This window comes from Rhopalosiphum maidis, chromosome 3 (genome assembly GCF_003676215.2).
Source record: "Rhopalosiphum maidis isolate BTI-1 chromosome 3, ASM367621v3, whole genome shotgun sequence".
Lineage (NCBI taxonomy): Eukaryota > Metazoa > Arthropoda > Insecta > Hemiptera > Aphididae > Rhopalosiphum > Rhopalosiphum maidis.
The window spans coordinates 12,252,763-12,382,495 of NC_040879.1; the positions used below are offsets into that span (position 1 = coordinate 12,252,763).

The following is a 129,733-nucleotide window of genomic DNA, read 5'->3' on the forward strand; positions in this document are numbered from 1 at the left end:
GTACAGTGTACTCACCTAATACTAAAAAAGTATCTTAAAAATAAGAGCGTGCTAAAAATTGTTTTCATCGTTTCAAACAACAACACTGATGGGTAAGTCGATACAAATTATCTATCTCGGTTGAAAGTTAAGCTATGAAAAACTAATCATAGATTAATCGTTATAATATAATATAACAGTATTATTTGATATTTTTGTTATCGAATTTGCTCAACGCAGTAGAAAACCGTGGTTATATACTATGACTTCCTGGTAACAAACTGATTACGCGTCAATACGAAAATAATTACTTACGTAATATAATATACCAATCGACTGAGATCTAATTCAAAATGAATACGTCGGATCTGTTTTGTGTTAATTGATTTATTATGTTACCAGCTGTAGCCTGTAATTACATAATAATTTAAATGTCAACGCGTAACCGGACGTAGGTATAAAAATAAGTCGAGTCGAATGTCGATAAAAAAAAAAAAAAAAAAAAAAAAAAAAAACAAAAGTCTTAGTTAGTGCTTAGTTACTTTTGATTTTTTTCTCAACTCGTCCGGTTGAAAAGTCAAAATCGATTACCGAATGACTGGAAAAACCACAGCGCGTCTTCCGCGTGTACACGTTCTCCGTCGGTGGCAAACATTGGAAACAATCGTATCGTACAATTACAACGACGTATCATAATGCGCGTGTTACGTAGGTACTCGTGGGTGGATACGTGTTGTGTAGAAGCTGCAAACGGCGTGGCGGTCGCGATGACATTCAACGGGGTGCGACGTACGTAGTGTAATATGATAATATATTATATTATCAGGCATAGCGTAGTACGTAATAACAACAATAATAATAATAATAATATTATTATCGTTTTACCGCGTGTGTATAATATTATAATAATAATAATTACATACGCCCAATGCGTATTTACGGTACGGCGGATAGGCCCCCAGACTAGGTCATCCGGCCACGGTTGACGCGCGGCGACGCCACCGATAAATTATTATCGCGATGTTTAACATACCCAATAACATATGAGATTTTGTCACGCGTAGGTATACACGAACGGTGTGTAACAGCGGACGAGGAGACGCGTCAGGGTCTTTGATTTTTTCGGAATGTCCGAGACGGGTTTTGTTATGGTTTTTTTTTTTTTTCTCATTCACCTCCTCTCCGCGCCCAGCCGTCGCCGGCACCGGCGTCGCGAGTAACTCGGTAGTTTGCGCCTAATGGCGGTATCACACGCGCGCGCCAAAACCGGATTACGGTATACACATACGTACATATTATGTGTGCGCGCGCGCGCGCGCGTGTACAGTGTCCTCTTGCATATGCGCAAACGCGACGATTGCGTAATGTCTAATGGTCGTGATGTATAATAATTATTATGATGCGTACAGGACGAGAAAAATATCAATACCTAACATCGTTGTAACGCGTGTGAATATGATTTTTCGGACGGCGAGCGCGACAAACGCGACGCGGTCGACAGAGAAGATATAAAACACGATATTGCGACGTACGGCGCACACACGTCGACGCGTTGAGCTACCCGTGTCGTACCTACACGGCATAGCAACAACATAACATAATATCATATATCGCATTTTCATAATAATTATTATAATTTACAAGCGAACACAACTGTTGCAATTATTATACTTGAACCGCGACCGCGGTAATAGTGCACACCGTTCTCGTTTACCGGCCGCAAACGCGCGGTTGTAATTATTATCTGCGCGTTGTCGTAAATCCTCTCTATAACGGAATCGCTTGAGACCAACAATATTTCCGAGTGTACCTAGTTCTTGTCGGATTATCAGTAGAACCGGAAGGACGTGTGGTAGATTTTATGCGTGACGATAGAAATTACTGGAAAAGTTAAAAAGTAATAATTTCAAAATAATGCTTAGTTGTATATAAGAACACAGCACTTCGGTTAAGTCAGCGTATAACTAAACACCCGTGTGGAAATGTTCAAAAAAATATCGAGTCTGTCAACCTGATACACACCGAAAAAAATCACAATCATATCAATAAAATTCCGGGTTGAATTGATAGTAATCTTGTTGATATAGAGCCAACAATATACTGCTATCATATTGATAATACTAATGATAATTGTACAAATCTTGTAATTTCAACGATGTATATTGTCGATTTTAAAGTCAGCATTGTACTGTTAACAATTTTAATATTGTTAATGATATAATTTATATTTTAAATTTAACGATATTCTACCGTTAATAGTACAATCCTAATTTTAAAATTGACGATATATATTGTTGAAATTACAATATTTGTATAATTAACATTAGTATTATCAATATGATAGTAATACATTGTCGGCACTATATCAACAAGATTATTGTCAATTCAACCAGGAATTTTATCAATATGATTTTGATTTATTGTAATGAGAGATGTACAACAATAATTTTAAATCGTATTTATAAAACATATAGCAATATAAAATACTGTATACAGACAAAATATTCAAATATAATTTTTTATAAGATACAGGTTATATACCTATAACTAATAGTTTTTTTAAGTATTCAAAATACACGGCTGGAATAAAATGCATGAGAAACTAATATGTGAGACATTTTCTTAAAACAAAGTAATAGGTACTTTTATAAAATAATATTAAAACCACTAGGTAATAAAAGCAAAAAAAAAAAATATTGTCATTAACAAAATATTTATTTTAAAATTATAGTAATTAGTGAAAATTAGTACTCAAAAGGATTTATGGCTTACTTAAATCTGATAATATTTGTCCTAAAGTATGGCAGGGTGTATCAAATTTTGTATTTATATTATAAAAGAATTTTTGTATAAATAGCCATACGAAACATGATTTCAGTGGATACTCCAAATTAAATAAGTGGAATAATTTAAAACAAATATCAAATCCACTTAAAATTGAAAATATTTTATATTTTATGAAATCAAAAAAACACTACTATTTCCTGAGGATTAACATGGTGTACCAACAATTAATATAAACGGTTGAATTGGATTTTTTTCATTTCGCCGTACATTTATGTATTCTTCTAATTCACACACAGAATTTTTGAAAAAACATAAAACTGTTTTGTGAATCCTTTATAGTGTATTTAACTAAACTTTTCCAGCATGATCTTTAGTAACTTTTTGGATGTTGGTGCAAATACAGCGTGTAACAAATAAAATAAAACCGCATTCCATCTATAAAAACAAAATATATTTAGTCAATTAAATAGAGAAAAATAGAGAAAATTCATGAGAGTAAATTATTTATTCTTTGTATTAGGTAGATATCATAACACGGTTATATAATTATATATATTGTATAGCTGTATAAGTTATTTTATAAAAACTACTTTCAAAAAACAAAAATCAAAACAGATACTTTGGATTATATTGACATATGTATAATATTACTTTGACTTATATTTGAATTCTTCTTTATGCTTTCGAGTAATTTTCGACTAGAAGTATCTCTAGTTTTGTCATACAGTAATTTCATCATTTTTGATGATTTATCTTCAAACGTATTTATCAAATTTGGGATCTGCGGGGGCGGATCCATAAATATGAAACGGGGGAAGGCCAGGAAGAGGCTAATTTGTACTATAGAAAGACAAAATATATAATTTTGTATGTATTTACGTATATATATATTAATTATTATAACAAGTTTATTAGTATTTTGACCAATCTTCAATTTTCATTCATCTTATTGTATCTGTCCAGAAAATCTATTTATGACATCGTCTATGTATTCGGTATTGCTAACCCATTGAGCCTGTCTTCTGTCATAGAAGATCTCATGTAGCTTTTCAGTCGTCTTTGGGAAGAAAATTATCCTCCAGCTGTTGCTGGTGTTATTGTCATTTTTGCTAAAATATGTAGTAATACAAAACGTTAACGTTAATACCGGATGACTACTGACGTGTGTAAGATTTATTTGAGTAGCGAAGTAAATAATTGAGGTTTTTAAATCGTCAGCTATAAAATATGACACATACAAAAACAAATACAAATACAAATTATATTTAAAGAGCTATTTTGAAAAATATCTTGTAGTTTTCAACAAAACGACAAAGAAATGTAATCAAACACGTCAACTATTATTCTAACTCCGATTTATGTATATACATCCATAAATTGTAAATTTTTTTATTGCAATTAAATACTAATTGTTAACACATTGGGGCTTAAAATTTAAGTTTGAGACTGAGCCCATAAGTTTTTACCAATGACATTTTTTATAAACGTTAACTTTTTGTGAGATCCGTCAACGTCGTGTATATTTTGAAATATATATTTACTACCATTTTTGGGATGTATCTATTTTATTAATATTCTCAGATATATATATATATTATAATGACCAGACTATATGTAACGAAATCACAACAAAACCGTGCTCACTTTTAAATGAATTGCTCGTTTCGTGTCAACAACAATATAATAAAAGGACCCACGAACTGCCTATTCTTGGAGATATGGAACATTTATGTATGTACCTATATAATATAATATTATGTGTGTGTGTGTGTGTGTGTGTGTACAATACACACGACAATCCTGGATCAGCATACACTCATTTGCATACTCGTAAAACCTTAAATGCTAAAACAAGTGTTTGAACAACTCAATATTATATGTATATAAAAGATGAAACTATAATATAATGTATTATTATATATATTATATATTATGTACAGGTAAACACGACGTTTAGGCCTATAAGGTACAAGTGTGTGTAAATATTGTGCTACTTTCTATTTTCACTCTCGCATGGTCCAAAGATGAAAACTATTATTATGCAGTTGCACCAGTAGAACATTATAATGTTTTGAAAACAAATATTAAATCATGAAGGGGAAGAGGGCGATGACATAAAATAAAAAAAAATGCGCGTGCATGCATTTAGGCCTACTCGTGCACTCCCGTTTCAATCTACCTGCAGCTATAGTCCAGGTCACATCATCACTACACTTTCACGTTAACATTTGTTCAAGACTTTTTTTTGTTTTTGACACGAAGATTTCTTTACGCGTTCGATGCTTGCGAGTTGTGGGCCGTACAGGAAACGCGTACACCATAAATGACTACTCATCATCGATAACGCGCCGTTAATTCAATATTGGCTGGTTATTGCAATAACTGCTGCAGGTACTATACTAATAAAATACCTTGTAACAGTTGTAACTAGCACACTACATCATTAGATACATATTTTATCTATTGGCTTGGTTGTATAAGATATAGAGCATTTAAAATTGCTTAATTGCGTTTCATACTAAATCTATATTACTCACGAAAAACGAAAAACATTTTCCAACATAGTGTTATTGTTTTAAAAATGTTTAAATCACTTAACTGCACACAGTGTACGAGATAATTATCTGTGCTTGGGTACTGATAAATTGAATGTGTCTTGTCAAAAATAAACATTTTTATGTGAGCAATTTCAAAACATTCGTTTTTAATTTTTATATTTATAATACTAAACCATCACGCGACGCAGGTCTTCGTGTGAATAAGCGAAAAGATTATATTATCTTATACAAAGCAACACACAGGTTACGTACAGGTTATAATATGTATACCATGACATTATAAATTAAGATCTTTTATTAATTATCATATAACAAATACAAAAAAGAAAAAGAAAACAAACTACGACTAATTAAAATGTAATAATTGAACAATATGTAATTAGCCGACTGTAAAATATGTACAAAACTACTTTGTGGGGTTGTACTTTCCGAATTCCTTACTGTTGTGTATACGGGCGAATAGGTACTTTGGAAGGACGTTAATATATTATACCTATTCGTCGGTCATTAGCATTGTATAACTTTATATAACTATTACTATTATTTATCATAGTCGTGTTTGCGTAAATCTCCGTTATCACTGTCAAAACTCTGGTCGTTAACCGTGGCGACATTTCATTCAAATTTTGCGGTCAGTCCTATAATTTTATCAGAGGATTGCTTAACCAAAAATTAATGGTTTGAAAGTATTCATTGTTTTTCCCACAATTAAAAATGTTTATGTACTTTTCACAATCATCTTCGCGTCAATATTATTTTATGTTTTAACCAGAATATTATATTATGTATTAGGTACAGTTAAATTTCTTAATGATGCAATATCGTATATCTGATGGAAATATTTAAATCTAGTAATCGAATGTCAGTACCATTGTGTCGACTGAGTTATAATAATTTAATTAGCATCTAATTAAATTATACTTCGACGATTCAGTAAAAAGTAAAAGGTTTAATTAAATAATACCAACTGAAAATAAAAGTAGATAAATTATTTTAGTTTTTGATATTTGAACATTAATTATATAACAGAAAATACCTTATAATATCATTACGAACCTAATACAATGACTTGATTATCAATATCATCACTAAAATGGATCGATAAATTGTTCGTTTTTACATTTTATATCAACTCGAAATATTGAAAACTGTAGACTAGTGCAGTAACGCGTAGTAGCTCCATTATTTGTTTTAACTTTCAAACATTGAAAATGAAATAATTATTTTATCACGTCACTATGATTTTGGATTAATAGTCCAGCTACGTCGCATAATGCATATGTAATTGCACACTGATAATTATAGCTACATATAACAATAAGGTTATTAACATTGAGATTTTTAAAGTCAAGGGTATTACAAAATTAAATGTTTACTATTGTATGTTATTTAACTACAATGCAATGGTTTGGTCAACGTCATAGTTCACAAATAAAGATAAGTATTAAGTACACACATCTAAACGTGATATATGAGTATCATATCGGCACATTATTGACACGTACCTACGTACGTTTATATGTAAATGGTAAATGACTTGGGCTTGGTATTTGTAGTATTTGCATTTCTTTTCATAGTATCTACTCCAGCACATGCTTACCAAAAACCAAATTTGATTCATGCATCACAGAATTCAACTATAATTTTTTTATTGCATTTCTTTGCATTTTCTAATTTCTTATGATTTTCGTGAATTTCGTGAAAAAAAAAATAATTATAAATTATATGATAGTGAAATGTCAGCTTAATAACTTTAATTTACATTGTCAATTATAATTTATATACATATTCGACATTTTTAGTGTAGTTTATAAAATTTTAATAACAAATATTTTTATTCGTATTATTTATTATTTTAATAAATTATTTAGAGCTAAATTTTAGATTTTTTAGTAGAATTTTTATATTTAAAAAGCATTTTTTTTTTGTATCTTTTTAGTGCATTTACCTCAGGTTTTTAGTGCATAATTTTAGCCCTTATGACTATAAAATTATTTCTACTCACATTTTACATGATATGAATACTACAACACTATCTGTAATCACTTATCACTATTATAGGTACATGCGATGTGTGCCTACACTCGATTTAAAAGTAAATTAAGAAGGTGCATATACACATCCGGTTTTAGATGATAATGGGGACTTAATCAAAGCCCGGAAGGGCTAACATAAACAATTAAAAGCTCACTTATTATTCACAAAATGAAGTAATTATGTTAGCGAGTTTATGATGGTCTGCTAAGAGTTGCGAACATCAATACCGCTAGATAATCGTAGGATATAATGAGTATAATGATTATGTATGTACAAATATTACATTTTTAATATAATAAAATCGCGTTTGAATGTAATAGATATAACATAAATTTTAAACTATAGTATGGTGCTTAAATTAATTTGAATCCTTACTGCTAATAAATAATAATTCATGTAACTGGAGTCAAATTGTTGGAGTTAAAATTGTGGAGTCAATTTTTACCACATTTACAATTTGAACGATATAATATGGTTATTAGAGTGTGCAGATTCATACATTAACAATCACTTAAATATTTATTTAATTATGTTTTAAAATCATATTAGTTTCGTACTAATTCATTGTTATTTTGGTCCAAAAGTTCTACTTTCAAATATTATTATTATATTTTCAAATAAAATATTGTACCTACTCTTCGTAGACATTAAGTAGCGCCAGTCTTACTTTATTTAAATATTGTATTATCAACATATACCGACGTTAATCAGTCATGTGACCACTGACCACTAATAGGTGATACAACATATTATCTATCTACAGAGAGCGATTATAATTTATAAACAGTAAACAACTCTGAACTTTTATACAGATTTCTGAAAGATTATTTTATAGGTAGTTTTTTACGCCTAAAGTCCATGCCCCATGTGCTCACTACACTAAACGCCGCGCTTGTATAAATTATTTGCAACTAACATTTTCTAAAATTATATTAATGTGATTGCGGATTTACGAATAAAAATATTTTTAGTTATTTTATGCCGTCATACTATGAAGATATTTCCGTAAATGACGTTTTTTCATAAAAAAATATATTTTTCTAATCTTCTTGTTGAAAAAAATATGTACTTATAAAAAAGTCTGATGGTAGATTAAAATAATTACCAATACGACCAAATAAGAAAAAAAATGAACGTTTATGTCAATTAGATAATATAAAAATATCGAAATATGCAAAAATATGAGAAATAAAAACATTGTAAATAAATACACGTTGTGTTAAATCCATTTATTTTTTAAAAGAATTGTTGTACAATATGTTACGTTAAATACGACTTAACATTGATATGCATCATATGCAAATGTAAGAACTTACCAGCCCTATAGTTATAATATGTACGGCATACAAACTGATAAATCATTATATTTATCAAAATAGCAATACTTAAAAAATATGTATACATACACATATATATATATATATATATTAAGTGAGTACTCTGCTTGTACCTATCTATTCGTACGCTGTGCATATTATTATTGTACTGCCTATTACTTAGCTACATAGGTTTATTAGTCGTTACCTGCAACATAATGTTCGAACTAAAATAATATAAGGCAAGAGCAATGTATATTATTATAGCTAATAATATGTATTAAGAGAAATTATGTTTTTATTTTAAACTGACACTAGTTTACAAGTTAAATGGCCTCCACACATAAAGAAGTTTTAAAAAAGGACTTTTTTGTATTCATTATAAAACATAGTTGTAGGTATAAGCGTAATTACAGGTATTATCGAATTCTACAATCAAAGAAAAAGTTCACGTAATGCGCGTAATTTCAACTGTGCGTTCACGTTTTTAATGTAATACCTCCGGAAATAATGAAAAGAAGTTCACGACAATTTCAGGATGGTTAACATGTGCCCTATAGTGTCAAGTTCGCGTGTAATACGATAGGAGGTATCCCATACGTCGTCGCAAGTATATATTATACATCATGCCCAGTTAACTATGCCAAGGTGCGTAAAACTTGAATATTTCTTCAAACTCGGTAAACATGTTTACGATTTGCAAATAATGTGTCGATATTGACATTATAATTTTATTTTAGTGTTTACTCGATCATACTTTAATCTTTAGGTTATATACATATACACATGATGGATAATATATGTAGGTATGCGTTCACCTGATATTATAGATATTCTGTATAAATGTTAAATTTGCAATTATTATTAAACGTTTTCAGTAGGTACTTGTATGTATTCTACGCTCTCAAGTTTCGATACCAAAACAAAATATAAATATGACTAATATTAAAAATTACAAATGAACGTAGGTATTTGACGCATACACGTTGCATTACAAGACTTCCAGTGAGAAGTCTGAGCTACTTGTATTATTATTATTATAGGTCATAGGGTAATTATAAACTGATTACATTAATCACATTTTTATTATTAATTATAATTATTACTGACTTAAAATATTTGATTATTTTCATATAAAAAGGTACCTATATTTTCTCTACGCAAAAATATATGTGGAATTAATACTGCATTTTAATGATACTTTTATTTCTTTATTTTATTTTTATAAATTTAGTATAAACGACTGGAGATATAACAATAAAATATAAATACTCTAAATAAGTTTAAAAAAAGCATATAACTTGTGTAATATATATAATATTATATCTTTTGGTATCACAATACCTGCAGTATGGATATAATTTTGTAATTCAATTTTAAGCTTAGTGTCTTTTTTCAAAGTTTAGTATTAAGATTTTTTTCTTGTGTTTTGTAAACATTATACATTATTATGTTTTTGATGATCATTTTAATTTAATTTCTCTTTATAGCGTGCCTATTTTATAGTTAAACTTTCAGTTTAAATATTATCAAATACAACATATATAGAGGGCGTAATGGTTTTTAAATTAAAATAATCATTTCAAATTTTTGAAAAATACATAGATAGATCGAGCTAAGTATCTAATGTTCTAGTAAATATTTGCAAATATTTAAAATTAAAATTGCTGATACTATGTAATAAATATACACACATTTAAATATATTTGGTCAATCTAAGCTTTAACCAATTAGATACAAATAATTAACATTTTTTTTTTATTTTTATAATATCAATTATTCAATTTAATCACTGATATTAATTTTAAATGTTAGTATAATACTGTTTTAAAATATCTGAAAGAATGATACACACAGTAGATACGAATCAGAACGAATTTAGAATCCTTATCCTTATATACCTTAAATATAATATAAAAGAATAGGCTTTGTTCATGTACCAAGTCTCTGATGATACTATATAAAACTTTATCATTTTTTTCTCAGAGTTGTTCCAAATACTTCACTGAGTCCGACTGAGTGTCCCCACATCACCCATTTTTTCATTTTTTGTTTGAGGTGACGAGGGAAAACGAAATATTGTATTTAAATTTTATCGTTTTTCGTCGAGGCATTTGAATAGTTTTACGATTTTTTTTTTCACTAAGTTGTTAAGTTATAACAGTTATACTATATATTATATAAATAATTGTATTTTATTTAAAAACTATGCACCAGCGTATCCTGAAAATTCTGATAGTATAATATATATACATATATTATAATACATATTACATATATATAATACATAGAATGGTTGAAAGTTATAAAAATTAAAGTCAGGCGATGATATATGTACAAAAATCACGACGTATATTATGTATTTTTCTAGTGTTAACATAAAAACTTATACCCTAGAACGCACAATACTTTTGGACTTATATTTGAAGTCTAGTAAAAATATATACTATAACTGGGAGTTTCGCGAAGAAGAATACAACTTTTTTTTGCATAGAATTTAATAGTTCGACTTCCCAACGTTCATGACTTCTATTTTTTTTTCGTTTTAACCTTCAGCCATCATATTATACAGTGGATTGGAGATTGTCGATCCATCGAGCAGATGAACCGGGACTTACGGTTAGTATTTTCGTTAAGCAATACGGCCCATAAGTCAAGTCTATTGAAGTAAATGACCTCGAGAAAAATAATATTATTTTTATTTTTTTAATAAAATATTTTTAGCGGTAGTCACTATATAGTCCTCAATGGAACATGTTATTTTGTTTAATGTTAAGTACTCACCTAAAAAATATGTTTCTCGACCCGTTCCATCATCGAACCCTTAACGCTTCATCATCATCATATATATTATATACATAATATGGTATAGGTATATAATTGTATGTAATACTGTTTATGTATTATATAATGCATTTTAATATCAAAAATATGATCAATGCAATCAATTTTTATGCATACTGGTTACTGCGATATGTTGTGTAAACGTTTTCCTTTTTTTGCCGTTCAATAAAAATAAAAATAAAAACGTATTAGGTCTTTTCTTATATAATCCTTTATGTATATATGTATATATATATTATTCCCTATAATTTTTAATTTCATAAATACTGTTTGTGATGTAATTTTTTTCTAATTATCTTCAAATTCATAGTTTGATTGGTGAGCTTTTTTCTTTCCGCCGAAATCTAAGTTTACATAGACTATCTACAAACATGTTTATATCTTGGTACATAATGATGGCATTCATCAATATGTAATTTTGTATACGAACTGCATAATATATCGCTATAAATTATACTATAAAATAATTTATATTAGTATAAATAATATATTTAATATAACAACATATTATGCATACACGAATATGATTCGACATTAATGTTCACAATTATAATATGGTTAATAATTATTATATAAACGGTTTATTTTAATTATACAAAAAACTTTGTTTATTCTTGCATTTGCATGCGTATGACTTACTTACTTACTTACTTACTTACTTATGCATATAATATTATATATGTTATAAGCTCATATATATGTATGATGCAACGAGATGTGCTATTAATTATTTAAGTATTATAATGTATTTATGAATTTAAATGCTAATTCGGAGCGTATTATTTCATAATTGCAAACAATCTAAAATTGGAGCTATTGAAACCAATCAACAATAAAACAATCACCAGGAGTATTATGTAATTATTATTTATTATTTTATTAGATTTAATATAGAAAAGTTTAAGCAAAAATGATATTATTATTTTATTTCATAAAAAAATACTGTCCTTGGTTAATTATTATTACCTATAGTATAAATACATTAATGCATTTTTACTAAAAACGTTAAATTTTCATTTTCATTATTTCATTTTGTTTTTGATTTTTGAGTACTGTTTGTTATTTTTCTGGAAACAAAGTATAATAAAATGTGTTATGGCTATTTAATGTAACATTATATTTATTAGGTAGGTAGTTGTCTGCCAGAATAAACGATCGAATATGTGATTTCTCTTCCGTGTATATTATATTTTTGGTAGTCCACGTGCATGATATCAGTGTCTTTTTATTGGACAGTGTTAAATGTTTATAGGCTGATCCACTGATGAGTGAACGACAAAAAAAGAGAAACTAATACAATATTATTGTATTTTACCGTCTACAATAGGAAACAATGACATAAAATTAATTCGACAGTGTTATTGAGAAATTGAAAGTTAATACTTTCAATATTTTCCCGGTGATAGCCACAGCAATAAAACATTAAATTAAAATTAAAAATCAACATTCAAATAAAATTATGGTTAAATAGTATTATAATTATTAATCACCGTGGAATGAAATATTGTTGTTGCTATTATCTAAATGATTATTCTAGAAACTTATGACATTAGATAAAGCACTAAGTGATTAATGATTATATATTCAAATATAGTTGGTGTATCAGACATCTTTGATCGGAATATAAAATAAAAATCATGTTATTATTGGAAACCGGACTTTTTATGTCGTCACAAAAACAAATTTAAAATAAAAATTTCTTCGAAAAGTTAAAAAAAAAAACTTGTAATTTTCACACTGAAATGTTTTGTTGATGCGTCGTATTTATGTATAAAACCTGTTCCCGATATACCACGAATGCTCTCAAGATAACAAAGTGTTCACAAATATTTGTTTACACCGAATAATGTGCATCATATAATTTATATATATATATGATTTTAGTTTGGCAGTTTATTTATTCTTCACATTTTGATGGTATTAATATATGTACAAATATAATATTTCTGTTACCTATAAGGACGATAATAATAATTAATTATACGGTGTATAATGTACACATACTCGTATATTACGAATTACAATAATACAGTTGCAGGACACGCAGCGAAAACAATTCGGACAACGATGGTCCGACTGATTTAATTATTTTTTTTCTTTCGAATAGATCATGTATATAGTGAAAGTGATTAGGATTGAGTTTCGGACACGGCGTTGTGTTGTTATCAAGGTCGTCGCGAAGAATACACCACTTTGATCTGCTTTAAGGTCAGACAATGCGTGAACTTACCCGACTCCCACTGCCGAAGGACTCGCAAGTAAATGGTCACCGCCGTGGCCACTTCTATAAATAGTACTTGTAACTCCGCGGAGACGTTGACTATCGCTTGGACATTCCCTGGTCCTGTTTCGTCTCCATAGTGTTCTTGCCAGTGCAAGTAGTTTCGTCTTCCAAATCATCAAATTATCAAGGTAAATATATTCATACTATAGTTCATAATAATGATTTTTCTATTATTTTGCAATTTGTTTTTAAACTTAATTAAAAATTTAAATCGTTTAAAATAGGTTGGCACGTCTAATTTCAGAGTAATAGATACTGATTATTTTATTTATAATTTGACTGTGTATAATATCATATATTCGTTGAAATTAAATTTTTTAACAAAATAAATTTACATGTTTAGAATTATGTTTTTAACATTTTATTTTACTGAAACTAAAAATTTTATTAGTTTCCAATAAATGTATCTGCTAAGAAAAGAAAAGAAAATATAATAATACCTGCAGTTATGATTTTTTTCTCATTTTTTTCAATACCCATAAATTATAATGTGTATGTATTAAATTTACCATAAAATTATTAACAAAAAAAAAAAAAACTTTTAATGATATGATGAGAATCTTAGATGAATGCAAATTATTGCCGCTATCTTTGCTAATAAATAGGCAATATCAATAGGTAAAAACCAAATCGTATTTTTAAAAATGTTAAATATTAAATACAAAATATCGTTATTTTAAGATTAAAAAGTTAATTTTTAATTTAACTTTTGTGATGTGATTCAATATTTAAAATAAAATTTATTTATTTTTAATAATAAGTCATAATATAAAAACAAAATTAATTAGTATTAATAAGTGTTATTAATTATAATATCAAATATGCGATGAAAAAGGGGACCTATAACATGTAAATTGAAATATAATGTTATGTAAGTCATAAAGGCGTACAATGATGTAATATTATGCTATTATAAAAATATAAAATTGTATTGTTAGGCGAGTAAACATAAAATTTATGTTAAAAATGTAAATGTTATTTATTTGATGTGTAATTAATAATAATGCACGGTTTCAATCTGACATGCTTGGATTTAATTACTAATTAGATACTAGTAAAAGGTGTATTACCCAGTAGATAATGATGATGCAAAGATATTTAAATTATGTACCTATTCTACTTTATTTTATCATTTTTAATTTAAAATCAGATTTCTCCCCATCAGGCATATTCATTTTTAATTACACGCGTTATAGTAATATATATAGCTACTATTATACCTATATTATAATGATTATTAAAGTTTGGGTAAATTACGAAAAATGTTAAGTAGGTATATCATTTACACGACTTAAAGTGACCCACATGCACTGCAAGTTGGAAGAGTATATTTGAATAGTTGATTTTGATGTTATATAAATCAACGGTGTTTGTAGTGTTACGTGTATCTAATACTTTTATTGAATTAGAATATCGTTATGAATATTACATGTATGTATTTAACACGAATTATTCAAATAAAACGTGTTCGGAATATTTTTTTCCGCATTTTTAAAAACACGAAAAACACATTTTTAATCAATTTTAAACGAACAATAATTCTTGTTTGTAGTAAAATAAAGTTTGTATTCAAGAAAACAATCTATCACTTAAAGTTGAGTTTTTAATTTGACATCTTATTACCTACATACGTAATTTAATAAAATTCGAAATTTGAAACGCTATTTTTAAAATATCTATAAATTAAAATTTATGTTAAGGGACATAAAGTATACACAATTATAAATACTCGAACACTTTTTTTTGATATTCTGAATACTATTTGAGCTATTTATTCGAATACTGTATAGAAATTCTAAATAGGTATGTACTATGTACATGAAAAAGACCTATGAATTATTCACTATGTTAAGTTATTATTACACAAGTTACATAAATAATAGGACATTATGATTAATTGTATTCGTAGCAAAACAAGAATATATACCTAGGTACATAAAACTGACAATATAATAAGTATATTACAAATTATAATAGTACTATATGCACGCGTTATGTATACAATATGTATAATGACGAAAGACTTTCCGTTTATAGAAACTTTTAATAATAATTGTCATTTCGCAGTTGATAGTTACCAGTTACCACAAAATATAAAATATTAATCAAATTACCTACAACGACCGTATTAGTCCGACAGCCGACGTATTGTACAATGCGTAGAGAAATTAAATATCACGCCTTTCATATTGTATTATAAAATGTGTATACCTATTAAAAGAAAAAGATATTTGAATAAAATCGTTAACCTGCTATGAAAACATTAATTGCTAGATAAATACATTAAATATCTCGTTACTGATGTCTTCTCTGCAGGGTGCTGTAAAAGAGTATTGATGGTTTTTATTTAGATTGTTTCAAATTAATTTAAACTACAAGTAAATAAGTAGTAATACATTGAAGTATCCACGTTGAACTATATTGATAATTTGAGGTCCTCGGCTAATGGTTTTCAGAATAAAATTCAAAATTCTAATATACGGTACAGTGTTTATGAAAAAAACTTCATCACATGACGTTTCGTTTAGTGATGTTTGTATTTGAAGTGGTATTAATAACAAAATATAAAAATAATATAGCATCATATCATAGTTATGATAGCTTCTAAATATTTCATTAGAGTTAAAAAACTGAAAAGAATTTAACGATATACGCCATAAAACGATACATTTCATGAATCGCGAAGAAATCAAACAGTTTTCGTCGTAGCCAAAAACAGACGACCTACGTCGTAAATTATATTTTTTTACCATTTTGATCGTTACCTTTATGCTTTTACAAAGCTTTTAACTTTTCTAAATCAACAGACATTTTTCAATTTCATATCGCTTAACATAATTTTCTTTTTAAGATTTTTGAATAATAAAAACTAAATACCTAACCAGTCATAAACTCATGTCCCATATTGTGTTGTACGTAACGTTTTAGACCGGTATTGATTGGACTAGTGGAGCAGTGACAAACGGGCACAAGGGATAACTCGCGAAATGTTTGCGCACACTGGCACTTTAAATACTTCTAGCTAATTGATTTCCTAGTTCGGCATTAGGTGTTTGCACGCAGATTTATACGATGGTTGTATACGGTATTTGAAACGTCAAACTGCAGATGTTTTCAAAAACACACGAATTCGCCGAGAAAACGACTGTTTCGCGGCAAAAGAACCACTCCGCCGCGCGTAACACCGCGTACTCACTACGCGACTTACGTATTGTGTAACGGTGTGGTTCCATTAAAAATAAAATAAAAACCAAACGGTTAACATCGGCGACGACAAATCCGATCGGACAGATTTCTCGTCGTCTCGGCCGACGTATCCACACATTCCGCCGGCGACAATAATTGCAACGGTTACGAGTGGTCGACACGTTTACACAAACCGGGAACCGAGAAGACAACGACATCACTATTACACGCATTATTTCTTACCCGTATAAATACACACATAATGATAATAATATTATAAATTATAATATAAAATGTACGGCGGCGCGGCGTTGCGCAACCGCTTTTGTGCGCGGCTGTAATGAGATACGCTTTCGTTGCCCGTCGTCGTCGTGCGTTAGAGGTTATATGGTTAGAGGTAGATAGATACAGACGGAGGTATACGCGGTGTGATTATAATAAATGTGTAGGCATAATAATATAACGCGTTGCGGTGGAACTGCGCTGCGAAAAAAAAAAACCTTTGCCTTTCAACTCGACAACGAGTCCGACGGACGACACGGGGCCGGCGCGACGCTTGTTGTTTGCACTGCTGCTGTGTCCGATTATCGTGTAACATTACTTATCTACTCGTTGCGTGTCGTCGTTATATACATCTATACCTACTCTGTGCGACTGCAGTTATTATACTATACAGGCGGAATACCTGCCGGTTAGTGGGTGGCCTAGGCGCCCGACCCGACCTGACCTACGTGTTGCTCGATCGGCTCACATAAAAATATATACAATAAAATAACTGCAGATTGTTCTGTATATACATATAAAGTAGCTGCAGCGGTGGCGGTGTCGACAACGGCAATAATATTAAAAAAAAAAAAAAACGCACAACAAAACGCCGATGATTACAGCGAGCCGAATCGTTTCGAAATCCATTACGCATTTGCAGTAAAATCCATTTGTTCGGGTCGGTATTATAATAATATCGATAATAAACTATGCTATAAAGTCGTATAATTGTCACCAGACACACTACCTCCGTGTAATTAATATTATGCGTTATTATTACGTCGGTTGTTGGTTTGCACCGCGAATAGTGTATGCGGTACTTATGCACGCCATCGCCGTCGTCGTATATCGTAGTTGTGCGGCCTATGCGGATATCCGATATCGTATTAACGGTCGAAGATAATATAATATTATCATATAAATGCGTAGTACTATAATATTTAGATGGGTCTCTTAAATTTGAAAACTAAACTCGCGCGCTGCGACTGCGTAGTGCGTTTTAAGAATAATTTTATATCGCGTCCTTTGCTCGGTTTGGTGCTACGATATTGTAATACGTCTCATACGATTACGACGAGAATTATTTTACGAATAAAGAAACGTGTAGAATTCCTATTTCATTTTCAAATTAGTTAAAAAAAAAAAAATAAATGTTTATTTTTATCTGAAACATACTTATTATGTTATAATTTTTCTACATAATTACGCATAATTTCAGACTGCGATATGATTGCAATATTTGACTGTATAATTATTCGACTTTCATATTAAAAAAAAATGTGATATTAAGTATTTACACACCATATGAAATCAACGATGATGAAATTGTGCAAGATGACATTGTAGCGCAATTCACCTTACCGAATATTTTTTTTTAAATGAATGCTTTTGGGTACATCAAATCATTTTGAAAATTAATATTTAAATACATAATATTTTATACGGTTTCCAACATAAAAAAAACACATTGTATTTATACTTAAACCAAGTCGAAAGAATAGTGTGATATGGTATATTTCAAACACACAAAAAAACAACTTTAATACGTTTATATTTTAAAGTTTAAATAGATAGTGGATTTTTATTATACTTATGAAATCATAAGTAAAATAGAAATTAAATTTACTGTTGAATATGTTAAACCTAAACCTTGCATTTTATAATATACGATAGGAAGAACACATGACATAAAGTAGTACTAAAATTTAGTATTCGAGTAAAAAATATAATAATTATATTGTATTAAGATTAATTTTTGAACACGTATAATAAATCTAAAATAAAATAATAATACTTTGGTTTATTTTTTTCATTAGACTTTTTGAGGTGGGTAGTTAAAATTACACCCGCATACATTTGCATATACTTTTGTTACGTTAATTATTCCGGTTCTTAACCATATTTTTTTCTTTTGTCACAGATGACTGGAACTGTATCTTTTGGATTTTTCGCCTTTGCGCTGACGGTGACATGCTGTTTGGCGGCCATCAATGAAGTAAAAACCAACAACCCCGTTACGCAGAAACCGGGTCGTTTCCTCAGCTTGCCCATCGCTCAGAAATGTAGTCAAAGTAAGTCAAAGAAATAGTAACATTACACAGTATAGTGATATTACAAGAGAGCGTAAAAACGCATCGCTAGAAAAGTTATCGACTTGACCTCTGAACCGGTCGCTAGCAATAGATTGAGCTACGATTGTATTAGAATTCACCTTAAAAATCGTATAGGTACGTATTACACTGTTACACAAATCTCAAATCTCGTACGTATCTATAATAACATCGCATGTATCGATGGCGTCCGAAAAATTTGTTTTATTTATTCGTTTCTCACAAGACAATTGCGGTAAAGAATGAAAGCAATTTAAAACGTATTATAATTTATATATGTATATTTAATATTTAGTCCCGCGACTATGGAAAACGTTCGAATATTTCACTCAAAGTCGGTGTTGTTCGGACTTGTTTTATACCCCTTTTTTTTTTTATACAGACCCGTCGCGAGCCATTTCACAATCGGTTTAACTTTAGCTTAGTGGTTTTGAAAAAAAAAATCACTTTTAACGGTATATCTGTTTCAACTCCTCCTCCTCTGGCCGGCGGTTGTTCGTGTGGATCTGCGAGGGTAGGGCTGGGGTTTTGGCGCTACGGACCGTTCCACGGATCGTTCTGCTGGCCACGACGACACTGTTCGTACCGCGGCGCGTGGCACGACTCGTTCCACGGCCTGTGGCGAGGCTCGTTGTACGGCTCGTGGGGCGGCTCGTTGCGCGGCCGACGGGAAGCCTCGTTGCGCGACCCGTGGGGTGGCTCGTGATGCGACCCGTTCCGCGGCCGCAGTCACGACCACCGGATCTTCCGGGCTCTCCGACAGACGGCGATGGACCGTACCGCTGTGGTGGTTGCCCTGGCGTATCCGCGAACAAACCGACCGCGATCGGTTCCGGGTCCGCGGTGGTCGGCTGGGCCGCGCCCGACGTCCGGCGGCCGCCGCCGTGGATGACGGTTCCGCGGCGTCGTCGTCGTCGTCGTCCACCACGACCGTCCACGGCGACTGTCCCGTGTCGTCACGTCCGACTCCGCTCGCGGCCGCGCGATTCCGCTTAGCGACGGACCTTCGCCGACTGGCCGCCGTCGTCCGGTGTCGTCGATTCGTCCGGTTCGACCGATTCGTCATCCGATCTTCGTCGTCCGGTCGGTCGTCGTCGCGGTCGTGGTCGCCGCCGCCGCCGCCGCCGCCATCGTGGTCATCGTCATAGTCGTTCACGGGCGCAGACGGCGGTGCGACTTCGGTGGTGGACGACGAGGCGGACGCGGTCGAGTCGTTGTCCGCGTTGCTGTCGTTATCCGACAACGACGGATCTGTAGGCGTTACCTCAATGTTGCCCATTTCTTGGGAACAGTGCGGGCAAGTAATCACAAAAGTTCGCAGAAATATTTTCTGCGTTACCAACGGCGACCGGCGGTGTGTATTCGTATACGTAATAGTTGTGGCTGTGTAGAGCGAGAACTTCTACGCGGTGAAAAAAAAAATTGAAAAAAAAAACGTATACAACGTTCGTGGTGGAGGCGGACCGTTCGTTTCCATCAATCAATAAATATATATAAAGAAAAATAGTACCCGGAGATTGTCAAACGGGAAACTATATAAGACGGTCGAAAAATATCGGTCCGGAAATAGCGTTGTTATATTTTATAGTTAGCGGCTAAAAGAACGTCGTCAGTGTAGGTATATAAAGGCGAACTCTAGGCGATAGGTACCATATTTTTATTATTTGATGATAAATGAGACGGCAAACGTACAGTGTACAAGTTCAGTGGTGCGAAATCGTTTAGGATAACAATTGTTTTTTTAGAATTTATTTTTTTCTTGTACTTACGCGTTATTACATTATGTATGATTAAGTCACGTTAAAATAAACAAATTACCATTGCTATTGAAAATTTAATTAAAATATCTAGAAAGATATCGGCAATTTTTAATTTTTAAATCGAAATCATTAAAAATTATTTTTTTTATATTACTTATGCAATATGCACATAAATATAATACAATGCATGTAATACGCGACTTATGACTAAGAACAACTTCTACTGTAATGCTGTAGTGTACAATGATTTTATAAATAATAATTAGGTATTACCGTAGTATCATAATAAGTATTATGACTTATAATATAGGTTTTTTTTATAAGCACATCTTATTAGAATCAACTTAGATTTGATTGGATATGATCAAATATTATCACACTTGTACCAAGCATCTGAACTAAAAAATAAGAAAAGTTTATTAAACGTAATTTTTTTTATTTATACGAAAAAAAGATAATCATATTTGTTGCAATCACTTGACATTGCTATTTTTTGTTTCTAGGACCGAAAGAATTCACGTACAAAGGACGCAATTACTTCTACAGTGGACACACTCAACAGTACAAAACATCCAAAGTAGATTGGTTAGAAGCAAGAAATATCTGCCGAGAATACTGCATGGACCTCGTATCGATTGAAACTCAAGAAGAAAACAATCTCATTTTCCGATTGATCCAACAAAGTGAGTGTTTCAAATATTATTACCTGCAACAAGTAAACCGATGTTTATTCATTTTTATTATTATTATTATTATTATTATCATCTCGACGTGGTTTATGATAAGACGCTACAACTTTATAATTCATAATTATAATTTTATATTTAGCATGGATTATAGATACATTTGATAAAATAACACGGATCGATTATAATATAATATTACACTATTAGACATTATAATTTACTTATTTAGTGCGTAGGTATACTTTTTATCAACTCGAGTATGGATTCATAATTCTTATATTTTATGATCATGTTGGGTAATTACTGTTTTTTCTATAACACACTTGGTAGTTAGTACCTACTTAAGCTATAGTAAGTATAAGCTCTATCAAAATTTCGAAAAAAAAAATACATAATAATATTAAGTATAATGACTGTGAAGCGTTGTTTTACGAGAGTTGATTAATGAATATCAAAATTTAAGACAAGGGCATTACTTTCATAACATATTCTCACTGGCCGAATCCAACAATCCAACTGTATATTTGAAGTTATTGTTTCGTATCATGCCTTTATCTATGTCTATTGCAAAAACTTAACCTATATTATGATCATTGTTTTATTTTTCAAGGCTGCTCTGCCATTGATACTCCGAATAGATCAGAATTTTGTTTTAAACAAATCCAGCCTGATCTGGCTCAAAATGATTTAAAAATAATTATTAATATTATATATTATATACAAGTATACGAGCGTACCTATAATACTTATCCATCTCATTACCTACTTGTTGCAATTTTGTGAGAACGATTCGGCCCGTTACCGCTGATTAGTGTAATATAACATAATTCACCAACCATTTTTAATATGAAAAAAATTGTATTTTCAGTGATATGTTTAGTAGGTGGGTGTATAACACGTATTAAAAAGTGTGTATTTCAAAGTTTTTCGATGACCTTCGCAGCTTCACTATAGGCAACTGAAAGTAAATAAATCGAACAAAGGACTCAATAAAAAAGCAATAATATATTTCTATGTATAATAAGTAATAATGATTTTATAGTTAGATACGCTTATACGTATATTAATAAATTTGTGACTGACGGAAAAAAGAAGAGCGAGGTGCAGATGTTGTATAATAGTGACTTAATGTATAAATATATTAAAAATAATTTAGTTTGTTTATGTAATTCGATTCGTAGTTCGTAGAACCATTAGTGTTCCGCCGCCCAGTTGAAAAGAAAACACAATTATTATTTAATTTTACTATTATAAAAATGTTGTGTTATTATCAAACGTATACCTATTGACATTATTATTGTCCAAACAGTTTCACTCACATAAAATATAATATCTTATTTCATGGCACGTGCTTCCTTTATGAACTATCTAATGTGAAACTTTTTTTTTTTGTGTTCTACCAACAGTCCTAATTACGTTCTGTATTACACGCCAAAACAGTTTTAGAAACATTTTACTATTTTAGCTCACTAAATGTAATCGGTTTCTCCTTGTCATTTTATCCAACAGGTAATAGACGCATCAAAAAACTTAATTTAATCGAAAATTTAATTTAGCTGACACTAAACCGACGACGTGATATTTTACACCTTATATCATTAAATACGTTTTTTGATAATATATTCTTCAAACACTATACAAAATACCTGTATAATATACATTTTTAATACTATTCATAATATAAAATATAGATATAAATAAAGTCTGTATAATTTTTCAAAATTGCAATAATATATTGTAATATTGAGCTGAACAATTCATGGGATTCGCGTCATTATCGATTGAAATAATTGTGTTTGTTGTGACAAAAAAAAATTCGATTTGCATATTCTTGTTATTTATCAACATTTTACCTAATAAGTTTTCATTAAAAAAAATAAAAAACCTGAAAAATACAATTTTAAACGACGAAATTTAATGACGAACGACGAATAAATTAATAATTAAAATATAAAGTGTAAATAAAACACATTTTATGTACTTTAACTATACAATAATTGAATAATAATTTTGATTGTATCTAATCATATATTTAATTCATACATAAATTATGAAAATATTAATTTAATTTATAAAGATTGCCTGTTGGTTTTGTACGACCTTATGATTATTACCTCTTGCGCAAGCGAATATTGGGCGATATATCAAAGAGCTTTACCGTTAGCAAAAGGATGCCTTAGGTTTTCTTAAAGTTTACGATACCAAATAATATGCAAACTTGTTCTTCGCGCAAGCACTACCCGTTAGTAAATCAATCGCTAACAATTAAAACGTTTATAACGTGCACGAGTCCTACTCGTTAAAAATAATCACACCGACTGATCATAAATCTGTATATACTATACCCGCGACCCGGCTTAAAACTCGCGACAGTATTATAATAACAAAATCGTGACCGGCTCGGCTCGGGCGTTACTTTCAAAACATTTGACAATCCGATGGTTGTGAACGATACCCCAAACAGTCGATTTCTGTCGACTCGCAGACTATACAGTTTGTACTGCCTCCAACCCCGTCTCCACGACAACAATATTAATAGCAATAATCGATGTCGAGATGTCGATGTTTGCATAACATTGCAACAGTATTGCGGTTTGCGAGTTATGATACCTGCAATACCAATATAATGCACCACGGGGTTGTGGCGTCAAAAATCGATTAATTTAAGGATTCACAAAAATCTGACAAACCGCAAACGGGTGTCACCGAATCGCCTTCGAGGTGCACCGTCGCGACTCGTGTCAGGAGCGGCTTAAGTCCTTTGCCTAGGTGGGGGGGGGGATATTATTTTTACATTAATATTATACAAATTATACATAATTAAATCAATAAAAATATTTGACAAAATAAAGAGTAAGATGTCTGAGGGGGCATGCCCCCCCCTAAAAGCCGCCCCTGAACTGTTAGTATAGAGGTCGCCACCGCTGCGATATACGTATTATATAAATATTATGTTCTGATGATGTATACGTATTGTTAATGACGATATTATCGGTGTTTCGCAGACGACGCTCCGTACATCTGGACCAGCGGACGGCTATGCGACTTCAAGGGCTGCGAGAACAGGTCGGACCTGGAGCCGAAGAGCGTGAACGGATGGTTCTGGTCGGCCACCCGGGGCAAGATACCGGCCACCAACCAGACGCCGACCGGCTGGACGTACAGCCCGTGGAGCAAGAGCGGCCACAAGAAGACGCCGCAACCGGACAACGCCGAGTTCGACATCAACGGCACCGTCGAGTCGTGCCTGAGCGTGTTGAACAACGTGTACGGCGACGGCATCGCGTGGCACGACATCGGTTGCTATCACGAGAAGCCGTTCGTGTGCGAGGACAGCGACGAGCTGCTCAACTACGTGGCGGCCACCAACCCGGGACTCCAACTCTGATTGCCCACACCGCCGACACCATCAAAGAAAAAAAAAGATCACCACCCTCCCCCCAAGAGTCATCCCCCCACCCCATACACGGGATAAGCGACAGCCGCCGGTCACAGTGCAATCGAAAATATTGTATTTCCGCCGTGTACCCCGATAACAATAACACTATAATCATACTCGTCGACCGCGAATTCAAATCATCGGATATGCGCGCAATATAGAGGGCCCCGGTGACGGTTCCGCCCACCGTTATTACGATGTATCTTAAGATTCCGCGCGTGCGTGGTCGGTTACTCGGTAAATTACTGTCAGTAATAATTAGCAGCGACGTCTATCGTCCATGAAAAATATTCAGGATTCGCATAGCACGTCATCGATCCGCCGTGTAATTCTATAGTTTTTCATTTCTTTCTACCCGCCATAGTACCTATACTATACCGTCGTAGACTTGTAGCAAATTTCACACGTCATATCACGCGATTCACGTTTCTCCGGGGCCCCTCGGGTCGTTTTAACAACGACTGTTGTTAGTCGTGGTACGCATAAGTCGCCCGCACAGAACGTCCGCGGTAATATAATAATAATATATAGTGGTGGTGTCTCGACTTCTCGAGTCGTTCAAGTCTCCTCCGTCCACGCAGGACGTATTTGAAAACGCCATAGAATTCCATTCCGTTCTGAATACCTGCTCGGTCGCATACGACTCGCGCGTCTTGTCGCCTCTCACTCCGTCCCCGTCCCCCAGTCCATAATCGTCGTTCATCGTCATCATTCCCCATTTATATTTTTATAATACTTTATTTATATTATCATACGTGCATATTATATGGCTTAAGTTTATTATTATTATTATTATTATTTTTTTTTTTTTATCTTACTTTTTATAACTGATGTATTTCAGTTCACTAAAATTTAGTCGCGACCGCAGTAGTTGTTGTCGCGACGTATCTTTCGTTTTTGTATTACATAACTATAATTGTTTTCGTATATGAATAAACGTTCGGATTCAAATATTACACATTTGTGCGTGAACTGCTTTCCGCTCGTGTCCTCGCATCATCCACGCCCGTCAATTCCGACAGACGCCACTCTACTGTCCCTACAAATTACCATTTATCATATTGTACAGTAATGGTTTACTACGTACCTACAATATTATTGAGGTTGTTCCTGCCGATCATATTCTTAAGGAGTAACGTGTAGGCAACTCATTCTATTGTCATGCCGTTTTTAGGCGTGAAAACTAAATGAACGTAATAATAATATTAGGCACGAGCGTGACAACGTATTTTTTGGTTTTATATATTATTTATTGTTATGAAAAATGCTTTTGCAGTGAAAACATTTTGAGGATTCGACTGTACCGTTTTTAATTCTGATAAAAGCTTACGACAATATAACTTCTCCTCGAGAAAAAAAATTTAATTTTTAACAGCAAGATAGATTTAAAAATAAACACATTTTGTTATCGATCATATTAATGATTGAACTTAAAATTTCGAAAGATATCTAGGTTTTTTTCTATGAAGGAATTTTAATTGTATCCTATAATGTATAATGTTAATATTACGCTTAGTCTCATTACATCTGTTAATTAAATATAAATCCACTTAGACACCGTTTGCTTCTTTATTTCATTAATGTTTTGGCCACGAAATTCAACGAAATAATTTCTTAGTTGATTTATATTTATAATATTTCAAATATACAACGTCTAAGTATATAAAAAAAACGAATGGAATGTTGATTATTAATCATGACTCATGATTAGTACGATTAATTTGTAATTTAGATATTATAAGTGTTTTAAGGCTTTCTTCAGTATGTTTTCGATCAAAATTCTTCGTCAGAATTAATCGCGGAAAACGTTCATACACTTTATTTATAATAACTACTAGTTGCAAGTCCTTTAAATATTTTACTCAAAAACAGAAATAATGAAAATTTTGCCTTAAATTTAATATTTTTTGAATCTTGTTAATTAAATATTAAATTTAATGTACCATGTATTCATAGGTATTAATTTTTGAATAATAATGAATATTATATAAGACATAAGAACATAATTACTTTATTAACTTAAAATAAAACAAAACAAAAAAATATTAATAAAAATAATAAATTTTGTTATATTGATATTACTAATAATAATAAAAGTATGTACTTTCAAATAACAATACATGTTACGGATATATACAAAGATAAATATAAAATAAAATATTGAAATAAAACCATAGAAATTATTATTTTATTCTGTGATAAAACGTCATATTGCCATATTTAAAATTGATAATAATCAAAACTTTAAATAATTAAATGTATTGGACGAAAAATCTACTTGAAACTATTTATATAAATTTAAGTATAGAAATGTTTCCATTTTTAAATGCATTATATTGCATAATAAGAAGTAAATTTTATCCATGCGTCGCCAATCGCCGTGTTCCAGTATTTCTGATTTTAATGAAAATATCTCATGCAAATAGCATGTGACTTCAATAAATTGCAAAATATTGAGATGTCTTGAATAAAACATTGAATTACATTTGGAGTGAAATGGTTCACAACTTCAACATTGGAAGGACGATTCTTATTTTCTAAAAATAAACCGATTTCTAGATTTTTCACCACAAACTTTGACCAAGATGGAAGCGGCAGCCTTTTATTTTTATTCTAATGGGAAATTTAAGTGCTGTATTGGAATTGTTACGTTATATATTTGCATATAGTATTCATTATCTTAATAGTAAATAACCAAGATAGACGAGTACAATCGTTGTAATTCTGCGCGCGCACATTAATATCTCCTCACGATAATAAAATATTTTATAGATACTAAAATCTATATATTAGTACATAACGTTAAAGTTTTTAAGAGTACAAAACTTGTGTACCTGAATTTTTTTTTTTATCGAGAATTCGGAACACAATTCGTGTATTACTCTTTTTTCATCAGGACACAATTTGATGTAGGTACCAATAATTTGTTCGGGACACAAATCGTTAACTGCGGATTAAATATTTTGGTGTTTCGTTACGCGTCGATTCTAGTTTATTTAAATTTGTTCTCATTTTTGAGTAAAAATTAAAATAAGTTACATAATTTTTAAATAATTGCATAATAGTTGTATATTTTAAAAAGCATTGAATAAAATAATTTCAAGCTCTATATTTTATTAGAACGGAATAATAGATGATAATCGAATAAATTAACCAAATTTTTTTTATTAGCAATATTGTTTAAAAAAAATAAATAAATAAAAATAAGAGAATAAGAGAACTTATGTTTATAATTAGCTTAAAATGAGTTATAATATTTTGAAAATTTTATTATGTGTATAAAATGTTGACATAATCGTGTGGAGAAAATTTCAATTATCTATAGTTATTTGTTATTAATATCTCTTTGGATATACAAAAAAAAAAAATTAGATTTTGTTGAAACCTTGTTCTGCGTAAAAATTCTAGTTATATTCGCGAAACACGCTACAAGTAATATTATATTAATTATTATCGCATAAAATAAAAAACCTGCACACGACCACGGATACAATTCTTAGCATTGAGTTTATTCATAATATAAATCAATCCACTCTAATTCAGTCTGACATAATTAATTATTTGTTTCAATTTAAAATGTTACAAAGTATTCTGTACGATCTATAGACAATTTTCTGCAGAGTTCAGAATTTTTTTCAGAATCAAACTTTACGTCTTTTGAGCTCAAATTGACGGCAGTAGCAAGGCCCCCTAATATTTTGAAACATTTTAGGAATATTTAATTTGTAGGTACCTTTTAAAAGTACAAACTGATCTACCAGAAATTTCTTTCAAAGTCGAAATACGAGTAAGATATATCCTCTGAAGAAATAGTGTGCTCAAATAATTGTTTAAATAAAAATTTAATTTAATTTAAAATTTAAAACATTCTGTCATTTACTAATATGAGACGTATACCACTCGTATTTATAACTAATAAATATTATACATAGGTAGGTATGTGGAATTATATTTTGTTATTACGTAATTATAATTTTTTTTAAAACAGTACCTATTTATATAATTTACGCAAGTATACACAAACTTATACATATACACGGCTACATAGCTAACAATTTACAATTAATAAATAATAATAATTATACCGTCGTGGGTATATTTTTTTTTATCTAATCAATAATGTAACACGGAGAAGAATACACAAATATTCAACAATGCAAAAATAACTAGAGTACATTATTGCATTTTTTATTGTTTTTGGCCACAAAAAAGACGTTGGTCCTCAAGGATGTAGATGGGCATTTTCAATTTTAAGGGAGGACGATTGAATAAAGGAAATAAAAAAAAAAAAATATTCAAACAAATTTAAATATCCCACAAAACACTACAATATGCAAACGATACTTTAATTACCTGCTTACAAATGTTGATAATCAAATAAAATATTTCTGTAACAGCAAGAGATCAAAAATATGTGAACTGTATTTTGTAGGTAGGAAATACTAGGTTACTTTTATTTTTATTTAAAAATTATTTTTTATTACAATATAATCATGAATTATTTTTAATTGTGCATTCCTTTTTTGAAATGATTTCCATGAATAGATTTTGATTTGCTTGTTGAAATTAGGTATGTACATATTACCAATGTCGGCCCGGGATCTATAGGACCTAGGAGGCCAATTTTTCAAGAGATCTCTCAAAAATACCCCTTTAACTTTTTTTTTGACAATTATCATTGTAGTAAAAAAAGTTCAAATGTTAAGATTAACAATATCTTTATTTATCCAATATTTATGTATCCACAAAATGTAATATGTATAAAACGTTAAAAACTATGTAACTTAACAGAACTGGATTTTTGTATTGTACAATTTATATTAGTAACCCTTTTAATAAATTTGATGAGTTAGCCATATTGTCAATCTTACCTAACAATATACCTAATATTATGATACTTTTTCAGTTCTAAAAATAGGTCTTATAAATTGATTATCATTTTATTATTACAAATTATTTTAATATCATTAAAGTAATAAAATTTATATTATAAAAAGATACAATGGATCTAATCGTGCGCATACTACTGGGCACAGAATAAAAATTTTAGTAAATAATTTAATTCATTTCTTGAAAAATACGGGTCGGGACCTCGGAGGCGATCGCCTTCTACCCGCTTGGGCCAGTTCGACACTGCATATTACTGAATAAATATACATACGAATTTAATATAATATATAATAATAATATTATTAGTAGCCTAGTATCACTAAAATTTCGCCAACGACCATACCACGTTGAATACACCAGTTCTCGTCCGATCACTGAAGTCAAGCAACGTCGGGCGTAGTTAGTACTTGGATGGGTGACCGCTTGGGAACACTACGTGCCGTTGGCTTTTTTTCTTTTTGCATTTTTACTGCACTTAATAATTTTGTCAAAAACTGGTTTTACGTAAAAGTGCGCAATTTTAAATTGTTTCCCAAATTATGTTTACCTATCTAGAATTTTTAATTTTTACCTCCCAAAAGTAAAAACTCGATTCCAATTTGCTAACAGAAACCATACTCAAATTTGAAAATTGAAGCATTTTTTTTACCTATTGTGAAAAAACGTAAAAAAAATCTTCATTGAAAAATCTATACATTGATCGTTCCGTTCGGAATCGAATACAAATGGATTTTGACTAAATGTTTCATATTAATAATACTGATAAATATTTATTATTTATTATTTATTTTTTTATTTTTTATTATTTATTTTTTATTTATTTTTTTTATTTATTTTATTTATTTATTTATTTATTTATTTTTATTTTTATTCTGATAAATCTAACTAATCTTTTTAGAATTAAAATTGTATCGCATTAACTTACTTAAATCTTGTAAAAACTATAGGTCATTTAGCTTAAAAATATTTATTTACAAAATAAATGATAAAAAAAAATGGTACTTGCATATAAATTATACAAACATACAATACCAATATTATAAGATGTTATAATGTAAATTTAAAAAAAATAAGTAAAGAACAGTCTGTAAACTGTAAATATAAAAATGTCTATAGTATATTATTAAATACATTTTTCAATGTTTTTTTTTAAAGTAATACGTTCGTAAAAATAGATTTAACTACTAATGTATGAATAACGAATAACAATCTCTTATTTCAAACTATAAAATGTCATTAAAAATGCATTTGGAAATATATTATACTATTTTAGTTTAAAACTCATAAATACCTATTAACTTCTAATTTTCAAATAAAAATACTTTTTCTTATGTAATTATTCATCAATTAAATTGTTTGGTATTTTAATTAATTAGTAACTATATTCATTTGAAAATGTATTTAACCAAAATGATTTTGAAGCACTCTAAAATATGTATTGTGAATCTACGAAAATGTAATAATACTCACATTAGCTATTACGAGATAACTATGATAGATCTATGATAGTATCGTATTTCTAGATTTGGCTTACCTGAAAATAAATCGTTAAATTTAGCCGTAAGAAGATATAATATTAATATAGACTATCAGAACTTCAGACTATCAACTTAACTTAAATACAACAATATATATTATATATTTAAAAGTCTACAAATGTGCTCTAAATGACTAAAAGTATTAAGACAAGTATCATCAAAAATAAAAACGATGCATGGTAACTATAGTTGCCAGTTGGTTTTCGATAATTACTGGCTTGTCGATAAGTCAGACTGTACTGTAAACACATTAAATTTGTAAATCATATCATCGGACTTTTACATGGGGTTTTGTAAAAAACTTAATGGATTTATATAGTAATATATTCGTTACATGTCTAGTTCCTCCATCACTATATGACTGTACAACTTGTTTTTAAAGTTCACAGAGTATTGAGCACACAAAACACAAGACTATGTTGAATAGTATTTAGTTAATGTGTAATGTAAAAGGCATTATATTATATCCTTATTTTTGTTTTGTTTTATCTTTATTAAACGGGATAAACCCTTTTGAACATATTATATACATTACATTTACATTATACAATATATACATAGGTACATTAATTACATAAACCAGACGAAATATGAGAACATTTACTTACAATAGTAATAGCCACGTGACGTCATCCGGCCATGGCACGACTAACCGTGTTCAGCGTGTTCTGTGAGTTTATCGCTATTATGATACAATAATATTATGATGTAGGTATTATAAGGATTTCGATTTTTTTTATCGCTTGATTTTATTTATTCGTCGAGTACGACAATAAAATCAAAATGTTTATACTTCTAAGAAATCTAAGTATGATGTGCCTTCTTTTATGAAAAAAAAAAGTGTTTAGGATATTATTACGTATAAATTATAACTAAAATATCGCGATAGTGAAACATCCGTAGTAAAATTTATAGGTATCTATATATAAATATATAATGGTGACAGATAAGGCACATGAGAATTTTGTTCATTAGTTATTGAAACATTTTTTCCTACTGTATACCGTTTATCCTTGGTTTATACTTATCATAGGAGAAACTCTTGTAGCTCAAAAAAAATGTATTTATTGTTTCTCTGTTAATGAATAAGTAACGAGTGAATTATAAATTAATTATTGTTGTTTTAAACAGAAGACACAAAAAAAATAAAAATTATGTAATATTAAAGCAATGTTTTTACAATTAAATTTGACGGTTTTAGAATTCGAACTTAACATTTAAAATATTTATAACATTTTTATATCTACATACATTTTTGTTGATTATGTGTAGCTAATTATGGTAATTAGTTTATTGAAGTGGTGCTTAGTCTGTAAATATTTTTAAACTGGACCTAAGATATATTATATTACCGAGATACTTGATATATTATTCTATTCATATAACCAAGTGATAAATAATAATTATTATCTTTATAATAATAAAACCTATTTACACCATTCAACGGTACGCCGGTATTGATTTAAAAGTTAATAATAATAAATAATAACCAATATTTAATTAATTAAAAATATAAAATATTCAAAATCTTTGGCGAAGATTGATATTATCGATATAAGATTTATTATCATATAATAAAAAAATAAAAAACAATTACTAATAAGTAATAATGTTATTATGTTTAATTAAATTTTATCAAAAAATTGTATGCATAAAAATTGACGAATCCGCTTCTGCACGAAAATTTTTTTTCGCGTACAATTATTTACCATTGAAATCAAATACATATAACTAATATTATCTATTATACTATAACCTACTCGTTATGATATACACTCACAACCTCCACACAGCACAGCGACTTCTCTGGGCCTCTGGCTTTTTAAGTGGTTTTATTTTAAAATATAAATAATGTAGTACATCAATGTACAAAACTATTAAAAAAAAATTATTATTTATTTATTTTTGATACCTATCTGCTCAGTTTAGATTAATTTTACATACCATTAAAGTCATTATACACTAATGCTGAAGATTAGTAAATAATTATTTGTTATTATTAATTAAAAATGTATCAAAATGAGCATTCTATTAAACCGTTGAAATTCGTTTTTTTTAAATATTATTATATAAATTATTTTAATATAAGGTATTTAGGTTTCTTATAACTTGAATCGAATATTATCTTTTTCAGACTATAATTAGTATCAAGAATTTTGTTTTCAATAATATCTATATTAGCTGTCTAGCGGCTTAATTGAAAACACAATATTATTAATAGTGAGTTGGGACATGCGTAGTATACGCTTGATGTTGACGATAATTTTATTTTACAATACATTTAATAGGTAATATGACAGAGAAATAAACTGCATTTTCTTATTAGTTATTGTTGTACTGGAGTTTTAATGTTAAGGAAATCGTAGTCTATATTATTTTTACCTATAGATACCAAGATACCTACAATAACAAAAATAAAATATAAATATTGATTGAAATAAGTATCTTTTTTTTAACTCATATATTTGAATATGTATGTGTTATTTATAAGTTAAAAACACTTTTTGTGGAAGTAAAAATGCTTTAAATGCTAAAAATGAGATAGGGTGGTTAGGTAGCAAATTGTATCTAGTTAGTACTTTGGTTACTTAGAATTTGGAAATGTAAAAAAAAAAATAAGGAAAGACTGGAGTTTTTATACAAATCATATTTTTGATAATATTATAAAAATATTATAGAGATATTCATAAAAAATTTTCTTTTTAAATTTTAAGGTTTGAAAATTGAATACAAGATTCCTCATGAGTATTTCATTTTGAAACTATAAAATCAAATAAATATATAAATAAAATTATTTTTTATAGTCATGTTACGTCCCGACTTAAGTTGATTCATACATCAACGTAAGAAAGAAGACTTGATGTTTAAGTGTTATATGTATTTTACTAAGCGTTAGTAAAATATTTATTATACGTTTACGACCTACCTCTGTATGTCTTGGATATCACTATCACCTGCAGAGCTCTCGTCTCGGTCACCCTTACATACGATCGATTTGCAATAGAGTGCTATGGTTATGGTGGTGATGATTCCGTTGACACAAGGAGCCATCGACGCCTCGTATCAATATTAATATTCTCGTCGTTTGTATCGATATCCGTCTTCGCGAGTTACGACTTTTCTGAGAAATGAGCGACGTGTGAACATCCTTAAATGTTCGAATCGAATCAAATAGTATATTATATTGTTTTATCGATATCCATCCTGGCCTTGACTCGTAACAGTCATTTTAAGTTCAAATTTAAGACGAAATTACTTATTTAAACAATAAATAACGATGTTTTAAATTATATTTTTTTTTTTTTTATAATTTATAAAAATTATTTACGGAACTTAAAACTTTTAACGTACTTATATCATGTTAATATGAATTTTGTTGTACGCAATGCAATTTTTGATTTCTTTTAAGATATAATCTCTTTATACAATACACCTATTTTTACTGTTTTACGGTATTTACTGAAAGATGTTATTTTGATTTATATAATTTGATATAATAATATGGCATAAATACATAATACTATTGTAATAATTCAAAACGATACAAATAATTTAATAATGCAATATTTTTGAAAAAAAATTAAGTCAACATACCTTAATAAACAAATAAAAATTAATTGCTTAAATAGCTATTTCAAAAAACATATCATGAAATATACTTAGTGATATATGGAGTATAGACTTACGCACTCTACTTGACCGATTCCGCTCAGAATCGTTTTGCATGTGAACTTATATTTAACAGACACATAATAGTAACCCGCTCGAAAACTAATCTACAGCAGAGTGGTATACTTTTATTTTGATTTCAATATAAAATGTAATATAATAATGATAATGAATTTTATATTCTTACGCACTATGTCAAATATCAATTTAATTTTTTCCTGATTTGTTATTTGGTTTTAAACATATTTATTTATTTTATTTTTTAAATTTAAATTATCACTTTCAAATATTCTTATGGTTTTATTTCGATTTCTACTTATGTGAAACTAACCTTCACTTGTACGTTTTATACACGTCGTTACGTGAGGTTATCAAATGTGCCTAAAAAAACGAAATCTTGGTTATAAATTATTAATTAATAGTTGTTATTAGTTGATTACTTACTGATGAACAGTATTTGATTTATACTTTTACTGAAAAATAGGTGCAGATACGTGTTATAAAATTGAATGTTTAGATATATTCTTCCTCAAATTTTAACACTATTATAAATCGATACAAAACAAACTAAATTATCATAGTCGAAATAAGAATGTAACTTGATTTACATTAAACCGGCCAAGTTCGAAGTATCAACTATTGAACAGTTACAAAAACAATTTATTCCTTTAGGACAATCACTTAAAATTTTCAAATTAAAAATGTCAAACAATGTTAAATGGAAATCAAGAAATCGTAATCAAAATCCAATGTTTAAATATTTTTAAAAATGATCACTATGTAAAATGATCCACAGTCCTTAGTATATTAGTAAATACTTTATATTATTTAATACAATTTATATAAATATACCGTTATTGATCAATATGTGTAAATATCATTTTTGGCTTATAAGTATATAAGTCACTCTTAGTTTAAAACTCGCTTATATGTTTGAAAATGTACGAAAACATCTAATTATTATAATTAAAATATAAACATCTAGTATTTTAACGTTTTTATTAAACAATTCATTATTATTTTCGTACATTTTTTTTATTATTTTTATTTTACGTTTTTATGAGCAAATATAATACATAATATATTATAAATTTCTAAGGGATTTTAATGCCAACAAGTCTCGAATTTCGGCGATGGCTTACGAGTATGTAAGACGGAGAAAACAAAAATGGATGTACCAACCAACTTCAGCAAGTAGGTATACTGAACAATAACAAACACTAAGGAATAGTGATTACATATGTATAGGATAGGAGGAAATCAGCAGGAGGAAAAATTACGTTATGGAACTGAGCAAGTAATCCGGTATAATCGTATTTAAGTTACGAAAATATATGTAACATAACAAAAAATTAAGTGAAAATGCATTGCATACCTTTAAAAGAATTACGATGATATTCGATTTGTTAACACAAAAGTTTCTTTCAAGGGCGCAACACGCAATATTACCCATATCGAATCGAAAAGATATCCCGAAATCGTGTGTTTACAATATATATATTGTATACAGATTTTAAAGGATCGACCAATAACAACGATCCCCTTCCACTTCCCTTAGCACGGCATAGTTTTTTTTTTTTTTTTTTTTTGGTGCGCCCAACGGCTACCTTCGGTCCACCATCCGGACAGTTGCGTTCGTTCAGTCTTTCCAGACCGTTGTATGGTTCTCGTGGTTAGTGCTTTAACGCGTCTCGAGTCTACATTGTAGTTACAATTTTCGTTTTTTTTCGGTTGTTTAATTTAATTTTAATCCTATATGTGTAACAATAATATAGTATATAATAATTATATTTCACCGGTTAATGTTATTGCACGTTTATTAATATTTGTGATTTAAGTCGCACTTCTAACCACACGACCACCACGGTCGCAAGGTGTTGGATTTTGCAGTAAAAAATTGTGTTGCGAAAATAATATCAGTCGACAACCACTGTACGAGACGGCCTGTGACAAAACATAACTATCGAGGTACGTATAAGTTTAATTGCAATTCAAATTATTATAATTTCTATTAAATTTCGGTTGTGTATATCAACCATTAATTTCCCGTTTTACATTCGATTCTGAGGGCGGAGCAAGAATATATTGATTTTACAACGATGTATATTTCTATTTTTCTATTTTTATTTCTGTTTTCTTCTTTTGTGGCAACAAAAATGCTTTGATATTTAACTTAGGGGAAGTGTGTAAAAAATGTCAAACTTGTACGGAATTAGATATTTAAGTGAAAAATAATGATTTGAGTTATTTTGTTGTTGTTAAATTATTACTGGTAGGTAACTTTTAACGTACATTATTTTTAAATAACACATAATGACATTTTTAAAGCATAGTTTTTGGCAAAAATGTCTTCAACCTATTGTATTACTTATAGTAAAATAAATGCCTTTAATATAAATATAAATAATAGTAATTAAATTGTCTTTATTATTTTATTTATTTTTATTAAACTCGTGTAAAATATAGGTACGTACATTTTATTTTATGACTATTAATATTGTCTATAATAAATTATGACACAACTATAGAATACGTACATATATATATTGTAGTAGCTAGCTAAAATTATTTTTAATTTTTTGTTTTTATTAACATTTTAACAACTCTTTTGGTCCAAAAGTATTTAATTATATTAATTTTATAATCAACAACGTATATATATATATATATAAGATAAACAATAATTTATTTTGTACGGTTTTAGCACTGTAATAATAATTATATTATGTGGTCATTAGTTTATCACTTATTCCGGAAAATAAATCGTCTCGAAACAATGGCATCAAAACTATAATCCATTTGACCGTTGCACAGTTTGTGTATTGTAAATATACATTTTTTTTCCGAAACGCTTATTAGACTGTGTGAAGTTTAACAAAATTGGTATACGATACTGGTTAAACTGTTAATTTCGTTTATTTTACTAAAAAAAAAGTTTTACGTCAGCGTTGCATTCGATATCGGTTTTTGTCAAAATGTATTGTTATTTCGGCGTTGCATTAAGTCTGTTTTGTGTTGGTCGAGAAGTCAGATGACAGAGAGATTTATATGACCTACAGCAGTCTAAAATATAGTGTTATATTTGTATAAATTTATAATTTGTTTTATTATTCGTTAACTATTTGCTTTTGTACACTCGTATAAAAAAAAAATCGGCTCGATAAATGTTTATATACATACTAACACACTGTTGATTGTTGCAACACCAAATGAACCTTTTTTTTATCCCGGCAAAAGAATTTCGAAAAAAATAACGTATTCATGCGACTTATTTCCGAATTCCTGTATAATACGTTACCGATGTCTATAATAATATAATGTATACGTATATTATTATATATATGTGTGTTAAAGTTTACAATCCACACACATTAACGTTTTGTGCTCACGTCTCCGCGGGGTATCTGACATATATATATTGCAGGTTCCTTATCCAAAGAGATTTGTTTATTGTTATACTTGCGGACTACTATTACTATACACGCGCAACGTTCACGAATGCTTAACAAATCACTAATACCTACCTCGTATACCTTTTTAATAGCTCCGATAACATTTCACTGTGTTATAATACGTCTTTTAGAGATTTTTTAACAGGATTATTTTAGATTCTCCAGACCGAAACGATGAATGTATTATTGGTTTTACAATGGTTGGTGTTTTTTTTTTTTTTTTGCACGCTAGCCATCGCCTTTTTGAACAGTACGAGTTCATTAATCATCAACTTTTAGTGTAGTTTCTTGCTAACAAATCGTATATAGTTGGAATTTGGGGATTATAGGGGATTAGAGAGGAATACATTTCGCCCCTGCTTTTGAAAATATTCGTGCAAGACTCTGCAGGTTCGATGTTATGTTGTAATTCAAAAAATGAACAACCGTAGAGACCTTCTTGAGTAACCACTTGGCCTGTGCATAATATCACATAATATGGATATTGTCGATATTGAAATATTACATATAATGTACTTAGGTACTATCTATATTTACAATTTAATTCAATAAATGTTCAACATCTCTATAACCGCTAATTATTCTTTTTACGTGTATTAGTAGATTAAAAATGTTAAATCAAACGTTTAAATTGTTCTTAAATTCTTACGGTAAATCAAAATCAACGCAGAATCATTTTTCAAAATTCCGTGCATGGTTTATAATTATAATAAACATTTGATATTATTATTTTAATTTAGTTAAAATAACTTCGTACCGGGGTTAGTGAAACGAGACGAGAGTTCATAATATATAGTCGGTCACTGTATCCTGTTAGCTTTTTGTACTGTAAACAATATACATAGTTGGTACCTACGTCATAACTTGTAAAAACAACAATTCACTATTCTGATATTGTTTTAATTAATATAACTAACAATACAATAAACTACTAAAAATATGTATGTTTTTGTTTCGCCTGACAATCATTCCTAGGAAACTTTAATATACTTTAAGAAAACATACTTGTGTTATTCACTTACAAATTCCTTATCGTATATTTAGTACAAAACAAATACCTACATTTCAAGATGTAAATATTTTTATTCAAATGTCATAGGTTCGTTAACATGATGGTCCCCGTAATGTTCATAATTTAACTTATCAACTGAGTCATTCGTTTTATTACTAAACATATTATGATTTATAACACGAGCCGTTAGTGACTTTGAAATTTTGAATTAAATATACGAATAGTGTTTGAACTGTTTGAAGCTGTGAAATAACAATTTAATATTTTAGTAATATTTAATAATAATTCTTTACACCACTTAGAGTTATTTAAATTTTAAATCTAAACTAAAAAATAATCGAATAATTAACCATTTATAATGATGACAAATGTATCAATTTTTCTATTTATGATTTTTATACGTCGATAGCGTCAATATCAATAGTGTGATTATAATCTGCTTTATGCATCTAATACTCAAACAAACGTATAATTCAACAAAAATTTAACTAAAAGTTTTAGTAAGTTTAAAATAATTAATTCACCTTCAAAAGTGATGTTTTTCATCAGTCAACTCTCAAAACTATCGTCGGTGTATCCATTACATTTTTTTAAATAAATAAAATGAAAAATGTAAAAACAATTGGTCATTTTTTTAAGGATATTATTACAGTTAAGTATATTTTTATATTTTTGTTTTATTATTAATTAATAATACCTATTTATTTATTTGTTATTTACCTATTTTATAATTTCATAATTTAAATTATCTGTAAATTAATTCATACAATATTATCATAATGACATTAATAAATAGCCTATTTAATAAATAATAATAATTCAAAATAAATTAAACAATAAAACTACAATAACTTATTTTAAATTTTCTTGATTAAATGATAAAATTACAGCAATAATAATGATTTTTCTATACTCATATTAAATCGAACATATCAAATTTAAATCAATTGGTTAGCTAATTGCTAATACAGAATTAATTTGAAAAATAGGTAATATTTTTACATGGAAAAGATATCACCAAAAACAAAATATTGCATTGTTTTGTTTTTATTTTACATTAATATAAAATGCAACTGACGGATATTAAAATATTTTCCACAAATAAAGGTCATGTAAAGTAACAAACGCGTGTATAATATCATATTATACAAGTATTTAATTTCGTGTCGTTTTGTATTCAACATGAAATTATTCACTAAAAGTTTCAGAAAAACTATTAAAATAATTTAAATTAATATTAAATTTGTAAATAAGTATTAAAAATAATGTTTTATTATCTTAAATAATATTATACTTAAGTCCACTATCTACTGTAACTTTTTTTTTCTAAATAAGAATAGCTTTTGGCATAACAGCGGTTATTTGAGTCCTATAATACTTATGTTTTGAACTCAATTAGTTTTTCAAAACTTGTTTAAATTCAATTCACTTACAGATACATTTTTATCAATATTATATTCTTTGATTCATGTTAATTTAAAATCAAAGTAATAATTTTTTCTTAAAAAAATGGTTATTACTAGGGCTAGAATTTCTATGTCTTTCCATGTTTTTTCCTTTAAGTCTAAATTGATTAGTTGTCAGATTTTTCCACGGTTTGGTTTAATCTTAATTTAATAGAACAATTTTTTTCTCTCATATATTTGCACATTTTGAACATATTTATTACATGTATATGAATTTTTGTAAATCTTGTTAGTCTTAAATAGTATTTATTTAATGAACGTCTATAATTATTGGGTTATTTGTCGAATTATCGTAAATATACTACCTATATAGACTAAAATAGACTTAATACTAATGAAGAATAAGGGATTCAAAACACTTCTAAAAATGTGTATAGTATTATAAACAGTGAATATAAAACGAAAGAAAAAAATGTTAATATTACTTTAAATCTCGAATGAATCTCGTAATTTAAATATGCTCCAACAACATCGTGTGATGTAGAAAGGAGTTTCAGCCAATACGAATCTTCGATCAAATCACCGGTCGTTTCATTTAAGTTTTAAAACTAAAAAAAAAAAACATAATGTAATAATATTAACTAATATTTAAAAAAAATTTTTTTTGTATATTTTTACATATTTTGGTAAATAAAATGCATATTTTACAATTTTTTATTGCATATAAATCCTAGTCCTAGTCATTACCAGCATATATTTTTGCCACAGTATACTTAACGCATAAACACATATTTTTAAATTAAACACTTTTTGTAATTTTTTTAGTGCATATAAATCCAAGCCCTATTCGTTATTGATCGTAATTTGAAATGTACTACCATCGAGTCTGATGAACAATATAAAGATAATACTAAGATAAACATTATAATAAAATAGTAAATATCGTGCCTAGTGCCTACTCAACGGTTATAGATACCATAGCGATGATAATTATTATTAATTATTAATATTATTATAGTAAGTAATCGACTTACAAAACGTTAATATTCTTATGACACCCGAGATTAATGTTTTCACCGGCGCGGTATCTAACTTGATCATCTCATGCGTCCCTGGTAGTGGTGGATGCAGAATGAAATCACCGAGTAGTTTTTCTTTAGTTTTCTTTCGCGAAATTAATTTAAATTGTTTATGTAAAATATTTTCAGTATTATAGTAACCACATAACACTGCGAAGCAGTTGAATATTTTAAACTAATTATTTGGTATATTATGGACTTATTGTTAATATGTACACACAGTTTACATAGAACGTGGTGATAATCGCATGGTGTAAACTGTAAAGGTTACTTTAGAAATGTCAAAAACTATTCAAATACAATTTATTTTTTTGTCAATAGAACGATTCAATAGAATATTTAAGCGAACATAGTTCGAACGGATGTAGATTTTGGGATTTTATGATTTAGTGCTGTTCTTGTAATGCTCATTAACCGGCGGTTAGCGAATTTTATTACCGGCGGAATTCCACCGGTTAACGTTAACGGACACTTAACCGGACATTTAAGAACGGCCCTAACGATCTTAATAAGAGATAGACAAATGGGTGTGAAGTTCTCTTAAGGAATGGTTTTTAAATTTAAAATAATTATACATCAATTAAATCTTAAGTCAATTCGGAATCTACTTAATATATATTATTACTTATTACATACCTATTTAATTTTTTTTTTTTTTTAATAAATTATAGGTTACTAATGTATGTTATGTGTTAGAAATATTCAGTCGTACCTATAAGGTGGTATACTAATAATTATACGATATGAAATTATATTTTGTCATTTCGCAACTATATATACATAATATGCATATTATGAATATATATATATATATTATGCATTTTTAAACAGTATTTAACATTAATCGCGATAATTTATATTGAAGATTTTCAACATCACGACATTGTTATAGAAAAATAACGCCTTTCTGAAAATGTAAATCAAAATACTCAATACACATTACACATTTAATTTAATTTTTAATTATTATATTATACCGGTTATAATAAGTATTTTAAAATTTGATACATAATATGATGTTTAAAAATTTTACATGGGTATTTACAAACATATACATAACGACATCGTGAATAGGTACATTTTAAGGGATGTGAATTATTTTTTAATAAAACTTGAATAGTCAAACAACTACGACCACACACTCTACATCTCTGCAATATGCAAGTGATATAAATGATAAAAAATAATAATTATTTTCAAATTTTAGTAAACAAATATAGGTAATATTTATGTAACGGCAATCAATCAAAAATTGAAAAATGTGTAAATTGTTATTGAATCGATAGGTCTTTCATTGTTGTTTATAAAAATACGTATTACAATCTATTCATCAATTATTTTAAACTATATGCATCTCTTTTTGGGATGTATACAGTAAACGGATTCTGATCTTTTTGTTTGGTACCATTGAGTATATATTGTATAGGGATACAATGTTCGATTATATAGCAATAGTATTCAATACACACTTAATAATAATGCCGCGCTAACGATAAATTGTTACCAACGCCTGTAGTAAGAATCCGCCTCGAAAAAAGATAAACAACATGGGGCTAGTATCTAGTACTTGGTTTGGGTGACTCTTTTTCAAGCACTTATTGACAAACACTTTATCAATATAAATCGAGTAAAAACTAAAAAAAAAACGTTCAACATTATAAATGGTTATAAATAGTAAAAGAGCTCAATAAGAATCACCATATTTTGAAAATTATATCTTTAAAATAATATAAATATTTATTAAAAAGTTCAAATATTTACATTTTAAAGTGTTATTCATTTGTGAATAAACTACAATAAAAAAAAAAAAAAAAATGAATCTATCGAAAACTACATATTATTTTTTGGTAAATATTCCTACTATTCCGCTGTGTTTGTTAGTTTTTTCTAATTATTTTAAAAATAACTTTTTTTTATTTCCAAAAATACTAACTCCTACCAAAAACCACTCCCAAAGTTGAAAATTGTCTTTCTGCTCAGAAATTTTATGACATTCAAAACATTTTCAACCAAAATCAACCAAATCAATACATTCTGGGTAATACACCGAAACGTCCAGATTTTAAAACCGGAGTAACAATTTGAATTAACGTATGTAGTGTAGTTAAATTACATTTATGATTATTAGCTGGTGGTTGACACTAGCACATCCGGCTTTTGTTCATAGTTACCTACTGCTATTTTAGTCGTGCCTAATCTTTGGTACATGAATGTACCTACCACGTGAAAAATAAAAATTGTATGCAGAAAAAATATTATAATTTTAAATTTATTTCTTATTTTTAATAATCTATTGAGAATTACAACAATGATAATACTTAAGAAGTTTATAATATTTAATAAAAATAAAAATAAATTAGTGTTTTTTTTTTTTGTTTTAACAATATTCAGTATAAAAACCGTGTAACTTAAATTCTTAGCGAGGATTGTTAATATCCATTAGTTATAAGCCAGATCTTTCTAAACATTTTGCATACAAATTATGTGGAAAAATGTTTGTTTGTAAACAAATAATGTAAATATGTGTATTAAATACATATAATTTATCTTTTACGAAAAATATACACATCATAGACTTTCAAAATTGAACTGAAAACTTCCTCAAGATACTACTCTATAGACCTATACCAGGGTTTAAAATTAGGGTATTTTACTACTGCACACCTAATTCCACATATCAAAATAATTTAAAATATTAAACAAAGACCTAGTGCACAATGCACATGCCACATATAACTTCGTTGCATAATTATTTTTGATATTTATTAATAATTAATTATAATAAATACAATCTAAGACAATTTTCTATAAAAGTCCTTGAAACCTATATGACTAAAAATTTTAAAATTAAAAACAAAATAGCTTGAGTTGATAAACTTATTATAATGTACTAAAAGGTCACTTCCTACTGTTTAATGTTTATCAGAATGGTTGTGAATTTAATGTACTAATAAACCATAAATAATGCATTTAAAATGTTAAAAAAATGCATTGAAATGTGAAAAATTATAGTGCAAAATGATCTAAAAAGGAATATATGGCCTAAAGAGGCAAAAAAATTACTTAAAAAATTAAAAACGTAAAAAAATGTAAAATAAAAGTTTTGTAAATGGATTTTTTTATTACATAATTCAAATTATACACTTACAAAGCTACGTTTCACAATTACCAAAAAAAAAAAAAAAAATGCACTTTCCTACAAATTCACAGCCCTATTTATCAGCTATCCGGTACTGGCAGTTTTAATCATTTTTATATACCTATATCATGAACATTATTCTCTAATGTTCATGATCTATATCTATATGTCATATTATCTTTGATAATATAGTTAGCATTTTGACTGCGACAGTTATACAACAGTTCTGCAAACATAAATTGGTACCACAAAATCACGACGTCATGCGGTAAAATATCGTTATCGGCAGACGGTATTAACGTAGAAGCTAAGTAGAACAAACAGCACTAACGCAGCAAAATCGAATGAAAAAAAAATGAAAATTTCCATTGTAGTAGGGCTGTGGAAATGGACCAATTTTAAATGAATATATGTTAATTAGTAATTTTCAATAATCAATATTGAATATTATTCAAATAAAAATGTATAAAAGCCAAAAAACATATTGCACACTTTTAAATTTGCTACTGCACACAATTTTAGGTCCTGACCTATAGTACTTTAATGCACAAACATTGAAATTGAATATTACAAAATACAAATTCTATTAAGGGTCATAAATACTAAAATGCTATAAAAGCACAATAGTTTGTATTATCTAAATACTGTAAAAATAGATAATAAGATATAATATTATATATTTTATATAGTACTTATTGGAATGAACAAAAGAAAGGTCAGCAACAAAATTATATGGTCTCGCAGTCATTGCACCAAATCTTAAATGTATACAATCATACGTTTTACACTAATACTTTACTAAATGTATTAACGTATATTATTACCTACTATTTAATTAAAATATAAAATGTAAAGCACTCAAATTCAAAGCAATACTGTTTTTTGATTGTCCTTTTATAAAATATCGATTTTTTTCGCATTCGTGATTTTTATTAGGATTTGTAGACTTGAAGTATTTTTACTTTGTAATATTTAGTTATAGTGTGTTTATACTGTTTATAATACTAAAGAATATAGAAGAATATTAAGAAAAATATTCATGCGAAATATTTCCACAGGCAATGGACTGAACACTTTTGATTTAGATTGTCATTAGCATTGTAAGATTTAGTGATATTATGTACACTTTTTGTACAATTTTTATGTTTTTCACACAAAAATCAAATTTAAAATAAAAATAATTTAAATAGGATAATACACAAGACGCTCGATTGTCACATCATCGAACGTCGTACATAACTATTTAGTGTTTACATGATATTATAGTGTGGTGTACTAGTGTGTAACGTGTTCACTATTTACGATAAAAGCAATAATGAACATTATTTGTCACTAGTCTAGACGTTTATTACTCATTACTGTGATTAACCGACATCTGATTATACTAGAAAATATATAATTTTAATAATATTATCATTTATAGTTTTTTTTCCAAGGCCCAAACATTCGATATACTCATAAACTTATTCTTTCATCGTAATTCATCTTCGTTAAATATTCGATATTTTGAATTTGTTGTTTTGGCCGAATACCAATTTTATTTATACAAAAAAACTAAGAATATAATTAGTGTGTTTATTTAAAAATAATATTTAATACAAATAAATTATACAGATTGGAAAAATTACGCAATAATAACCAACAACCAACACTAATAAAGTTTATAATTTTAAACATAAAATGTTTACACATTATATTAAGTTTAAAACTGGGTGGAATCAATAGACGATATTATAGTTAATACGAACAGAATTTTTTAATCAAAGAGATAGACAAATGATTGTTAAATTTACTTCGGGTGTCGTAACCCCCTCCCCACACTACAACAATAATAAAATCTAAATTAAAATCTTTTTTATAAATATTATTTTTGTTATGCCTCAAATTTTAAAAATGATTAAATTTAAATTGTTTTAAATTGTAATTTATAAATGTATGTCAATTTAAAATAATAATCAATTAATATCAATTTTCTTGATTTTTGAGACATGACATCGACAAATTTTAGGGATCAATAATTATGAATGGCCATTGGAACTTATATGCTTGAATTATTTTTTTTTTTTATAAATTGATTATTAAACAATATCCTTATTAATAGTTACACCGCCTCTGCTCAGAATCGTTTTTCGTGTAGCTACAACAATTTGTCATTGAATTCAAGTTTGACACGTCTATTATACAATTTACAGCGCTACAGTTAATACTGAATAACAAGAAACATTTGAAACCTTTTATACAGCAAAGCGAGTTCCCTGGTTTATTTATTTTATTTTGATACATTTCGTGTAAATAATGTAAATACCAAGTGTAAATAATTATTAAGTCGTTTGGAATTACACTTATCAAACGTTTTTCTACGTTTAACTTTCGTCGTACATTTAACTAGTATATATGATAAGTAAAATAATTAATTCAGAATATTTTCACTATTTAATTCTTAAATTATGAAAACATCTCGCATAATTTATTTCAGAAACTCAATAGTGTTTATGTTTTGTTACAGGTGATCAGCAGAGAAGATATAACCATGATACGTCGACAGTATAAAGTTGGAACTTTCCCAAACAATTTGTTGATATCGGCACAGAAATGGTTGATATTGTTATCAATAATACTAATATCATTTGATTTTTCAAATTCATCGATAACCTGTGGACCTGGCATATATTCACCAGGAGGTAAGTAGTACTAATCGCTCTTAACAACTAAACTTTAAACTAGTCGTATGAAAAATTTAAAAACCTTCAAAAATTAACCAATTATATATCAAATGCGTGTACTTAATAAGTAAGTTGACGAAAAATTAAAATATTTGTTGTGATGGGACTCACGTGAACCTGTTCAGATGAGCTCATTATCTTTTCGAAGATATAAACAACAATTTATCAACATGTTGGCTTGTAATTTATTATTATAAAATATATATTCAATCATAAATGGAACCCGAAAATTGTAGGTATACCAAAAACTATTTTTAAATATAATTTTAATACCTCAATTTAAATTAGTCGTTGATTGATTAAACTATTGAATTAGAAAATTGTTTAAGTATACCTAGTTAATTATTTTTTGTATATGATTTAAAAAATAAGAAAATTTCCATCCGGTTCAGTAATATTAGTGTCTTGTATATTGGTTTATAAAAATTAATTTGTTTTATATCCATCTATCTGTTTCACAATCTGTAGAATTTTGAAACGGGACGCGTTACAAATCAAATATTATTAACATTATTATTTGTTTGTAATTTTAGGAACTACTCCGAATGGTGACATTAATATCGAATACAACAGTGGTACTCCGTTGGTAATCACATGCAATTTAAATCCTAATCACGAACTACTGCGGAAAATACTTAGTGATGAAACTGCCGATGATAGCAAATCAAAACTACTAAGCCAGAAAATCCGGTTCTATAAGAACGACGAACGCGTCGCCAAACAGTACGTATCGGTCATCAACTCGACGGCGGCCCAATTGCGCGTGTCAAATCTCTCGGCGAGTTCCGATGTCTATACATGCATGGTATGTTTGGATAAAAACAACCATGGTGTTAAACTATCTAAGACCGCTGATATTTCATCAATCAATATGGCTCTACGAAATAGCATTATGAACACGGTCGGTTACCGTCCAAACGAATCAGTCGACACGGACATCGGGGTGTGCCTAAACAATGTTAATGTCGGATGTAAGTTAACTATCCCATTGTATAACCTATGTAGATATAAATAACATTATTTTCTTTGCGGATTACTTGAAGCACTATTCGTTTTTGAACGGTTGATTCACAGGACATGGTAGCGATAATATACGCGCTTCGAACCATTATAAAAAAAAAAAACCGCCCGTTCGTCGGATTTTTAAATATTATCATAAAATATATGATATAAATAAAAATAAAATATTGTATGCATTAGTGTTAGGTAATCTGTGTGATTGTTCCGGCGAAGTACGATTGCGCGCGTTTTACCTTTTTAAGTACCTATACGATTGCGCGCAGTGCCAGAATAACAAAGAATATGATTTTAACTATTCAAAGGCGTACGATTGCGCGTGAAATTGGGTGCGACATTGCCAAATTTTTATATTAAACAAAAATTAAGTTATATCATAATTATTTTTAATATTTAAATACAGATACAAATTACAAATACATTTATTCAGAAACTAAGAATGATATAATATTAAAAAAATATTATCATACCGTCATAGAAGAAAAAATAAATTATTACATAAAAAAAAATTATCGTTAAAAATATTTCGTTGAATTTACGTAAATAACGCAAAATAAAAAAAGTTAATAATTCAAAAAAGTGGACAGATTACATTTAATATAATATTTAAATTAAATTTTAAAGCCCCGATACTTATTTCTAAATACGGCCAAATACTTAAGTAAATTTTCTGGTGTTTTATTATTTAAATAATGTCTGTGTTTAATGTTCAAATTTTCAATTTTTTATAATCCTTCTTTCGATTTTAGTTTTATTTTTATTTTGAAAATGGTAAACGGATTTACCATAAACCTAAATATTTGGCAACGTTGTTCAAAAGTAAAAATAAAATAGCGCGCGCAATCGTATAGTGCCCAATTGTTCAATTTTTAAAGATTTTTTAAGTCGTTCAATCACAGGATTTTTCATTAATTATTTATTTGATCTAATATAAGAATATCATATACAGTTTGCATTTGGATTTATTTGCGTGGATTATTAATTTTGATTTTCGATCGAAACATAGAAAAAAACACATGATAACTTAAAATAAATAAATTATTATGAAATTATCTACATGATAATTGAAATTTTATCGAAATGATTTCGAATGATTTATCGAATAGGAGACAAATTTAAACCGTGCAGCATTTAATTATTTTGAGTCAATTATTTAAAAAATAATAGAATATTTTTAAACAATTTTTTTTAATTTATAAAAAAGTATTTTCAACGTTAGTGACTAATACGCATACGGTTATATTTAATAATATTAATAATTATTACGCTCTTAAAAGAAAAATACAGTTTTTCATGGTCGTTATCTATTATTTTTGTTTGTATAATTTATACAAATGTATGACATATGTTATTATAAAATACCGATAGATTATATTGATAAATTGTGTAAAGTATTTAGTTGTATTAGTGTTTACTGTTTTTAAATAAATCGTCTTTGTTTAGATAAACCACTCAACGTTACAAATTTTGTTTGCACCTCTAACAACTGGGAAAGTTTAACGTGTAATTGGACCAAACCGGAGAATTCGATAAAAACCACTTATAAGGTGTACTTCAGATTGGCCGGCCGTGCTTTTAGCAGGTGATTCATATGCGTTTTTTACGATAACATGATATTTATTATTTATAATTTATATTTTTTTTTCATTGTACGTGTTCTTATTTATAACATAGAAACATTTATTTTTTATTTTCAGAAGCTTCACAGCTTGTCCTACGAATTCGGATGTCCGAGAGAATTCTTGTTATTGGGATTTTTCTACTACACCGTTATACAGACAATCGTACGAGTATTATTATTTCACGATAACCGGCGAAAATGCACTGGGAAAATCGTCAATGCCAATTCGTTTTCACCACTACGCCAACAGTAAACACGCCTACATTATATATTATATTTTTATATCTGTTTGAATTTAAAAAAAAATTGTATATTATATATTACAAGCACACGCGTAACTATATTTTACTACTATTTATTCTTTTTCTTATAATTATTATTATTATTTTTTTTTTTTTTTAATGTTCAGTTATTCCCGCGAGACCCACAAAAATCGCAGCGATTGACCAAACAGAATCGAGTGTCAAGCTCACGTGGTCCATTGGAACAATGTCTTTTTATTCGCACGGAATAGTTTACAAGATTCAGTACAAATCGCAATGGGATTCCAATCCTGAACACTGGCACGTAAGTGATCAAACGCAGGTACACGCGGATAAAATTGACATTGTGGTTTGACGTACATTTTTTCCCGCATAGACTATAATCGTCAATGACAAATGCAACCAGCAATCGACATCTCACGAAACCGATTCGGTGCAAAACACGGACTGTGTGGAACACGACGGAGATCATCATTACTTCGACGTCACCGGCTTGAAATATCCGTTTGCGCGTTACGATTTTCGCATATCCCTTCGGACGGCGCTCGCTGGCGGGGACGATAAGTGGTCTGCTCCCGGTTACATCACCGTCAACACCAAACCCACGAGTAATTTTATAATAACAATTTATTTTTGCGTTTACGATGACCTATAACCTGCTCGTCGGAGATAAGTCGTATTTTGGCGAATATATATTTTGTCATACGAAAACGACGAATACTATATATAGTATATTCCAAAAGTCCCATATATCACCCTTAATATCTCCATAGAAAATCAATATATTTAAACGCGATTTTTTTTACAGTACTAAGTATGGAAATTCTGATTGAATGGCATAAAATTCAATTTTTTTTTTAGCTTTATTATAACTTGAGGATAATGCAATTTCACCTGTTTTCAAAAATCGAGACATTAATCTGTTTATAACATTGTACGATGGTTTTTTACGATCTGGATACTCAATTCCATGACTATAAGCAGCTTGTCTATGACTTTTGTTGTTTTGGAAGTAACACTTCACCATGTCGATATACTTATGTACTGAAAGTGTAAGAGACAATTTAAATATTGAATAAAATAAGTAAGAAATAAAAAGTTATAGCTAAAGACACAGTACCTACGTACTGTACATATGACACTAATAGCAGTAATAGCTATAAAGAAAGAACACAAAATAATAATTTACAAAATTGCAATATGTGTAGGTATTATTATTATAAATCGAATTAACTACAACTGTAAGATTATGTCCAATTTCGTAACTTTAGGTTCACTTCATGATAATTAAAATACTTAAAAATAGGTAACCAGTTTCGCTATTCAGCAAATGATAAGACACGGCTATTTTTATTTCTATTCAAATCAAAACTTTAATTAGAAATATAAAAGTATTGTTAAGCTGAAATATTTTATTATTAAAATGTGAAACAATTGATTTTTTTATTACAATCATTCAAAAACATAACTTGCTTTAACTTGGTCAATTTTTATTGAATTTTAATATTTTTTGTTTTTGAACTATTTTAAAAATTGTGTTCAACAAAATGGCTATCTTAAAAATTTAAAATTCTTAAACGCATAAAAATTTTTTTTGGCAATTATTGAATTTAAAAAAAAAAATTCAATTCAATCAGAATTTCCATACTTAGTACTGTAAAAAAACCACGATTAAATAAATATTGATTTTTTTATGGCGATATTAAGGGTGATTCGGGACTTATAGGACATACTATAATAGTCTCCAATATCGACAACTAATAATCTGAAATAAATTAATCGAACATCGAGTAATCTGTTGTACACAATCGCGTATAAATAATTAGATAATATTTTTGTTCGATTGAGTTGTTTAACGATCGAAATGTATTTTATAGTTCCCAAAAGACCACCGCAAACTGACATTGGAAGCTTTCAATGTGTTCCTTCGCCATCAGACAAATCCAAAAGGGACGTGTTAGTCTATTGGCAAACTATTGAAGACAACGAAAAATGTGGCGAATCGTTTGAGTATATTGCTTATTATGTTTATAAGACGGAAGATGAACAAACCATGTAAGTACCGTTCGTCGATTTCACATCGACGTTTTAAGGGGTTATGTATAGGCAATTTAAATAATTAATTAAAATGTTCATTAGAAAATTCGTTAAAAGCATTTTTAAGAACATAAGCTATATTACGGCTTTTATAATGTGATTTTAGAGCTAAATTATAAATATGAATATGAACAATTTGTTGAATGATGTATAAGTAATTTTCAAACAAAAATACAAAATACATATATTATTATTATTATTATGTATGTATGTTTTATAATATACAACTTGGTTTTACATTTTTATTATAAGTAAAAATCATATTAGTTTTTTTGTAATGGATCAATTAATTTTTACTATATTTTAGGTACTTGTAAATGTTAGATTGTACAAAATATTTTTAGTCAAAACTAAAAGCCAAAGCATCATTATGTTTTCAACTTTTAACCAGTTGCTTACGATACATACTTAAACTAATTTAATAAAATATTATCTTAATTAATCACTAACTTTAAATCATTCTCACTTATTTGAACTTTTATATTTATCAACACAGCACTCACCGTAGCGACGAAACGTATAGGAATTACGCCAAGTTCAATTGCCTCAGTACCAGCATAGGATACGAGTTTATAGTAGTATCATACAATAAAGAAGGTTTTTCTACAGAATGTTCAAAGGTTTATGTACCTAGCGAATCAGACAGTGAGTATAAATCAATCATGCATATATATATATGGTTTATTTTAAATTAATTTATATACTTTACCTAATTGTTTTTTTGTTAATTTTACTATATATAGCACTCGATAAACCAACATCGTTAAAGAAAAGTGTATTTGACAAACAAGGGATTTTCGAACTATCCTGGAAAAGCGCCGATACTCAGAAATTGTCCACTCCTAATCCACTAGATTATTATACTCTATTTTGGTGCGAAAAAGACATTGTCCATCCACAACAGTGTAATGTAAGTGAATCTATCTATTGTATGAAATACATCGATCTTAATTAATAATATACAGTTTTGCGTAGTGGTATGAATACCGATGTCGTTTTTGCTTTGATGGCGCTAAGCCTGTTACAGAATTAATATTGACACACGCGATAAAAAAAATTGGAAAAAAAAAAACTTTAAAACTATTTATTTTATTATAAAATTTGATAGATGTGTAATTATTAATTTTATATTCATTAATATTTATTAATAAAAATATAATAATTATGATACAAATTAACATAAGAAATACAAAAATAATTCAATTATCTTGGTTTTTTTTTGCATTGTTTAGTTTTGTACTTTATTTATATATATTATATACATATATACAAAATAATCTTGGACCGAAAGTAGAAATATGAAATATAATAATGTAGGTAATTAATTAATTTGTATTAATATATAATACCTACATATTATATTGCGATATAAGCAGTAATGTATTAAATCGATTATCAACGTCACTGTCAGCAACATTGATAATAATAATTATTATTATTATCCAAAATTTTTGATATTGACTGATTGTTTAAAAATGTTTGTTTTTATCAGGGTTATATGAATTGGATGCACGTGCCGATTTCAGTATCTCACTACAATACTACTGTGTTCGACAACATGGAAAAATATATTTTTGCGATTAGCGCAAACAGTGAAAATCCTTCGAGAAATGGTTTAGATAACCTTAAGGCTAGTAGTAGCGGAATGGTGTGGGAATCATGTACGTAAATATTAAACTGCATGATATGTTTTAACAAAAGAGCCTTCCTGTCAAAATCCAAAATCCAATAACAACAATTTTTTTGTATACTTTTTTTTTTATATTATCGACATTTATTTTATTGTGTAAATCGATTTATGATTGATTAGTCGATGACAATGTAAAGAACGTTTGGGTTAGTGTGATTGGTCCGACATTTGCGGGCTTGAGCTGGAAAGTCTACTGTGACGACAAGACTGGTTTAATTATTGGATATCACATATTTTACTGTCCCATAATTTCCAAAAAAAATTCCCTTTGCAAAGGTAAGAAATTTTTTAAAAATTGTAATGAGAACTTAATATTAACCTAACTTTAAAGCATTCGGTTATGGTACTTAATTTTATTCACTTCGAATATTAATACCGCACTTTGCATGAAATGAGGCAATGGGGTCTACTTATTAAATCCTTCACAATTAAATTAAATAATACCTAACCTAACCTCATCAATAATACTTTCTTTTTTACGATACATTTTTCTGCTCTGGCTATGAAATTTATTTTAAAAAATCAGTGGTATCACAATCGGGGGGAGTTTAATAGATTTTGTTGGGAAAAATATTATGTTTTACAATAATATTAATAAACGTTCATTACATTTTAATCATATTTAATTTAATATTATAGTATCATAATATTTCTTTTAATACCTTTGTATTAAAAAATATACAGTTTGAGATATTTACCTATTGGTTATTACTATTAAACATGAATGGCATTCATATTTATGATAAATAATTTAAACGCATTTTTAAATGTGTTTTCACTACGTGATAATTGTGTTAATTTTTACTTTTATGTATCAAATGTCAATATTTTTTGCGAACGATTAATATATCATCGTTTCTTAATGTATGTATTTCTCTATGATAATAATTGTAATTTTTTATTTCATAAATTATAATTTAATGTTGTATACTTAGTATTTATGACATGTTTATTTATTTAATTGAAATTAGGTACTTAATATACGTATCTGTCTAATATTAATACGGTATAAATTAGTGATGTATACAAATATAGTTTAAAATTAAAATAAATATGGAAAGAAAAATGGAACAACGGACCCTTATTAGTTATTATTGTAGAGTTTATTAAAAATCCTTAAAAAAATGCATGAAAATATGCTTATATATTAATATATTATTAATATACATATTCTTTTTGGAAAAAATGTACAACACATACAAAAATACTAAAGCAAAAAATTTAAAGTACATATATATAATATATAAATTATTAAGTATTAGTTGAAATAGTATACATTTGGAAACGTTATAAGCACTTACTCGTAGATAATTAAAATTGAATAATAATTGATGATTTTTGAACCATTGAAGCAATTCAATAAATATAATTGTCCAAAATAGTATTTTGATTAATCGCTAATCAGTATTATAATTGTGTTCATTTGAAACAAAATAAAAAAAAAAACAGTATTTAAAATTATTTTCCTTTTACTTTCAATTATTTTTTCATAATGTATTTTACCATTGAAATGTATTATTGCACTGAATGCACTGGTAAGAATTTTTTTTAACGCATGACAATTACTATTTACTTGTTTCTATGTATAGAAATACGCCCATTAATGTAACTGGCCATCAGCGTGTACTTAAGATATATTAAGTCGTTAATGCGTCGTTATATCTTTAAGTACCTAATCCCATGCAAAGTTATTCGTCTTTGCCAATAATAGTTTAGAAAACATGATGACCGCCAATTTTTATGTTCATAAAAACATTAAAATGTAAAGAAATATAAATTAATTAGGGTGCTAACAAATGTTGAAATATTATGAACATATTTTTTTCAAATATTTTTTTACTAAATTATAGTTAAAAATACAATAATACTTACAAAAAAAAAAAAAAATATTGTATTTATTTGTTCTACTTTAATTTTTGACTAACGAAATTGATTTGCACCTTACCTAGAATACTCGACGGCCATTACAAAAAAAAGAAAACATGGAAACGTCATTTCCAAACCTTAGTTACAAGTCAATTTTGTAATTGGGAAAATGGAATGGAGGTTTACATAATTGGTGATATACATTGAGCAACAAGGAATGATATTAACTCCAATCAGAGTTCCGTTAATAATGCATGAGCTTTCTAATGTTATTATAAAAAAAATTAATATCACATGTTAAAAAAATATTGCTTAATTTAAATAAGTAACTAATTTGTATTAACAAGCATTATAATTTTAAAAATGCAGTGCTAAGTAAAGCAATTTAAAATTGAAAAGCACAGTAAGTTATACTTTTTCAGAAAGATTTTTAAACAAAAATCTTGTTATATTGTACGTCTTTTCATTGTACCCATAATGTGTAGAGTGTCACGAAATAAATACATAAACAAATAATACATTTGTGCAAGAGAGTAAATTCTCTAGTATATAATGTATGCACTTATTGTTACCTTTCGTTCTTTTACAGCATGTTTTCATTTTCACTACGGTTAATGAGAAACGCTTCGTTCAATTTATTGCTTCATTTTTTATTCTACCGTATGGGAAAATCAAATTCTGTCCGGAAATTTTTCGCTCATATAAAATATATTAATTGTTGACGCACTACCACACATTTTTTCGACAAATAAAAATTAAAAAAAAAGAAATATTTTACCAAATATACTTAACTTAAATTAAACATGTTAGTTCTTATGCGAAATGGCTAAAAAGTATGAACAGTTTAAATAAAGTGGTCAATATTAATTGTGCAACAAGCAAATGCTTGTATAAATGCGTGATAATGTTGTGTACCTACGCGATAAATATATTTGTATGATCAACTAATTTCCGGCCAAAGACCGAGTGATTTAGTTGTAAGTAATGTGAATACGGTAAAATAACGGTTTTTGAGCTGACAATCACTCACAATTACCCCGATAAACGCATGCTGTAAAATAACAAATATACGTAATATACTATATTATTCCTTAAAGTTGAATTTTTTCTGCTCCTAAAATTAATGTTTATAAAAGTAAAATAACACCATTGTAAATCAAATACAATCATCTCTCCACTTAGACTCGAAGTCTTTAAGTCTTAGACTTAGAGTATAAAACGTGTTTACGAATTATTACTGCATAGACTCTATACAGTAATAATTCGTAAACACGTACATACTCCTATACTATAGGAGTTTAAACAGTCGTCAGTTAACGCAGACTTCGTGTTCTCAAAATATACCGAGTTGTTAATCCTCATATATTTAAGAACCTAATCACTACAAAGTAAATTCGGTATCAGTACATTTCACCGACACTACATTTGCCCGATACTACACTTGCCCGACAATATCAAATTAAACTATGAATAAATTTGTGTCAAAAATTATTCAAAATATTATATTATACTATGTTATTTACAAATTAATTTTACATTCAAAATTATACAACTTATAATAACACATTTCTATGAAATATAAAGTTGTGTTGTAAATATATACGGTGACACGTTAAAATATTCTGGTAAAAATATCCCGTAAACCAAATATCCCCGACAAAATATCTCGCGTAAATATTAATTTAAAATTTAAACCTTTTTATAAAAGTTACATAGATAGTAATACAATATAATTATTATTAACGTTTATAAAATAGAAAAAAATTAAATAAAAAAAAATTAAAATTATATGTTTTTCGTCAAAAAGTATTATACTTATTATAATTATTATTATACTAAGTTATGTGCTATTGCTTTTAAGTATTTATTGTTATTCGTAGTATCTACTATTTATTTGCTCATCCGTATCTTCAAATGAAGAAATAACGTTATCAATAGGTACAAAAGCAAGAGCCGATAGTTTTTTTTATTTCGTGAAACAATATTACATACGTGGAATACCTATCATTATTTACGCGGGAATATTTTGGTTTATATTTTGATGTGGAAACAATAAATATGTGTCAAAAATTAATAAGAATAAAAACATTATACTATTTACAAATTACAATTTGATGTTATAAGCGATTCCCCTTAGAAATTAGAAATTTGATCGATTTCCCTTGTCATTTATAATTGCATTAATACGTTTTATTCATCTTACTTTTTCACATAGAACGATATTATCCATGATAAAATATTCGTCTGATTTTGATTTTTTTTTTTTTTAATTATTGTACATGACAAATGTAGTTTTAGGCTAATGTAGTGTCAGGTAAAAGTTATGTCGGGTAAAAGTATTGTGGGGTAAATGGTGTCGGGCAATTGAATTGTCGGACATTCGAGTGTCGGGCAAACATATCAGACCCAGTAAATTCGTTTATTTAATTGTTGTGTTAATTGAAACTAATCATATAAAATGTCCAGTATTTACCGATATTTGTATGTATGCAATGAGAATATATTGGTATTATTCCACACCCAAAAGTAATATTATAACGCAAGAAAACAATAATGAGATTAGCTTGGTTAGCAAATAAAAAATAATAATATATTTTTAATGACAACGTTTTTCAATTGAAAATCACAAACCGTATTTTTGTCGTGTCAAATTAATAGTAATTAAATAAACATTAAAATTTTTGGAATAACTTTAGTTTCAATACAACCTACGTGTTACGATATTAGGATAAAAAATATAATGACTTATCAATAAAATTAGAAAAGTTTGTACACATTAGGCAACGAACTATACAATATGAACCAGATTCAGTAAGTACATCAAACGAAAAATTGGTATCATACTTAACCTGTATGTATACTTTTATTAAAAAATGATAGATTATTTTACTTTGACATCTTTTACAACATCGGACTTCGATACCATTTTATAAAATAGCTATAGCATGAATTAATATGTCTACTTTGTTTTACATCCCAAGAATATTTAATAAAATATGTTGATTTTCTTACACTTACTACCTACCTACATTAATTTCATGTTTTCTTGTAACATTTATGATTAATATCAATTTATATTGTATCTAATTATATTGTTTATCAACCATTGAACAATTCAACAATAATTGGAACACAGGTAATATAAGTACCTATACATTTATAATAATACAATATATTGTGTGTATGCAACTATAAGCTGTGCCCGTACACTTCGTTACCCGTACAAAACGCATTTGTGTAAAATACTGTTACTGTTCAATGTACATATAATCATATATCGCTGAAATAAACCGTATAGTTATTTTATTTTATGATTGAAATTGAAAACGTATTTTTCTAAATATATTGTGAATAGATAATATTAATTCATAAATTACAATTAGTCATTAGTGCTAGAACTTAGAGAAGATTTCAAATTTGAATACAATATATTTTGATAACATAGTTGATAACTAATAAATGGTGAGTGCGGGTACTCAAATGTTTTTCACGTCATATTTTGATTTGTATTTAGCTTATTTTGTATCCTTGACTTCTTTTTCATATTATTATAATTTTTCTATGTACATTCATTTGTTTATAATATAATTTTAATATAATTGCCGTCCGTTGGAGGGAGGTCGTGACGCGTATTGAGTTTTTTATGAGATTAACTAAAAAACCGTATACAAAAAAACGATACAAAAAAAAAAAACGAACCTAATGACACAGACACAATATTATTGCACTGTTCTCTTGTAATATGTCAATGGCATGTATTTTATTTAAAAGTTATTAATACAAAAATTCGGTGTACTTAGTGTTGGTGTATGCGCAGTGCGTAAGATTATTTTTATCGACAAACTTCTCGGGACAATTATTCATATCTATACGCCGATATCAAACACATCCGTGGTCATTATAACCGCACATTTTACACCGTTCAATACTGCACACATTTATTTCATTTTTAAAAAGGGAAATTTGAAAGTTCGATAGTTTAAAACCGCACACATTTGATTGACCGTCAAAAATTAAGCAACAAAATCATAAAATAGGTTTTCATCTGGACGAGTAGCCATAATCTCGACAAACGCCTTAGGAATCAAATGTGATGGTAAATAAGGCGACCCCAAAAATAGTTTTAACCATAATCCAGATTGTGAATTTTTATGATTGTAATTTTTTTTTAATATTATGGAATATAACTGATTTTTTTGTACAATCCCGAAAGTTTTATTTTTATAATTTTGCGAACTTGATTAAATATGGTTAACTTGTTTGCGGTACTATACGATAATGTTATTTTAGATCAATGTATACGTTATCAATATAAATCAATGTGTGCGGTATTGAACGGGTTGATCTGGGGAAAGTATGGGGGATTAAGGTATAAAAGTGTGCGGTTTTGAACGAAGAACTTTTTTTGAAAGTGTGCGGTTATGAACTACAACGCATAATTTGACTGACAAAAAAGTCAGGTTGCATGTAGCTGAAAACCTGCAGGCTACCGCCAATATTATAGGTATACAATTTACTCGTTAAATATTAAAAGTATTTGGGGAGAGCCACCCTCAACACCTAGGGGTTTAAAACATAGCCTATGACCTATTTCAGATCTACCAAATATACACAAAAAATTTTATGAAAATAGGTCAAGCCGTTTCAATATAATATACAATGCCTGGAAGCTATCCAAAATCGTTTCCTTCATTATCCTACAAATGTAGTACTCTGCGACCTGCGCCAACCACATTCACAATATAAGCCGTTATTACTCACTAAATACAAATAGCCTTGTTGTTTCAAAGAAACATATGTGATTTGAAATTTTTATTCAGATTGGTCAATGACTACGTATTATACTGTCTGGAATTGCTTAATTTTATAAAAGAATTTCCCCCGATGACAAACTTGTTCTACTTATACTTTTTATACTAATTTGCACAAAACTAACTATACCATAAATGTTCCACTAAATAGATCCGCTAGATTAGCTAATAATTCCCGAATTCATTTATTTAATTTTAACTTATTTTATAATTATATTATTAGATATACCATATCATCTTAGATATTTTCTTTTTTACTTGTTATTCAATTCTACTGTTTCTTAATTTAATTTTATTATTATTACACATATTATTTATATAAAATGCAGTGGGATTTTAGTCTGTTTAAATTAACAAAAAATAATAATTATTATTATAATTAATACGGGAATATATGTATAGAAAAAATATTTTAATTAATATTCAGTCTTAGTTTGAAAAATTCAACAATGAGAAAAATCACAGTACTCAATATTTATTACAAAAATAATCAAAATATATAATACTCATAATTATATGTATATACGACTGTATATGAGTATAGGTATACATTAAAAAATAAATTTAAGTCAATCAATAAATTAAAACTTGACAAGGACTTCTGCACTCCGCGAAAACATTAATATTTTTTAAGAAAACTTCTAGGTTTAAAACATACTAATAAATAACAATATAAACACTGAACATGATAAATTATGTATAATACGTATTTATTTATAAACCTTGGCAAATTAAATGTAGACCCTTAAAATTTCTATTGAGAGTAATATTTTTTTTTCGTCATGTGTTATTCTATTTTCCTTGTGACTATTATAATTGAAATTTTTTTTATTCGTTTCAGAACCAATGATAATGAAAACAGTGAATGAATTTCATCCCGATGATTGCAAAGGTTCTATACTAGTTTCAAATTTAAAACCCCACACGGAATATTTAGTGGCCATTGCGATTGTTACGGATAACGACCAAACTATGAATTTTGATATTGTCATCAACACATTACATGGAACAATATTAAAATGAAAATATTACGAAAGTAATCAAGTATAAGTATATTATTATAATTTTTTTCACTATTACATCTACTGTTTATCAAAATCCTATTATTAGTATTATTATTATTATTATTATTATTATTATTATTATTATTATATACCGGTGTTTACTAGTTGCAGTAAAAATAAAAAATTAAGTATACTATAGTTGCGGTCAACCAACAAAAAGGTTACCTACTAATTGTGGTCATTCAATAAAAATGTTACTTACTGATTGCGGTCACTCAATTGTTGGTCTTGGTGAAATTCTTTTTGCGCTTATATCCAACTATTGAGGTACAAAAGCGCAAAAATAAATAAATATTTCTTAAATGTTTTTATATTTAAAAAATAACATTGATAGATTCAGATGAAGTTTAATATTATAATTATTGTATTGTATTTTATTGTAACAAACTATGGTGACGGCTAATAATCATTTTAGATAACTACATATACATTATACAGTATATATACCGGCGGTTCCCAACCTATTGGTCGTGGACCATATAATATTGACATTGCTAACGTATATATTTAAAATAATATAATTATATATTTGTATTGTATACCGAATAATATTATATACATACGTACATATGCTAATATGCTATTATTCATTTGTTCATTTCATCAGTGGGCCTCAAAGATTTTTTTATAAAATTGGTAGTCCGCATAACTAAAAAGATTGGGAACCTTTGGTATATACAGTATAAACTTATAACAAGGGGTATTTGATAAGTCTAACTTAACTCCAATAGCATGTTAGATAAACGCATATTTCAAACATGGAACTTATACATAAAAAAAAAACATTTCCAGATTGGACTACCTAAAAACTGTGGGCTTTAAATTTAATTTTTTAGGTACTCATAAATAATATCATACTTATTACTACTAATAATATATAATTTTAATACAAAATTGTTTAACTCATTTTATTATCACTCTAAAAGCTCAGTATTTATTGTGGCTACAACTTAGATATTACCCTGAGACATAGCCAGCATTTTTTTTTTATGGGGGGAGCTAAATACTTTTAACTAGAATTATTAAAAATCAAATCAAGAACAAAACAACAATACTGATAATAACATATTAACGTTGATTTGCCGTTAACATATTATTTACTATTTTAAATAACTTAAATTTGTAAAACAATTTCCATATTTAAATTTAAATATTTCAAAACAATATAAAAAATACAGCCAATGGGGGAACTTTAGCCCCTATAGCCCCCCCCCCTTGGCTACGCCACTGATATTACCTACAATTGCAATGACCGCAACTGTTATATGTAAAATCACCCACAACTGCGAGCGTATGTAATTTATGCCAAAAACAACCTAAAGAAAAAATATTTATGTAATTTGCTCCACATTTCAAAATATAATTGGTAATTTGCGCCACTTTTAAGGTTGTAGTTTGCGCCACATAAAACTAAATAAAATGACATTATATAATCTGCACCATTTTGTGTTCAAAATGTAATTTGCGCCACTTTTAAATAACTAAACAATTTTTTTTACAAATTAACATATAATATTTTTAATCATTGATCAATCTCAAGTTAATTTTAATAATTATACATTTCTTGAAAATTATTTTAAAAAGTATTAAATTATACAACTACTTACAATTCCTGTAATTAAAAAAACATATAAAAATCAGTCATATTATAACTATAAATAAATGTATATAAGTATATAATAACTAAAAAAAATTATTTTTACAAATTAACATATTGTATTTTTAATAATTGATTAATTAATATCATTTTAATAGTTATACATTTTTAGAAAATTATTAAAAGTAATTAAAAAAAAATATTAAATAAGTATAATTCCAATGCATACAATTCATTATAGTTATAAACTTATAAATAAATATATATAAGTATACTTAAATTCTAACAATTGGAGTTAAAAGTGTAGCGCAGATTACATATTTTATTTAGTTTTCTGTCGTTGCGCAAATTACTGAAATTATTTTTAGATGTGGAAGTACATGTTATATTTTTATATTTTGGCGCAAATTACATACATACTTAAATTTATCTATTGGTAGAGCAAAATACCATTTCCCACAACTGCAACTAGTATGCAGCCATATTTACTATTTTTATTTATATATTATTATAATATTATGTGTGTACCTGAAGAGAATAAATTTCGTTTAAGGCAATTTAATATTTTAATAATATAACTATTTAATATCATTGTTTAAAAATGTATAACCTACAATTATATTTATATTATAAGATTCATTAAACGTTGTATTTTTATATTATATTAATAATTTATACTTAAGTGAAAATTTAGATAACGTTTGTAAAAAAATGAAATGAAATGCTCTTAAAAATCGTATTATAATATGGTACGCATAAAATTATGCACTGATTGGCGATTGCTTACTAATAATACACTATATAATACAGTAATATCGTTTACGTCAATAATAGGCGTTTGGTTTTAAATTATTTATTTGTCATAAGCCTCAAGATTAGTTGAAAAGTGTTAAATAAACAATATTGCAGTAAATAACAATATAAAAACATTACCATTTTAGTTTACGCACTTTTTACACAAATTCATGTTCTTTTTTCACTTGAAAATCATAGTTTTTAAATATATATAATAACTGTAAAAGCCTAACTAACCAATAGAGTTTTTTTTTTCCATTACCTGTTAAATTTGTAAATAATTGTATAGTTGAACATTTAAAACAAGATCTCTCTTAAGTATCGTTAACGAATTAAAGTGTGTAAAGTAAGTTCCCTATCCTTATTAATACTATTGCGTATAAAACATTTCTTACCGTCAAACATTAAAGCGTGTAAATTGAATTGCTTACCCAATAAATTGCAATAGCTTTTTATTATTGGTATGATTGACATTAAAATGGTCTTTTAGATATTTTCAATTTCGTGTTTATACATTAACCTAACTTATTATAGAGGTTGACAAACTGTTTTCGCTCAAAATCGTCTTTCATATGCAGTGATTTATCATTGAATTCTAATTTAACCTATACATTACAATGTCTTACTCCTCAACAACGAGGCCTCCTCGACACCTATACTATAGATACAGCAGTGAATTAACTAAATTCTCGTTTATTGTATTATTATGTAGTAAACATGTTGTTTCAACTATCAACTTCATTATTATTATAGATTAACGCATATAAATAATATGTATAAATATGCACGAATCATAATAAATAGAGAGTTATACATTTTTTGTATTTCACAATAATTGGAAATTATTGCTTAATTTATATTTTATTCATACTCATATAATAGTAATCAATAATTTATGTTTTAATATTGGTACATATAATTAATTTATGTACCAATATATGTTTGATCTTATTATATAGTTTAAATTTAAAACTTAATCTCAGTGTATTCATCTTGTATTCAGGAAGATGTGAATTTATATTATATGTTTTTCTAGATAAAACTCTTTGGGACATAGAAAATAAATTTAGCTTTCAAATTATGTTCATCTAAATATTAAGTTAAATATATATAATAAAATATATTCTAATATGAATATTAATATGTTACTAGTAATTGTGGGACTGTTTGTCTGTCTATATCATAACATATTTGTATTTTATACAGTCAATAAGGACACCCATGAGAGCAAGACTACTGTGTTTTTAACCATAATTTTCGTTTAAAAAATTAATTACAGTAATCAGAAGATAATAGTGAGATTTATACTGCACCCACAGTAACTAATTTATTGTGTCCGTTACCTACCACAGTTATTATATTATTGTGAATTACTCATTGTATCACGAAAACAGGGACAGGAAATTAATTTTAAACGTCATCTAGGATATTTTTTTTGTATTATATCAATGTTGAATTAAATGTTCAAACATCTATAAAATGTTCATAATGGCAAATCCAACAAAATATGTAATGTACTTATTATCATAAAAACCTAATTGTTAAAAAAGGACTAGTTAAAGAACGCTTAACAAAAAACGTCAACCTATTAAAGTAGTAATATATATATTTTGGCCAAGTCAAACGCCTCACTCAAGTTCTATTTTAATAAGTAATAATAGTACTTTTTTATTTTTATTGTTTCATAAAATTTACTAGAAACCTAACGAGTAATGGTTGATGGAAAAGATAAAACTTAGAAAAAAAAATATTTAGACTCCTTCCCGAAATAGTTTGTCTATCGAAGTACAAATATCTATATTGCGGTAATGTCTGTTTATGCCTCTTTAAAAAATATGTTGATAGCGAAGTACGAAAATCATACTTAGGTATCTGTACCAGTTATTGAAAACGCACAAGAAGCCAATTCAGATACTACTGACCAACTATTAAGCAAAAAAAAAAGAAATGAAATAAAAAGCATTGTTGTCCGTTGAAATAGGAGTGAAGTGAGACTAAACATTATAGAATAGATTTAGTAACAATGTACAGATATTACTACTTTTATATAGAATGATTTTTAATGTCAAGTATTTTTTAACTTGACATTTTTAATGATTATATTTTTGACGGGGATATATGATTTTATATTGTTTGAAATACTTTAATACTACATTTTCAAATATTATAACATAAACTGATTTCTTTAGAGCTAATCTGACTTTTTAAACGGTGGTCCATATTTTTAATTTCGTATTCTTAATTAATGCTGATAAACATACAAACATAAAGATTATTTAACTTATGATGTAATATTCTTTATAATTTAGTAAGAAAATGAAATGGAAGTGAACATTTTATTAAATTGTAATATATACATAAATAATAAAATATAAGGACTACATTTCAAGGGGAAAAGGTTATAAATTTATAATATGTTTTATTTATTTCTCCTGGTTTTAAAAGAACTATATAAGGCTAAGAAATAATCAAGACGTTGGTTGTAACAAATAACGAATATCGAACAAATTGTTGTAGTAAAAACGGTGTGTCGGCCGTCGGGGGTGACGCGTCCGTGTGTTCGTCGTTGGCCGTAACAATAGGACAATAGGACAGATATTTTCGTATGATGGTGCGCATCAGGCGGTGTTACAATACAATCGAGACCAATTGTCAACAAATCAAAGAAATAATATTTTGTACCTTATATACAAACGAATAAAGATTGAGAACAATTTTTCGATCGATGTTGTCGTTTATTTTAATTTTTAGCAATAAAGTATAAAGATGATAAATGCGATTTCGCGGTTTACGTATTAGATATTCTAGTATTCTACTGTAAATAGGTGTCAATATTGCCTATAGTCGTATTTTTTGGATAAGCCAAATTCAGATGTTTTGTGGATAGCAGTAACAGCGTTATATACCTAGTGTTTATAATGGAGCATTTTAAAATTAACCTAACCTAACGCGGAACCGAACTTATATTATTAAATAATTATATAAATAAACATTTGTATAAGACACCGCAAATACGGGTTAATGAAATTAAAATATTTCAATAAAAAATAAGTTTTAAGAACTACCAATGGGACAGACGTTTTTATAACTGTAAATTTTTTTTTAAACGAAAAAGAAAATCTGTATTATATGTTAATTTTTTAATATGGTACATATTAAAATTTAATATCAGTTATACAATTTTGTATTTTCAACCAATGCGGCAATGTTGCATAAAAGTTAACTATAAAAAGTTAGCAGGTATAAACGTTCTTCAGAGAGTCATTAAAAAATGTACGGTCGACAAGGACCGTTCTCAATCGTGCTATACCCGAATCAGAGGGCCTTTGTCGTCGACGGTGTGTTGCGCGTAAAACGGACGGGGGTCCCCGCTTGTTCCGTAGATGGACGTGGTAGAGAGTCGGCCGTTCAGTTTTTGTGTCCCATAGTGACGATGGGAAGAAAAGTATAAGATAATTTATACTGCTTGTAAATTACATTTTTACTACTATTGCGGACCTATATAAAATATTTGAATGAAAAATTGATAAACAGTAGTACAACCCGGCGCCACAATAAAACAAGTTACATATCGTGATAATATATTTAATTATGTATCAACGAACCTGTTTTTTTTTTGTTTGTATGTACGATGTCGGTCGTGGCCACGAACACAATATATCAAAATTCAGATCCCCCGCTCCGCGGTCAATCAACGGGCACTATTTCATACACAATTTCACTTGCACTTGGTAACCAATATGATTGACATATTTTACTGTCAATAATGTAACAAGTCAAAATGTCAATTAAAATTATTTTTTAGTATAAAACTAGAATATTAAAATATCGCTACTTTATTTATAAATATATAAAATCAGTGGCGTATTTATGGGGTGGAGATTGACCCTCCTCCACTCTAAAAATAATAATGTAAAGACTTCAAATTTTAAACAAGTCAATATTTAATAATATGTATAATAATTTGTTCATTATGAAAATTCCATACAGCACTCACACCTACCTCGTGTATGAATAATCGTATGTGGGATATGATGAGTTGGATCGATCGATAGAAAGTCGAAATACAGGCAATTAATGTATTCGTAGAAAAAACTATTTACTACTAATTTTTGAGACCGTCCGACGTTCACCATTTTGGATTTCTGTGACTATTATTAGTAATATTTATTTTATCGACTGTTCTTCAGTATCCAATTTTTCTTGTCATTAAGCCATCCTCGAGTTTTGATGAATGCCGACGACAAAATTATTTCACTTTTATGACCCACCCCCCCCCCAAAAAAAAAAGGTTTGTTTATGTGTCACTGTATAAGACTATACTGTTTTTGTATTAACGTTGGAGTTTCATTCATCCCATCGCATCAGGTCTTGCAAACTTATAATTAATTAAAAAAATATTTTAATATTTTCAAATGAAATTGAATGATGCAACCAATAGTTATAGAAGCATAATCTACGACACCATAGCATTATAACGACGAGGTTGTTCGTCTACCTATCTATCTATCTATCTTCGGTTAGAAGTGTTGTTGATAAACAACAAAATAACTTATTTCTAGCATTACTAAGAACTTTTCGACTTTAGTGATCGGTTAGGTTAACAATTTGGAATGATTTGATCGATCTGATATAATACATCGATTTTACCTAGTTAGTCACTCGAATAGATCCTGCTATTTTTAAATAAGTTAATTTTTTCAAATTGTTCATATTAATTTTTATAAGTATAATAGCGATTTTTACATCGTAGGATAATACCATAAATGGGTGCCGATCGAGATAGACAGTTTAGTATTATAGTGCCTATCTACGTAATAATGTTGTCATTCACTCATCCAGCCGCAACGATATACAATATTCATCGTTACACTGTTTAGCTATAGAAAAACAAAATGGACATGCGCAATTTTCACGTCTGGCAATATTTTAGACACCCATAGGCTTACAACTATATTATTATGTCTGTATTGTAGCACTTATAGGTCTATTGATATTGCTGACGTGTTCAGTTTTCGCATATATACGTCGTACCAAAATATTGTTGTCATAAAAAATAAATTAATATCCAACTAAGATGGTGGGAGTCGGGGGGATAGACATAGTATATTTAATTAAATTAAGACCATTTTATATTGTGCCACCACCAGAGACAATTTTTATATTAAATACGATGGGTCTCTATGTCATTCGTTTAAACGCTAATAATTCATAGTTTAGTATGTTCTAGCCTTTAGCAACGACTCCTTCCTTCGCCCGAGGATTAGCGCACAACTATCAGGTGAGTATCATCCACATAATTTATGTATTTCAATTATTTCAGTAGTAGTATAAATCATTTTTATTACGTATATTGTATATTATTATGTTGAGCGTGTCCGTTAAATATAACGCCCTGGGCTTTGAATTTAACCTATATAAACGTTAAGGACTTGGTCAATTTGCCCATTTATTCTCAAACTTCGATTCACCCAAATTTATCGACTAACACTTACCTACTTGTTAGCTGTACGCTGACAATAGTGTGAATTTATAAAACATAAATCAATTGTAATTTATTGTGTCAACATTAAATACGACGAATCAGTTAGCGCAATTGAAGAAGATGCGTACGTTGTATTATTGTATAAAATATTCGCTTGAACGCTAATAAATTCTAAATTTCTTAAATGATTTTTTTTCACGATTATAATCATAAATTAAATTATATCGAGTGAGATACAGATCAAAAATGAATAGCTAATTATTAATTAATTATCAATTTAAAACTTAAAGTATAAAAATTGTTTCGTTATACATTTGTTCATGTTAATAATTGTTGACTGCCATAACATGCCCTTAACCGATGTTCGTTTAAAATATCTAATTTATTATTTGCCACAGTGGTTAGATAGAGTAGTTAATACATTTAATCTTATATTATCTATTGAATTACAGTTTAGGTATTTGGGATGTAGTAAATTTTGGTTATTTTTAATATATCATTGACATACTAATTGTGTCCTGATTATTTGCGTCCATGAATTCAAAATAATGTATAAAAAATAATATCAATAACGTAGACAAAATAACACGTTTTGATTATATCTAAACTGTATCATTCAAATTTTTACCAATCTATAAATAATATTATAATAACACTTTAATATAATAAGACAATAACCTAACCTGCTATTCATATATTTTATATTATTTTAATTAATTTAATGACAATATGTTTGATGTAGATGATTACGAAACGACGAAAAACAATATTTTTAACCTATCTTTAGCAGCATAATATTTTTAATATTGATATTGTCAGTCTAAAGTTGATATTAAATGGGAAGGAAAATAATTTTTTTACATCGGACGCAATTAGTGTAGTTGTTCAATATTATCGGGACGTACCTAATTCATATGAAAAAGGGATCTTGGGACCCTATTCGTTTTCTATGGTATATGTATTTCTTAATAGTTACAAGATATAAAATTGTATAATGCGTATTATTGTGTATTTTATATTTTTAGTCCTATTTCTAATTATTTGTGTTTAAAATCATATTTTTTAGATGTTTTTCATAAATTAAAGTTTCGCAAAAAAAAATAAGTAAATAGATACCAAATATTTTACCTATGTTTTATAAAGCAATATTGAAATTCATAAAATAGACGACTTTATTAATGTTCAGTTAAATGTATAGATAGTAAATATTATTAATATTTAAGTTTACTTTTGGATAGATCATTTTAAATAATATTATTTAATACTAATATTTATATCATTGAATTCAAACTCTTAAGTTACTTTGGGCCATATTTAAAAGTTTTGCGGTTCTTTTAGAAGTCATCTTGCTAGTATCTTGCATCAATATTATAACAATTACTATTAATTAAATAATTTTATTAAAAACAAAAAATTATGTCTATACAAAAAAAACCAATAACACACACAAAATCTACAATAAAATTGACTTATACCCTTTTTCACAAACTTTTTTTTCACATCATGACTTATGCTTTATCATACATGCAATTTACATGATATTTAAAACATATGGACTCTTCTTAGTGCCACCATTAGATCCGGCGTGAAATTTCTTACAAAATTGATGCATAATGTCAAAATGACAAAAAAATGACTTGTACCCTTTATCACGAACGCCGTCCTTTTGTTTATAATGTTAATAATCATATTAAACAATCCGTTTAAACAACATCATAACATGTATCCTTAATTTTTAACCTGAGCAATAAGCTTAAGATTCTAATTCCTTCAAAAATAAAAAAGTGTTCCATTTACTGTAAATAATTATGTTACCTACAAGCATTCTTTATCTACTTGATGTTACATGCAAAGAACTTATCTAAAATAATTTAATAAGTAGTTTTGAATAATTAACAATAAAACTATGTTGTTTGTTGATGAAAAATGTTCTATACTACGTATAATTTAATATGGATAGCTAGGAAAATTAATTTAGTTTACTCCAGTAATTAAACCTTATATAAACTATTCGTAGTTAGTTGTAGGTTTGTTATAGGTAGATTTAGAACCAAAAGTTTTTTTTCCATAAAATATTATTATTAAAGTTAAAATTATCAGATAATTATGTTTAAACTGAACGGCATTTCGAGTATAACTTGTTTAACGATACTAGTCAATTTAATTATAACAGCTAATAAATAATGATATTTTTAGAAGTGTATGTTATCTAAATGATGATTTTTCATCTCAATTCCAATTACCTAGTTGATTTAATAAAATTAATATCAAACGCTTTAATATGACCAATTCAGATGTTTAAATATAATTCTGAGTATGATATTGGTTAACAAAAGGTATACATGTACTTAAAATTATTATTGTATTCAGTTTTATTCCCCTCATTTATGGCATAATTCAATAATAAGGATGGATGATGTAGATACCCGTATAAAGAGAATCGAGAGGTGGAAGGATATCACATTTAATATAAAATATTAATTTAATGACAACCTATTTATATTGTACCATCACTAAATAAAAAATAATTTCCTGAGGCTGCTGCTGATCGACTTAATGAATCACATAAATTCAATCTAGTTGAGTTAAAAAAAAAAATTAATTTTAAGTTAATAATATATTATTATTTATTTTAATGCTAGTGTATAATCAACGATTTATTATTTAAAATTACGGAAACAATATTACAGGTTTTTAAAAAAAAAAAATGTTTATTTGTGTATAACTTGTATTTAAAACTCCATCCTTTTATTCGCAGTCAACGGAGTCAATGTTTTTGTAAAAATTACTTCATTAATATACGTACTTTATATTATATTATGTAATTTTTTACTCAACTATAATACTTTAAATAAGCAGATCAAGATCATTCAAGTGATACTGTTTTATATTATGGTATCTACCTACTGGCTCTACTGAATAGGTACTGCGTAACTTGCAGATTTTCACAATACCGAAATATTTGTTCACACGAACAGCTCGTTTTCACTTACCTTTCGGTTTAACCATAAACGTTTTCAATTGCTTTGACGATATTATAAAATGTAGTTTTCTTTCTAAAATTGAATTCGTTAAGTTGGTTTACCAAATGCCTGCATTTGATTTTTGTGCCTTTTGGTATATTAGATGTTTGTTTTTGAAAGTTCATTTCTGTTTTTAACATATCAACATTTAGAATAAACATTTTAAGCTAAACGTAATTTAGGATACGATTGAGAATTAATTTCTGATTATACTTACCAAGACTTAAACATTTCCAATACTAAATCATATCTTGTGGTTCTTTATTGAATCTAATATTCATTTCATTAATGATTCGGTCTAATATTGAACAGTACATAAAAAACGTCATTTATTCTTCTTTTGAAGACGTAAAGTACCAAGTACCTATCGTGTATTAAAATAGTTCATTTTGGTAGGCACTCTTCTCTTTTTCAAAGGAGAAATTTAAATAACAATAGGTACCTTATAATTTTGCAACATAAACGGTTTTACGAAAAATATCTGTGAACACATCACACCGATATAATAATAATATTAAGTACTTTTACGTTGATGACAACGATATGACATTATTAGTATAATATTTTCTACCCGCAGTAATTATAATCAGAACAAGAAACAAAAATACTACTAAAAAGTATATAGATTCAAATATTCTATTGAATATTGGCATAAAAAATACCGTCGAAAAAGACGATTTTTTTATAAAATAAATTTCAAAAAGTTGTAAATGATCAATAAGGGGAAAACGGAATAATAAATTCAAATTTGTATTCAGATTTATTATTTCTTCATTAAATCAATTGGTAAATTTGATAAAAAAACACGTTTAAATTTTTTTATTCCACGTGTATTACACAAAAATAGAAACAGTCGGTATTGGGTTTCCTGAAAACGCGTATATTAAGAAAGTAAGAAATAATAGTTGTCTTTTGATTTTTACATTAATCTTACCCGATAAGTGATTTTCTTTAGAAATGAAGTATAATTTGCTTATTTTTTATGTTTGTCCTTATGTGTCACAAATTAAAAACGTTTGTGGTATATTCACATTACACATTTTACATTAATTTATTTATGATTTTCAATATTTTTTTATTGTCACATATAACAGGTTTATTGACAGTTATCGATAAATACTTAAAGTAATCGACTGTGAATGGTGGTTGCTGATATAATCATGGTTCGACAATTTTCTACAAAAATAAACCGACGCAGTTTGTCGTCACTTTCAATGCTATGCGCTACGTTAACATGGCTAGTCGATTTAACATATTCTTCTGTGACGTGTGGCCCCGGTATAAAATCAATCGGAGGTAAGAAACTGCAATCTCTTTAAATTTTTATTAATTTGTTATACATCTTTAAGCGCTTATGGAAATTCTATCAGTAATATGCTATCCAATTTCTTTAGTCGATATTTATTGGAATTCAAAATAAGTTATATTATAACATAATTACTAATTCGCTAAGGTATTATATGTCATCCTTAGTGTCTGAAAACGTAATTTATTATTATTCAATTCTAGTAGTTCTAGACTTCTAGTAGATTTTAAAAATAAAAATTATGTTTATTGCCATAGATAAAACTATCTAATCATAAATTTATATTTTACATATTATATTTTAATATTATTGTATGATTTTTGTATGATTTTCAATTGAAACATTTTTTTCTTTTTATTTATTCATCAACTTAAAACGTTTGCCAGAGTATTAACAAATTATTGTATTATTTTATATTTATATGTAACCATAATGAAGCCTTGTGATATGTATAAAATAATAATCTTGTGTATATTGTTGTAAAAATTATAGGTACGGTCCCAAGCGGTGATATCGTACTAGAATACGGCAGCGGCGTTCCCTTGGAAATCACATGCATCTTGCAATCCGATACCATAATAGTGCAAAACTTGTTTCGTGACCGAACGGACAGTAGTAATAAAACCAAATTTCCAAGCCACAGGATCATGTTTTATAAGAATGCTGAAATCGTACCCAAACAATACGTGACGATCGTTAACGCCACAGCGGCTCAGCTGCGCATCCCAAACCCCCCAGTTGGTCGAAATACCTATTATTGCACACTATTACTTGATTATGAAAGGCGACAAAACGACAGTTATGTTGATTCCGACGGCGATCACTCGTCTACTACGTTATCTAGTGGTCCATCCACGTTTCCCCCCGTACAACCTGCACCTACAAGCTTGAACACGAATGGATCTCATCAACCAGGGTCACAACTTGGGGTGTGTTTGAATACGGTCTATGTTGGACGTAAGTTAACCACAAACTTCGAACCTATTTTATTTTAATTGTGCGTTAAATAATAATTGTAACAAAAACTTCAATAACTTAACGACTTTTATATCGTTTACTTGAACAATGTGTTCTATATTCCTAAATTATTTTTTCGAAGATATGTTTTCCTTACATATAGTCTTATTTTATAAGGATAAAAAACAATAATAAGTATCTTATCTAGTTAAAGTATGATAAATATTATGTTTATCATAAATACATACGTGTAGATTATTCAAACAACTTAGGTATAAAGAATGAATTATTTCATTATACATTTATAAGTTACAACAAGTAATACATTTTTTTTTTTTACTTAAAATGATTAATTTTAAATATTAACTGTTGAACCTAACCTCTCACACTAAATGAGTTTGAGGAAATAATCAACTAACATTACCACAATATACAATAGCCATTTTCTATGCGAGACTTAAATTATAAAAAAATGTAAAGCCATTTAAAATAATATTTGCTTAGATAAGCCTGAAATCATAAGAAATTTTACATGTATCTCTAACAATTGGGTCAATTTGAAGTGCAATTGGAATACATCAGAGAACCCAATTAGAACCACTTATAAATTATTATTCCGATTACCCGGACGTGCTGGAGGCAGGTAATGTATTACAAATATTAATAACAATATTTTTTATTTATCAAATGTATCTTTTTATTTATTTATAGAATCTTCATAAACTGTCCAACAGATTCAGATATCAGAGAGAACACATGTTATTGGGATTTTAAAACTACACCCATGTATAGACAACCTTACGAGTTTTACGATTTCAGATTAAACGGCCAAAATGCTTTAGGAAATGTATCTACGTTCATCAACTTTCATCATTATGCCAACAGTATACTAAAAAATATAAAAAATAATATTTTACTTTATCAGAAAAAGTATTATAGAATTTTATTTAGTCTTTCTTTTTTCATATTTAGTTATTCCTGCGAGTCCTATAAATATCACTGTAATCGATAAAACAGAGTCCAGTGTTATGTTAAGATGGTCAGTAGGAACAATGACAGACTTTCCACGGGAATTAATTCATAAGATCGAGTATAAGTCACAATGGGATTCCAATCCTGAATACTGGCAAGTAAGTTCAGGCATCGATCAGATGATCAATCAGACACATCTACATTGCATTACATTATATTACATTTTTTTTTTTAAATTTTTTTTCCAGTCTATTAACATAAGCGATACGTGTAGTGCACCAATATTGTCCAATAAAACAAATACATTTTTGTATGACATGAATTGCCAAGAACGTGATAATGATTTTTATTATTTTAATGTCACTGATCTAAAATATCCGTTTACACATTACGATTTTCGCATATACGTACGTTCTTCGCTTGCCCGAGGAGAGGATAAGTGGTCTCCTCCTGGCAGTATAACACTGAAAACAAAACCTTCAAGTAAGCTAATACTTAAGTAATCTATTTTATTGACTTTATTTTATAAACACTGATATTCGGTTGCTCAATTGCGTCCGTAAGATGTATTTTATAAACTAAATCAATACAACATTAATATAGTATAAAAATATAAGTTAGGTATTATTTTGTATGCAATTATTACAATTGGCTATTTCATCATATATTATGGTCCATAGTACCAAGAAGACCTCCAAGAACTGATATTGGAAGCTTTGAGTGTATTACATCAAGAATCGACCAAACAAAAAGAGACGTGTTCATTTATTGGCAAAAAATTGATGATAGTGAGAAATGTGGTGACTCTTTTCAGTACCGAGCTTATTATACTTCAAACACAACACAAAATAAAACCACGTAAGTGCCATTGATAGTTTTTTTTTATTATTATTATAACTTTTAAATCCATACTATTATTTTATTTAAAACTATAGAATTCACTATAGCAATGAAATATATGAAAATTATGCCAAGTTTCAAGGACTTAATACTTCGGTTGGTTACAACTTTACAGTTTATTCATCCAACAACGAAGGTTTGTCGACAGAATATTCAACAATCTACGTACCCAGTGAATCAGAGAGTAAGAATTAGAGAAATATACAGTTTGTCGTTACGTGTATTTTAATCTTTTGATTTTTAATAGTACTTGAAAAACCAATATTTCTAACAAAAATGGTATTTGATCAACAAGGTGTTTTTGAACTATCCTGGAAAAGCAATGGCACTACGAAATCGTCCACTTCCGATGAACTGAATTATTATACAATATTCTGGTGTGAAAATGTTAAAGGTCTTCCTTACCAGTGTAATGTACGTAAATTAATAATAGAATAATTTTCCAAATACAATTAGTATATTTGTTGTAACGAAAATTGGATTTTAAACTAATACAGATATTTCCAATAAATATGTACTGATTATAATAATGAAAGATGTATCACGATTCCTGGCGTATAATTACTATTTCTTCCATAAATTTATCTAAAATAATCATTATGTTTATGAATTGCACACCTGAAATACATCACCATTGCAAATTATTTATTTTACAGGGTTACGTGAACTGGACGCACGTCCCTGGTTCAGAATTTCGTTACAATGTCACTATATTGAATTATAATGCTAAAAATCACTACCAATTTGCAATAAGTGCTAACAGCCGACGTTTATTGAGTAATGAATCCAATCCTCAAAACAATTTTAATAGTAGTGGAATGGTGTGGGAATCGTGCACAATACAAAATAATATAAGTAAGAAGATTTATTGTTTTTGCAGTTTATAATAAATTTTATAGTTTATCGATATTCATTTCGTACCTATCTATTCGTTTATGGTTGTGTAGCTGCTAGAAAAGTGGAGAACGTTTGGGTTAATGTAGTCGGCTCGACGTTTATTGGTTTGAAGTGGAATATTGACTGCACAGACAGAATCGGTTTGGTTGGCGAATATCAAATATTTTATTGTGCCGTTGTTTCCATAACCAGTAACATTTGCAATGGTAAGAATTCGTATTAATTATTTAATGTAAGTATAACAATATAATAATTAGATTAAAATAATTTAATTTTCTTTCACTGAAAAGATTGGATGGGAAATATTAAATTAATTAACTTATTGTGCTTATTGTCTTAGTACCTACATAGATGATCTATTTTAATGATTGTATACAATGTGCACGTATGTACTCGTACAAGTAATTTCTTAAGTGAGATTACAGATTTAAATGTTTAAAACGTAAAATTATAATTACTTTATCCAATATTCATGAGTTTTGACACATCAATACATATAACTACACCACGAATAAAATTGATTGTAATTAGTAATAATTAAATAATCAATAGAAACTATGAGTAGGTATATATATGTAATAATTTAATTTAATTTTTATCTGAATGATATTTAGTAAATATTTATATTATATAATATATTATAATGTATCATTGGAAAGATATTGTAGAGTAAATTTTCACAAAAATAATTTTGTACACACAATATTATGATGACGCTATAAGACAGTTAAAATACGGAAATAGGAATACACCAATGAGGTCATTTATCCAGTAAAATAAAATTAAAAAAAAAAAAAATTAAAACACCAAGCATTTTATAAGGTGAAGTCGGGTTATACGAAATATAAAAAGTAGAGTTACTTAACCAACCTATAAATAATAACAGAATAAATAGCTTATTATTGTATATTATTCAAATGTAAATAAAAAATGAAATACCTGCAGTATGTTTGTAAGCTTGTAGCTATTACAAAAAAACGAAATACGGGCGTAAGATTGGCATTACAGTTTTAGCAGAATTGTTCAAAACAAATCCATTAACGTTTATATAATATACTTAAATTTAATCAAATGAAAACCACATAATAGTATTTATTGAGGTTGATTTGGGGTTGACATTGAAATTTACTTGAAGTTAAAATTGGATATTACCTATGTTCTTAAAATTGAAGTTACTTTCGGCGAAATACTCGTGTTTCGTATATAAAACGTTCATACGAACGAAAGAAGAAATACAAACACCAATACCGAAATTTGAGTGCGATAATGAATGCAATATTTTAATGCGTGTTCATTTTACAATCGAAACCAAACTTTATTGTAAAATTTCGACCAATGTAAGATATTAGTATTCATAATAAGTGTAAACACGTAATAATGATATAACAGTTGTGATATATAATAGTATGTGATTTTTCTTTATGTATTAGGTATTTAGGGACATACCTATTAAGTTGTTTTATTTAGTATGAATTTTGTATACCCAATTATTATAATTCATAATTATTATGAATCTATCTTATATTTTAGGATCTATGCTGTCCAAAACAATGAGCAGAGAAGCGGCACAAAAAGAAGGAGGTTTTACTTTATTAACGAATCTTAAGCCTTATACTACGTACATTGTTTCCATAGCAATTAGTACAAATTATGGCAAAGGAATACATAGTGATCCTTTACTAGTTACCACATTAGGCTTAGGAGGAGGTTGGTATTTTAAACAAGAATATCCCAAAATTATACAACAAATAATGAAACATAGTTTATATTTTTAATGCATGAACCGTTGACGGTAGCTCAATCATAATACAACAATTGTTCTTGTTTTAAAATATTTTTAATTGTATAACAAATATAGGTACACCTATACAGTTTGACTTCACTTACTAAGAACTTCAACGATACTTTGCGTTCAATTACGATACGCAACTGTCTCGCCATACGCACATAGTAGGTACTGTTTAATTAGTACCTACTTCATCTATAAATCATCCTGCGAACGAGTAGTGACAACATTGTATCTTGTTAAATTTTATGTAGCATGCACTTGTGAAACCTATTTTGACCTCGTATAGTTTACACTCTCTTTATATTTAAAATCATTATGGTTTAGCCATTTATGTATACACGTTTATTTTATTTTATTTTTTTATCAGAGACCATGATATTATTGTCAACATTAGATCGAATTAAAATTAGCAAAAAAAAAAAAAAATATATATACTAACAATTTTATCAATATTATAATTATTATAACTATTATTAATCTTATAATCACATTCACAAATGTAGTAATAGTAATTAATAGTAAATATAAAACAAACTATTATTAATACTTACGTTTTAACTATTTATTATTATTTTTATACCAAGTCGCACCAACTGAAATGTACAAAAAAAAATTATATTTTAACTCAAATTTGTGTAATCCAACTTCAATTATATTGGACGCTATAAAAATGTATTTATGGCCAAAATATAATTTATACTAAAATACAATATACCTATTGATATAAATATGGTATAATGTATAATATATTATATTATAATGATTATACAATAAACAATATACAATTTATATATTTATGTATTTATTATACAATAAAAATACATACATATTATTATATTAAATATTATAAAATAGTATTTTGAAATGAGTACTTAACTACTTGAATAATAATATGACTTTGAAGAAGTTTAAATTAGAATTATGTAGATATTTTTATTTTATATTATTCACAAAAAAATAAATATTTCATGAAAGTGTTACAAGAACATTTTCATAAAATGTCTATATTTCATTAAATTTATATGATACCTAGTTTAACGCTTTTTCGATACAATTCAATATAATATAGTATACACTACTATAATACTATACTATTATCTTCCCTCCCAAAAAAAAAATATTTCCTTTATACGCCACTGTACCGTTTGTACTAATAGTATATGTAAAAATAAACCAACGATGGTTAACAAAAAAAAAAAATAATTTCTTAATAACTTATTCGTTTCAAATACTTGAGAAAATCGCTAAACGGGTTGAATGTAACATGATCAATTTATTTTTTAATAATAATTATTTAAAACCGGAATTAGGGAGTGTATAATTTTTATCACTATTACATGCATAAATATGATACTAAACTTACGGATGTGGGCATCTTTTTTCACTCTTATTTAAATGATTTTTATCTTTATAACTCAAAAGCGTCTGTACGAGTAAACCATCGAAAATTGTTTTATGGTAGTAGAGGGCTCTAGGACTGCAGGCTTGAGCATCATAATCTTGATAAGACGGAACCAAGGCTCCTCCCTCACGGTTATCATGTTATAAAAAAAAATCAATTTTTTTTTTGTTATAATATTTACATTCTTAAAATACTTATTTTATTTATAACGAATTAAATGAGAAAGATAAACGTTTTTTTTTTTTTTGATATTGATAGCAGAGAAAAAGTGTAAATTTTGGTAATCAATCAGGTGCTTGGTTAACTGGTGTATGATTGACGATAAGTCAGTACACGGACGTTATTATAAGGGTTTAATATCAATACACTTTAACGGCACGTGAACCTTTTAACATATTACCTATATATTTTTTACACTTAATAGGTGTAGGTACAATAGTCAAACACGGTTGAATAATTCAATATTGCCATTTTTAAAGTTCATCGAAATGTAGAAATAAATTTTAGAATTGTTGCGAACCGGTTCATTAACAATTCCAAATTGTGGAAAAATACACTTTCTATATAAAACATAATTTTCAAAAATAAACTGACATTTTTTGCCTAGAGATTTTTCATCTTAAAATGCTATTATATTTAAAGCAACAAATAACTATATTTTAGTAATTTTATTGTTTAACCAACAATTTAAGAAAAATAAAAATAGAAAATATATGTTAAGATTCAGGTAAAACTGTACATGTGGTTATAATATATAGTGAGCCTCCCATGAGATTTTCAAAATCTGCCGTATCTCCATGGTAGCTTATAGAAATTATTGAAAAAAATAATAATAAAAGATTCATATACGAGGTATACTATGATTTAAATTTTAAATTAATGCATTATTATGGTAAATGTATAATGTAAGAACTAAAATAAATGTTCTCGTATAAAAACTTTAATAAATAAATGTAAATAAATATACATAAAATTGAATCTAATCATAAAGTCAAGCACATCTTAATATTTTATTAAACATTATTTGCATACCGATTGTATACTAAATCCTTGCGAGAACAAAATTAAAAATTAACAGACACGATTATACTGTACCTGTAGGAGTTGATAAGTTTGAGGTAAGTCTAGATATTATAATAATAAATTATTGCTGTTTAAAAAATGTATGCAAATTCATTAAAAATCAAATATTTGATTATTATTAGTATTTATTTTCACATATATTGTGTATAATCTATCATTTACCGTTACTTAATAATATTTTATTAAATAACCATAATTAATATGTGTGGTAAAGTGTACTTAACACTTTAACAGTGTAATAAGCTTGTGAATTAAAAAAGTGTTTTATAACGTCTAGATTATTATATTTCATTCAGTCACATTTTTTCATGGCTTTTCAGATAGAAGAATTAATTTTAATACATTTCTGCTTTAAGATAATTACTGTTAATCATATGTGAACAATTTGGATTTTAGCCAGAATGTTATGCTAAAACAAATTATTTTATTGTTTACAATGTAAACATTCGAAAGTTGCTAAATTATTTCAAATCTTAAAAATAGTTATTTTAAAAACACTAACTTAATATGGCAACTCCTAAAGTAAACGATGTCGAAAAAAAGACTTTTGAATCCAAAAATAATGAAGATCCAATTCCAGGTATAGTAAACATATCAACAATAAATACAGATAACAAAAAGGTGCATTTTTTTTTTGAACAGCAACAATCAATGAGAACGATCCTAGAGCGTCAGGAGCACAATCAATTACACCTGCTAATTTGTCCAACAATGATTTTGAAAATGCGTCGTCAGTGATAAAATATCTTGGTGAAGATGAAATACCCGACGAATGTCCGTTGAAAAATAACAATGAACTATACTGTTATGATCGAGAAACGGCCAAAACTTTGATGTATTTAATAGGTAAATTAAAAATTATTTTTTCCATTAATAATAATAATAATAATTACCATATTATGCATGCTCAGGATTTCATTGCAAATGTAATTGATAATTTCAAAGTTCATTATGAAAAAATGAGCATGCATATATACGAGTGTTTGTAGGACAGCCATTTTTGTTTTTAGTTTTACGTGTAAATTTAATTGATAATAAGAATGTAAAACAACCTATAAACATTTAAAATTATAACTTACATTTATATTAACACTTTTAAAGTTTTTAATATTAATATGTTTTAAAATACTTTAATATATCGACAATACAGTATTTATAAATTTATAATCATCAATAGTTACAGTAATAATAGCTACCAGTTGAAGCCATAATGAATTAGATTACAAAGGTAAACGCTTCTAACAGATAATTTATATTATTATGTTTGAAATATTCGATTAGGTACTAGTCATTTTGATTAAATATGTCTTATTCCACAAATAACAATAATAGAAACCAATACGGACTTACTTCATAGTGCTCTACAAATCCACATTGTCTTTACTTGAGAACATTTTGAGGATTTTATATATTTCACGTGAACAGATATACATATTTTAAGGCATAGAAATCATATTTACATGTTCATACATATATATATAGTGGATCTAAGTTCAGTTCCTCCTAATTCATTATAATTTATAGATTCGAAATATTATTATGTCGTTCTAGGAGTATCAGTAAGTGTTTCATGAAGTTTGATTTCAGTTATAAAATTATAAAAATTAACTTTAAATCTTATGTCATATAACAACGTCGCGTATCGTATCCAGATGAGAATTTTGGATGATACTCTCCATCTCTCCATTCTTCTTGATTTTTTATGGATACTATTGAGTTTATTTCATTATCACTTAATTGCGTAGACATTTTGTGTTTTGCAGTAGGGTACGGGTCGAACAACTCAACAATTGATATCAATTTTTAAGTAAATATTTCAAGCAATAAATGCCTTTCAGTAATCGAAAAAATAAAATATAAATTTATTAAAAGTTCTTATATATGTAACTCACTCGTTTTTGCTTCTATTTTAAAAATAACTCCAAATATACTATTTACACTTCTCATGACTACAGTGATCATTGCTAGATAATATTCAACCTCGAAAAGACTTAAATGAAAAAAAATATTGAATAGTTAAAGATTACTACATATTCATTGTGAAATATTATCAATAGATGAAGTTTTTAATAGATTAGCTAAGGATTCTTTGGGAATAAAATTAATATGAATTAATATGACTACTAGGTACTTATTAAGATACAAGGAATTTTAAAAATCTTTCCTTTTTTTAACGGTCCATATTACACTTTTATTTGTTTGACTCCTTTCTCTACGTGACTTACTTATGTTATAGAACATGGTTTTATACTTTAATAAACATATTTACATATATTAAATATTGCGATCCTTAAACCTAAGTTCACATTTAAATTAATTAAAAATCTATTAAGAATATAAAAACCAAATGATTAATTTCTGTGGAAGTATTGTAATTGCATGCCCGTGCGCACGCTTATAACAATAACTATATCTTTATGTTGAAATGCTTACATATGTTAATGTTATACGTACTTGTATAAGATGTTATCTATAAAGTTTACATACACAACGCAAAGTTAATGTCCGCTTTTTTGTTTCTACATTTTATTGGCATTTATTTTCCCTTCATTCGTTTTCGTCTCATTCATAAGTCAGAACTCATTATGTGTACGAGTACCATATTATTATTTTACATAATCAATTATCCACATAGCCAAACTACTGAGATTAGGTTTTTCCGTTATTAGTGCGTAGAGTTTTTCCTTCTCATATTTAAATGTCTTATACAGAACAAAATATAAAATGTATTTTCGTACTTGGTGCATTAAGTGTAGTGTTGTATCTTTTTCAGACAGTAGAGATCGCCAAAAGGTGTTAACGTGGATAAGAAAACTAGACGGGATGAACGACGACGAAGGTATATTGGAACGTGTGCATTACATAAGGTACCTGGTGTCCACACTGAGTGGAACATTAGGATTGGTAGAACCATTCACGTCTATGCCCCCAAAAAACGTAAAACCTCTGCAACTTGTTTTACCACCAACTGTTTACGCCGATCTATTGAAAGACCAACCTGAGCCTTGTTTAAGGAAAAAAATATATGCTCATAAAATGCCAAATTCCAATAGTCGATTTCTACAAGACAAAAAGTTTTATGAACAACAATTATTTCCACCAGAAGGCATTATATGCTATGCGGCTGCTTTTAGCGTCATATGAGCAATGTTCGACCGAAGTGGTGATGTGTAATAAAATTCAAAACATTCTATGATTTCGACATTATCAATTTTTTTCACGAACAATTTTTCCAAAATTTTTTAGAATTTTAAGTGACAACTTTTAGACTTGAGTTTCTATAATAATGATAACTACCTATATAAATTACGTACCTACTCTATACTATAGAGTCTACAGTATGCCGTAAAATTATATATAGTATTTATATAGGTACTAAGTTTATATACCTAATTAATATTATAGGTACCTAGTTTATGCTATTGCTATGTAGCAAGAGTAAATTTTCAAGGCAAATCATAAATATAGCGTTAAGTCAGCATTTTCGGTATAATATTAAGCCTGAGTAAAATAATAGAAAATTAGGCTTAATCTGACAAATAATATTACTATAATAATATATTTCTATTAATATTACTGATGCGTGGAATCAAATGAAGATGATAGTAAATTTTAATCTACTTATACACCACACATTTGGTAGGTAAGTAGCTAGTATAGAGGTAAGAGATGACTGCTAAGAACGGGTCTTGTGAAAAAGACTAAAAATGGAAAACATTATTTCTTGGTCGGCTTTTTAAAATCAATTAGGAGTGTTATGTTCAAAAATTCATGCTATTTAAAAATACTCACGTATGCCATATTTATGTACCTCTTGGCTATTACCATTACAATATTACACTTTAAATATGCTGTGTTTTTTTATAATAAATCGATTGTTTGTAATAAAATCATGTATGATGTATTGTATGTACCAACATTAACATTATAAAACAAATTATATTATAGGTAACCACAATTTAAGTGTTGCTTATGGTATATATATACCTATAGTGAATTATAAGTAGTTTTAGTTATTAGTTTTGACTAGTATGTATATTTGTAGATTAGAAATGTACTAAACTTTTTAAAATACTTATAAAATAATTTTATAAATGATTCTCGACTAAATAAACTATTTAAATTATACAGCTATAAATAACTAGCAACTAGTTATAAATTAAATAAATACTTAATGATAATAGTAAATAATACGTGGATTTCGCATTTAAAAATAAACCTAAAAAAATCATTGATTGAATGAACAGATTATAATTATCTATTCATTTTATTATCTACTAACTTTTTACAAAACTTTGGTAAACTTTAGTGTTCAAAAAAATAAATAATTTAATAAAACATATTTTAATAATAATAATAAATTTATTTTTGCAACATTAGAATATCTTAAAATTATTTTATAAAATTTAGCTTAATATATTTCAGTACCCCCTTTAAACAAAGCTTGTGCTGGGGGCCCAGTTCTTATAAATTGATAAATATATAACAAGGTTTTTATTGATTACTAATTAATTAATAGAAATAGGATTATCAAAAATATATAATAATGTTAACATAATTGATAATTGAAAATTTAAACATAAGTACGAAGAGAGGGAAACAAATATTATAATTTTCCAATAATAATAATAATATTTTACATAACTAACTGGTAATATTTTTAAAAGAAATATAATTTACAAATTCGATAAATTTAATTGTTTTGTATATTTTTTGAATAGTTTAATATCTTTATAATTTTTTATATTTTAATCTATATAGTAATGAATATAAGCTTGTTAAAACTCTATAAAGTAACTATTATTGATTAATTTTAAGAATCAGATATTATGACATTGCAGGAACTGCACGGAATTTAAAAACATATTAAATAGAATATTTATTATGTTTAATAAAAGGTTTTAAAAATGTATTAAATTTCAGTAGTTATAGTTGTTACTTGTTACAAATACCTTGTTTATATTACCAGTAAATTATAATTTAATTACTAAATTCAGTAAAACAATATAGTGTATGATGTATACATAACTAATTAAACAAATATACAATAATGGTTTCTAATACATTGTATTATTGTTGAAACTTAGTGTTCCTATCACTTTTGTGTTTCCATTATTTTTTGTAAGTTATCAACAATTATACAATTAATTTAATAATTTGTAACATATTTCATCTTTATAATATTATTCGTGAATTACCGCGCATGTTACTGCATTATACATACTCTTTATTTTAAAATTACAATTATACACTACAAACATCAAATAATAAAATAATTTTTTATAATAGATACTATATTATTTTACTGTATTATTATTATAATTAAATATATTATACCTAATATTATTAAAATAAAATTCTATAATGTAATAATATAAATAAATTAAATGTCATGATTACTTGTGAAAATTACACGGGCTATATATTATAAATTTAAAAAAATTATATAATAATAATGCAAAAAATTATATTTTATCAAGACTTGTGAAAATTATATTGACGTATAATAAATTATGTAGAGAAATTCTTTTTAAATTAAATAGGGCTTGAACAAGAACATATTTAATGACATACTCTATTTCATTTTGAGATGAATGTTTAAATTTATTTTGCTCTTTGAAAGTACTTAGAAAATATTTACAATTATATATTGTAATAATTATATAATTATGGATAGCAAAAATATATTTAGGATATTTGGGTATATTATTTTATCACTATAAATAAAAATTAGTTTATAAACATTTTATCAATAAACGTTAAGCATAATATTATCTATAAAAGTAAACAAAATAATATATATTATTTATTTAGAATATATTATTTCATTATTTCTATTATAATTTCTATAGATCTTAATCTTTATAAAAATAATTACATAATATATAAAACCACGATACCCAACAATTATTATTTAATATATATAATTACCAATTTAGTACCGAATTCTTTATTGCTAGAAATTTTGTCTTCAAATATTTCAAGATCAATTATGTTGTCAAGAGGAATATTGAAATCTTTATCAATTAAAGATGATTGACCATCATTAATGTTATTATTAAATGGATGTCATGTGATGGAATTTTTTCAAGTCTGCCTTCTATGATTTCCGATATTTAAACAATTTCCCTTTGATTATTAATAGTACTCTTTAATTTAAATTTTAAGAATGTTAGCCTATGAAGCACTTCTTTTTTGAATTCTGTAGTACCTGAACATAAAAAAATATTGTTTATTTATATTTTCATTTATTATTTTTTAGTTTATACAGATATTCTGTACTTGATACAATGACTACATACCTGCAAAATTGGAGTCCAAAATATTTAAATATGTTTTAAGTAAATCATGTGTGCAGTCAATGTGTTGTGTAACAATGGAATATTGAAATGGATATTTTACAATTTATATTATTTTATTATACTAACCTTTTGGAGTTGATACAAAACTAACAGTTTCTGAGGTTTTGGTCGATAGTAATGGATCGATAGCATATTGAGGTGTCCCTGCTATCACAATAACATTTGGGTTTTCGTTATATATAATTAAGTGAAAAATATTAAGTTTTTTTGATTGTTTTTATAGGTAAAATAAAATTTAATGTAATAATTACCAAGTTTAAGATCAATTGATTTTATAATATTATATCTCAGATTCCTGGGAATTTCAATAACATAATAATTAAATACATAGTTAAAATTAATAATATTATATCAATTACAATATTTTATGGGCATTAGTAATGCCTTGTGATTTAATTAGAACTTTTTGAAATCCAACAGAAATTGATTCACAGTTTAAAATTAATTTAGTTTTAAATAATTTAATTTATAGACATTATATAATGCTCTGTTAAATAAAGTGTTGAGTTAAAATCAGTAATATTATCCGCAGAGTTAATCAAGGTAATCATCACAAGCAAGATTTGTTTGATTAACTATAAAAAAAAAATATTGAAACAAATATAATCAATAAAAAATTATTTGCTTTACCTATACCTACCATTTAAACCACACATAATAATAAATTATATAGATACAATTATTATTTTAAAACATTCACCCATATTTTTTACTTCAAAGTGCCATTTAGAAATGTATTATTATCATCACTAAAAGATAATTTCTTTACAATTGATGACGATGATGATTTTTTCAGCACTTCATAAATTAAATAAATTGAGTATAAATAAACCAATAATATAAGTAATTAAACATAATATTAACTGTAAAAGTATAGTAAGATTTAATTTTATTAGCTAATAAGAGGATATAACATATGTTTAACTTTTTTTGGAGATGGTGACCATCCATTTATTAATGTCCTAGTACCTTTTTTCTTGTCTTTAATATTCTCATCACTGCTGTTTGATAATCTTTAGATGCTAAATTGGATATTAATAGTTTAAGTATGAAGATTTGATTATATAACATATTTTTATTTTTATTAGACGTAACACGTGAAAATGTTGGAGACAAGGATAAAAACTGCAGATTTGATACATTATTAGCTGTTCTTTGTTTGGGTTTGATTAAAACATCGTCATTGGTAGATGATATATCAATGTTATTTAATCATTTTTTTCTACCATTTTTCTTGCTTTAAATAATAGATCTGTAATACACATACATATAGTTTATACTAACAATAACTAGCTACAATAATAAATCTGAAAAGGACCCATTTTATAATATAAAACAATATATAATACATAATAATATTTACAACTAGATTAACTAAATTATGTTACAGAAATAACCTATAATTTTTTACCAGATATTTTCAATACATGCCATTTGTATACCAATATTTTATTTCCTCACAAAAATTTTCTACTGAGTTATCTTCACATAAATATTTTGATGAATCTACCGAATATTCTATCTTCACAAATACTTTTTGAATCTACTGTCGATTGTTCTGATTTACAATCAATACTCCGACAGCAATACAGCATTTACAAGTATTTACAATTTTACAGAGTTGATTTTGGTATTTTTCTTTAATCAATTTTAGTTCACTCTAAACACAATAAAGATTTTATTACTCTTACAATTATCTATAATATGTATGTACAATATAAGACAAACATGCTTGATATTTATGTATTCATCTATTTGTTTCTCGTTTAAGTCATGTTTATGTTTCAGCTTGTTTATGTTACTATCCTTTGTAGACAATTCATAATTTAACTTTTCTATTTGGTTTATATGACATTTTTCACGTTCAATTTGAAATTGGATTTTTTCAATAAGACTGTAATAACTAATAATTTATAAAATATCAGAACTATACATATGTATAAACATACATGTTATATAAAAGATTATATATAATATACATATTATATAGTATTCTCTTTTTTTTGATAACGTTGAGTTTACTTGTAAATGTTTGGTTATTTTTATTAAATTTGAATTTGTATGTTGTATCAAATAATTTATTATATTTAACAACTCAGTCATTATAACTCCGTAAACATTGCGCTACATACTAAAATTAATTAAATTTGATTACCTAGAAAAATTGTTATTTTAAAACCAAAAATGTTTCATATATTATTTCATATTTTTATTAACTTGTGTAAAATTTAAAAATTTAAATATTTTAATGCATTTAATTAAAATAAAGGCTAGTTTAAGCAAATATCCAATCATAAAAAAAATGATATCAAGCAACTCTAGAAGGTCTGTATAAAATGTATTTATAATATTAGTAGTATCAATGATTAAATTATACATAATTACTTTATATTTATATTTATAATCAATCTCAAAATATTATTATTGTTAACTGTTGTCCAATATATTTATCTAATTATTTATTGATTGGGTGCCTAATATGACAAAGATAATAATATATATTAACACATGATTCATTTTAAATGTTAACTTGAATCAAAGTGATTCATGGAGTTAAAATATATGCACTAAGAGAATATCACACCAAAATGTATTGTCTAAGAAACTTATAATAAAACAACTTTTACATTCAATATTAAAATGATCATAACTTGCATCATAATGATTATATGATTTCTTATATAACGCGTTGTTGAACGGTAGTACAACGAATAATATATTTGATAATGATTATCGTAGTAGTATTTACTACACACTAACACTTACAGTCGCAGATATATAATATTATAATATGTTATATTATTATAGACGTGTGTATATGTAAATAGATGAGATATAAAAATACACAATTACCGAGTACCGCCGAAATTGTACTGGTTATCTTTCTTAATAATTCGATGATCAGATCGAGTGTGGAGTGACACGAAGCGCGATTATGTATATTACCTATATTTTGCTGCGGTGCGCAGTGCAAAACTGCAAAGACGAAATCATTGAAATCCACAAACTTTGAATCGTTATAAATTTATAATTTTTAAACTAGGTATGTCCGTTAGTCAAATTCTGTTTTAACTATTGGTTTCAATGTAAAAACTACTTAAAATCCGAAATAAAAATTAAAAAAAAAAAAAAAAAATGATGTCCAGTAAAGTAAAGACTATGTCAATATATTTTATTATCATACAACTTTTTTCATTATTATTAAATTAATTTAATTAATCGTTTATAATATAATCCAATTTACTTATAAAATATAAATAAATGATACCTAATAACAAATATTTTAAAACAAATATGAATTTTTACTTTTAATTCTCACTGTTCATTATGATTCAAATATGTTTAATCATGTTACACTTTGATAATACAATAGTCACACAGGTTTACCTTAACCTTAAGTAATATCTAAATAAATCATCATTTTTCATGATCGTCCTATGTTTAATTTAGTACAAATATTTTCTTTAAATTGTTGTTGTATGATTCATATACTTACTTATGTATCAAATCTCTGACTTAATGGCTCTAAAATGAATTATAATATAACATAATAATTAATAATATTATTTATATTAATTATTATTTTCTACTTATTAGTTATATTAAATTTTAAATTTAAATTGTTAAAAAATTAACAAATAAATAGATGCAGTTGAATTGAATTTGAACCTTCAAAGCAATACTAATTAAAATAAGCAGAAAAACAAATTCAGTTAACTGTGTTATCTGTTTACTTCATTTTCCACTAACCATTTCATATTAAATTTTAATTCATAAAAAACATATACCTAGCATATATGATTTTAAATTCAAATTATTAAAATTGGACAAATATTAGAATATTGCACTACAGTTTTAAAATGTTTTTAATATGCAACAAAAATTTTGTTTTCAAACTTTTGTTATATGAAATAAATGTATTTTTAACTCTTGTTAAGTTGAATTCTAATGAATGAAACATAAAATAATTGTGTTATAGATGGGAACAAAATCATTTTAATATATTTATACTTTAGTTTTATATGGTTATATTAATGTTTTCATGTTATAAAACATCAATCACTATTTTATAGGTAATATTGTGAGCATTATTAAATTTATAAGAAAATAAATACCATTGATATGCATACAACTCATCAATACTTGTGATGTGACTTTTTTCTTGCTGAAGAAATTATACTTGTAAACATATATATTAAAATATGATTGTAGGAATTATTTTATAGTATCTATGCAATGTTTGTTAGTAATACATAATTTGATTGTAACAATTTTAAGTCTTCACTTAAAAATGTACATTATTATATTAAATAATAATATTTCTTAGTAATTTATAAGTAGAAGTATTAAAAAAAAATCTTTTTAGAGACACTCTTTGATTCGTCTGTATCGAGATAACCCACAATCATGGTTGTAGTGAATATCAGTAATGCCACCAATTGAAAAAAGAAATAATAAAACTTTTTCTTAAAATGCTTAAATAATGTTTATATTAAGCACTAGTTCAAAACTTAAACTATTAAATTATATCGAAATATTAATTATAATGTGTTTTATTATTGATACAAATGATACAAAATTAATTTATTAAAAATAAAAATATACGAAACTATTGGCACTGCTAATACATAATATTGATAAAAAAATATTATACCAATAAAATAAAAAATATTTGTATGTTATTTAAAGTTATTAATCGTAAATGTATTCATTATCAGCGTTTTTATCGTCAATGTATTGATCTCCATCCTCCGCCATCGGGTCCAACACATGAATAACTGTAAAAAACAAAAAAAATTATAAAAGATTTTCTTCTTCGCGAGTTTGTGTGAAGATTTAAGTGTATTCATTGTTATGGTTAAAAAGGATGATTAATAGAGATTTTTGAAAATTATTTGTCAATTTATTTCAATCGACTGAGTATGAAAAAGTTTGATGACATCAATACTATCACACCTTAAATTTTAATTGTGTAATAAATTACATAAATCCCACTATTATAATATGTAGTTTAAAAGATGGCACCACTAAAGCAACAATTTAAATATTTCAATTCCGCAAGTTAGAAGTTAAATCCAAGTAATATATTTTTATTTATTATTTTTTAAGTTATTTATACTTAATATTTAATTCTTAATAATATTTGAGTAAAAAATTAGAAGCTTATATTAAAATGTATTGTTTACAATAACTAATAATTAAAAGATTGTCGTCTCAGAGATTAACAAAATACTATTATTTTTATTATTAAAAAAAAAACCTTTAAACCTTTAATATATATTATATTAAGAATTAGAATAACATCTATCGATTTCAACAAAAAATTATCTACGGGATTTAAATAATGCACTCTAACACAGTAACACCCTTATGTTCTACCAATGATGTATTTTAAGTAGATTCTTACTTACCTAGTTGATAATAGTAACGTAAATAATCAACTTTGAATGATTGACTATTTGGTATTGGTGAATCAGTAATTGTCGGTCTGTAATTTATAAAATAGGTACGTATAAATTATTGCTATAAAAATCATATCGATGATTTGAAAAGTAGTACAATGTTATCTGGGAATTTTTTATTACTTACCTAGTTATGATTGAACTGTAGGTACAAGAAAAACTTAATAATTTGGTTTTTGGTCTTTTAAAATAAATACATTATTATCCATGAGTTATTGTACCAATTATTATCAACTTAAAGTTTCAAAAATAGATGATAATTTTTTTTTAAACAAATTTCTTTTAAAAGTTATGATAATTTCAACTATATGTTAATTTTATTGAATAGTTGATTAAAGTTTCAAATTAAAGATATCTAATGATTATCATTTATCACACAATCACTAAAATGTTAAGCTTAATTATCAATTCGGTACTTACACATCAGGAGCACAATAATTTATTTTCATATAGTTTCGGGAACATGGTGTTCTACAACATTCGTCGACAATTCCCCTTTTTTGCCTTTTTGGACTACCTAAAAATGCACGTAAATCATTAGCCATGATAAATATAATTATTTGATAAACCTATCTGATTTATGAATTGCCAGGTATCTAATACATGCATTATAATTTTTTAAATTACAGTTTATTATATAGTAATTAAATCAAATAAACCTAACCTATAATAATACAACTTTAAAATTCTAGTTATTCTATACTTCATATCAAAATAATTTGTAATTAGATTATATAGAGAAATTATATTAACCTTTGGCATCGTTGTATTTACCACTGCATAAAATGGCAAGCTCGTTCGATAAACGTGAGCCACAATATTGGCTCAACATATTCATATATGCATCGTCCCATGAGGATGGTGCCCCTAGAACTACACTTAAATACACTCCGAGAAAAGTGAAAATGATATATAACTTCATTTTTAACTGAAATATACAAAACATAATATGGATTATAAATAGGTAGGTTTAATTAAAATGAATTAATTCATTATGTAAACAAAAAAATAATTAATAAGTTTTGGCCGTTTTGCTCTAGTTTGTCAATGCATTCATTTGTAAATAAAGATTAATTAATAATTAATAAATTAAAAGTATATTTGTATCGCCAAGTTTTGAGTGTAAAAATAATATATCTGTACTATTAATTGTTTTAAAATTAAATTGATTGTAAACAAATCTCGAATAAAAGAAAAACTTATATCATATAGACACAACTCGTGTGTAACGTAGGTACAATAAATAAATAAATATTTTATTAAAACAATTATAAAAATAATAAGTGACCGATAAAATAACTTAACATTAAGTAATATGCTGCTAAATATAACATACTTGTGCAGAGAAGGTTTTCCGTGAACGATATAAACAATGACGATGGCACGATTTAGTTGGTAGAAGAGACAGAAGAGTCAATGCCGGTTACTAAGACTGGAGCTATACCGAATTGTGATCGTTTGAGATATGGCACAGCCGGCGACGCCTACCTGGTTGTATAATGATTATAGGTTGAGGAGATGTAGTGGCAGGGATTGGTTAGACCTAAAATCAGGTTTACTGAGGGACCTTAGAAGAATGGAAGGTTCCACCTATATTTCCCTTCTACTGCTGAAATGAAATTACATATTTTTCAAATGTATATTATTTAATGTATACACTAACGTATCACCGTATAATTTTATTCAGTACCTATAGAACACAACTAAATTGTATAGGTACAATTGTAAGTGTAGAATTAAATTGAGAATAAGGGCGAATTAAATGTTCTAAATATTTTCAATAAAAGTATTTTTTAATTTCTTTACAACAATTTTATTACAGCTAACCTAACCAGAAAATATATTAAAATCGAAGAAATTTTACTGCTCCAATAGGTTAGTATTATCGTAAATCGTTATTATATTGTTAATGACGACGAAGATGAATTAACTAAATACACGCTGAGTAGTGAGTCATCCGTAGAGACACAGTGCTTGACAAATAATTTATAACACAATGAATATAATGATATTATACTAGTATTAATTATAAAATCAGAAACTATACCCATTTTAATTTATTATTGTATACTTTAAGATTAAATAGACACATGTAATATGTAAACTCAACCACAAGTATCTTTTTTTAGTGTAGACCAGACGTGCTCAACCCACAGCCCGCGGTCCGTATCAATAAGCTTTTAAAATTACAAAATATCTTACAATTTATTAATTTTCTTTGAACAAAGATAATATTATATCTATTGTTTATATTATCAAAATTAACAAAATAAAACCGTGAAGTACATACGTTCCACAGAATAGAAATAGAAATTTGAAATATGAGAAGCAAACCAAAAAAGGTTCAGCACGCCTGGTGTACACTGTACATTACAAGGAAAAAACATATAAAATGAAGTTCATGTTAACTCTATCAGTGAAAAAACTAGGTTGCTAAATTATTTTATAATAATATAGTATTATTAACAATTATATAATTGTTTATTTTAAATATATTTAAATAGTATATAAAATGATTTCGTGTAATATGCTAAAAAAAAAAAAAAAAAAAACTATGAAAAGATATTTTATACGTAAATTGACGTAAAAAAATATAATTCAGAAACGACTTGACTACCTGCAACAGCTACAACAAACGCTCATTCATTTATTAAGGACGCCATACCCGCATGTGTTGTCTCTGTCTTACTAACGTACATCATAACTAATTTTCGTTTAGCAGAATACATTTTGTGACGTTAGCTTTAGTATTAGAGTAAATTTACCTATTATCAAATTTAAAGGTAAGGATATTATCTAAACAATGACATAACTTTTAATGATAAACAAATAATATTCTATGGTTGCTATTTTTAGACAATTTTTTTCCTTTTGATGGGAATCTATACCAGAATATTATACCCACAGATATATTATATCAGTTGGTAATATCATGGTAGAGAATAAAAAAAAATGTATAATATATATATATATAACCCATAGACATAATTATATATATTATAATATAATATTATTTATATTATTATTATTTTATATTATGTCTATGATATAACCACATTACCACACTGATCATTTTTGGAAATAAAACACATTAGTACCTATAATAAATTATTTTTTTAAGAGAACGCCATACCCGTATGTGTTGTCTCTGTCTTACTAACGTACATCATAACAAATTTTCGTTCAGCAGAATACATTTTGTGATGTTAGCTTTAGTATTAGAGTAAATTTACCTATTATCAAATTTGAAGGTAAGAATATTATCTAAACAATGACATATGCTTTTAATGATATCATTATTTTGAAGTGAGTTACAGCTATATGTAAAATATAACAACTTTAAAATGTTCATAACTTACTTTAAAATGATAATATCATTAAAAGCATATGTCATTGTTTAGATAATATTTTTACCTTTAAATTTGATAATAGGTAAATTTACTCTCATATTAAAGCTAACGTCACAAAATGTATTCTGCTAAACGAAAATTAGTTATGATGTACGTTAGTAAGACAGAGACAACACATGCGAGTATGGCGTCCTCTTAAGGGGCCTCGCTACGGTTATTATTTAAGGGACAATATTTAGGAAACTCATAATATCGTCTTAGCCGCCCCAGATCTATGTGTTAGATGTAAATGATTATTAGTGTAAGTGAAATGCAATGTGGGTACCGGCTGGAGTCACCGACGGTTGCCACTCCCGTACGCGCATGCACACGTCAATAACTCGATAACAATAAAAATTCATTATACGAATTTTACAACAACTTAGGTACTTATTGATTTGACAAAATTAAAGTTAGTTAACATTTTCCGTTCTTAATTCTGAAAACATATTTAAATTCAGCAGAAAAATTTCTGGAGACTGTAACTTTCCGGTTTTAATTTAAATTTTAAATTTAATATTATTAAAATTATTATTAATGTCAGTATTTTAGTCTGTTTAGTTTATTGTTTTGTAATATGTTTTGGTTAGGAACATTTGAAAATGTTAATCCTAAAATTCCTAAATCCTAATCGCTTATATTTCGTAGTACCTACTGATAACTTTCTTCAAAATTAAAATATCAAAAAATGCCAACGGGAACTCTTAATCCCAAAATAATTATTTCGAATGCGAACTTTGATATACATGATACTGTAAGCATTAGTAAAACGAACAGAGCATAAATGAAGGTACAACAATGACAATATCAAAACATAGGTATGAATTTTAAAATTTAATTATATATTTATACGTTGAATATAATATTTAAAATAATTCGCAGACTTAGTTTAAATCTTCAGTTTTAGTTCCCCTAAAAATGAATTTAATTACAACTATAAAAATCCGCTAGGCCACAATAGACTTTAGTAAATAAAAAACTAATCGAAATTGCTTAGAAATCGATTTTATAATATAAATTACACAATAAGTCAATAACCCAGTTCGTATATAAATCTCTAACTTAAAATAAAAATATTAAGAAATACCGAAATACCCGTAATATTTCGTGCATTGTGTTGATGTTTCATTGAAACATCCGTGCAGGTGTAAATAAATACAAATGGCGTACGGATGGTCGAATACCTGTGTGGCACCAGACCGGCGGCGTCTCACCACGCCGAAGGTAGATGTTTTGTTGTAGACAGGTACTGCAATTATACCTATACAAGTTTTAAACAAAATCTTTTCGGCGCCAATATACCTTTTATCGTTAATATTTTCGACGCCAGTGGGTGCCCATATATTATATAAAATGTTTATGTTGTGTCCATAAGTCATATCCGTCCGTCGCATTGTGATTCGTGAATCTCTGCAAGTGCTTGATGCGATCGTTTTTGCGCAGTTTTAACAAGTACGGTCTGTACTAATATATTATTATCAGCCACATAAAATAATAAAGCGAACGTCTATTCTACACAACACGCGCGTCAATGAACTATAATTTGGACAAAAAATAATAAAATATTTAATATAATATAGATAATTATATTTTTAATACCATTGTATTCAATCATTTTATTACAACATTTACTGTATAAATAAACATCTACTCTATATTTTTACGGTAAATCTTATTAAACAGTCGTGTTGAATTCGAATACATTTTGGCATATAAACTCTGAAATGAAAACTATTTTCTAGTTACATAACATATACACAGCTCATATACAAGACATGTACACAAATCCAAATAATCCAATGCTTGTGACATTAATAAACTATTACACTTATCAATATTCTTGAACGTGTACTACCCTATTATTTAATCATCTAATCGTGACTAGAGTCTATAGAAATTGCGTGTCGATGCTTAATGCTCATTATTTACATTTATAAAAAAAATACAAAATTATAAAAATATAATCATTATCTAAATATGTTTGAAAATTTTGTATAAATCTACAACTGTGCTTAATCATAAGTTATCGATTATAATATTATTGTCACTTATATAATGTCATCGGTATATTATCCGGTTATGTCACTAGTAGGTAGGTAATACTTCAGTATTGTTAAAACGCACGATGTACAAACGACCAACCAAATTTCTTACCTGAAGTACTAATGACGCGCTGACGACAAACGCCGTATGTAACTAGCGTCGAAAAGAGAAAATAACAATTTCCTTAAATTGGCTATATTATACATAACATGTACTTTTTAACGGTTTTTTTAAAATATTATTATTTATTTATATTTATATTGTACACATTTTTAATTTACTTTTTAACATAACTTTTGATAATATAGTAGTAATAAATTAAAAAACTGATTATTTTGACTTGTTAATATACTATAATTTTTAACGTTTGTAACATTGACTTTTTATTTAATTTATAAATTTTAATAATTAATATCATACTGTATATACTTAGAGATGTAACTTATGTTTACAATCTATACTTTATGTATATAATAGTACAAATAGTGTCCGCGTTCTGAAATGAATATTTTTACCCATATATTTTGCAAATATATTGTTTTTTTTTATGGAAATATTAATAATGTGTTATTGTTATAGTAATATTCACCGTCATTTATTCGGTATAACATTCCGTATACATTTACCTACTACCTATACACAAAGCAAGATTTCGATCTTTTTAAACTGTGAACTGAGAGCAGCTGTTCAGAAACTCGTATGAAAAAAGTCTATAGGTATACAGAAATGTTCATTTTCACACATTCTCAATTTTTTTCCATATAGGGAACGCAGATTTCTATACGAATATAAATAATTTTTGAACACTATTTTTCGTTTGTATACAAACGAATCGTACAAATCGTTCGTATATGGATATTATTCGTATACATTTATGAATATCCCATCCAGGGTGATTGAATTATTGGTTTTATACAATAAATGATTTTTATTTTCGAAAATGCTTTTTGGGATGATATTATAAATTATATAATAAGCGTTTATCCTCGAAAACACACTACACTACGTGTCTTGGCATTATTTCATTAAAGGTACAGTATATGGCCTTCAAGAAAAATGTCAGAAAAAACGTGTAACGAATTCACAACAGTGGATATTATTCGACCCATCTCTGAACGCGATTCACACAAAAATAAAGTGGTCCCTATACTTATTACAATGGATTTTATAACTCTGCAGAGCATCCGCCGAACACGTACCTACACATTGGTTACACCCCCGCAATGATTAATGACATTTCGCTGTAGTCGATTTCTATGGCTATACATATATATTTTTTTTAATTCGGGATTCAACATTATTTCAAAAGGAGTTACGACGCATATCGTCAAATCGAAAAATATAGACCTAAAAGGTGTATATACGTTTACTATTTGTCCTTCAAACTTTTTAAAATTGTAAAATTATGTTTTTTAAATTTTTACCCGTTTTGGTATAAACTTTTTTTGTAACATAACATCACATTAGTTTATATTAAAATAACTTAATACTGTTTGCCTTAAATTAGTTTATTACATTTTATGCACAACATTTACTTACCTATAATAAAAAAAAAATATTCTGGACACAATTTACAGATAACCGTTCTTCACATTGTGTATTGGCATTAAAGATAGTCATGAATATTTGGTGTTTAGGAAGGGGTAAGTTGAGACTTCCTCAAAACCTCTCCATCTGGGTGAAATATATTTGAATATTTCATAGATTCCCAAAAAAATAATCAGTTTAATTTAGTTTTTTTCGTGTGCATATAATATAAAGGTGTACCTATGGGATATAAGTATTCTTGCGTGGTAGGAACTTATTTGCACATATCGTATAATAAATAATATTGCTTTGTTAATAAATTAAATTTATAATCATCAAATCGTGATTCGTATAGTTTTTCCTGGTACGAACAAAATTAATTTTATTACCAGCAAAAGACTATAGGCATCGTGAACCATTGGGGTAATTCCATTAAATTTTAGCAGGTGCAAACAGGCGTGGCTCCAGCCCCCTTTCCTCTAAGAACATATAATATATATAATATTTTTTGTAATAAAGTTTGGTGAAGAGTATGATTTAGTCCCTCTGGGTGTAAAGCATTAACATAACATAACTAATAACAATAATTAATATATTAGATGAGTAATAAAATCTTCATTATTCATTATTCTTAGCTTTTACATAGTTATACTTATTTAAAAAAATTATTAATCATGTTAAAGCTAAACAGCGTCCAGAAACTGACACATTGCTATTAAACTTGTCTGCAATAACTTGTTCTACATAAATGAGTTGATTTTTCTTATTTTGTTACAAAGATAAAATACTGAGACGTTCTTGGCCCATTGTTATCCGCAGATATGCTTTTAAACGCCGTAAATACGAAAAGCTTATTTCTCACGACGCAGTATTCATAGAAATTGTTGAAAAAAAATGTTGGCAACACGAACATTTATTTAACCCTACGATTATCTATAGTATTAGTTACGACTATAATTGATTAATAATAACATAATTATTACATAACGTGATGTATTTTATATTCTTATAATTTGTTCAGTTCTTTTTTATCAGACAATAATTTAGAATTATATTTTTGTCGAATTTCGAGTTCAGTTTATTTCAGCAGGTGCAAACGCATATCTTTGCACCTGCTATATATTGCGAGGGGATGCAAGTGCACCTGCTATGTATTGCCAGGGGATGTAAGTGCGCCATCGTACACCCCTGTATTTACGCCATCACTGATGTGAACGCATCTTAAATGCGAATATATTGTGCGTGTGTTTACCAACACCCTGAATAGCCGTCTACAATACATGGGTCGTAGTCACGTTTTGTTGCCGTTGATTTAGGTTTAATACAGCGATTTTGGTATAAGAATTTAATACTTCACGGTTAGGACTGCAGGAGTGAACGGTGTATCAGTATACATTCGACAATTCGTGTACATTTATATATATTATTATTATGTTTAAATATATTTGAAAAATAAATTATAGAGTTTTTAAAAGGTTATATGTTATATATAATAATGCGCTATTAATTGTGTATGTGCTTTAATGAATACGCCATGTGAATTGTTTATTGACACTTAATAGCCATTAGGTTATCCTACTATAATTATGGGCCATTTTCTCAAATTCGAAAAAAATAATATGTAAATAGATATTTTAAATAAACAAGAAATGAGTTATTTTCAGCAATATTTTATAATGAAATTGGATTTTTACAACCATAAAATGTACTATGTCGTCTAGACAAATAAAATATGCGGTACTTAATGATTTTTAGGAGATAGCCTTATTTTTTGTGTTTATTCGAGAGCAATAATTATGAACTATGCTGAATAACTAATAATGCTATTAATTTTAAACGATATACCAATTTTATTATTATTATTATTATTTACTTTCATTTGAAAGTTTTGTAACGATAAATGTTATAGTACATACAACATAGTACAACCACGACGGTAAATGATAATTAATAATAATATTAGGTACCGTGGACGCCAGATTATCGGAGCGTATGAGAAAAACCGCAGAAAATCTTCGAATTCGTTAGTTGAATATTATTATCAAAATTATTGTGGCGTAATTGGAAAAATATTAATTTATATTCTATACTTCTAATATCAGTAATATCGCTATACATAAATATATCACACGAACAATGTCATCATCATCAATGGTAATTTATTTTAATAAATATAACGTAAAAAACCTGCCACGCATTTCAAGGAATATCGTGCAACTACGTTACTGCTTGTGTTTTAATTTCAAAAGTTGTAAAATTATGTTAGTTACAGCCTGTGTTCATTACCGCGTACCTGCAATTACGTCCAACGGAAAATCTACATTTTTTTTTTTAATGTTATACACGCACCACCGGGCGGATTTAAGCAACGCCTGTATGGCTGGATGCAAGCACGTTTTGGTCGATAGGCAACTCAACACACAATCTGTTTATTAATTCAACAAAATAAAGTACATAAATGGATAAAATATAAAGGTACCAACATTTAAATAATTTAATCAAGTTATTATTTACTTATTTAAGAGGATTTCATCATGATATCTGTTATCTCTCTCTAACCGACGCACAACATGGCACATTTTAAGTTCACAATAATGACTATAGACATATTAATTTCTCAAATTAGAATGAAATAACCTCATATAAATTTTTAAGTTAAAAACATTATCTAGGGCATCGCATAAGCGTTTTGTTATATTTTCAATTTTGAAGCAAGTTATGAGTATTTTAAAATTGTAAATTATTTATAAATCTTAAGAAACTCATAACTCGCTTTAAAATTAAAATATAATGAAACGCTTATGAAATGCCTTTGATAATGTTATTAACTTTAAATTTTATAAAAGGTCATTTCACACTAGTTTAAGAAATTAATATGGTTACAGTGTTATTGAGAACGTAAAATTTGGTATAATGTGCGTGGGTTAGAGAAAGATAACAAATACTACGCTGACAGAGCATACAAACAATTATAAATTATAAATATAAATTTGTAATTATTAGAAACTGTATGGCGAGCACCTGTGTTTTGATCGATAGGCAACTCAACACACAATCTGTCTATTAATTTAACAAAATAAATTATATAAATAGATAAATATAAAGGTAGGATGTACAAACATTTAAATAATTTAATCAAGTTATTAATTACTTTTTGAAGAGCGCAGAAACAATTGTAAATTAAAAATATTAAATATAAATTTGTAATTAGAAACTAATATTACAGTTGGTAATCAGGATACAGTATACTGCTCGTCTACGCATTCCGTTTACAAAAAGTTATACAAGCAATATTAATAATTACCAGCTGTCATAACTCATAGAAAACATTTTAATTAGTTATTAATCATTATTCAGTATTCTGTTAAATTATTTACCCCCCCCCCCCTGGAAACGCCACTGATTCTATTAATATTTATTTGTTAGTATTTCTCGTTGGAGATAGATTTAGTAATTTGTATACTAGTATACAAGCTACTACTAGCTAGTAGTTATTAGTACACCGGTCTTAAGATTCATGATTATTAATCAAAGCTTAAGATTTTTGATTTTGTAACAGTGGCCTGGGTGGCTGTGTTCATCATTGAATCATTGAACAGAACACTGAATAATGATTAATAATTAATTACTAATTTTTAAGAATAATGAATGTTTTTTACAAATAATATTTTGAAAGAGAATATTTTTTCTCTTAATATAAAGTTGTTGCCAAAGTTGCCGAAGTGCCTTCGCTGGTTGGTTCTTCCCTCAAGATATTCAAGCTTATAAACTAAATTAAATATAACCATCACTTATGCTTATTGTACTTTTTTTTTTTGTACAGATTGTATAATTTTCCAGATTAAAAATAAAAATAAAAAAATATATAAAGTTATAAATATTGGTTGTCTTTTTTAAGAAAACTAAAGAAATAAATCAGACAAAAAATTTAAGAGAAAAATTTAAAATTCTACACATAGGGAAGTGAGCGAGCTTAAAAAATGATACATTTACACTTAACATTATTAATAAAGAGCTATTAAAAAAAAAAAAAAAAAAACAATCATAAATATTTAAATAAGAACATACATTGTATTTTCTTTAATAAATGTTTACTTTAACATTAAATAACACAAATTATTTTTCATAAATTTTTTAATGAATTTAATATTACTTTTAAAAGTAATAAGATTTAATCTTAACGAAAATCTGAGTCATAGTCACAAATATTTGAATATAATTTAAGTGTTCTGGCATACCTTATGAATAATTTGTTGAAAGGGATGCTTTTTAACCACCATTAAAGCCCCCTTTGGGTTCCCTTTTACTTAACCCTTAACTATATTTTCATCTAAAGCTAATTTCTAATGTGGTCGATATGATAGTTTTACTTAAACTATTTAAAAGTGGCCTAATTTTATACAATTTAACATAGTCTGTTTCTCCTCTTTTTGGTTTGAGAGTTATCATTGAAATGTAAATGTGAAAGAATCCATTCAAATCTATTCACTAGCATTATTTTAGAAATAAAATCATCATGGAAATCGGTGGCATTCGACCAATAGTCGTTATAGCTAGGAAGCTTTCTTAAAGATATTAAATATATTAGTTAAAAAAAAAAAAAATGTTTAATTCATTTGATGTAATAGGTGCCTGTTTGAGTTGTCTATAGATTTATTTGAAATTAAATGTGTTCCAAAAAAGACTCAGGAAAGAGTTTTAAAAATATAAAGGTTAAAGTTATTTCTACCATACTTGTTATGTGTTCTGTGATCCCAACAATGTTTAATACAAAAATTGCATTTTTAATTTATACAATGATGATGATAAACATAAGAATCAGTATTGTATGCTATGATAAAAAAAAAAGTAAATAGTTGGGCAAATACAATTATCTATAACACAAAATGTTAGTATGTTTAATAAGACAATTTATAATATTAGTCAGTCTCCTTTGTTACGTGTTCATGATATTAGTGATTTAGGTGTGATATTTGATTCTGCTCTCACATTTAATAAGCACTTACTATATATGGAGATCCTTGATGATTTTAGGCTTTATTACAAGAAATTATAAGGATTTTACTAATCCTGCTGTTTTTAAAACATTATACATTACTTTAGTCCGATCAAAATTGGAATACAGCACTGTTGTTTGGTCGCTTAACTTAAATTATCAATTCCAATGTTTAGATAATATTCAAAACCGATTCCTTCGATTCATGGCCTTCAAATGTAATTTAACTCGTTTGCGTCATTCTCCTTATGAACCACTTATACATTATTTTGATATTGGTAGTTTATCTGAACGGAGAAAAATATATGATATGAAATTTTTATTTAAGCTAATCAATGATTACATCAATTGCCCTGAAGTTTTAGGTTTACTCAATTTTTATGTCCCTTAGTGTAGAACTAGATCATTCACTATGTTTTATATTTTTACACATAAAACAAATTATGCTTCTGCTTCTCCTATGAATAGGATAATGTTAATAGCTAATGATTTAAAAATCAATTTAATTAATTTTAATTCCATTGAATCATTTAATAATTATGTAAAAAACATTTTTAATATTTAAATATGTTGATTGTTTTATTATTGTATTGTTATTATTACTATGTTATTTGTATATTAACGTTCAATTATGAACTATATTAATTTAAATTATTGTAATTGGATCGTTTGATCCGTTGATAAATAAATAAATAAGCACTTAAAGTGGTATTTTTTACTAACCACTATCCAAAAATAAAATAAGTTGGTCAATGCAACTCACCATTTTAAATGTTTACTTAAATTACTTTGATTCATGAAATTAAAAAAATATGTACTATAATAGTTAATTAAACCTGATAATAAAAACTATAAGAACAATCTGATTTTATTATCAGTTTTTAATTAACTATTATAGTACATCTTTTTTTAACTCCATGAATCAAAGTAATTTAAGTAAACATTTAAAATGGTGAGTTGCATTGATCAATTTATTTGTAGGATTGAATATTTTATTGTGCTATACATAAATTGTGTAAATCAAAATTGTAGACAGCTAGGTTACCTAATTAAGAGGAGGTCACACCAGCATGTGTTGTTTCTGTCTTAGAAACTAATAATGAATCAAATTTAACATTCAATTTTAAAATGATCATAACTTGCATCAAAATTCAAATATTAATAAAAGCCTCTAAGTCTAAGATGCCATAAATACAATATTAGCTTTAAGTTTAAAAAAAAATTAATTTATTCTAATTTTAAATATAACAATAAAATGAATTATTGTGAACATAATATTTGCTATAAGTTTGTAAGATGGAAATAACATCAGGATTTGTGTCCTTTTCATGTTAGTATGTCATTATTGTTACTAGGTATGTAGTATAAAGTATAATAAATTGTATAGTATTGTAAAATGCATCTCTTTCTATTATTATTAAGATTACATACTCTTGTAATAATAATGTAATATGTAACAACTCAAGACTTTCACATTCTTTTATGTTGTTTATTTTATATAATTTTTACAATATAAATAATAAGTATGTATCAAAGTTATATTATATTCTATATTTTATGAAATATTAAATCATGTAGTATATTCTTCTAAAAATTAAAAAATGCATCAAAAATTATTTGATTTGAATGAAATCAACCAGGACAAAATCACTTAAAAACTTAATATTGTTTTGAAAATTATATAATTTATTTAATAGTGGACTATATGACTATTAAAATAAACTTAAAAAAATACTTGATTAATAAGAATAATTATTACATTAAGGTTTGATGATATAATAATTTGTACTAAAAGTACTGATTATAATAAAAACCAAAATTAGTAGTAGATTATTAATATGAAATATAAGAGTGTTACCATGAAAAAGTTATAAAAAGGAAAGTTGGAAATCTTTTAAATGTGATTCTATTGTAAATAACTATGAATTTACTAAGTGGATTCAAATAATCGCTATTAAAAAAGTATTGAACAGAATAAAAAAAATTAGTTAAAGTTGGAAAATTATATAAACAAAATTTTATAATTCATTATAAATGTTTGTGATAAAAAGTTGTGATCTTCAAATTTAAATTATATAAGAAATATCACGTACAGTGATATTATAATGAACACATCAATCTCTGAAATACTAATAATCAATTATATTTATAATGTGTAATAAACAAGGCTGTGATTTTAATACATTTGCATGTTTATTTTGCTACACCGTATAATAAAATGGATTCGGCCAAAATTTGTTTTGACTTATTTATAGTTCAAATACCAAATCTTATTTTACATATTTCATGGGTTAAGGCATATAAATGTATGTTTTTATTAAAATTAAATTTATTTTAACATTTAGCAATTTAAGTGTACAAATTATATATAATTTAATTTAACATTTAGTATAAAGTAGATAAATTTAAAAAATAATATATCATTAAATGTTACATATATAAATATTTTGTAAGATGATGCAATCTATGTCCTGATTAATAGCATAGGCAGCATCCCACAACTTTTTTTTATAAAAGCACAAAACATACTAAGTAAGTCGCTCAGTCGCTCCGCCATTCAGGGGCCTAACGTCTCAGTCGCATACCCAGTCAATATCCTGCACTGTCCATCTATCATATTTAGTTTGTTAAATTAAAATATTGTTCATAATTCATTTTTGTATTTCGTCAATTCCTAATACATTCAAAACTCAAGAGGATCAGTTTAAACAACAAGATTTGCAAGAGTTAAGGTAATATATCTACATTTAACATATACTCTACGTTTAGTCATAAATACACATTTTTTACATGAAAGGAAAACTCTTGTATTCACACCCCGAATTAAGTTTACACGTTAATAACTTGTATATACAGTAATGAGATAAGAAGTAAGAATATCAATCTAAATACTATATATTAATTTTTATATACTAATATTAAATTAGAACATTATATAGTAAAACTTCAATAAGACGAAACTTCGGTAAAACGGAAACCCTGGTAATACGGAAAATTTCTTTGGTGCTTTTTTTCAAATTTCATTTTTTTTGAACCCCGTCAAAACGGAAACCCTGTTAACACAAAAATTGCATAGTTTGAAGTAATTCCGTCTTATCGAGGTTTTACTGTACTATATTTTTAACTCATTACAGTGTGATGATTTATAATGCCATGATCTACATACTATTTGTTAAATGAACCTTTAATTAACAAGCTTTACTAACAAAATATTGAATGTAATTGTTTTAAAATATTCATTTTTTATGTTTTGTTTATATTGCAATCAAGTGGATACAGTCAATTCTTATACATTTCTTAAATAGAAATTATTTTTACATAGTGCATTATTGTTTTACAAAATAGATATAATATGTTTATTAATTAAATAATTATTTAGAAAAATAATAAAATGACTAACAGTATAACAAAGAATTACCTATATAATTCCTATTCTATTTGAAACTAATTTATATCTAGATTGGAGTGAATTATAGTTAGGTGTATTATTACTAATACTTATTTAAAATTATCATAATGTTAAAAAGTAGGATATAAAATGTGTTTTCACTACATTACTTTGCAACATTAGAACCTAAAGTTGGCCAACACGACATAAAATATATTTGATTGACCATCTAAACTTAATCATTACTTGTCCATAGCCAACAACTTAAAATGTCTTAAGTAAACATTTATAAATAAAAAAAATAGCAAATTTACACATTTTCAATTAAATTTGTTTGACTTATGTGAATCCATAGAGCAATTTCATAATGAGTATATACTATATATACAATTTTCATTTACGCCACAAATTTGCATCATTGGAAATTTTACTTGATCTCATAGTTATAATTCATATGTTTTCCAGACCAAAATAGTTGAGGCTATAAAATACACAGTTTATAAATAATTGTTATTTTAATATTGAATGAATAAAATATGTAATAAACCTTTGGAAAAGCAGAATGCAGTAATCTTAATCAATATTGGTCACCAGATATAAATTAACAAATCAAATTACACTAGAATCTCTTTGAAATTAATTTTTATGTGTTAATAAAAATGTTCATGTGATAGTCTTGGGTGGCAATGATAAGGCCCTCAATTCTTGGTATGACTAGACTGGAATTCATTCTACGGCAAAAAAAAAAATATATATAAATTAATAAAGACATAATTACATAAAAAAAATTAAGAGGACTTAATACCTGCTTGTGTTGTCTCCGTCTTACACACATACAACATAACAAATTTTTGTTTACCAGTTTCAATATTGAGCTGTTATTTTTGATATTGGAGTGTATTAACCTATTATAAAATTTAAAGGTGGGATTATTATCCAGGGTCTCATTTAGCCTTTTATTGATATTATTATTTTTAATTAAGTTATGATAATTTTATAATATTCAGTTTCAAAAATATCATAACTTACTTAAAAATAACAATATCAATAAAAAGCTACATGGGTCCCTGGATAATAATCTTACCTTTACATTTTATAATAGGTCAGTTCTTTCAATTATCAAAATAATAGCACAATATTGAAATCAGTGAACGAAAATTTGCCATGTTGTATGTGTGTAAGACGAAGACTACACATAATAAATACATTTTTTAGTAACACTCGTTAACAAAGCAGCTTCAACTATAGCTTTTTCAGTTTGTGGTAAAAGTAAATTCATTTGATCACCATTAAAGAGTATATACTAATCAATCAAAGAGATATAAGAAAGTAAAATTAATATTGTAAAATAGCTTTTGTATAATTTTTATATTTTTTACATATTCTTTTAAGAGATTTAAATATTGTGAGATGGTAGCCTGTATTGCAAAGTATATTATTTTACTAAATTAATTACCCTAGAACTGTCCATAGTTTTCTTTCTAACACCGAACATCACCCCTAAGAAGACGTCATACCAAATATGTTGTTCCTTCTTACTAACTTACAATGTAGAAAATGTACGTTTTGTAAAACACTTTTTACGTTGTTAGCTATAATATTGGAGTAAATTTAATCTATTAATATAAATATTATGTTACAATATATCACTTTAATAATATTACACTTACGTTCAGAATCGTGTATCAGACCTTGTTAAATACACGTAGGTACTAAAATTCTTGTCATTAACAATAATCCAGATTTTATACCTTTGAATTGAACTCATAACCAACAATGTGTCTACCGGTGTCTACATAAGGTATGGAAAACATACCTTATGTATGGTGTGGTCACACATGTTGAGTTTTTTTTTCTTTGTCTCCCTGTTATGAGAAAATATTATGAAAGACTTCTTACAAAGGACAAAATATTACTATTTACTAGGAATAGTGGGTCAGTATAACAATTGATTTAATAATATACAGATAAGCCATTCTATCATCAATAGTAGCTAATTGCATTCAGCCGTTGGACGTCGAGGAGTTCGATTGCATTCAAGATGAGTAAACATAAGGTTTTCTTATCCTATTTTATTTGTATATATTATAAATCAACGGTACAACCCACAATTGTCATTCGAATAACAAAATATTTACTATATCATACTCACAAATATGTGATTGAACCCTCCATACAAACGTGACATACGTGCTGCATTGCAATTATTTATAGCATATAAATTCCATGTATTCATGCACAAACGCGACTTTTTCTGGACACCCATGTCGACTGTAAAGCTAATCTTATACCTTAAAACACGGAATCGATTATTAAAAATGACACAAATAGTTAAGACGGAGATACTGTCAAACCAACACACACAGTTTGGAATTACTTACATGATTTGTGACCCACCAAAAAATCTGTAATGTTCTTTAACCACGTACGTGAACGCTAAAACAATTTCTATCTTAACTGTATTGAATGATTTTTGAACTATACCCCAACTTGTTACATATTGTAATGTGCTTGTCAAACGATAATTGTTCAGTAACGAAAAATATTACGATAATGCTTATCACAGTATTTCACATTCACCTCCGCAACAACTGCTGATATAATAACTTACTGGGTACTACTGATAATGTAATCTCTCTAACTCGATAACAAGAAAATTGTATAGAAACATTAGAATTAGAAACGAGTAACGATCGAGTGTGGACTGTGGAGTGACATGATTAAAGATGATGCTTGAAATCCACAAAATTTGAATCGCTATAACTTTTAAAGTCGAATCACCAAGTTCTTATTGAACTATTGGTTTCTATGTAAAAACTGCATAAAATTCCAAAAAAATGGTGTTTAGTAAAGTAAAACTATACCAATATGGCATTATATTTTATTATCATTCATCTTTTTTCACTTTTATTAAATTTATTTAATAAAACGTTTCTAGTCTAACTCATTTACTCATTGGTAATTACAAATATTTTAAATCAAATATGAATTGATACTTTTAACTCTCACTATTCATTATAATTCGAATTTATTTAATTGTGTTACACTTTCATAATATAGCTATACAGGTTTACCTCCACCTCCAGTAATATCTAAATAAATCATCCTTTTTCATGATCATCCTATGTTTAATTTAATACAAATATTTTCTTTAAATTGTATGATTCAAATACTTACTTATCTATTAAATCTCAGAATTAATTGATTTAAAATGAATTATAATATAACATAATAATTAATAATGTTATTTATATTAATTATTATTTGCTACTTATTAGGTATATTAAATTTAATATTTAATTTGATAATAAATAAATAAATAAATAGATGACGTTGAATTGAATTTGAACCTTCAAAACAATACTATTAAAATTAGCTGAAAAACAAATTCAGGTAGGTAACTATACTATCTGTTTACTTCTTTTTCAGCATAAAATTTCATATTAAACTATACCTAGAAAATATGATTTTAAACGCAAATTATCAAAATTGACAAACATTGGAAAATAGCACTTAAAAATTTAAAATGTTTTTAATATGCAGCAACAATTTTATATTTTAAATTGTTGTTACGTGAAATAAATGTATTATAGCTTACTCTTGTTTTTGTATTTGTATATTTGTGAATTATTGATAGTTGTATTCATAAATAATAATATAATATAAATATTTAATTTACTGTTAGCTATATGTTTTTTTTTAAGATTATGTAATCACGATCAATGATTGACTTACATATGGTAATTAAATTCAGTCATAGTTTCTAAAATAAAAATGCACATCCCTTATTTATTTCAATTTAGTTAAAAAAATATTATGTTCTATAACAACATCCCAATTCAAAACTGTAAAAACTCTAAGTTAAAGACCAATTTATCATCCAGAAATAATAACAAAAAAAACAGTAATTTATAATTAATGCATTGTTTTTTAGAGATAAAAAAACAAAATGTAGGAAGCATTTTTGGCAACTAGATTACATTTAACAATACCTAATTTTTTTAGTTTTCTTAATTTTTAAATATTACTTATAACTTAACATATATTATATTTTTGATTCAACAAATTATACAATGTTTGCTACAACAAGGCATATTACAGTATATAACTAAATATCTCCAACCAAAATTGACATATTAACTTAATTTATTGCATAAATGAATAAAATATAAACCATCTTATAAAGAATAAATGTTTAAAACATGTTTTTTAAACACTTATTCAAGAAAAATACCTTACAACTTATAGAATTAGAAACATATTATGTTAAGTAAGATTTTAAATTTTAACTAATTATAAATATTTGACCATGGATACAAAAATAAGATAATTTATCTAAAAGAATGTTGTGCTTTTTGAAAGTCAGTATAAACTATAAACAGTATCCAATTGAGCACTTTTATTTTGGACCAAAAGCCCAAAAGAATCTTAACCTGATAAAGTAAAGTATTAGTCGAAATTGTCATTTTTGGTCTGAAACCATGTTAGTTTTTACATATGATTATATGAAGAGGGGGCATAATTAAAGATAGCTTTTTAGTAACAAGAGCTTCAAACATTTGTGGAATAGATAGCAATTTGGGAATCGGTCTATAATTAGTGACATTATGTTTATCCCCTGACTTGTGTACTGGTGCAATGGTATTACAAAAGATCTAATTATTTATTAAGATACTTCTTCATTCAACATGGCATATAGTAATTGGTAATCAAACGTTTTCATTTTTTTCTAAGATTCGAGAATTTTAAATAATTGGTACAAGAAGCAAAAAGTTTGAACTTTTAATGGGCACATTTTTTTTTTATAATATAATCCGAGTTCAACATTAGTCCAAATAGAAGACTGAATGTAATATATTTTTGTCTCGGTCAAATAAACTGAAAGTGATAAATAATTTCGTAAAATGTTTCAATAATTTATATTTTTGTTACCTATTTATTAATATTACTATTTACTAATATTAGAAAAAATAAATCATATCCAATGGTAGGAAATCCGAAAACAAAAAAACAAACCCAGTTACAAATACAATAATTTTATCTAGACATTCCTTATAAATAAATCTAACTACATCCTCAAAGGCTCAAAACCACTCAATATTATCAAAAACAAAAATTTAACGAAACAAAAGAAGTATGGCCAAACATTTGGAACAAGTATCACTTACAAACAAATTAAGTGATATTAAATTGTCTATTAAAAAGTATTAATTTTCCCTTATTTATACTTTCTTTTATATTATTATTTATAACCTTTTTTTTGTGTGATATACTTACAACAATAATTACTATTATTATTTTTTTGTTATATTGTATGTGTTATTTATTTATGGTTAATCTAAATAGGCTAATTCAACACAAATAATTATAAACATGTGTTATAATAATAACTTAAAAGGTGAGTATCAAAAAAACAGTAGAAAAATAACCAAGTAAAAATAACAGTACAATTTATGGATGTAATAATAACATAATTCACGCGTGGTATATAATAAATAATAATATAATATTATAATTACAAAAATACTCAATGTTGTTAAAATTAAATAGATAATTAATTGTGTTGTTTATTTATGTCTTGTTTTAGTAAATAGATATCTACACTCAAATGCATACCTGTAGCTTATAGTACCTACCTATGAATTACGACAAAGATAATAATATTCTAATATTTCATTAACGCAACGCATTATACATTATAATACCATTTAGTAGGTAAGTACTAGTACCTACAAATCTAATTATAATACTGACAATGATTATGGTTTTGATTGTTTAAACAAAATTACAATCCAATTTATGCTGAAGAGGAAGAAACCATGCACTACAATATATATAAGTATAACTAATATAAACGTACAATCTCGACAAGATAATACCAGCAAGACTTATCATGGCCGGGATAAATAATTTTTGAATTGATGCGTGAACGCTAATTGTTATTTTTTAAATTAAGAGGGCAAGGTGCCGTCGAATAAATATTTGTTTTCTCTGTGGACTGTGACTGTGTCTATATCACGCATAATATAGGAACAAAGATATTACGTGTTTCCACGATTACGGCTCTCCGATTCAGTTTAGGGCAAAGACACCTGTTATATTATATTACATTACATATAAAGAAGAATATTCCTTTGCATTTCCTGGATAGTTTTTAATATTTTTATAAATATAAGCCTGTTTTAATTTAAATTAATTTCGATTATTTTTAACCATTAATACATTATTCAAAAATGAAAATATTAAAATTCAATCCGGTCAATGCACAGGAAACATTTTTCTATATAAAATATATAATTGGTGCTTTAGCCCTAAACTGAACCAGAGAGTCGTAATCGTGGATATACGGATTTATTGTTCCTTTATTATGTGCGAGATAGACAGAGAAAATAAATGTTGGTATGGCGCCCCCTTAACGTTGGATTAAATGTTGCATGAATTATTGTAGGCATCGATTGAAAACATTCAAGTATCAAGTAAGTACCTATTATACTGTGTGTTTCGTGTCATTCGAATCAACTCCGTGGCTAATTAAGAGGATGCCAGCGTAGTATATATTAAAAAAAATATTGTCTTAAATTTAAATAATTGTAAAAAAAAAATCATTTAAATAAATTGATGTCACGGCCTCACAGAAATAATTATAAGGTAATACATCAATACACGACTTTCAGTCACACTTTATACGCGATTCGTGTGCTCGTGTGATATTGAAAAATAATTTGTATAAGTACATTTAAATTTTAAATTTCTTTAATATTATTAAAATTGCCTATATTAAACTCCTTAAAAATACTTGCGATAACTTGTATTTAATTGTTTTTGTAACAAATAAATATATAAATAATATATTATATATATGATATAAATATTGTGTTAAATTAGAGATGCAATTGATACATAGTAAAACCTTTTAGTCTTTTGACTAAATTCAATTAAATTTGTAATTTAATGTTAATAAGGTTATAGTATAATAACATATTAACATGATAAATGAATAACTCACTGTTATACATTTATCAAGCTTTATATGTTAATCTAATAAATCCTATCTCGGCTATGTGTCATATTCAACCCTAAATATAATACAAGTGCACAAATTTAATAGGAAATAATAAACATGTATACTAATTATCTAATCCTTGCAGTTAAATATGCATATGGGGCACCTAATGTTTGTAGTGAAAGTGCTATGAAATCGGCAATGCTAATAAATGTGTGGGTACGGTTTGACCTATTTACCATCACCATTCGACTTTCAGAACGTATATAAAACTAAACCTACGTACCCGACATTTTTAAACTAAAAAAGATAGGCAAGTGTATATTGCTTTGCTGTAATCAGGCCCGTGCACAGGATTTCATAATAAGAAGGGGGAGTTTGAAAAAAAATGTATAATGTATAAAATAGATACATCAATAATTAATAAATAGTATTACATGTTTATATTTATTATTTATTTTGTAAATATATTAAAAATGATTTGCGTAAAAATTCTCGTTTTCCTTGACTAAGTATTATTTTTTTATTATAAAAAAAAAATATTAGGATTTTTTAATAATTTTGAACTCTTTTAAGTATCAATGTAAAATCAATACAAAAAAAATGTTATAGAAGTGTCGTAACTACTGAGTATGATATTTTATTATAATTTATAGGGAAAGTTTATCATTTTTATTTTTATCATCAGGCTTTTGACCTTATTTATTATAATATGTATGTTATCATTTCAGTCTCAGATAAAACAGCGGAATGAATTGGTATTATACAATAATATTATTCAAATTATATTTAGGAAATTGTATATAATTTAATTGTAGACTGTAGTTAAATTATAAATAAATTTACTTCTAATGTTTTTTTTATCGACTTCAGAATATATAAATTTTATAATTATAATTCATATTATCCGTATTTTTTATAGTAGTTCAAAACTTATGATCCAACCACGTCATGTTACCAACCACTTCGCCACAGTTCACTGTTCACTAGCGACTAGTTACTAAAAGTAATTTTTATTTTATTATCATCACTATATTTTTACAAGTTGTATTACTTGGCGTTACCCGTCAATAAATTAAAGCAAAATAGCCTATTGTAATAAATATCTATTTTTTCTGGCGTGCAGATAAATATGAATATGTGATCATGGTTTTAATATTGAAAAAAAAGTGATGATCGGTACAAAGACGAGTTTATTAAGAATTAAAATCTGTTTTCATTATAAATTTATTTTGGTCTACTCAATTTAGCGTATTGATGGAAGTTGAATAGTGGTAAAAATGCCCAAACATAAAAAAAAATTATAGATATTTATATGCACTGGACTTTTTACAACACAATACAATACTTAGGCTTCATAGTAAATTAGTATAGGTAAATGGAATACCATTTTTTTCCCCATTTGATCAAGTCAAGTAAATCAGCAGCCATATTGCCCATATTGAAGCTACGAACCTCTTTTTTCATAAATCAAACGTAAGGAGAAATTGTTCTATGCATCTATGTTATGACATAGATTAATTAGATTAAATAACATCATTTCATACTTAGTAAAGATATGTTTGTTTCAACAAAACATTTTATATATTACTTATTTACTTATAATGTATAGGTACAGTGGCGTAACTATAAATTTGGGTTCCCAGGGCAGCATCAAATGTTGGCCCCCACAGCTCCACATATTTATATTACTAAAATTAAAAAATAAACTGTCATTACTTATTATAAATATAGTTTATTTACGTTATATGTACAAAACTAAAAAGTAGCTATTCAAAGTTTTTTTTCTAGCTTCCATCTCAGAAAATATTTTTATCAGTTCTTTTGTGTCCATTAGTCCATTTGTCTATTTTATAATAATATGATAGGTATATTTTGGTTGTTTTGAACTTTATTTTAACAGTACCTGCTCCGTGGGCTCCGGGTTTTCTAATTTTCATGGGGTGCTCAAAATCCCAAAATTATTTAACTTATTAGAAAAATGAAAAAAATTTTCAACAAAGCATTACATAAAAATTATCATTTATATTTATATTTCTATAAATGTATAATATTAACGTATTGAATATTTATGTTTTATTTATTTCATGGGGTGCTCCAGCACCGTAGCACCCCAATAGTTCGCGCCCGTGCCTGTCTCGTGAATTTTAAAATAAAATTAAAATGTTTGTATATTAATTTAGACTCTGAACAGAGTGAGGAATGTATTGATTTTACAAGGATGTATGTTTTTTTTTTTATTTTTTTTTTTGTGTCTGTCATCACGTTTTGGAGTAGAAATAATGATTTGATTTTTTTAATTCAGCCTCGTTTTGAAAAGGAAAATGAATCTAGTTGGTTTTTTGAAGGGGTATAAATAGAAAAATTTCTAGTAGTTTTCAAAAGCGTCAGGAAAAACCTTAAAATAGTAACAGAAAAACGGGAATTTTTACGCATAATCAGTTTTTGACAAAATCGATTTTTTATTTTGCTGTAACTTAAAAACGATCGAATCATTGTAAATACTTAATTAATTTTCACCAAATTTTTATATCATCGTTATCTATTTACGATTAAATTTTCAAAATATTTTGACTTTTTTAAAACTATTGCAGACAATTGAAATTTTCGATTTTTCTAAACTTTTTCTTGAAATGCCGATAAAAAAACCAAAAATCTTTAAAATTTAATAAGGTTTAAAAAGGTTTATTATAAGTTGTACTTATCGTAGTAAAAAAAAAAAAATCAAATATCAAAACTCGTTAATTTCTCACAATTTTTGTTTATAAACAAAATTCAAATGTTTACGAAATATGTCAAAATTGCAAAAATTAGCAAGGAATTTTGAAGTTAAAAATTCATAAAATGTTTGTGATTTACACCTAAGGCTAAAAAAAACCCAATACAAGTTTTCCTTCAAATAACTGTAAAAAAGAACTACAGCGTCAATATAGAAAATATTTTGTGAGCGTAAAAAATTTGATTTTTTACGAAATCACGTAAAAGAACAATATATTACAATTTAAATATATAGCCATATAGATAATAATGTAATATATCCTACTAATTATCCTAGACTGATAAATCATCTCCGTTCAGAATCGCTTTTCGTATACAATGATACCCATCATTGCATTCAAATTTAACACATTCATTATAGTGACTTACTCCCCATCTCTACTATACACTATACAACAGAGCATACCCACTTGCCGACCCGGGCATTGCCGTGCCTTGCCATCCCATGGTTACGCCGCTGAATCTATAAATAATTATAAACAAATTTACTTGTTTTAAATTTTCTTTACTCATTTCATCAAGTACCTATTTAAATAGAAAATAATAAAATATTGATACAGATACAGAATATACTGTTATATAAAATTTAAATGTTATCAAGTTAATATATTTTTTTAATAAGTTAATATTATAACAAAAAGTGTTTTTCTATTTTTTTTTAATAGTAATGATGAACCATGAACGTTTTAACTAGTCTTAAGTCTTCTTTTATCATCTTTACTCTTTATCAAATATTAAACATCCGATTTTTAAATTTTGTTGAAAATATAATATAGTCTATAAAGATAAATTATTTTAATCAAATATTATTTAAAATTTATAATAAATGTATTAAAAATAAAAACAATTTACTTGCATTTTTTTAGTGCATTAATTAAAATTTTTAAGGCATTAAATAATTTTTTTTAAAGGCATTTTTTAGGGTTTTATAGGGCATTACATTCACAGCCCTAGTAATGATGAACGTCTTAAGTCTTTATCAAATATTAAAAATCAGATGTTTAAATTTTGTTGAAAATATGTACTTCGGGCAACGAAACTCACTAACAAAGAACAAACAAGTCCGGCAGCACTCATATTTATAACCACCAGGGCTCGTGAGTTCATGCATTTACATGCATTTTTTGTTACACAGGAAAACTTGCTAACCGAGATACTAATCCATTTCATAACAATAGTAATAATTATAAAAAGTTTAATAGTGCATGTTTTTGCATATATTGGGTGTAAAGGCATATTTGTCATATAGTAGGTTTTTTAGTTATTAGCGCATATTATTATATAAAAAAAATATTATATTTATTTATTTAAATATTTTGGTTCTTTTTTGTTTCTTATTTTATTTATTTTTTCTATCAACAAAATGATAGTATTAGTTTTGATTTATTAAATTTGACTATTTTAAAGTGTATAAAAATTAAAAGGAATAAAATACTTTTAAAATAATCTATTGATTGAAAATTTGCCTATGATTTTTTTACATATTATTTTAAAAATGTTAGCGAATGCATATTTCCGAAATTTTTACTTAATATTTTTCCAATGTTTAAAGCATAAATGCATGCTAATTTATGCATTTTTATAACTTACAAGCCCGATTTTTAAATTTTGTTGAAAATATATTTTATAATTTTTTAATTTAAATTTTTTTTATTTGATGCCATAACCTGATGCCATTTTGTGTGTCGTAGCTACCAGGGTCCCATGCTGACGAGCGCGCGTTAATCGTTAGCAACCGACAACGCATTGTGTAGTTGTAGTATGTAATATATTATTAAGACTGTTGAAAGCTAACCATTTTTAAGGGGTCGTATTTAGGCAACATTCGATAGTTATCGTGAGTTATGTATAACTGTGTGTGTTGTGACTGATCATTAGTGTGCGCGAGTTCCCAAACGCTATATTATGTAATTAAAGATGAACTACGGCCAAGATTCTTGGGAATCAGTAACGTACATACGCGCAGTCAGACGTCACTAAATTTTGCGATAAAAAGTTTTTACATGAAAATCCCAAAAAGCGAAAGAAAAATTCACCTAGTACCGAAAGTCCGATTTTAATTTTAAAAACATATTTGAATTCCTTATTCTCCTTTCTAGGTTATGTATAAAATTTATTTAAAATAATATAAGCCTTATAGGTGCATATTAATCTTATACAGTTATATTATCTGTTATTTCAAAGGTTATAATAATATAAACTATAAGCGGTAAATTATTGCACTAGTGTGGCCTATCTACAGTATTTCAGGGGTGGACATCTTGTGGTTCTCGTTAGTATCGTATTTATCCATATGGCCGACTCGCGAACATATTCATGTTTGGTGCCCTCTGGCCTCTGATATATTTAATCAATGTAATATCTAATGAATATATTTTTCGTGTAAGTATTTCCTATGCACGGAAGTATCCATTTCGACAAGTGCAAACAATACGGACAATATTTAATACGGATTAAATTAATATATTGTAATATTTTTTGAACGCAAACTCAGCGCAAAATTATATTCGTACTTCGATAATAATATTAGTGATGTACTTAACCAGTAGGCAATATTATTATGGCGGTCGAAGGACGTCGACGTCTCATTAAATGTGATGATACGAATAAAACATGAGTCGATCAATGATTGTATCAAAACGTTGATAAAAAAAATAATGGTAACAACTAAAAACCTTCGACATTACAATATATCATTAATTTTCTGGCTCTTTTATCGTTTTCCTACACTTCAGTATTCAATTCATATTATTTCGTTATGATAGATTCAACATGTTATTTCATATGTTACACGAAAACAATAAGTTGCATTATTTGCAAATAGATCTACGACGAAGTTTCAGTGGTGTTTTTCATCAGGTTTCGTGTATAAGTATAATATAATATTTATATAGGTAGGAAGTAGGTACACCAGGTAATGCATTTTACGTATTGGAGGTGTGTACACAAACGCCTTTTCAAAAAAAAAAAAAAACAAAAATTGTTTTTTTTTTTGGTTTTAATATTTAACGCGATAAAAATATATATATATATATAGGTATATACTATATATTTAAATCAGAATATGAAAAAACATATTATGGAATTACGAGTATAAATCTAATGTACTTTAAGCGACATCAAAGTGTTGGCTGTGGCGCTGTGCCCATCACGAATTCACGATAGGTACCGGAAGAAAACTATATCAAAATATTATTCTTATCGCCTGCAGATTGCTTAGTGATTATTATATAAGTTTATTTACATAATATAATCATTTTTAATATTGATTATGTTGTACTGTTGTAGCATTATATATTTTTAGTTTACAAACAATATCTATCCGAGACTCGCTGTTTATAGACTTACAGACTTATAGTGTCTAATGAATAAAGCATTATTATGCTATTCCTATTATAGTATAGTAATTCAATAACACAATCGTCAGTACGTTGTCACGTTCATTACATCGAGCGTCGTGTAATATTTTTTTCCGTGTTGTATATATGTTGTATAATATGTGTGTGTGTGTATTTTACTTTGTTAATATAATATAATATTTTCACAGCAAAGAACATTATGCCGTATTATTGTTGTGTATTTCAGTTGTAGTAATAACTAATAATAAAGGAGGATTTTCCAATAGCATAAAGCTATAAGAGTCACGATACATCTATACTTTTATCCTTAAACTCTTACCTACACTAGCTTCACTTACGCGTTTTAAGAAATGAACCGATCTTATTAAGCACACGCATTTAACATCTTAAACCAATCAATAACTCAATGATACCTATTATGTTCACAAGTGTAACATTTAGACAATTAAAAAATTATTATTATAATTGGATACAATGGAAATGAAAACAAGTTAAGTCTTAACTGTGAAAAAATGTTAGTATAAAAGAAGACATAAGTCTATTACTGCCATTTATGAATTTAAATTCCAACATCGTTCAGTACTATATGTATTTCGTTTTATACAATTTAGTACAACTAATAAAAAATTGTGTACCTACACCATACATAATATTATGTAATAATGATTTTGCCCATGATATGATAATATTACTACATAACTTCCAGTGATTAATTTCTACTAGTTAAATCTTGATTTGACGTGTTTGTTGTGAAGATGTACATTTTGAAATTCAATAACAGATGTAAAGAAGACATGTACCTATATGTAATTTAATGAAAAAATAATTTTTATGACGATCACAATGATGAGTTTAAAGAATAATATTTTATAAAATAATTTGAAAATTATAAAAATATCGATAGTAAAATATTATTTAGTATTTATTGGTTCATTATTAAAATACTACTAAAAATGTATATTTACTAAAGTAAAAAAGTATATAAAAATATAGGCTGCAAGTGCATATCACCTTACTATAAAGTAGTTGTCTAATATGGGTCACTGTAATAGATATATAAATTTTAGTGACGTGATGATCAGAACAAGACTAAGACCAAGACTTTGAAAGTCAGACTGAGTTTGTATTAGTCTTGGTTTTGCATATGACTCTTGCAAGTGTGCATGACTTGTTATTTTCATAGAATTTATATAAAAAAATAAATAAATAAATAATTATTTGTTATAGGGTTATAATAGCTGTGTAGGTTTTTTGCTACGACCTCTAAGATGAAACTATACAAGTCAATACGGCAATATATAATATAATATTATTAATAAATCAAACATTACCATAGAATAAGTCAAACATTTAATTTTACTTTTCTTTATATATTTTTATGAATCAATTCACCAACAAAATTAAGTTAGTAAGTTTCTATTACGTTTATAATAAATATCAGTAATTCTAATATTATTGACCATTATAATATTTTAATGTTTATAAATCGTGTAACCTTTTTTTTTTTTTACAAAAAGTTTTTAATTAACATTTTAATGTAAACTTATTATTTTTTTAATATTATACAATATTAGTAAATAAAAATATTATGTACTTGCAATAATCAAAATGAATTACCAAATGGGGTAAACTGTCCGTCTGTATATACATTAGTAAAGTAGAGGTACACAATATCCAATACGGCAATAACACATAAACGAGCGTAAATAAAAATATTCTTATAATCAAAAAAATGATACCTACAGTAATGACTTCCAGCAATTATTGGCATTTAGATTCAAAGTAGAGGTGTATTATGGACATGAATTATTATCCTATTAGCAAGACAACAACTTTCGTCATCTAATGTCGATTTTGAGAAAATAAAATAATTTTCCAGTAGTTGCTAATCAGTATGAAATATCTATATTATTTTGTAACATTAATTCCAATTATTTCTAATCTTTTTTTTCAATAATTCACCACTTCTTCGAAATACCAATCACCTTTAATAAATAACAACCCAGATAATTTCTTCTTATTTTCATTATAAGCTATTTAATTAACTCTAGATACACTAATGAATTTTTCAGGGGAAGGGAGGAATGCAAGATTCTTTCAACGTCGGTATTGTTTTGGTCTTGGTTTTGCATACCTAATCTTAGTCTTGGTCTTGTAGCAAGAGTCTTGCAAGACCGTAAGACCAAGACCAATTTTGATCAACATTAATTAATTGTAATTTTTGGTTTCAGTATAAACTGTTTATGAATAATTTTCTATTACATTTTCAAGTCCTAGTTGTAAAAATTCAACATTTCATAAATATTAACTATAAAATAATTTGGAAATTATGCTGACGAATTTCGTAAAAATCTGAACAATCAAATGCTTGTAAAAATAAATTGTATTTATAAATTTTAAATATTTAAAATAATTATAATAATCTTTTAATAATGACAAAATACAAATTTGGTACAAAATTAAAGAACCTTAAGTATCCTGTATGGTTATTTGTTTCTGAGCTATAAAAACATACCTATTAGCTATTACATTTGAAGAATAATAGTTTTTTTTACTTAAAACGCTTATAAATAAATAATGTGAATTTTTGGTAAATTATTTTAATTATATAGGTAGGTAAGTATTGTATAAAATGTTCAATTTTTATGAATTTTTAACTAAAAATAATTTGTACATTTTCACATTTTTCACAAAATTCTAACATCGCAAACACGCTTATGAAAAAAGTGACTAGGTATTTTAGATATTTTTTGGTTGACATAATATTATAAACAACTTATGTAAAACCTTGTATTGCATTTTCAAGGTTTTTTTGGTCGTACATTTTTTTATCAAAATTTACAAAAAGAAACTAAAAAGAATTCAATGTCTAAATAATATAGTAGTTATAGATGATATTCTAATATATTTATATACAATGTACTTAATATTTAATAGTTATCGTGTACTTACATTTATTTTTTATTGTTTATATTTGAGTAGAAGTATTCGTGGTGAAGTGGTGAATGTCATTCATCAAAATAATTTTCACTGTCTAACAACTATACTGACAGTTATTTTCTAACTTTCTAAGGGACAACTGACAAGCAAATAACAGGTTCTTAATTTATTAACAATTTTAAGACATTTTAATCAAATCTAAAACCTGTAATGTTCAGTTGAACTACATACAATAAAATACAAATGAATATTCTTATTCTCTCGTGGAAAAATTTTGTGAAAAATGAAGAGAACAAATACATTTGATACGTTACTGAAAATGGAAGTTATGGATTACTGGAGACGGATATAGTACAATTCATCTGGTATTTTTTTATACATATCATAGTATTGTACATATATTATTAATTTGGAATGTAGAGCAGATTTTCAATTAATTAAAAACAAAATCTGGGAGATTTAGAGAATAACACCTGTGAGGCTGTGTCCCTGTGAACAATGTAAATTGATAAATTAATTAGTCCAGATAAATGAAAAATCGATTTGTTACTACCGGCCAATATGTAATAAGAAAATAAGTCATTTACTAAAAAATATTTTACATTTTGGACGATATATTAGATATTTAAATAAAGAATAAAAATACTATATATTTTTATATTAATGATAAATGTATGTTATTATTATTATAATTGAATTTAAATTCAATAATGTATATGATTCTTGTATTTCTTGTAGTGTGACAATCTGTCATCTTGTATTAGGTACTGAGTATATTTAAATAACTGTCTAATAGTAATAATTAAACCATTCAAAATGAACATAGCTTACGAACACGGAACAATCACTTTCTTTGATGGTGAAACTTTTTTTATGTATATCATTATCTCGTTGTATAATAAAATTCCTTTGAAATCAGTTAAAACTTACAGTAGCTAGTATACAAAAAAATAAAGTTTTACACCAATACATTTAATTAAGTATAATAAAGCCAAAAATATAACGTTATAAAATAATTAATGATATTTAATATAATAATTAACTATTTATAATGTGTTGATAACAATGATACACATTACGCGAAAGTAACGTTAATAACCTATTATATTTTATAGTTTTATACACACACTAACAAGTTTTTCATATGTATTGTTTTCTACCAAAACTTATTCAAATTATCGTATAACCAATTGCTAATATGGTAAAATAAATTATGTAAATATATCATAAAATAAACTTAGTACATAGGCTGAACAAACTGTCTTAACTAGGATTTTTTTTATCATACATTATAAACAATTAATCACTGAATTCAAATGTAGTATATTATTATAAATTTTAGAGATTTATTCAATGACGTGGTACATCAGAGCAGTTTCCCCTTTTATTTTTGTAATGCTATACCCTGCAATTATTGGTGTAATTCTTACCTTTACTTTTTAATGCATATAATATTACCAATTTTATAAAATTAAACAAATTTCGTGTACGTTTTTCCATAACATTGTTTAAAAACATTATATAATCAACACATTTTGATTTAGAATTCACTATATGTTCGTAAATTTTATTATGTAATATTATGTTTTGACGCTTTGTAAAGTAGTCGTATTGGTATGACGGTATTGCGTTCATTTTTTGCTTTCCATTGCGATGAGTTTCTTGTGTTGTATATCCAATCGATTGAGAAACGACGAGAAACTTTTTAGGGATTTCTTTTCACCTGAAAGTCTTTAAACACTACAAATAAATTAATGAATAAAAAACACAGAATGATGCAAGTCTTTCGATATCGTTTTGAACCTAAAACAATAAAATTTATATTGACATTTGAAAACTTACTGATTTATATTAGTGCAAAATAAATTTATTAATTTGTTTTCAGATCCTAAAATCTCATTACGAACGAAAATCTTTTAATAAGCTATCCATAAAATTATACTCAAATACTTAATGTATAGTTTATATATGCAGCAATACACACAAACTAGAAACAATTAAGTAATTAATTTTACCTACTTATAATAAATTGCAGCAATAGCAATTGCATGATAATTTATTGTTTATCAATTTAATGAAGTGCAAAATCATACGCAAAAACTATTTTATTCAAAAGTCTGCTCAGTGATGTATATTATGTTGAAGGATTAATGGATTGATATTTGATAACCTCAATTGTTTGCTTTTCTATAAGTTATCAATAATAATACGATTTTCAAGTTATTATAAAATAAAAAATAAATATAACTGTTCAATATCTAAGTCGCTTAAAATGACATATTTATAATATTTGTTTGTTAAAATATTGAATTGTTAATGTTAACTTTAAGAAAAATGTTGACTGTACCACATCTTTTTTTACACTTATATAGGTAGGTACCTATGAAAAAAATACTTTGAGTTTATTTTTTTTTTATATTTATAAAATTTTGAATACATTTTTTTACACAAGTTATATTGAAAAACTAATAACGATATTGCACAGGCAAAGTATGGCTTTTTATGGCGATAGGTGAAAATGTAATATCAAACCTATAACTCTATAGCTTTCTCTGTTCATTGAAATTGTCTTTTTATTTAATTTAGTAGTGTTATGTTAACAAACAATACTGGACCAATTGAAGTAGATAATTTTGACAATACGTCAATACTACATAGAAATTGTCTATATAAATCTCTTAATCAGTTGTAAAGTATCTCATAAAGTGATTGGAGAAACGTGTTTATTTCATGATTTACAAGTAAACCTAAAAGTATGAAAATATTACACATAATAGGATAAATTACATTTTGATTCTATACACTTATTTATAAGATATTCAGCTTTTTTGTTGATATTTTAATAAACATTTTTTAAAATTCTATTTTTATTTCTAAAGTTTTAAAAATATTAGCTATACGATTTTTATATAAAAAAAAGTAACACATAAACTATTAAAAGTTGATTTCCATAATATTTAACGCCTCGGATAAAATCTAATTAATTTAATAATTACACAGAATTTAAATATGTCAACGTGGTTTATTTGTCAGATTATTGTATCAAATTCGTTTTAAATAAATTGAGTTTAAACGTACATGACATGTGCACGCGCGTACAAAATTTGAATTTGGTGCTGACACAAATGATCTTTTACTACTCGCTTTTCACATAGCAGTAGTAGGCAGGTACGTGACCACAAGCGATGATGTATAAATTTCTTATCAAATACCTACCGATTTGTGAAGACGTGATTCCAACCCCTTTAAGAATTTTATTAAATAATTTGAATCCTTCATTCTGTTCAAACTTCATCACATTTACATACTGATTTACATGATATAAGCGTCAGTGAATATAAGACCAGTGTTTCAAAAGAATCGCTTTCATGTTTATATTTTTCGAACAGTACGAATAATGTGGATATAACATTATAACTCACTTGTATCAAATAAAATTACATTTTAAAAATAATTTATAATATTAATATGGTAATTTGTACGTTGTATTAAAGTTTTGTCTACACTCTACATATATGCCGTAGTATCCGGTATTCACAAATTCACTATATACATAGTTGAGATTTTTTTTTTTTTTAATGTTTTTGGGTTATGCATTTAATTCTTAAATTAATTCTACTAAATTGATATTTATTTTATGCATGTAAAAGTATGCAGTTACATTATACAATTTATATTGAAAATTAAATGTA

General features: G+C 27.0%; 6 protein-coding genes, 1 non-coding gene and 2 pseudogenes across 8 annotated transcripts; 6 read left to right on the top strand and 3 right to left on the bottom strand.

Annotated features, from left to right (window-relative positions):
- Positions 1–13,781: 13,781 nt before the first annotated feature.
- On the top strand, positions 13,782–26,211 carry LOC113560193. Its single transcript, XM_026965954.1, has 4 exons — positions 13,782–13,933; positions 19,177–19,327; positions 21,630–21,809; positions 24,818–26,211. The coding sequence occupies exons 2-4, from the start codon at positions 19,177–19,179 to the stop codon at positions 25,198–25,200; spliced, it is 714 nt and encodes a 237-aa protein (XP_026821755.1). The 5' UTR covers positions 13,782–13,933; the 3' UTR covers positions 25,201–26,211.
- LOC113560194 lies at positions 19,833–21,067 on the bottom strand. The gene is made up of 2 exons (XM_026965955.1): positions 20,055–21,067; positions 19,833–19,886 (listed from the first exon to the last, which is right to left on the bottom strand). Exons 1-2 carry the CDS (start codon positions 20,643–20,645, stop codon positions 19,833–19,835), a joined length of 645 nt encoding a protein of 214 aa, XP_026821756.1. The 5' UTR covers positions 20,646–21,067.
- Positions 26,212–30,470: 4,259 nt separating the features above from the next.
- Positions 30,471–30,589, top strand: LOC113560248. Its single transcript, XR_003406101.1, has one exon. It is a non-coding gene; the product is annotated as a 5S ribosomal RNA (ribosomal RNA).
- Positions 30,590–37,012: 6,423 nt separating this feature from the next.
- On the top strand, positions 37,013–68,677 carry LOC113560192 (cytokine receptor-like). Its single transcript, XM_026965953.1, has 14 exons — positions 37,013–37,316; positions 47,943–48,117; positions 48,693–49,130; positions 50,620–50,758; positions 50,874–51,046; positions 51,207–51,364; positions 51,437–51,668; positions 52,938–53,115; positions 53,654–53,802; positions 53,901–54,067; positions 54,650–54,818; positions 54,968–55,123; positions 62,366–62,560; positions 68,652–68,677. Exons 2-13 carry the CDS (start codon positions 47,967–47,969, stop codon positions 62,545–62,547), a joined length of 2,292 nt encoding a protein of 763 aa, XP_026821754.1. The 5' UTR covers positions 37,013–37,316; positions 47,943–47,966; the 3' UTR covers positions 62,548–62,560; positions 68,652–68,677.
- A 1,517-nt stretch (positions 68,678–70,194) lies between these two features.
- On the top strand, positions 70,195–80,687 carry LOC113560191 (cytokine receptor-like). Of its 2 annotated transcripts, XM_026965952.1 has the most exons (14): positions 70,195–70,261; positions 74,583–74,784; positions 75,287–75,751; positions 76,256–76,394; positions 76,463–76,635; positions 76,724–76,881; positions 76,972–77,206; positions 77,404–77,581; positions 77,659–77,807; positions 77,871–78,037; positions 78,280–78,478; positions 78,571–78,726; positions 80,051–80,227; positions 80,379–80,687. In XM_026965952.1, the coding sequence occupies exons 2-14, from the start codon at positions 74,628–74,630 to the stop codon at positions 80,408–80,410; spliced, it is 2,385 nt and encodes a 794-aa protein (XP_026821753.1). In that variant the 5' UTR covers positions 70,195–70,261; positions 74,583–74,627; the 3' UTR covers positions 80,411–80,687. The 2 variants fall into 2 exon arrangements, with proteins under 2 accessions (XP_026821753.1, XP_026821752.1); XM_026965951.1 differs by having other exon boundaries at positions 80,051–80,687.
- Positions 80,688–83,301: 2,614 nt separating this feature from the next.
- Positions 83,302–85,938, top strand: LOC113559741. The gene is made up of 3 exons (XM_026965483.1): positions 83,302–83,374; positions 83,437–83,640; positions 85,568–85,938. The coding sequence occupies exons 1-3, from the start codon at positions 83,302–83,304 to the stop codon at positions 85,936–85,938; spliced, it is 648 nt and encodes a 215-aa protein (XP_026821284.1).
- Positions 85,939–88,319: 2,381 nt separating this feature from the next.
- On the bottom strand, positions 88,320–92,482 carry LOC113559743 (annotated as a pseudogene).
- A 1,355-nt stretch (positions 92,483–93,837) lies between these two features.
- Positions 93,838–96,071, bottom strand: LOC113560211 (bombyxin B-8-like). Its single transcript, XM_026965979.1, has 5 exons — positions 95,955–96,071; positions 95,372–95,546; positions 95,039–95,135; positions 94,568–94,644; positions 93,838–93,934 (listed from the first exon to the last, which is right to left on the bottom strand). The coding sequence occupies exons 2-5, from the start codon at positions 95,538–95,540 to the stop codon at positions 93,849–93,851; spliced, it is 429 nt and encodes a 142-aa protein (XP_026821780.1). The 5' UTR covers positions 95,541–95,546; positions 95,955–96,071; the 3' UTR covers positions 93,838–93,848.
- A 3,108-nt stretch (positions 96,072–99,179) lies between these two features.
- LOC113559744 lies at positions 99,180–110,468 on the top strand (annotated as a pseudogene).
- The last annotated feature ends 19,265 nt before the right edge of the window (positions 110,469–129,733 follow it).

Excerpts from the sequence above, each read along its gene's own strand:
- LOC113560193 (XM_026965954.1), top strand. The coding sequence starts at position 19,177 with ATGACTGGAACTGTATCTTTTGGATTTTTCGCCTTTGCGCTGACGGTG. Across the intron at positions 19,328-21,629 it reads CGCTCAGAAATGTAGTCAAA|GACCGAAAGAATTCACGTAC; the intron begins GTAAGTCAAAGA and ends TTTTGTTTCTAG. Across the intron at positions 21,810-24,817 it reads TTTCCGATTGATCCAACAAA|ACGACGCTCCGTACATCTGG; the intron begins GTGAGTGTTTCA and ends GGTGTTTCGCAG.
- LOC113560194 (XM_026965955.1), bottom strand. The coding sequence starts at position 20,645 with ATGGGCAACATTGAGGTAACGCCTACAGATCCGTCGTTGTCGGATAAC. Across the intron at positions 19,887-20,054 it reads CATCACGAGCCACCCCACGG|CCCTACCCTCGCAGATCCAC; the intron begins GTCGCGCAACGA and ends CCAAAACCCCAG.
- LOC113560192 (XM_026965953.1), top strand. The coding sequence starts at position 47,967 with ATGATACGTCGACAGTATAAAGTTGGAACTTTCCCAAACAATTTGTTG. Across the intron at positions 50,759-50,873 it reads GCCGGCCGTGCTTTTAGCAG|AAGCTTCACAGCTTGTCCTA; the intron begins GTGATTCATATG and ends TTTTATTTTCAG. Across the intron at positions 55,124-62,365 it reads AAAAAATTCCCTTTGCAAAG|AACCAATGATAATGAAAACA; the intron begins GTAAGAAATTTT and ends TATTCGTTTCAG.
- LOC113560191 (XM_026965951.1), top strand. The coding sequence starts at position 74,628 with ATGGTGGTTGCTGATATAATCATGGTTCGACAATTTTCTACAAAAATA. Across the intron at positions 76,636-76,723 it reads CTTTCATCATTATGCCAACA|TTATTCCTGCGAGTCCTATA; the intron begins GTATACTAAAAA and ends TTTCATATTTAG. Across the intron at positions 78,479-78,570 it reads CACAATACAAAATAATATAA|CTGCTAGAAAAGTGGAGAAC; the intron begins GTAAGAAGATTT and ends ATGGTTGTGTAG.
- LOC113559741 (XM_026965483.1), top strand. The coding sequence starts at position 83,302 with ATGGCAACTCCTAAAGTAAACGATGTCGAAAAAAAGACTTTTGAATCC. Across the intron at positions 83,375-83,436 it reads TAATGAAGATCCAATTCCAG|CAACAATCAATGAGAACGAT; the intron begins GTATAGTAAACA and ends TTTTTTGAACAG. Across the intron at positions 83,641-85,567 it reads AACTTTGATGTATTTAATAG|ACAGTAGAGATCGCCAAAAG; the intron begins GTAAATTAAAAA and ends TATCTTTTTCAG.
- LOC113560211 (XM_026965979.1), bottom strand. The coding sequence starts at position 95,540 with ATGAAGTTATATATCATTTTCACTTTTCTCGGAGTGTATTTAAGTGTA. Across the intron at positions 95,136-95,371 it reads TAAATACAACGATGCCAAAG|GTAGTCCAAAAAGGCAAAAA; the intron begins GTTAATATAATT and ends GTGCATTTTTAG. Across the intron at positions 93,935-94,567 it reads ACGTTACTATTATCAACTAG|TTATTCATGTGTTGGACCCG; the intron begins GTAAGTAAGAAT and ends TGTTTTTTACAG.